Source organism: Erinaceus europaeus, chromosome X (genome assembly GCF_950295315.1).
Source record: "Erinaceus europaeus chromosome X, mEriEur2.1, whole genome shotgun sequence".
NCBI classification, from domain to species: Eukaryota; Metazoa; Chordata; class Mammalia; order Eulipotyphla; family Erinaceidae; genus Erinaceus; species Erinaceus europaeus.
The window spans coordinates 64,082,643-64,186,260 of record NC_080185.1 but is presented as its reverse complement, the minus strand read 5'-3'; the positions used below and the strand labels follow the sequence as shown (position 1 = coordinate 64,186,260).

The following is a 103,618-nucleotide window of genomic DNA, read 5'->3' as shown; positions in this document are numbered from 1 at the left end:
ATTTTTTGCTCCAACTCTCTCAGTATGTGGTTTGAATCCTCAAGGTCATTTCATGAACCAAGATAACTCTGGGTCTAACCAACATACCTACAATCCAGATTGATATCACAGAGAACCTTGGGCAGAACAAAAGGCCACTCTATATTTACGGAGACTTCACTTCCATGTTATAAGGCTGATATTAACAACATAGCCAAATGTAACTTCAAAGGAGACTGGCAATACTCTTTGTTCTAGGGACATTATGACACCAAATGGAATCAAAATCCCATACTGAGAAAGGTGAGAAGTCTTGCTGGTACAAGAGATGGCCAATCTTAGTCACACCAAATAATTTGTTACAGGATATTGAATTATGATTATTAAAATAATTCCTTTTTCATAAAACTCCTGTCTCTCAGATGTTTTGTTAAATACAAATATAGAACTAGAAAAACTTAAAACACAAATCAATTCTCATACAACCACAAATCAGTCTACAACACTAACTTTTTCTATAAAGAATGTGACCATAGGGAGTCCGGGGGATTGTGCAGCAGGTTAAGCGCTCATGTGGTGAAAAGTGCAAGGACCGGCATAAGGATCCAGGTTCGAGCCCCACTCCCCACCTGCAGGGGAGTCACTTCACAGGAAGTGAAGAAGGTCTGCAGGTGTCTGTCTTTCTCTCCTCCTCTTTGTCTTCTCTTCCTGTCTCCATTTCTCTCTATCCTATCTAACAATGATATCAATAGCAACAACAATAATAACTACAACAACAATAATAACTACAACAACAATAAAAAATGGAAAGCTATCAAGGGAAGGGATGGGATACGGAGTTCTGGTGGGGAGAATTGTGTGGAGTTGTACCCCTCTTATCCTATGGTTTTGTCAGTGTTTCCTTTTTATAAATAAATATATATATATACATATATATGTGTGTGTTTTTTAAAAAGGCAACAAAAGGGAAAATAAATAAATATAAAAATTTTTAAAAGAATGTGACCATGAATAATGGGAGTCAAAAATAACGGAAGAATAAAAAACAAATAAAGAAGACATTAACAGAAATTCTCCACAGGACTTTGTGAAATGAAGGTACTACAGTACAAAAGGCTAGGGATAGTGAATAAACCAAAATCATATTTACTTTCTTCACAATGTCTATCTTGATTGCAAGGGAAACAGATGTAGTTGTCTATAGATTAGACCCCAAGGTAATATACTACAGAGTAAATAAATACATGTAATACTCTATTTTCAAGGATTTTATTTTATTTTATATTTATTTATAAAAAGGAAACACTAACAAAACCATAGGATAGGGCAAGGGTAGATAGCATAATGGTTATGCAAAGAGACTCTCATGCCTGAGGCTCCAGAGTCCCAGGTTCAATCCCCTGCACCACCATAAGCCAGAGCTGAGTAGTGCTCTGGTAAAAAAAATAAAATAAAATAAAATATAAAATAAAATAAAGTAAAAACATGGGATAAGAGAAGCACAACTCCATACAATTCCCACCACCAGAACTCCGTATCCCATCCCTCCCTTGATAGCTTTCCTATTCTTTAACCCTTTGGGAGTATGGACCCAAGGTCATTGTGGTATGCAGAAGGTGGAAGGTCTGGCTTCTGTAATTGCTTCCCCAATGAACATGGGCATTGACAGGTTGAGTCATATTCCCAGCCTGCCTCTCTCTTTCCCTAGTGGGGAGGGGCTCTGTGGAAGTGGGGCTCCAAGACACATTAGTGGGGTCGTCTGCCCAGGGAAGTCTGTTTGGCATCACAGTAGCATCTGAAACCTGGTGGCTGAAAAAAGAGTTAGCATATAAAGCCAAATAAATTGTTGACTAATCATAAACCTAAAGGCTGCAATAGTTCAGATGATGAGTTGCTAGGTCTCCCTTTTATAGATAGTTAGTAGGCCTATTTTAGTAACATTCCAATGGGCCTGTGATTGATATTGTTTTTTTGTTTGTTTGTTTTCCTGAGCCTGACATATTATATGCAGGTGAATCCAAGTTATTATCTGGGGAGATGATGTCATGGCTGGAAAAAGGACCAGAAATCTGGATCAGAGAAGAGAGCATCTCCCAAATATGGAAAGTTGTATAAATATTGGTGACTGCAAACCTCATCGATTTGATGTGATCTGGGGCTCATATTCAGCTTAGGAGCCTATGTGACCTCTGAATCCCTGTAGATCTGAGCTAACATTCTGTGGTCATGAGGAGGAACATTCCATGCTGCCCTAGTATAGACGCATTTTCCTCAGGTGTAACATAGAATATGTTGTCCATTCTCCCTTTGGAGGATGGAACATTCTCTACTGTTGTTGATCCAAGTTGAGGGCAAGGTCCTATAGGAGCCCACAAAAGGGTCTGTTGGGTTGTTCGTGATAGAGATGACCAGTAACAATGTAGAGAGTGATCTATTTGAGGTCTAAGCCCATCATGTCTGTTTAGGAATTTCAGGACTCCCCAACTAGGGCCCCAGCTGTTGGGGTGGCCTGATAGTGACTAAAGAGTCATCATTAAAGTATGCCAGTCTCTTGCCCTTATTCAGCTTTTTCAGTCCTTGCTTTGCTAAGGTTAGCTTTGGGGTGATTGAGGGAAATGTAATAGGAAGTAGGAGAGGAGGGTATGTAAGGCTAAGTAGACACTATTTCATTAGGAACTTTATGGTGTCTTTTTAGGTCTTTCTACTTGCTGCATATACTGACTCACGACAGACTATTGTGCACTTTTGCTTTCAGGTATATATTTTGCCCTAATTTATGGATACATGTGAATGTATGAGAAAGCTGTGGTATATATAAGCAATGGAATACTATGCAGTTATTAATAACAATGAACCCACCTTCTCTGATCCACCTTGGATGGACCTAGAAGGAATTTTGTTAAGTGAGCTAAGTCAGAAAGACAAAGATGAATATGGGATGATCCCACTCATAAACAGAAGTTGAGAAAGAAGAACCGAAAGGGAAACTGAAAGCAAGATATGACTGAGTTTGGAGTAGGGCACCAAAGTAAAAATCTCTGGGTTGAGGGTGAGGGTGGGTGTTCAGCTTCACTGGGGGGGGGGGGGCTGGGAGGAGGGTAGGATGAGATGGGACACAGTCCTTTGGTGGTGGGAATGGTGTTTATGTACATTCCTATTAACTTTTGTCATATAAATCACTACTTAATTAATATGAGAGGGGAAAAATTGATTGAATGTCTCAAACTTTTTAATGCACAGACTATAGGCTGAGTCTCTGAAATGTTGACCTTCTTAAAAGCTTAGACCAGGGAGAACAGAAGCATCCAGAGGCATTACTCTCTAAGACACAGCTATATAAAAATAATGTCAAAGGACATAAATTATAGATATTGTGTATGATACAGCAAACAGTAACAAAGGGATTTTCAAAGTTAACCCAACTGCCAAATAATTTGATTACAGCAATAACTATCTATTGCCTTCTTCAACACTAAGATAGTAGGAGACTCCCATTCCCTCTATAGAGCCTTTATCTCCCTCAGTCCTGGAACCTCTAGGGTGGGGCTCATTTTCCTGCATGCTTCTCTAAATTCATAGCAAATGATATTGGATCTGCTGATCCCAACCTAATCAACGCAATGAGTACCACCTCAGCATGCTTCACTGCGTACTGTGTCCAGAGACGTCAGGCATGGAATGTCAACCTTTCCGCCTCATTACTCAGGTGAGACCTTTCCTTTCATAGAATTCTCTAATTCCATTTCAGGTGGTTTACTTCCTAACAAAGTCCTAAAACCTAGATATATACCAGGCCCCATGCGAAATTATTTTATTTTTACCATCAAAAGGGAAGATTAGGAGACTTCAAACTGGTTGGAAAAAAGGTTTCAAATAATTATGGTCCTTATTTCTGAATCAAAATAGAGCATCATCTTCAAGAAAAGTATAGGGACAATTTTCTCTTTTAAAAAATTCAAATCAATTTTTGAGGAAGCCCTTTATACAGTGATTATTTATTCACCAAAGAGGTTTTGTTTTCAGACTTAAAGTGGACTAGGGAAGATTCATCTCCAGTTTTATGGGAAATCAAAATGTGTCTAGTGGAGCAAAGAAAATTTCATGACACATCATACACAGAGCAGATGTAGGAATCTAAGACCAGAAAAATATTCTATTTTACTGTTACCCAGGGAAATTTCCCTTTTCATTCAAGTAGCTAGTAATCTGCACTTAGTTTTCTAAATCTTCACTTTTGTATTATCAATAGACACCATCAGTCATTCCAGTGAATAGGTCTTTGGAGATATAAAAGACTGTAACCAATATATAATCCAATCCCAAGAGCATAGAAATTTATATTCAGGGAAACTATGATGACAAGATCACCAGAGAAAAAAATGAAGGAAAAAAATTATTAGTTTTAAACTTACACTTTTCAGGCCAATCTGATTCCCTGTAGTATATTCATCGTGGAAATTCAATAAATGCTAACCTAAATTTCTCAGTGTTCTGATCCAATATTATATTTAGGCATCTTAATAATGAAATTCACTTTAAGAACAGCAATTCCTTCATAGAAATACTACTTGTCTTAATATTCAGTTCAATTTGTGTTCTATCACTTGTTTTCCTAGTCTGCATTTTATCAGTGATCTAGTCCTTCTTTTATGAGTTACTAAAAAGTTGTATAAAAACACATTTTTTCTTTTAAACATAATTGTCCTTATAGTCTCAGCTATTTTGACATTGGGGATCTGGGAGAAGGGGAGATGAAGCTTATTTGTGTTTCACCTTTTCCCCAAATCTTTGCCTGTCCAATTTGCTTTTAGATGATAATTAAATTGTCTGTAGAAGCTGAGAAAACATCTCAAATAACAACAAAAATGGTCAAGTATTTTCCTCCTGATAATTATCTCTACATGCCATTGTACATAGTTTTCAGATACACAGTAGCTCAGTATCTCATAATTTTTTACACATTCATCCACATTTCACACCCTGTTTCAAAATACTCAGTTGGAATTCATGTTACTCATTAAAGAAGGATTCTTTCATTTTATAGTGTCATGTCTAGAATTCTATATATTTCAAACATGTAAGTTTCAGATTTATAAATTTCATTCTGTGTCATCTTTGAAAAACGAGCAAGCCCACCCCTAGAGTCACATTCCTACACAAAAAAGAATTGATTCTTTCTTTTATTATCTAATTCTCAGCAAAGGATTTCCATGGTAAAATAGAGAACAAAACATCTCAGACTTCTTTATTATACAAAGCATAAAATCAATGGACTAACTGTGCTCTCTACTGGTGAAACTGAGAGCTACAACCAGCACACAGAAAAATCATTTGACAAAAGCATTATAGTATTTTTAATTTAAAAATGTGTTCATGATGACCAGAAACAGGTTATTTTGCCACTTAAGTTCAAAAATGCTAAAAAGATTATTCTTTAGTGTAAGAGCAGAAGCAAGTGAAGGAAGGGCAGCATCTGGGTTAAACTGAACATGGATTTCTATGCTAGTACCATTTGGCATTGCTAACAGTGTTACTAACTGTATACTGTGTGCTGAGCAGACCATATCTAAATATAGGTTATAGCGATTCTCAAACTTTAGTCTGCAGTAGAAGTTCCTGGAGTAACAATTAAAAAATATACAATCTTAGAGCCAAGTCCCAGATTTTCTGATTCTGTAGGCTTGGTTTAAGGCTCTGTGTTCTATCAACTAGTTCCTTCCCTAGGGAGTCTAATGCAAATAATTCAAAGAATAAATATTGATAATGTTAAGATTTTAAAAACAAACTGATAATATGATCATATTAATCACTGGTTTGCACGTCAAAGACAACACCATTGGAACTGCTATCTTCCTGGTAGAGTTAGAGAAAATCTCTGATTTCTTTGTTCTCTACATACCAGTTCTTTGTCTCTGCCTACCTTACTGGTTTCTGCTTGGTACTTGGGCAATGGGGATTTAAAATCAGTAATAATAACTTTAATAGTTAATATTTATTTAGAGCTTCTACTTGCCCGGTATTAAGTATATTATTATATTAACTAGATCTAGTCTTCATATTAATTCAGTGATAAGAACTATCATTCTTATTTTACAAATAGATGGACTGACACATTGCCCAAAGTCACACACCTTTTTTGTAACACTCAAATATGAAAATATGAAGGCAAGCAGTCTTACTCCAAAGTCCATGGCATTTAAGTAAACACATTTAAGCACTATGTTATCCTAGCTTTTAAAGGAGAAGTACTAACTTTTTTGTGAACACATGACCTTTATTTTACCCACTATGGCACAAAAGATTAGTTATTCAGGAAGAAAAAAAATACATGTACTCCTTTACCAAAGGCTTATTTTACCAAGTTAGTCTTCCTGGATAGTATATTATCACAGTAATAGCCAGTATAATGCTTTTATGCTGCATTCCATATTCTTGCTAATTCAGAAATTCTCACAAGAGATTTGGAAACTGAAATATTAAATAAAGCTTCCATGTTCACCACAGAATTTTTGTTGGCATAATAATAAGACCTATTCATCTTCTCCTCTACTCCCAATTTATTTTTTTAAATTTCTTTATTGGGGAATTAATGGCTTATAGTCAGCAAAATAAAATACAATAGTTTTACAAAAATCAATAAAGACAAGTTTTTCATGTGTAAGATTTCTCAGTTTTCTGAGAAAAACAGGATCTGAATCCCCCACCCTCCACCCCAGAGTCTTTTTTTTACTTGAAAAAGATGTGCTAAAATATTCACAAAAGGATAATTTAAAAAAATATGGAATGCTTCACGAATTTGCATGTCATCCTTGCACAGGGGCCATGCTAATCTTCTCTGTATCATTCCAACTTTAGTATATGTGCTGCCAAAACGAGCACCCTAGAGTCTTTTACTTTGGTACAATACACCAACTCTAGTTCAAGTTCTACTTTGTCTTTTCCCACCTGTTCTTATTTTTAAATTCTGTCTATGAGTGAGATAATCCCATATTCTTCCTTCTCTTTCTGGGTGATCTCACTTGGCATGATTCATTCAAACTCCATCCAAGATGAGGTAAAGAAGGTGAATTCATTATTTCTAATAACTGAGTAATATTCATATATATATACACATCACAATTTACTCAGCCAATAATTATCTGTTATTGAACACCCGGGTTGCTTTCAGGTTTTGTCTATAAAAAATTGTGCTGCTATGAACATAGTTATACATAGGTATTTTGGATGGTTTTATTTGGTTCGTTGGGATATATCCCCAGGAAAGGAATTGCAATATCATAGGGTAGGTCCACTTCTAGCCTTCTGAGAGTTCTTCAGACTACTTTCCACAGGTGGTGAACCAATTTACAGTCCCACCAACAGTGCAGGAGGGTTCCTTTGACCCCACAACCTCTCCAGCATTTGTTGCTGATACCTTTTTTAAATTTCTTTATTGGAGAATTAATGGTTTACAGTTGGCAGTAAACCATTAATAATATGTAATAGTTTGTACATGTATAGTGTTTCCCAGTTTTCCACATAACAATTCAACCTCTATTAAGTTGTCCTCTTCCAGGACCTCTGTCATCATGTTCCAGGACCTGAACCCTCCACCCCTACCCTAGAGTCCTTTACTTTGGTGCAACACACCAACTCCAGTCCAACTTCTGCTTAGTGTTTTCCCTTCTGCTCTTGTTTTTCAACTTCTGCCTATTATGAGTGAGATCATCCCATATTCATCCTATTGTTTCTGACTTATCTCACTTAACATGATAGCTTCAAGTTCATCCAAGATGGGGTGAAGAAGGTGAATTCACTATTTTTAATAGCTGAGTAGTATTCCATTGTGTATGTCGGGAAATTGTGAGGATGTGCCTGAGCTTGGCAGGGCTTGAACCTGAGAGGTGCATCTATCCTATTAGTCTCTCTCTCTACCGAGAGTTTGAGCAAGGAGAAACAGTAGTAACCCCAAAGGTGTGCCTTGTCTTATCAGACTCTCTGCCTCACAAAGTGCCCCGCATTCCTGATATTATGGTAAAAATTATGGTATTATGATATTATGGTATGTTATGATAAAAAGAAAGGGGGAGATGTCGGGAATTGAGCCAGCTCCCCCTGCTCCACCCTGCATTGCTGATACTATGGCCTATTTACATAATCATTGTTTTGCCTGAAAGATCCCCAACGATTCCATTCCTTTGATCTATCTTCTTTGAAACCCACCCTGCCTGCAGGGTAACATTAATCCCACCAGTTAAAACTATCGCAACAGTTCCTAAGGAAGTTAATACCATCCCAGCCCGCTTTTGCCTTTCTCCACCCCCTTTCCTAGCCATTTCTGTTTCTGACTTGCCACTTCCCATTCTATCCTATAAAAGCATTGTCTCTGATCAATAAAGGTTGCGTTACCTCGTGCCACGTGTTTGGTTCCTGAGTCATCTATCTCCCGCGACGTTGAGTAAGTAGCAGCCCAGGCTGGCTCCAGTCGAGTTCTCTCCAACCCAAAGAGTATGCGCCTGGGAAGAGGCACCCCCTTCCTTGCCCGGCAGTGTATATAAATGACAAATTTCTCAGCTACTCATCTGTTGTTGGATACCTGGGTTGCTCTCAGGTTTTGGCTATTACAAATTGTGCTGCTATGAACATAGATATACATAAATCTTTTTGGATGGTTGTGTTTGGTTCTTGGGATATATCCCCAGGAGAAGAATTGCAGGGTCACAGGGTACTTCTACTTCTAGCCTTCCGAGAGTTCTTCAGACTGCTCTTCACAGGTGTTGGACCAATTTACATTCCCATTAGCAGTGCACAAGGGTCCCTTTGTCCCCACAACCTCTCCAGCATTTGTTGCTGCTACCCTTTCTGATTCTCACAGGATCTACTCCCAATTTCTGTGTACCTCTTACTATGTTACTATATACTGACAGGATTTGGGTAAAACAAGATATATAGCCCAAGAATGACCATGTATTAAAGAAGTAAAATAAAATTGTGTTCAGCAAATATAATTTGACTTTTGGAAACCATGTTAGTGCCCAAAAGACAACAAATAATTAAAGATATGTTTAGATAAGGAAGTTTTTTGTTGTTTTTATTTTTCTGGTTAAGTAACAGTTTTATTGATCAAAAGAGTTTATTAATAATGAGACTCTGATATATCCAAAGAACATGGAAACTCTAATTCAAAAGTATATATGCACCCCTACATCCATAGCTACACTATTTACAATGTCAAAATATGGAAGTTATATAAATATTCAACAACAGATGACTGAATAAAGACATCATAAGAATCTTGTATCAAAGACCCTTTTTTGTAATGCATCAAAATAAAAGACTTTGGGGTCCTGGAAAAGGATGACAGAGGACCTAGTGGGGGTTGTATTGTTATGTGGAAAACTAAGAAATGTTATGCATGTACAAACTATTGTATTCACTGTCAAATGTAAAACATTAATCTCACAGTAAAGGGGGGAGGGAAGATGTCATAGTCTATATACCTTAATGGAATCTACTCTGCAATCAAACAATATTAGATTCTATCATTTGGAACAGAATGGATGATAATGGAGGTGATTATATGGAGTGAAATAAGAAGTGGAGGACAACTATAAGATGTTTTCTCTCATATGTAGAAAACAATTGACTAAAAGAAATGGATGAACAAAGGAAAATGAATGTGCAAAAATTTAAAAAATAAGAAGGTAACCAAATTGTCTCTTAGACATTGAGAAAAACTATGATGGTTAAGGGGTGAGGGAACAGAACTGTGTGGAGTGTGTGGTGACAAATATTTACCAAGCAGTGGTCCAGGAGGTGGCGCAGTGGATAAGGCATTGGACTCTCAAGCATGAGGTCCTAAATTCAATCCCTGGTAGCACATGTACCAGAGTAATGTCTGGTTCTTTCTCTCTCTCCTATCATTTCTCATGAATCAATAAATAAAATCTTTTTTAAAATATTTACCAAATGTACGTATGAAATTATACCCTAAAACCTTAGTATTTTGTAAAACTTTGTTAAATAAATAATATAAAATGCAGAAAAAATAATGAAACATTGCATAGGGCACCGTAAGATGAGAAATTTTCCACACTATTATTTCCTACCATATCTCAGTTGTCATAATAAATCTCTATCTGAAGTTTACTGGCAATAGATTCATCAAATCTTCATTTGTAGGTTTTTTTTATTTCTTCCCCCTAGCAACATCACTTTATTCAACACAATATCCATTGTGCCCTCTCATAAAATACTTTTAAAGCTGTCTGGACAAAATAGTCTTCTTATGCTCTCTACAAACCATTTGTGAATCCAAAAGATTGCAATTATTTAAGCTACAACTGTGAAAGAAAGCAGTAATCAAAGAGCTAAATGTTTGTGAGCAGCTATAAGCTCCAGTCAGAATTTACCAGAACCACAGATCAATTGATTAGAAGAAATATAGCTTGCCTTCTTGAGTCATGCCAAATTCCCAAGTAAAGAATTTCATTTTTTTTCCAACAATTATCATGAGTCATGACAGCATGAAGTTATCCAAACTCATGAAACAATGGCAGCTGTGAGCTTTGATTGATGACTCTATCCTCAGACTACTTGTGTAAACAATTGGGGGAAAAGCACTTTGGGGTAGTTGGGCGGTAGCTCAGAGGGTTAAGCTCAGGTGGCGCAAAGCACAGGGACTGGCGTAAGGATCCCAGTTCAAGCCCCCGTCTCCCCACCTGCAGGGATGTAGCTTCACAAGCGGTGAAGCAGGTCTGCTGGTGTCTATCTTTCTCTCCCCTTCTCTATCTTCCCCTCCTCTCTCCATTTCTCTCTGTCCTATGCAACAACAACAACATCAATAACAACAACAACAATAAAACAACAAGGACAACAAAAGGGAATAAATAAATAAATATTTTTTTAAAAGCACTCTGGTAGTAAGGCGTGGTCTGTAATGCTGCCCACATCTGCAACTGATTGTTTTTCCTTCTTTTGTTTACTTAACAAATCTTCAATCTAAAGTACATTTCGACCTGGTTTATGATATAGTAAGGTAGCTGGGTTTATATTAAGCTGATGATAATATTTGTGTCATTGTCATGTTAAGTGAGGTAAGTGAGAAAGAGGAAGATGAGTATGGGATGATCCCACTCATAAACAGAAAGTGAGAAAGAAGGATAGACAGAAAAAAAAAGTAGAATTTGACTGAGTTTGGAATATTTCACCAAACTAAAAAACTCTGGGTGGGGGGAGAGGGTAGATTTTTAGCTTCACTGGGAGTCGGGCTGTAGCACAGCGGGTTAAGCGCAGGTGGTGCAAAGCACAAGGACCGGCATAAGGATCCCGGTTCGAACCCCGGCTCCCCACCTGCAGGGGAGTCGCTTCACAGGCGGTGAAGCAGGTCTGCAGGTGTCTATCTTTCTCTCTTCCTCTCTGTCTTCCCCTCCTCTCTCCATTTCTCTCTGTCCTATCCAACAACGACAACAACATTAATAACTACAATAAAACAACAAGGGCAACAAAAAGGGAATAAATAAATTAATTAAATATTAAAAATAAAAAAAAAGATTTTTAGCTTCACAAAAGGCAATGGGGTGGGGACACAGACCTTTGGTGGTGGGAACAGTATTAACACCTATTAACTTATAATCTTAGAAACCAATATTTAATCAATATGTAAGTGGGAAAATATATTGAAACTCTCAAACTTTTTATGCATAAACCCCACTTCTGAGTATATATTCCTTCAATCTAAGCACCTAAGGTTTCAAATCAGTAAACTGATTGAATTTTAACAATGGGCTCAAAATTTTAATAGATTTCTAATAATGACTATTTAATTGAAATATTAAATCAACTATAGTCTTAGACCAGGGAGACCAGAAACAACTGTTTCTGTCACTATATAAGATACAGCTATATGTAAATAGCATTAAACGGCATAAATCATGTTAAGGTCTTATATGATACAGCAAATCCTAACTATGGTATTTTCAGAGAAAACAAATTCCCTAATAACTTGCTTACAATAGCTATCTATTGACTTCTTAAACACCAAGACAGCAGGAACCGTCCCCTTTCTCTATAAATCCCATATTACTCCCAGTCTGGGAAACTCCAGGGCATGGCTTGTCTTCCTGCACGCTTCACTTGATCCATACCATTTGATACTGCATCTGCTGAGCTCAACTAAATCAATGCAACTAGTACCACCTCAGCATGTTTCACTTCAGATTGTATCCAGATACGCCAGGCATGGAAGGTCAACCCTTCAGCTCTAGCACTCTGGTGAGACCGTTCCTAGCTCATAGGACTCAATTCCATATCAGGTGGTGCATCTCCTAACAAAGCCACAGAACCTAGATGTAGATAAGGGCATAACACGTGCACATGTTTCCCCAAGTTATGGGAAATATACACATTAAAGTAAAAGTGCACAATACTTTGCAGAGACCCAAAACAGCAAGCAAGTAGAAAGACCTAAAAAAAAAAAAAAAAAGACACCATAAAATGATACTTATCGGGAGTCAGGCAGTAGCACAGTGTGTTAAGCACACGTGGTGCAAAGCACAAGGTCCATGTAAGGATCCCAGTTCGAGCCCCGGCTCCTTACCTGCCGGGGAGTTGCTTCACAAGTAGTGAAGCAGGTCTGTAGGTCTGTCTTTCTCTCCCCTCCTCTCTCCACTTCTCTCTTTCCTATCCAACAACGACAACAGTAAAACAATAAGAGCAAAAAGGGAATAAATAAATAAATAAAATATATTTTTAAAAAGGTAGTTTAAAAAATGATATTTATCTACTTTCCCCATATTTAGGAGCTACTGTCTTCCCTGATCCAGCTATTTCCAACTCTGACACCATCTCCCCAGACAATAACTTTGGTCCATCTGCATGTTAGCTGCCATGCTCAGGAAAAAAATAGTAAAGTCATGGGACCCTTGAAATATACCTAAAATAGATCTACAAGCTTTTGCCAAAATGGAGATCCCAAAACCCATCTGCTACATTCTTGCCTTATGTTCCTGACTATTAAACAATTTGTTCTGCTTTATATCTTAATGCTTTTTCAGACACCAAGTTGCAGATGCTACCATGATGCCAACCTGACTTCCCAAGACAAAAGACTTCACCAATGTACCCTGAACTCCTACCTCTCAAGAGCCCTGCCCCACTAGGGAAAGATAAGGACAGGCTAGCAGTATGGACTGACCTACCAACGCACATGTTCAGCGGAAAAGCAATTACAGAAGCCAGACTTTGCACCTTTTATACCCCAGAATAACCCTGGGTCCATGCTCCCAGAGGGATAAAGAATAGAAAAGTGTTCAAGGGAGGGGATGAGATACAGAACTCTGGTGGTGAGAATTGCGTATAATTGTACCCCTCTTATCCTATGGTCTAGTCAATATTTTTATTTTACAAATAAGTGAATAACAATAAAAAGCAAAAAAGTAAAACTAAAGGAGGCCAGACAGTGGTGCACCCTGTTTAGTTCACACTCTACCATGTATAAGGACCTAGGCTCAAGCCCCTGGTCCCTACTTGGAAGACTGAAGCTTCATAAGTGGTGAAACAGTGCTGCTGGTGTCTTCCATTCCCCCTCTCTGTCTCTCCCTTCATCCTCAATTTTTCTCTGTATCTATCCAAAATAAAATAAAATATAAAATACAAAACAGAAAAAGTGTTATTAAAAAAGTAAAAATAAAACCAGCAAGATAGCTCACCTGGATAACACTCCTGCATGCTACCCAGATTCAAGTCCTATCTCCACCACAATGGAGGTAGCTTTTCCCTCTCTTTCTCTACCTCTCTATCTTTGTCTCTACCTGAAAAAAAAAAAATCAAACTCGAGTGATGGAAGTCCTGGCAAAGACAAAAATAAAAGTGAGTAGAAATATAATTAGTGGAATGGGATAAGTTATCTAAACTATTGAATTTTCAAATTTTAAGACAATATTCAGTGTTGGTTAGTATATGTAAAGAAACTTTGATGTAGTAGTAGTAGAGTATATTTATGCTGTGATAAATTTAGCAGTTCTAGTCAAAAGTAGAACTCATATATTCTTTGACTAGCTATTGCTCAGTTGGAGATTTAACCTAAAAAACACTTACAATGCATATAAATGGCAGTACAAAATGGCAATTTTGCATAGAATGTGCTAGAATCGGGGAGGGGCAGTAGCGCATCAGGTTCAACACAGCTAGTGTGAAGCACAAGGAATGTGCTAAAATAAAAAACCTAAATGATTCAATCTTAGAAGATGTTTAAAGAAATTACATCATAATTGTACAATACAAATTATCTTCCTGAACTTTTGTAGAAAAGTCTCCAAGAGGACATGTTAAATAGGAGAGAAGACAAGCTGAGGAGAATCTTATATAACAAAATAGCTAATCAGTTGGATCTTCTAGAATAACTGAGTCATGATTTCTCTACGTATATTCCGCAACAAACACAATGGAAGTACTTGAAATATTATAGAAACTAACTTTTTCAGAGACCTGGGAATCAACTAGTAACATAAAGGAATCTGAGAGCATTTAATAGAGAAAAACCTCTGAAAGAAAATTTGCTGAGATTTTTTTAAACTTGGTATGTTTTGGTTTTTATTTTGGCAATAGTTTGTGTGAACATTTTTTTTTTCTTTGCAGGCATCTTTTTCTTTTTTACTAGTGAATTAATAATGATCAACAGGATTACAATTCCATACAATTCCCACCACCATAGTTCTGTATCCCATATCCTCCACTAGAAACGTCCCTATTCTTTATCCCTTTGGGAGTATGGACCAAAGATCTTTATGGAGTGCCTAAGGTGGGAGGTCTGGCTTCCGTAATTGCTTCTCTGCTGGATATGGGCGTTGACAGGTTGATTCATACCCTACCAGCAGGCATCTTCTTGGTTTGCTTGGAAAAAAAAGAAAGAAAGAACAGTGTAGGTGGAAAGGAGGGAGGTTACATGGGTGACAGGATCCACCAAAAGTTTCTCTGAGGTTAGTTGATAAAGGACCGTGAATACCATGATATATTGATAAAATCAAGATGAACAGATGTTGAGTCAGGAATGACATGATGAGTATATGACCAGAGCGATTGCAAAGGATTCCTTTATGAGGTCAGGAGGTGGCACACCTGGTTAAAAACACACATTACAGTGCACAAGGACCCAGTTTCAAGCCCCCAGTCCCCACCTGCAGGGGTAAAACTTCACAAGTGGTGAAGCAAAGCTGCAGGTGTTTCTGTCTCTATCACTTTCTACCTCCTCTCTCTATTTCTTTCTATAAATACCCAATAATAAATTTAAAAAGGGGGTTGGGTTCCATCAGAAAAGCCTCCTGCTTTAATGCTCTGCAGTTGCTGCTTTTTAATCTTTGAAGGTACACTTGTAGGTGAACAAACATTTTTATTGTGGGGGCTAATGCTTTATAGTGCAGTCATTGACATGAGTACAGTTTCATTATACATCAGACTTTCTGTCATTTTTAACTTGTCCTACACATGTCCCTCTCTGAAGTTACACTGAGTGAGCCTTGAAAAACAGCAAACTGACTGAAAAACAGCAGGCTATTTTGCAAAATTAATCATAGAAGCTATGAAAACAACAGTAACATCACAGTTATCAGAGGGAACAGACTGGGTTTTAGAGTGCCACAGAAATTCAGAACACTGTCACTGACTGGTCTCCTACTTCTCTGGGAAAACCTCATTCAGAGAATGTTCTTATTATTTGACCATATTCAGAGCTTGTTCTACAATATTTTTTTGAAAGTAGTCAGCAGCAATTGTTTAATATCACAACAGCCTAAGGCAATGATACTAGTTGGTAAAGCAAAAGCTTGCCAAAAAAAAATTGAAAGAAAAATCTAGGTAACAATATTTTAAAAGATCTAACACATTTTGGAAAATTTAGAAGGATTTTATTATATTCAAAGTTATAAACAAACCCAGAAAAGATCTTATAAGATTCTGATCTCCCATCACTGGCTGACTTTAGGGCCCTATACAAGCCATAAGTGAAGGTTGAGGCAGAGTTGTAAACTACCTTCTGAGTGTTGAGGACCCTAAACAGCATAGAACTCCACCACATTCTGCTCCCTCAGACAAAAGATGAAAGAAATGATTATTCAAAACTTTTATGGGCATATTTAATGAATTGTTTCAGAATAGATAATATTTAACTGAGTAGAGATTTACTCAGTTACTTACTCAGTAGCCACACAGTATAGAAAATACAGTAGAATTAGTTGAGAAAAGTCACCAAATAATTACAAAAAGTAAAAATAGAAAGACAAACTCACAAAACAACAAAAGTATAGCCTAAGAAATGGGAGAATGTGATCCAGAGTCATCAAGCTATTTTATCCAACATACTCAGTTTTTGTATTTTGTGTCATATTCAGTTTTTCACAAAATGTTTAAGGTTGACCAAGGAATAGGAATTATTTGAGAAATACAACAATAAATAGGCCTGTCCTTGAGGATGATTTGGCATTGTATTTATGAACTAGACAACGATTTCAAGGAAGCTTTCATAAAAATATCCAAACAAATAAAGAGGGGATGAAAGGTAGCTCACAAAGAAGCAACGAACCAATAAGATTAACAATGAAATTCTCATCAGAAATTATGGAAGTCAAATGCAGAGGGATGCCGTGTTCAAAGAAATGAAACAAAAATCCTGTCAATAATGAAGTCCATATTTGACAAACTACTCCTGAAAAATAATACAATGGGGAAAATCATTCAGCTGTTAGAGTGTAAGACTTGCATGCCTGAGGTTCCTGATTTGATTCCCAGCTTCACATGTTACCGCCTTCTCTATAATTCTCAATCTCTCTCTTTCTCTCTTTCATGTAAAATTCTCTGTCAACTTGAAATAAATAATAATTTATTTTAATGAAGCAAAATAAGACATTATAGGTGAGATAAAATTAAAAGAATTTGTTACTAATAGACCTGACAGATAAGAGATACCAGAGAGAGTACTCAGTCTGAAATGAAAGGACTAGGCAGTAATTCAAATTCTCAGAAAGAAATAAAGAGCATTACCAGCTACGGACATGACTCAGTGGGTAAAGAGCATGCCGTGCATTCATGAGGCACTGAGGTTGATATCCCGCATGGCTCTGGTCACGCTTTCTTCCACTCACCACCCCAACATATTTTTTTTATAAAAAGGAAACACTGACAAAAAATATAGGATAAGAGGGGTACAACTCCACATGATTCCTACCACCAGAACTCCGTATCCCGTCCCCTCCCCCTGATAGCTCTACCATTCTTTATCCCTCTGGGAGTATGGATCCAGGGTCATTATGGGATGCAGAGGGTGGAATGTCTGGCTTCTGTAATTGCTTCCCCGCTGAACATGGGCTTTGGTGGGTCGATCCATACTCCCAGCCTGTTTCTCTCTTTACTTAGTGGGGTACGGTTCTGGGAAAGCAGTGCCCCAAGACACATTGGTGGAGTTGTCTGCCTCGGGATGTCTGTTTGGCATCATGGTAGCATCTGGAACCTGGTGGCTAAAAAAGAGTTAACATATAAAGCCAAACAAATTGTTGACTAATCATGGACCTAATGATGAAGAATTGGGGGGTTTCTGTTTTGTAGATAGTAGTCCTATTATAGTTATATTCCAAAGGGCCCATGATTATACTAGTTTTTTTCCTGAGTCTGACATCTGATATGCAGGTGAATCCAAATTATTGTCTGGGGAGATAATGTCATGGCTGGAAAAAGGACCAGAAAGCTGGATCAGGGAAGAGAGTAGCTCCCAAATATGGGAAATATGGGAAAGATGTATAAATACTGTTTGTCGCTTGCTGCGGTGGCATCAGGACTCAGCAAAAGGAGGTTTGGAGCAGAAAGGGAACACAATCCTTTATTGTTGGGTCAGACGGGTGGTTCAGGCCACGTGGAGACAGCCAAAATGGCCGCCTCCTGCTACACTCTGCACCCTACTGTCACCGAGGTGAAAAGTGGTCAAGAGAGCAAGAGGTGGAAGAAGAAGGGCTTTTATGGGAATAGCTTTCGTGATAATGGGAAGGGGGAGGAGTAACCATAGCACTCCAGAGTAGGATAAAAACTTTCGCAGGAATGGGAAGGGGGAGGAGTAACCAAAGCACTCCAACTATCTCGGGGAATTGACAATGCCCTGAGGGCACAACATAGCGGTGACTGTATCTGCACAATTTCCCAGCAACTGTTGACTGTAAACCCCATCGATTTCATGTGATCTAGGGCCCATATACAGCTTAGGAGTCTATGTGACCTCTGCATCCCTATAGATCTAAACTCACATTCAGTGGTCATGAGTAGGAACATTCCAAGCTGCGTCAATTTCATGACCCATCTTCCTCAGATGGAACATAGAGTATGTTGTCTAGCCTCCCTTCAAAGAATGGAACATTCTCTATTGTTGTTGATCCAAGTTGAGGGCAAGGTCCTATGGGAGCCCACAAAGGGGTCTATTGTGTTGTTCCTGATAGAAATGACCAGTAACAATGGAGAAAGGGATTTATTCTAGGTCTAGACCCATCATGTCTGATTGGGAATCTCAGGACTCCCCGACTAGGGGCCCAGCTGATGGGGTGGCCTGATAGTGACTAAAGAGTCATCATTAAAGTATGCCAGTCTCTTGCCCTATTCAGCTTTTGCAGCCCTGACTTTGATAAAGTTAGCTTTGAAGTGACTGAGGGAAGTGTAATAATAGGAAGTAGGAGAGGAAGGTATGTAAGTCTAAGTAGACACTATTTCATTAGGAACTTTATGGTGTCTTTTTAGGTCTTTCTGCTTGCTTGCTGCATATACTGACTCACGGCAGACTATTGTTCACTTTTGTTTTAAGGTATATATTTTGCCCTAATTTATGGATACTTGTGAATATATGCCCTATCTCATGGGACCTGATCTATACCTAGGTTTTGGGACTTTGTTAGGAAGTAAACTGCCTGAAATGGAATTCGAGAATTCTATGAAAGGAAAGGTCTCACCCGAGTAATGAGGCTGAAAGGTTGACATTCCATGCCTGACGTCTCTGGACACAGTCTGTAGTGAAGCATGCTGAGGTGGTACTCATTGCGTTGATTAGGTTGGGATCAGCAGATCCAATATCATTTGCTATGAATTTAGAGAAGCATGCAGGAAAATGAGCCCCACCCTAGAGGTTCCAGGACTGAGGGAGATATAGGTTCTATAGAGGAAGTGGGAGGTTCCTGCTGTCTTAGGTTTTAACAAGGCAATAGTTACTGCTGTAATCAAATTATTTGGCCGTTGGTTTAACTTGGAAAATCCCTTTGTTAGGATTTGCTGTTTCATACACAACATCACCATATTTTATGTCATTTGACATTATTTGTATATAGCTGTGTCTTAGAGAGTAATGCCTCCAGTTGCTTCTGTTCTCCCTGGTCTAAGCTTTTAAGAGAGTCAACATTTCAGAGACTCAGCCTATGGTCTGTGCATTAAAAAGTTTGAGACATTCAATCAATTTTTCCCCTCTCATATTAATTAAGTAGTGATTTATATGACAAAAGTTAATAGGAATGTACATAAACACCATTCCCACCACCAAAGGACTGTGTCCTATCTCATCCTACCCTCCTCCCAGCCCCTCCCCCAGTGAAGCCAAACATTCACCCTCACCCTCAACCCAGAGATTTTTACTTTGGTGCCGTACTCCAAAAATGTTTCATATTCAACAAAGACTGATTAAAACACATCTAGAAAGAAGGTTTTTGTTTTTTTTTCTTTTCTTCTGTTCTCTGGCTATGGACAAGCTATACATAATCACCAGAGCCTTTCAGCTACTAAGATGCAGCAAAATCCCACAAAAGATGCATGGTCTTCAGAGCCGTATTTAAATTCAGATCCTAGATCTGCAACATACTAACTCTGTGACCTTGGGAAACTTGATTAACCTAATCTTTTTTTTCATATTTTTTAGGATCTTTTGATATAGACAGCTAGAAATTGAGAAGGGGGAGATAGGGAGAGAGACAAAGAGACACTTGCAGCTCTGCTTCACCACTCATGAAGTCTTCTCCCTCCTGGTGGGGACCAAAGGCTTGTACATTGTAATATGTGCACTCAACCAGGTGAATCACAACCCGTCCCTGCTTAACCCAATTTCTCACCTCTCAAAATCTCTTCCACTATATCCCCAATTATGTTGTCCTAAGTATGTACATAATATACCTTCTCCAGCTTTCCAGTAGTGCTTCAGAAAATTGCATAACCTACTTAGATGCTGTATACATCAAATTATGAATTGACTATATCTAGACGAGCAGACTGAACAATCTGATTTGCTTTGAGGATAGTGCTACTAAGATTGTCTTTTCCCTGAGAGAGACAGGCTAGGAGTATGGATTGACCTGTCAATGCCCATGTTCAGCAGGGAAGCAATTAGAGAAGCCAGACTTTCCACCTTCTGTACCCCATAATGACCCTGGGTCCAACTCCCACAGGGCTAGAGATCAGGAAAGCTATCAGGGAAGGAGATGGGATATGGATCTCTGGTAGTGGGAATTGTACCCCTCTTATCCTATGGTCTTGACAGTGCTTCCATTTTATAAATAAATTAATTAAAAAATAATGTCCACCAGGAAAAAAATTGTCTTTTCCCTGAAAAGGTAGTAAGAAACTTCTGTTGAGAGAGAGAAGAGCCTTGTAAGTCACTATTTCAATTGTTTTTCTATAAAAATCTCTTCGAATCTGTGCCATAATATATCCATATCCTAGAGAAGAATGAACATGGAGAGATTAGCTGCCAGATCATATAGGATGCTACAAAGGCAGTACTAGTACTAGAAGGAAAGTTTATAGCAGCAATACAGACCCACATTAAAAAGATGTCTCAAATAAACTACCTAAAATCACAACTGAAGCAACTAAAAAAGGAGCAGAGACCCAAAAGTCAACAGTAAACAATAAAAATCAGAACAGAAATTAATGATATAGAATTCAAAAATGTAATTCAAAAGATCAATAAAGCCAAAAGCTGGTTCTTTCAATTGATAAGTTGATAAGAATAGACTCACCAAGAAAAAAAATATTAAAAAAATCAGAGATAAAATTATAACTGATGATGAAGAGATAAAAGGATCATAGGATATTATAAGCTTCTTTGTGTGAACAAACCAGACAACTCAGATAGACACATTTTTAGTCATACCACCTGCTAATATTGACTTAAAAGGAAGTATGCAGACTGAATAGGCCAATCACTAAAGCAGAAATTGAAGCAGTAATCAAGTCTTTCTAAGAATGAGAGCCCAAGTCCATATGACTCCACTAATGAATTCTATAGCACTTTCAAAGAACTTACAACCATCCTCCTCAAACTCTTCCAAAAATCAAAGTGTAAGGAATACTCCTAAACACATTCTATAAGGCTAATATTATTCTGATCTCCAAGCAAGAAAAGGCTCTACCAGAAAAATAATGCCAAAAAAAAAAAGTCTCTGAGGATATGTGGCAATGAGTGTGCTACCAGATCTAATATGGCAATCATACCCAGAGAGCTCATCTACCCCTGGCATATGCATGTGGCAGAGCCAACCATAATACATTCTAAAGGAAGTGACCCATTTTCAGTTCTTATAAACTTTTATTCCTGGTGAAGGAGCCAATTTAGTTAACATGAAATGAGATGTTATAGAATGGCTATGTTTAAATGTTTGAGGTGTTCAGAATGCCAAGCTTTTGTGTACTGGAAGGGGGAAATGATATATTCAGATATTGTGACCAATAAGAAGGAAAAGTGTCTAATAAGCACAAGGAATTAGGCCTGATGATCATCTACATTTTATTCCCCCTTGGCAAGCATAATCTAAGAGCAGAAAGCCAAATGCAAGCCTCTGGGGGAAGCCACATTTGAAAAGCAGGAGGAAATTAAGCTAGAAAGAGCAATGAAAGGAAAGGAGTGAACAGGATATTGCATGGTAAAAAGAAAAAAAAAGAAAAAGAAAAGAAACAGCAAAAAGTGATTTGACCAGGAGGAAGTCAGTGGTGATTTCTGAGGTTAAGTGGTTTCCGACTGAGCAGGTGGTTTCTATTATATAAATGGTGAGTTATATGGGAATGAGATAATTTAGATCAACAACTGATTTCACCCAGAACATTAAAGAATCATTATAATTAGACTTACTCACTCACTCATTTATTTCATTAGCATTTTCTTTGTTCTTTACAAGTGCCTAACTACTAAGTTCCATGGTATTAGAATATCTAGTTGAAAAGGCATAATTAGATCATAATAGCTTCTCTCTCACAAGGAATCTGGGTAAAGTTTTAGACAATTGACTTTAAAATGGAAATCTCAGGCCTAACAATCAGTTCCCCACTTACCTGAAAACCTAACAACTGACTTTCACAGATGCTAGCTCCAGTATGTCATGCTCTACCACCATGTAAATGGTCATCTAATCCTTTATACTTTGACTGTGGGCTTTGATCCAGCGGAACTTGCTTCACCTTAGCCCCTGCTTCACAACTCATCATAATCTGCATCTCATAGAACTTCAAGGTGTTTCTTGGGCATATTAAAGTTTGAAAAGCACTAAGGTAATAACTTGAATTAAATGTAAATTCAATAATTTAAATAAAAATTCACACATACCTAGAAAAAAATTTAATGAAAGAACCAGATTTTTAGAGAAAATTTCCACTAATAATTTTTAGCTAAAAGGAATTTCTGCAAGATGTATAATACCCAGATTTTTTTTTTTTACTTTTTTATTTAAGAAAGGATTAGTGAACAAAAGCATAAGGTAGGAGGGGTACAACTCCACACAATTCCCAACACCCAATCCCCATAACCCACCCCCTCCCCTGATAGCTTTCCCATTCTCTATCCCTCTGGGAGCATGGACTCAGGGTCGTTGAGGGATGCAGAAGGTAGAAGGTCTGGCTTCTGTAATTGCTTCCCCGCTGAACATGGGCGTTGACTGGTCAGTCCATACCCCCAGTCTGCCTCTCTCTTTCCCTAGTAGGGTGTGACTCTGGGGAAGCTGAGCTCCAGGACACATTGGTGGGGTCTTCAATCCAGGGAAGCCTAGCCAGCATCCTGGTGGCATCTGGAACCTGGTGATTGAAAAGAGAGTTAACATATGAAGCCAAACAATTTGTTGAGCAATCATGGATCCCAAGCTTGGAATAGTGGAGAGGAAGTGTTAGGGAGGTACTCACTGCAAACTCTAGTGTAGTCCTGCTTTCAGGTATATATTTTGCAGTAGTTTATGGATACGTGTGCACATAAGCTCTCTCTCACAGAAACTGGTGTATATCTAGGTTATGGGACTTTGTTGGAAAGTGAACTACCTGAGATGAAATTAGAGTGTACTATTAAAGGAAAGGTCTCACCCGAGTAATGAAGCTGAAGGGTTGTCATTCCACACGTGAAGTCTCTGGATACATTCTGGGGTGAAGCATGTTGAGGTAGCAATCGTTGCTTTGGTTAGTTTGTGATCGGCAGATGCAATGTTGTTTGGTTTGGATTGGGAGATGCATACGGGAAAGTGGGCCCTATCCAAGGGTTCCAGGACTGGGGGAAGCCCCTGCTCTATAGTGAAGATGTGAGGTTCCTGCTGTCTTAGGGTTCAAAAAGACAATCGATAGTTAATATTATCATCACATTATTTGTTAATTGGGTTAACTTTGAAAAGTCCCTTTGTTATGGTTTCCTGGACAGTACCCAGTATCTTGTATATAGCTGTGCTATTGGAAGCTTCTAATCTACTTGGTCTAGGCTTTTGAGAGAGTCCGCATATCAAATACATAGCCTATATATTAAAAAGATTCAGTTTGTCTTTTGAGAAACTTTGAGACATACAATTGATTTCCCCCTCTCATATTAATTAACTACTGATTTATATGTCTACATTTTGCTAGGAGTGTACATAAACACCATTCCCACCACCAAAGGACTGTGACCCATCCCTCCCGCCCACTTCCACCCCCCACTGGCCCAGGAAGCTACATGCCTACCCCTCACCACTGGGTTTTTACTTTGGTGCCCTACTTACAATTTGATCAGGTCCTGCTTTTAGTTTCCCTTTCAGATCTTCTTAGTCAGCTTCTGTTGATGAGTGGGATCATCCCATACTCATCTTTATCTTTCTGACTTAATTCACTTAACATAATTCCTTCTAGCTCTGTCCAAGATGGGTCAGAGAAGGTGGGTTCATTGTTCTTGATAGCTGCATAGTATTCCATTGTGTATATATACCACAGCTTTCTCAGCCACTCATCTGTTGTTGGGCACCTGGGTTGCTTCCAGGTTTTAGCTATTATGAATTGTGCTGCTATGAACATAGGAGTACACACCTCTTTTTGGTTGGGTGTTATGGAGTCCTTGGGGTATAACCCCAGGAGAGGAATTATTGGGTCATATGGAAGGTCCATGTCTAGCCTTCTGAGAGTTTTCCAGACTGCTCTCCACAGAGGCTGTACCAATTTACATTCCCACCAGCAATGTAAAAGGGTTCCTCTGTCCCCACATCCTCTCCAGCATTTGTTGCTGCTGTCCTTTTTGATGTATGCCATTCTTACAGGAGTGAGGTGGTATCTTAGTGTTGTCTTGATTTGCATTTCTCTGATAATCAGTGACCTAGAGCAGTTTTTCATATGTTTGTTAGCCTTTTGGATCTCCTCTGTGGTGAATGTTTTGTTCATTTCCTCTGCCCATTTTTGGATGGGGTCATTTGCTTTTTTGCGGCTGAGTTTGCTGAGCTCTTTATATATTTTGGTGATTAGTTTCTTGTCTGATGTCTGGCATGTGAAGATCTCCCATTCTGTGAGGGGTCTCTCTGTTTGTTTAATAGTTTCTTTGGATGTGCAGAAGCTTTTCAATTTGATGTAGTCCCATTGGTTTGTTTCTGCTTTGGTCTTCCTTGCAATTGGGTTTGATTCATCAAAGATGTCCTTGAGGTGTATGTGGGAAAGTGTTTTACCAATGTTTTCCTCTAAGTATTTGATTGTTTCTGGTCTGACATCTAGGTCTTTGATCCATTTGGAGTTGATTTTTGTTTCTGGTGAGATAAAGTGGTTCAATTTCATTCTTCTGCATGTTTCAACCCAGTTTTCCCAGCACCATTTATTGAAGAGAGCCTCCTTTTTCCATTTAATCCTTTGGGCCCCCTTATCAAAGATTAGATGCCCATAGGTGTTGGGATTTACTTCTGGGCTTTCAATTCTGTTCCACTGGTCTGTATGCCTATTTTTGTTCCAGTACCATGCTGTTTTGATGATGATGGCTTTATAATATAGTTTAAGGTCTGGGAGTGTGATGCCTCCATTTCTGTTTCTTTTCCTTAAGATGGTTTTGGCAATTCTAGGTGTTTTCAGGTTCCAGATAAATGATTGTAGCGTTTGTTCTATTCTCTTAAAGAAGCCTGGTGGAACTTTGATGGGTATTGCATTAAATTTGTATATGGCTCTGGGGAGAATATTCATTTTGATGATATTTATTCTTCCAATCCATGAGCATGGGATATCTTTCCATTTCTTGGTATCAGTTTCTATCTCCTTGAGTAGCGACTCATAGTTTTCAGTATACAAGTCTTTCACTTCTTTGGTCAACTTTATTCCTAGGTATTTGATTGATTTTGCTGAAACAGTAAATGGGAGTGATTTCTGGATGTCTTCTTCTTCAGATTTAGTGTTTGCATAAAGAAATGCCACTGATTTTTGTACATTGATTTTGTAGCCTGATACCTTGCTATATTGCCTAACAACTTCCAGTAATTTTCTACTGGATTCTTTAGGTCTTTCTATGTATACTATCATATCATCTGCAAATAGTGAGAGCTTGACTTCTTCCCTTCCAATCTGTATCCCTTTGATTTCTTTCTCTTGCCTGATTGCTATGGCAAGAACTTCCAATACTATGTTGAAGAGTAACGGTGACAGTGGACAGCCCTGTCTAGTCCCCGATCTGAGGGGGAATGCTTTCAGCTTCTCTCCATTGAGTATGATGTTGGCTGTAGGTTTGCTATATATAGACTCCACTATCTTGAGGAATTTCCCATCTATTCCCATTTTCTGTAGAGTTTTGAGCATGAATGGGTGTTGGATTTTGTCAAAGGCTTTCTCTGCATCTATTGAGATAATCATGTGGTTTTTGGCTTTGCTTTTATTGATGTGATGAATGACATTGATTGATTTACGGATGTTGAACCAGCCTTGCATTCCTGGGATGAATCCCACTTGGTCATGATGAACAATCTTTTTGATGTGTTGCTGTATCCGGTTGGCCAAGATCTTGTTTAATATTTTGGCATCTATGTTCATCAGAGATATTGGTCTGTAGTTTTCCTTTTTTGTTCTGTCCCTATCAGCTTTTGGTATCAGGGTGATGTTGGCTTCATAAAAGGTGGAAGGGAGTATTCCTGTTTCTTCAATCTTATGGAATAGCTTAAGAAGTATGGGTATTAACTGTTTCCTGAAAGTTTTGTAGAATTCATTTGTGAAGCCATCTGGTCCAGGACTTTTGTTGTTGGGGAGATTCTTAATAACGGTTTCAATTTCTTTGTCTGTGATTGGTGCATTTAGATTTTGTAGTTCTTCTTGGTTCAGTTTTGGAAGTGCATAGGTTTCTAGGAATTGTTCCATTTCTTCCAGATTCTCTAGCTTGGTGGCATATAGTTCTTTATAGAAGTTTCGCAGAATTCTCTGGATTTCTGTGGTGTCAGTTGTGATATCTCCTGCATCGTTTACAATTCTATTAATTTGAGTCTTCTCTCTTTTTTGTTTGGTGAGTCTGGCTAGGGGTTTGTCAATTTTGTTTAATCTTTCAAAGAACCAACATTTGGCTTCATTGATCTTTTGTATGGTTCTTTTATTTTCGATGTTGTTTATTTCTGCTCTAACTTTAGTGATTTCTGTCCTTCTGGTTGCTTTAGGGTTCCTTTGTTCCTCTTCCTCTAAGTCCTTGAGGTGTCTAGTAAGGTCGTTCATTTGGGCTTCTTCTTGGTGTTTAATATGTGATTGTATGGCTATAAGTTTCCCTCTCAGTACTGCTTTCGCTGTGTCCCAAATATTTTGATAGGTTGTGTCTTCATTTTCATTAGTTTCCAGGAACATTTGAATTTCCTGTTTGAGTGAGTCTCTGACCCAGTGGTTCTTAAGGAGCATGTTGTTTAGTTTCCAAATTCTATGTCTTTTAATAATTTTCCGTTTGTTGTTAAAAGTTAGTTTTACTCCACTGTGGTCTGAGAAGATACTTGGGATGATTTCAATGCTCTTGAATTTATTGATGCTGTCTTTGTGGCCTAACATGTGGTCTATCCTTGAGTATGTGTTATGTGGATTTGAAAAGAAGGTGTATTCCAGTTTTTTGGGGTGGAGGAGTCTGAAAATGTCCAAGAGGTCTAGTCTGTCAATCTCTTCATTCAATTCTCTTGTATCTTTATTGGTTCTCTGCTTTGTTGATCTGTCTAAGTGTGAGAGTGGGGTATTGAAGTCTCCCACTATTATTGTATTACTATTGATGTATTTTTGAAATTCTTTCAGTAGGTGTTTAATGTATTTAGATGGTCCCTCGTTGGGTGCATAGATGTTAATAGTTGTTAAGTCTTCTTGGCTGATTGATCCTCTAATCATTATGTAATGTCCTTGCCTATCTTTTATTACTTTATTTAATTTAAAATCTATCGTGTCTGAGATGAGAATGGCTGTTCCTGCCCTTTTTTGTGGACCGTTAGCCTGTATGATAGTTTTCCATCCTTTCACTTTAAGTCTGTGTTTATCTTGTTGTGACAGATGGGATTCTTGCAAGCAGCATATGGTTGGGTTATGTTTTCTGATCCATCCCCCCACCCTGTGCCTTTTGATGGGTGAGTTTAAGCCATTGACATTTATTGATATTATGGATTTAATGTATTGTAGTGCCATTGTTCTAAAAAACGATTTGTTTACTCTGATATATTACAAGTATTATAGTGATGTTCTTGTTTATAAGAGGTCTTTTAGTACCTCTTTCAGGGCCGGCTTGGTGATAGTTGCCTCCTTTAACTGTTGTTTGTCTAAGAAGGTTTTGATCCCTCCGTCTAGCTTGAATGAAAGTCTAGCAGGATATATTATCCTTGGTTGAAACCCTTTTTCATTCAGGGCTCGATAGATATCTTGCCACTCCCTTCTGGCTTTTAGAGTTTGAGTGGAGAAATCTGCAGAAAGTCTTATGGGTTTTCCCCTGTATGTGACTTTTTGTTTCTCTCTTGCAGCCTTTAGGATCCTTTCTTTATCCTTACTTCTTCTCATTGTGACTATGATGTGTCTTGGTGTTTTCAGGTCTGGGTTGATTCTGTTTGGTACTCTCTGGGCCTCTTGCACCTTGATATCCTTTCTGTTATTCAGGTCTGGGAAATTTTCTTGTATTATTTCCTCTAGAATGTTTGCTTCCCCTTCCTCTCTTTCTTCCTCTGGCAGGCCAATTATACGAATGTTACTTCTTTTGAGATCATCCCATATGTCTCTGTTGTTGTTTTCAGTGTCTCTCAATCTCTTTTTAAGCTCTTTCACCTCTTTCTTAGTTTTCTCTAACTCATCCTCTGTCTGACTAATTCTGTTTTCTGTTTCTGTTAGTCTGCTTTCCCTTGCCTCAGCTTCTTTCTTCATTACAGCTATTTCAGCTTTCAGTTCTCTAATTGTCTCAAGATAATCAGTATTTTCCTTGGGTGTCTCAACTGTTGTTTCCCTAATACTGCCATTCCTTTCCTCCAATGTTGTTTTCATTTCTGTGATTAATAAGTTTATTATTGCTTGCATACTTTTCTTATCTATGGTTACTTCTGACTGATTTATGGTTTCTTCTGGGCTCTTGTCTTCATTCATTGGGGTAGCAGTTTTATTTGTTTTTAATCTACCCATTTTTTTTATTTATGTGTTTCTCTCTTTTTTTTTTTTTAATGCTCTGTTGTTCCTCAGTTGTTGTGTTTTGAGCACAAGTAACACTGTACTAAATACCTTTATGACAATTGCACTCACCAACCTCCGGAATTACAGTAGCAACTGAAGTAAGTATTGAAGGAGTTTAATCATTACCAGTTAGCCAAACAATTTCTCCAGTCCGTGAAAAAATAGTAACCAAATCCCAGTGAAGAAAGAGAAAAGAAAGAGAGGATAGCAAGAATAGACAGTTATGAAAATCTACTATCCAGTGTATATTCTAGGGTAACAAGAGTGTAAAGGGAACTAGAGCAGAGATACACACATAGAGAGTCCACTCTGGGTCAGATTACTTCCCCAAAGTAATTCACAAATTCAGAAAGGCAAAGAAGAAAGAAGTGTATGACAAGATAAAAAAATAATAATAATAATAAAAAATAAAAAAAGAGATAGAGAGAGATAAGAGAGAGAAAAGGGAGAATATAAGAAGAAGGGTTGTAATTAAAGAGCAGTGCGAGGAACTTCCCAAATGTGTTATCAGTGAGTTTAAAAAAAAAAAAAAAAAAAAAAACCCTGTTTGGTGGTATGGGGTATCCTGCTAGTAGCTGGTCCCAGGCACTGCTTATGGTGGGGGGGGGGGGGGGAGCGGCGGGAAGGATGTATGCTTGAAAATTAAAAGGAAGAAAAAAGAATTTTTTTCCCCTACTCTAATTCTTAACCCAAATTAAGTTATAGACAGCTCTTTGGTATGACTGCTGTGGCCCCTTATTGGCTGGCCTGCTAAAGGCAGAAAATCCTATTGTTTACACGAGATGTGTCCGGAGCTCAAAGGCTAGCCACTTCTCCTTTGTCCGCCATCTTCCAGGAAACCCCCCCCTCCAGACTTTTTTAAAGGATTTCTCAAAAATGAAAACTAGCTCCAAATCCTTTGATCCAATGAGAGCTATACTCAAGAAGTCTTTGGATCTGCTCTCAGGGTCACGGTGGACCCTGGATTCTCCCAAGAGGAAGCCCCGAGCTAAAGTGCTCTCTCCGGGTCCTCTGCCCGCCGCGCTCTGCAACCAGCGGAGGAGCCGCCTTCCTGGGCGGGCGGAGGACAATGCCCGGCGCACTCTCCTTGCCCGGCGCCCTGGGAATTCTGGAGCCCCGCTAGTCCGTGTCACCTTTACTCTAATTCTTAACCCAAATTAAATTGTACCCACTCTTTGGTGTCACCCCTTATTAACTGGCCTGCTAAAGGCAGAAAATCCTACCGTTGCCTACGATGCCGTCAGAGCGCTCGCTGCCAGCAACTTCTCAGGCCGCCATCTTCCTCTCCCTCCCTAATACCCAGATTTTTGTGTGGATAATCTTAGGAAAAAATCAGCTTTCATCCCTATAACTTTCAAAGGCAGAGATTCTGCTATTAAACCCTTTAAGTTCAAATCCTAAGGTTTTTTTAAATATTTATTTTATTTATTTATTCCCTTTTGTTGCCCTTGTTGTTTTATTGTTGTAGTTATTAATGTTGTTGTTGTTGTTGGATAGGACAGAGAGAAATGGAGAGAGGAGGGGAAGACAGAGAGGAGGAGAGAAAGATAGACACCTGCAGACCTGCTTCACTGCCTGTGAAGTGACCCCCCTGCAGGTGGGGAGCCGGGGTTCGAACCGGGATCCTTATGCCGGTCCTTGTGCTTTGCACCACCTGCGCTTAACCCGCTGTGCTACAGCCCGACTCCCCAAATCCTAAGTTTTTGTGTCAACAAAAGAACAGTGGAAATATTTTTCTCTTTACCTCAAATTTCTCACATGTAAAATGGGATAGTATACTCCTACCTCATTAAACAATTCTAAGAAGCAGTAAGGTTAAAGTGCTTATCCCAGGGCCCAGCATACATTAAGTGCTCAATAAACTATTTACTAAGAAAGAACCAACCTAAAGCATGTTTTTTTTATTTATTGAAGTAACATTGCATTATAACATTCTGGAAGATTCAAGTTGCATCATTGAAAAATTAAAAACATAAAAAAATTAAAAACATGTCAAAAGGTATTTTTCTATGATATCCCTTCTAATATCCCAATTTTGATCAGAAAATTTGGAGATTTTGGTTCCTGTTCTATTAAACAATTTCAGCTTCGTGCCAGAAACCAAGCCTGTGTCATCTTGCATGCAAGTCCTGTTTGATACCTCTGTGCTATTTCCCTAGCCCAGGTCAGACACTTTTATACCATTCTCATTCCCTAATATTTATGAGCAAATATAGTGATCAAAATTTCTTTTGAAATAAAAAAATGAAAATCTATGCCTGAGACTTTTTTCTTCCTCTTATGATCTGTCACATCTCAGTGTCAATCTTGAATAACAGTAAACTTAAAAGGATCAAATTTCAACTTAATAATGCTATAAGAAAAGCAGAAAATCACATTTTTATGCTTTTCCCTATATAAAAACAAAAGCCCATAACAGAACAGTCAAAAGGAACCATGTTTTCTCACTTTAACACCAAAATGCTTGTGTGCTCTACATCTCATAATTTACTCACTGGCAAAGTATCAACTTAGATTCTGACAGTAGGGAAAAACATCAAGTCACAAAGAATACTGTGTGAACTCTTGGGGAAAAACACAAATGGCAATTATACCTTGTACTAAGTATTTCCATGCTTACAATATAAGCCCAACCCTCCACAGGAGCAGGCCAAAGCTGCCAAGTTCTTCCTGACTTAAGTAGCTCTGCTTCTCATATTATGTGAGGCACTTGGCAATAAACAGCATATTACATGGATTCAAAATAACCCACAGAATACCTTTAGCACAGTGAAGATGGATGTGAATCTCCCGATCCTGTATGTGCATATACACATTAGATAAAAAGTACTGTTGTAACTGGTCATCTCAAATGAGCCCAACTTAAGAGTGACTCCTCTCTCGCCCATTCCTTCTCCTTCTCTCTCTCTCTCTCCCTCTCTCTCTCTCTCTCTCTCTAAATGAAGGAAAGTATAACATTAAAAATCTACCCACAGAAAGCATTTCTGGTTAAGAAAAATCTGCCCATTTGAAAATTATCGATTATCCTTTTTATATATCTACTTGTAGCCAAAATTCTGATTGCACTTGAAAAAAATAGTATTCTCAAACTGTTTTTTCATTTCACTTTGTAGTCATTTTTAATGAAGGATCTTTCTGCACTAATTCTAAGCATTTTAGAGTATGTACCTGAAAATCATTCAACTTATTTTAACTAGTAGTTTTTGTTCACTCTCCTTTATCACCAGTGTGGATGTGTGCCAAATAGAAGCTTTCATTCTACTAATGACTGTATTATAAAGAAACCCAAAACCAAAGAAGTACCCATTTTCACTCAAAATGTAAGACTTATTTATTACCCCAAAGATATAAATTACAACTTTCACTATTCAACATCTTAATGCAAACCAAAGAGTCAAAAAAAGTCTGATCTCTAGAATGCTAAGCATATACTATTTTCATAACAAATAGTTATTTCACAGGGAATAACTTTTATAACATAGAAGCATCAGTATATTAATAGCATGTAGGGTGGCACCTGTTTTACATTTCGTATTTCTAAAACTATATACCAAGTAGAAATGTGAGGCTTATCTTTCCAGCAGATTTTTCTAAAAGTTAAATGTAGTTTTAGATGAAAATAGTATTTATTCCACAAAAGATTTAATATGTATTAATGAAATGCACACACCTAAACTGTTAAAGTTGACCAAAATGTTGACAATTAATTTTATGTTGATCTGGTAAATACCAGCTAAAGCTAATGAATTTGAAATGGTTGCTTGAAATTCCTAAGAGAGATACTGTTGGGAACATGTGTAAGCCTGATAGAGCTTAGGGAGAACCACCCCCATCTTTGGATGGAAGTCTGAGAAGATAACCTCTTGGTAAGTCTCTCTCAACCGAGGTGAGCATAATGGGGGAAACTCAGACTTGGTTCTTTCCTTCTTGACTCTCAGGCCCACAGATACCCCAGTACATCCCTCCATTAACCACAGGCCATATGGCCGCAGATTCACTTATTCAAAGTCACCTTCTGATCACAGAAGAACACACCTTATCACACATTTCATCATACACCTCAGACCCCAGACAAGAGAAATTCCAAACTATATGGCTTTTGATATCCATCTTCTGTCTCACCCTACGGGTTTGACCCCTATGCTTCTCTCAAATACCTTTGGATAATTAAGTTGCTTGTGTTATGGAGAATAACTGTCTTGTATCTCATCAATTCCTGTCATACTAGCCCCCTACCTTAGGGGCATGCTGACTGTTAAGAAACCTGTAATTTCTGTCATATTTCAATAATTACCTCCATTGCTTTTCTATTTAACTCATGTCAATTTTGCTAATAAACGGACTTTAGGATTCTGGGACTCTAAGGACTCAGATTCTAGATTCACGCTGAGTCCCCTGGTGTCTTTTACTTCGTGTCACCCCTGTCATGAGCGAGAAAGAACCAGCCCATTACCTTTCCCCTGGAGATCACCCCGCCGGAGAGGGAGAGAGATACCCCAAAAAGATACAATAATTCTGACATTAAAATAATAATTAGAACCTTTAAACAACAGGGAAAATATAAACATCCATATAAACACCTTAGTTTGGAGAAAAATACAAAGTGTAAGTATGCTGCAGCTTGATATGTCACAGAACACTAATAGTGCCTTTTATTCTTAGATGTCTTAGGTCAGAGACCGTTACCACCATCTGGCAACTACTGAATTAAACAATGTGACTCTACCTATCAGCAGGAGAGAAACTAATGAGAACATTTGAACTTCTTGATGTAAATTACACAATCAAATCAGGTAACCTTGACTGGAAAGGGGTCACTTCAGAGGAGTCAATTTCCTTTCACACTTCAACAGAAAATTCAAGGGTCAATTTTCCATTTTATAAATACTACACCAAAATAGCAAGTTCACAGTGTCTTTCATAAGCCCCACCTTGAAGAAAAAAAACTCAAGCGGAACACAGCGTTGTTTTTACAATTTATTAGCTCTTCCAGTGTTTCAGGGGGAGAAAGAATTTCAATGATCTAGCATAAATGGGACAGAAGGTGGACAAAGAACATTAAACTAAAGTCTTCATTTTGTCAGACTATGGATACAGATTCATGACCTATAGGGGTCTTCGTTGGTCTTCCAGCCAGGCATTTTTTTTAATTCACATAGACAGGGGGTGTAAATATCCTAAAATAAAAGAAAAAAAGTTAATTTACTTTTAAACCAAATTTCATTAAGTATCTTTTTATCTTCATAAATCTAATTGTTAACAGAGACCTTGGTGTGTTCCAATATGACTCAAACAAAATGTGAAGAATGCATCTGGGAAGTGGTACAATGGATATAGCATTGGGATCCTAAGTATCAGGTCTTGAGTTCAATCCCTGATATCACATATGCCAGAGTGGTACTACGATATTCTCTCTCTCTCTCTCTTTAGACGTTCTATTAAAAATATGAAGAGTGTCCCAGGGATTATTTAATTGAAAATGTGAAGAGTGTCCCAAGGATTATTTAGGCAGCAACAGTTTTTTTTTTTTTTTTTTTTTTAGATTTTTATTTATTTATTAGTGAGAAAGATAGGAGGAGAGAGAGAAAGAACCAGACATCACTCTGGTACATGTGCTGCCGGGGATTGAACTCAAGACCTCATGCTTGAGAGTCCAATGCTTTATCAACTACGCCACCTCCCGGACCACACAGCAGCAACAGTTTTTTATGTTTTACTGTTCAAATACATAAGTTACTGAAGCAGATGTTTTACCCCCTAAAACCCGAGTCCTGGTTAGGCCAGATGAATGTATGCCTCTAACAGTGGCCCATCATGAATTTATGCCTCTAACAGTGGCCCATGATAGCACTGTGAAACATTAAGTAGGTAAAACAATTAGGGAAGGGGGGTTGGGCTGTAGCGCAATGGGTTAAGCCTACGTGATGCGAAGTGCAAGGACCATTGTAAGGATCCCAGTTCGAGCCCTGGCTTCCCACCTGCAAGGGCATTGATTCATAAGCGGTGAAGCAGATCTACAGGTGTCTCTCTTTCTCTCCCCCCTCTGTCTTCCCCTTCTCTCGCCATTTCTCTCTGTCCTATCCAACAACGACAACAACAATAATAACTACAACAAAAAACAAGGACAACAAAAGGGAAAATAAAACTATTTTAAAAAACAATTAGGGAAAATACTAATATCATTTAATTATAGAGTGTATTTGTTATCTAGGAACTTCACAATAAGGACACTATTGGAATTCACTTCCTTTCACTCTAAATTCAAATATGTTATAAAGTAGACCACCTAGATCCCTCTTGACTATGCCTAGAATATAAAGCTGATCTGTCTATGCAGGTCTAACACAACACCTACAAGACTTGAACATACTAAATAAAACCTCAGCAAAAGTGTATAAACACCAATACTGACAAAACTGAGGACCAAAATGTACATACCTTAAAGTTGGAGAGGAATTGGCCCGTGTTATTCTGGCTATACTATACTATCTCATACTGGTTATTTGTTATGGCACGTGACAGGCAGTAGGCTAGGAAGATTCCAATCAGCTGCAAATAAAAAATAAGCAAAATTAAATATAGTGAAAGGCTTAAAGAGCTCAGGATACAGGTGAATACTCCTGTAACTTCTAATTCATGAATAATTTCCTTCCTTAAGGTCAACTTCCTTCCAAATACAGTTTGACTCATAACATAGCCTCTTCTTCCAAATAACAGGCATATATTGAACTAGGGGTTGTATTATCTAAATTTTATTTTATATTTTCTTTGTTTTTTGTTGTCGCTAAGGTTTAATCAAGTCAGGATGACTTTTTTTTTTCCACAGAGTAAAAGAGCTAGAGAAAGGGAGTGAAAGATTCCAGCACTGAAATTTCACTTCTTCTACTGATCTAAATCTTAATAGTATGGGAATTTTATGCAGTTCATCAAGCAGTTGCAGTCCAAGAAAGAAGGCTCCAGCAATGTTTTAGAATTTTGATTCCAGCATAAAATAAGTTTCCCATCCCATCATAATTTTGTTTAGCAGCTGAGGTATGATGCTGAAAAGCTGACATGTTAAGAAGGCTTCCGATTTTTCCATAGTTAACTACTTCCAAAAGATATATATTGCCCCAATTCTGAGGGGCGGGGTGTTTTGTTTTGTTTTGCTTTTGTAGTTTCAAGTCATAACTGGTCAGGCAAAATGGGAATAAAACCTTTACAGAACTTTGTATTTGTGAAAAGGATTTAAATGATATCCAAGACACTATAAAATTGATAGACTGAAACACCCATCCAAATAAAAATATCAGAGTATAAGCTATACATATATATCTATATCTATATAGATATATGTCTCAGTTGGGGAGAAATAGCACATTAATTACATACCCAACAGCTAAGTCATTTTCAGATTCGGTCTGGATCCCCAGTACTACCATATGTTAGATATAAGCAGTGCATTGGTCTGTCTTTATCTCACTCTCTCTTGAAAGATGCTGTTTAAAGTGTTTGAAAAATAAACGTTTCTATACTATGATGAGCAACCGAGTTTCATGAAATCCTGACTTCTTAAAGAATGCCCTCACTACCCAGGTCCATGAAGCAAAATCTTGAAGCCTTTAAAGCAGAAAATTTCTAGCTTTGGGAGTCAGGTGGTAATGCAGGGGGTTAAGCGCATGTGGAGCAAAGTGCAAGGACCAGAGTAAGGATCCTGGTTTGAGTCCCTAGCTTCCCACCTTCAGGGGAGTCACTTCACAAGCAGTGAAGCAGGTCTGCAGGTGTCTGTCTTTCTCGCTCCCCTCTGTCTCCCCCTCCTCTCTCCATTTCTGTCCTATCTAATGACGATGACATCAAGAACAGCAGCAATAATAATGACAATAAAAAAACAACAAGGGCAACAAAAGGGAATAAATACTTTTAAAAAAGAAAGAAAATTTCTATCTTAAAACTATACAAATTATTAAATGTTTCCTAACTACAAAGATTTACCTGAAAGCAAGCAACTCCAAAAGAAATTCCTGCGACGACTCCCATTTCTGACTCTATAATGGCGATCACCTTTACAAAACAACCCTAATGGGAGACAAAAGCACAGAATAACCAATTATAAAAGTATTTTTGTTCCTCTATCTCTGTAGAAAGATGAGTTTTTACACTCAAGTCACAAAATTTCGACGTGTTTTTAATTTACTCAACAAGAAAATATCTGCTTTGCCTACTTCAAATTATGTGTATTATGTATTTTGAGTAAAAATGAAATTGATTTAACTCTGTATTAATATTTTCAAATAAAATTGGAAAAGGTTCCTTACTTCAGTGTTTACTTTATCTGTATCTTTCTGTGGAGAACAATCTTCAATTTTACAGCAGCTCTTAGGAAATCCTTTTCCTAAGTAATAGTCAGTGTCCTTCCAATCAGTGTAATTGGTGACACCACAACAATGTAACTGAAAAAAAAAATAGAAAAGTGTTTACAGTTCATATCATCTCTTTGTAGCTATATATTTAATCATTTCATGTTGCCATTTGTACTCAAAACATCATTTATTATATTCAGTGATCTCTGGTTTATTATTTTAAATACTGTCCTCTACTGATACTTGTCTCTAATAATAAACATTTGAAATTTTATATAAACCACTGTGCTTTTTCACTTGCCTTCATTTGGCATTCAGAATGAATGGCTGGTACTACTAGTGAAAAGCAGACGGCACACACGTAAGAAGAATGAGTAGGAGGAAACAGGTGTTACCTAGTATCACACCACACTTCTTTCTAAAGACATATTGCCATTTTTCTCCCTTTAGATTACAATGAGAGTATAGTATAGAGTATAGTATAAGTGACAACATCCTGTAGCCAGGGCCCTATCTTCTTCTTTAAGGAGGTATGCTCTCTTTTGAGAATTCATCACCTATGATCACTTACCGTTTTTTGGATCTTGTCTACTACAGCGCTTCTGTAATCTCCTGTAGCATTATACTGTCTTAATGCCATTTTATAATTACTCTGAAAGTTGTTTTTAATCTGCAACAAATGAATATGCTGTCAATAAAAATTCTAGAAAAGTCATTTTAGTTTCTAGGTCAAGTAAGAAACAACTACATCTGAATCAGATTATTGACAGAGGCAGCATGAATAATTTTTATGGTCCAATCCTGTCATTTAAGAGATATATTGAATAGTTTATCTAAGGGGCCTATTAAGCAAAACATTACAATAACAGAAAACCAATATAAATTCAAAGTGCTATGGGAGCATGTATTTATTCAAGTGTATAACATATGGAATCATCTCTCTCCCTGCAAAGTTATAAGGTATACTATATCTGCTTTAGTAAGGACTTACACACAGAAAAATAACTAGAACTATGAGAAATTTTGAGTACCTTTAATTTTCTTCTGGTAGATATCGTTACAATTTTTTCAATTTTATTTTTTTTTACTTTTTATTTTATTTATTTTTATTCACATATATCTAGAGGGGGGAAAGACAGAGGGAGGGAGGGAGAAACAGATAGACAGGCTGACTAACTTAAAGTGCATCCTCACCACTTGTGAAGCTTTCCTCCTTCAGGTTGGAACCCAGGGCTTTAACCCAGGGGCCCTTGTGCACTGTAATGTGTGAGCTTAGCCAGGTGTGCCACCACCCAGCCCCTCAGTTTTATTTTATATTAGTTTAAAAGTGACCTAGAATTTTTACAAGGAAGGTACATATTAAGAAAGTCTTAAACTAACCGTGTAAAAAATTTTAACTATTAAAAATTGTCTTTGACTACAATGTTTAAATCAATCTTTTTTTTCAGAACATGTATTTTAATATCAAAGTTTGAGGTCATGTGATAGCACAAAGTATAAGGCACACAAGTCATTATGCATGAGGACCCATATTCACAAGGGTTGGCACAGTGCTGCAGTGTGTTTCTTTCCCTCTTTTTTTAAACACAAGTCTGTTCGTTTGGTAGAACAAGGAAACTGAGAGGGGTTGGTGAGACAGAGTGGGAGAGATAAAGAGAAATTGCTCTCCTGCAGGTAGAAACTGGGAGCCTGAACCTGAGTGCACATTGTAACATGCAGACCCCTTCCCTCTCTTTCCCTATTCTGTCTCTGTAATAATTAAAATAAGTAAATACATACAATAGAGTTCACAAACGCAAAGTTACCTCATGTCGGAAAACAAATCCTACAATGGCAGCAACCAATTCAACCAAAAAAATGAGAGTCAGAAACATGGCATACTGTGAAATAAAAGAAAGGCCAAGTCAGCAAAAATATGTCATATCTGCAATGAAAATCAAAAACACAGAAGTTGTCTGCTCAGTCATCTTTGTGTATATTTATTGAAAATGGCAGGGGAAACACAACAAAGGCTGGAATTGGCAGATGAACTGAACTTGGTAATATTTCAGAAGAAACAGGAAAATAGGGGCCGGGTGGTGGCGCACCTGGCTGAGTGCACATGATACAATGCATAAGGACCCAGGTTTGAGCCCCCGGTCCCCACCTGCACGAGGAAAGCTTCATGAGTGGTGAAGCAGTGCTGCAGGTGTCTCTCTGTCTCTCTTTCTCTCTATTCCCCCTTCCCTCTTGATTTCTGGCTGTTTCTATCCAATAAATAAAGATAAAAAAAGAAAAGAAACAGGAAAATAGTAAAGGGTCCTGATCAGTTCCAGGAAACAAAGTATACAACTTATCAGACTTTTCTAAAAGCAAGAATTAATTCTGAGGAAAACAAGGACTCACCAGTTTCAGCATCCATGCAGAAGCTCGGCAGGTAGCAATACAGCCAAAGGTGCCCAAAAGAATTATGACAGTGCCCGTGCCAATCAGCACGAAGGGGACATTGGTGGCCTTCTCATTTAAAAGAGAAAAGTAATTCTCCAGGCTCACCTTCCCCCAGGTGCCAATGGCAAGAAGGACAATACCAGTAATCTATGTGAGAAATGAAAAAATATAAACAGTTACAGGTTGTATAAAGCAGCATCTTCAAACCCCAAACCACTAAGTATTTCAGAACAGTTGGTGTGAATATTGATTTAGCAGTCTGTGGCTGTAATGTAATACAAGAGGAAGGGCAATAGTTAAGGATAGGAAAGAGACCTGCACAGAGCAGGCTTTGATACAGTCTACCTGGTTGTCAAGGTAATCTAAGCAAAACCAGACAAGAAGCTAGAGAAGGCATCATAACAAAGTTTTTAAATGCAGTACCAACTTTCTTAACTATTTCACTCCTTAGCTTTTAAATGCAGTACCAACTTTCTTAACTATTTCACTCCTTCCTGGAAAGGAAAAAAAAAGTGTTTCAATTATGAGTGCCAGGAACACTCCTCTCTCACCTCCCCCAGTTTAGAAATGAGCACAGAGTATATAAGGATGTGTAACAACAACAACAACAAAATTGGCTGAAGAGGAATAATCACCACACTTACCTAACACTCTCCTCTTATGAAGCAGTGAAAAGAAAAAGGACTATTACACAAGCAAGACTTCAGAAAAGTCCAGCAAGCCTTGCCTCTCCAACAGTCAGGAAACACCTCTATGTATTGTGGGGGTGGGGTGGGGAGGGACTGGGGTGGAATGGGGGCTATGCAATCCCTTCTTTACACCCAGCATCTAAGTTGGGGCACATCTGGGTTCCGAGCTCAGCCTATAGGCTTCCAACCTCGCACAAGCAGCCCTGGAGTAGACATAAGGTCCAGGTTCGGCCCAGCAACTCAGCGCCATTATGGGATTTCCAAGCAACGACGGCCGCCCAAATCCCCACTGCACCCCACTCCCCACTCCCTATCTAAAGCTTCCACCCCTCATGGTTACACTCCTCCCCCTCGCCTCCTAGCCGCCGGGATTCCAGTCCCAGGGCGTTCCTCACCCAGAAGATGAAAGTGTAGATCAAAAGAACACTCTTAAAACAGGTAATGACTGGTTTCGTCTGCAGTCTCCGAGACGGGGACGCCATGACGAGCCCCAATCCCCTGCCCCACAGCACAGAGTAATAGGAACAAAGTTAGCGAGAAGCGGAGCCCCCGAGTCACCCCCGGAAACTGCCGGCAACTTACGAGCGACTGAGAAGAGCCGGAAACACTGTACAGTTTTCTAGAGGGTAAAGTCCGCAAGGCTGCCTGGAAAGTGATGACAACTTCCAAGCGCCCCCTGCCGAAGGTTACTGAAAACTATATACAAAGGTTCTAGTGTCGGAAATTTCTTAGATCTTCATGTGGAGTTTTCTTCAGGCTTTGTGTTTGGGTTTTTTTTGTTGTTGTTTTTTTATGCTTTAAAGAATAATCCCCGCCCCTGCCCCGACCCCGCCCTTATATTTTTAACATTGTATCTATCACCAGCAGCGCCAGCTGCGCTTTGAACTTCGGCCTTGCACAAGGCCACTGGTGCCCTAGAAAGAAAGAAAGAAAAGGATTGTGTTACTTAGCAAAATCCACACAGAGATATATTTCCAAAGAGAAACAAAGCAGATTGGCTTGCAGTCCATGTTTATAAACAAAAATGGAAAGAAAGTGAAATTATCAGAGTAGTGGGATTAGCTGATTCTCTTTCCTCACTTGGACTTTTCAGTTTCTGAACTGGATCCAAATAATGGAAAGTAACAGAAAACTTAAATCAGAAGGATCAGTAGAACCATATAGAATAAAGTTACTTTCTACATCTGTAAAATATGGATGCTATGATCCATAAAAAAAAAAAATTGCATTTTGCAAGTGCTTTTTGCCAGGCAGGTGGAAATAAGTGCATACATTTGAGCTAGACAAGTAATGGTTAATTCTAGTCCTTCAGCTTTTCTTTCCCATCAAATCATGTATTTAGATGCAATCATCTTTCATTGTTCTATATTGTGAACAGTTTTTTTTTGTATTTTTATCTAGTCAGGCATGTATTAAGTTCTTATTTCTCAACTAAAGTATAAGCTCTTTGAAGCAAAAAATGAGTGTTGTATGAATATGTGTTGTTTCTATAATAAAGATGTGATTAAATGACACTGTCCTATCCCTCACATCATCACTGACATAAGCATTGATGAAATTACAGTGGACATTGCTGTCATAAAAAGTCCTTTATAAGTGGAAGGAAGGTGGGGGTCCAAGCATCTTAAAAATTTGCTTATAATCTTATACTACAAAACTTGAACACAGGAAACTTCCATTTAACTTGGTCACACAGAGCTTCTCTGTGCTTTGAATATTGACCTAGGACCAGATCCTGTAGTGTCATGCCAGACGGCTAAAGTTCAAGGGAGAAACTAGAAAGTATTGCACTACAATGTTTTGCTTAAAATTATATCCTTTTCTAATCTTGTTTTTCAACTTCGGCCTGAGAGTGAGAAATCCTAAAATGTGAAGTATCTAACACAAAAGTATATAGACTAAGTAAATGGTACACCTATAAACACTGAAGCAAGGTTTCGAAGTAGACACCAAGTTTGAAAGTATCAGCTGTGTCATATACAGGAAATGAGGCTAAATGGTTCTAATATGCAATGCTTTCTCCCTAGGCAAAATGACTAAGGGGTATTTATATTAAACAGCAAGTTCAAAGGAAGTCTTGCTAATTTCTTGATCTTAAATGGAAGTTTTCTTTAAAACATAAGTTTGTACTATGTCCAGAGATATATTTTGATTGTGAGCTACAGAACTCTATGGCTAAAGCAAAAGAAAACAGTTTAAGCAAAGTCATATCTTCTTTCCAAGAATGTGTTGATTTTGCTCCACTCCCTTCCTCTGTCACTCACAATGCAACTTTGTCTGAATAACAGTTAGTGCCAAATTAAACCAAAGGTTAGCATGACATTTAACATTCATATGGCCACAACACCTTACACTAGTGCTGCTTATATTGCTCTAATTTTTTATTTTTATTTATTTATTTATTTATTGTAATCAGAGCCATCCTCAGCTCTACCTTCTGGTGGCTCTGGAGACTGAACCTGAGACCAACAAGCCACAAACAAATACTACACCTCTGCTACTTATCCCTTCTGCTACTCCAGCAAAGACAGAATTTCAGTTTAGTTCAAAGTTTAACCTGGATCTAGGTTCAAGTCCATACCAAAGGGGTGTATAATTCCATCTACTACATGTAGATGCAATTCTCCAAGGCTTAAGATAAGTTTACTTATAAAAGTATTCATGACTGTAACATGGAACACTAGTTATGTAACAAACACTCCATCATCACTAAGCACTGAATACATGTCACTTTATGCATACATCACAAAGGCCCCCATTGTGAGGTCAGATATGCAACTACCTTCATTTTACAGCTTCAGAGGGGCTAAGTAATTTGTCTAGCCTTAGTACTCCCAACTGCTATGTTTTGTTTTTTATCAGGTCTACCTCAGCTCTGGCTTATGGTGGCTCTGAGGACTGAACTTGAGACCTACAAGCCACAAGCAAATACTACACCTCCTTATGCCCTCTGCTACTCTAGCAAAGACAGAATTTCAGTTTAATTCAAAGTTTAAACTGGATCTAGGTCCAAGTCCAGACCAAAGGCATACATAATTCCATCTACTACATGAAGATACAATTCTCCAAGTCTTAACATAAATTTACTCATTAAAGTGTTCATGGCTATGACATGGAACATTGGTTATGTAACAAAAGCTCCACCATGGCTAAGCACTAGATACATGTCACCTTATGCATACATCACATCCCCCTCAACCCCCCATTGTGAGGTCATATCTGCAACTACCTTCATTTTATAGCTTCAGAGGGGCTAAATAATTTGCCAAGGCTTAGTCTTCCCAACTGCTATGTTTTGTTTTTTATCAGGCTATACCTCAGCTATGGCTTATGGTGGCTCTGGGGACTGAACCTGAGACCTACAAGCCACAAGCAAATACTATACCTACATATCCCCTCCGCTACTCTAGCAAGACAGAATTTCAGTTTAGTTCAAAGTTTAACCTGGATCTAGGTCCAAGTCCAGACCAAAGGCATACATAATTCCATCTACTACATATAGATTCAAATCTCCAAGTCTTAGGATAAATTTACTCATTAAAGTATTCATGGCTATAACATGGAACATTGGTTATGTAACAAAAGCTCCACCATCGCTAAGCACTGGATACATGTCACCTTATGCATACATCACTTCTCCCTCAACCCCCATTGTGAGGTCATATCTTCAACTACCTTCATTTTATAGCTACAGAGGGGCTAAATAATTTGCCTAGGCTTAGTCCTCCCAACTGCTATGTTTTGTTTTTTATCAGGCTATACCTCAGCTATGGCTTATGGTGGCTCTGGGGACTGAACCTAAGACCTACAAGCCACAAGCAAATACTATACCTACATATCTCCTCTACTACTCCAGCAAAGACAAAATTTCAATTTAGTTCAAAGTTTATCCTGGATGCAGGTCCAAGTCCAGACCAAAGGGGTATATAATTCCATCTACTAAATGTAGATTCAAATCTCCAAGTCTTAAGATAAATTTACTCATTAAAGTATTTATGACTGTCACATGGAACATTGGCTATGTAACAAAAACCCACCATCACTAAGTACTGGATACATGTCACTTTATGTATACATCACAAAGCCCCCTCTCCCATTGTGAGGTCATATCTGCAACTACCTTCATTTTACAGCTTAAAAAATGCTAAATAATTTGCCTAGAGTTAGTCCTCCCAACTACAGTTTTTCTTTTTCTTTTTTCTTTCTTTCTTTCTTTTTTTTTCTTTTTTTTTTGAGTGCCTACCTCAGCTCTGTCTTATGGTGGCTCTGGGGACTAAACTTGATACCTACAAGCCACAAGCAATTGCTTCACCTCCTTGTCCCTTCTGCTACTTCAGCAAAGACAGAATTTTAGTATAATTCAAAGTTTAAATTAGGGGTACCTAATTCCATCTTTTTAAAAATTTTTAAAGAATTCATATATTCATGAGATAAGAGAGAAAGAAAGAACCAGATATCACTGTGATACATGTGCTGCAGGGGATTGAATTTGGGACCTCATGGTTGAGAGTCCAGTGCTTTATCTACTGAGCCACCTCCTGAACCACACCTAATCCCATCTACTGCATGTAGATATAATTCTCCAAATCTGAAGATAAATGTACTCATTAAAAGTAATCATGACTTTAACATAGAACATTGATTATATAACACACACTCCACTATTGCTAAGCACTGGATACATGTCACCTTATGCATACATCACAAAGGCCCCCATTATGAGGTCAGATCTGCAACTACCTTCATTTTACAGTTTAAGAGAGGCTATATAATTTGCCTAGGCTTAGTCCTCCCAACTGCTGTATTTTTGTCTTTTTTTTTTATCAGAGTCTTCCTCAGCTCAGGCTTATGATGGCTTTGGGGACTGAACCTGAGACCTAAAAGCCACAGGTAAATGTCAATGCCATACCTGCTTACCCCCTCTGCTACTCCAGCAAAGACAGAATTTCAGTTTAGTTCAACATTTAATCTAGATCTAGGGCCAAGCCCATACCAAAGGGGCATCTAAACCCATCTACTACATGTAGAGATATTTCCCCAACCCTTGAGATAAGTTTACTTATTTAAGTATTCATGACTATAATATGTAACATTGATTATGTACTAATTACTCCATGGGTGATAAGCATTGGATACATTTCATCTTATGTATACATCACAAAAGCCCCAATTATGAAGTCAGATCTGAAACTACCTTTACTTTTAAGCTTCAAAGGTGTTAAATAATTTGACAAAGCTATGTCTTCCCAACTTTTTATCCCATCAACATTGGAACCCAATAATACGTTGCCGCTACCATACAGTTGCCTTGACTAGGAAAAACCTTAAGACAACCATACTCGGTTATTTAGCCATGAACTAGGGTCCTCTGAGCCAGGAAGCACTAGGATCATCATTTTCCTTAATGTCCCCAAAGTTGATTTTAATTAACCGACATGTCAATATCCCAATCACATAAGAAGTAGCCCTTCTAATTCAACCTCTTAATTTCCCTATTTATTATTACAAAATAAACAAATACATTATAATTCATGATTTCACACTGCATATTTAGTAAGAATTTGCATTCCTAAATAAATAAGAATTTGCATTCCTTCCCTAATACCCTCCTGTAACTTCAAGATTAAATTTAACTGTTGAGGTAAGAGATAGCATAATAGTTTTTCAAAAGACTTTTATATTTGATTCTCCAAATTCCTATGTTCAATCCTTGGTGCTACAATAAACCAGAGCTGAACAGTACTTTGGTGAAACAAGCAAATAAAAGTTTAAACATTTTTCTTTGGCATTTAAAATATCTTTAACATCCCAGCAAATAATATATCAATATATTCCCTACAACATTCCTTTCTAAATAAAATTTTTCAGGGGCATGGCAGTGAACCCACAATTAAAAAAACATATTACCATGTGAAGGGACTAGGGTTAGAGCCCCTACTCCACATCTGCAGGGGGACATTTCACAAGAGTTGAAGCACATCTGCAGGTGTATTATCTTTCTCTTTCCCTCCTGACCTTCCCTCCCCTCTTAATTTTTCTGTCATTGCAAAAACAAAAGGGAAAAGGTGAAAATAAATAAAAATGAGGGGGAAAATAGCCACCAGAAACATCAGATGCATAGTGCAGGCACCTAGACCCAGCAAAGAACCTGTGGCAATAAAAAATAAAATTAAAAAAAGTATTCCAATATAATTACCTACTCAATGAACAGGATATGTAATCTACTTCCCAGTACCCAAACTTACATAAAATTCCTATCCCATATATAGGTTCAGTTCAGCCTCAGCTAATGACAACTTTCTCCTTCCTGCCCCCTGTTACCAACTCCATAACTTTCTTGAATATCAGTGGTCATAGACTGAGCACTCACACTAACTCAGATTCTTAGTCAATAGTATGGTACCTGGTGTCTGCTTTCCTCTCTACTTACCTATCCTACATCCTTCCTCTATGATGTTCAGAAACTACTGAAGAGTGAATTTAACAGGCTCCTGTGCCCCCTTTTATACTTCCCAGTGACCTAGGAAACAATGCTCAATTGATGAGCTCATTCAGTGCTTGACCAATCCCAGTTAAGCTCAGTGGTCATTGGCTCTCTATGGCAACTACTCAGTAGGCACTCAAGGTATGATTTTTTTTTTTTAATGTCTAAGTCATCTGAGTATCACACTTCCAATAAGGAAAATAATTAAGCTGAACTGCTGGATAATGTCTTAATGCATTACTACTATTCAGAAATCAGTATACATAAACAGCATTTCACCCATTATACACATAACACCCTTAACCATTTTTATTTTTATGTAGTGCTAGGGAGCAAACCCGAGGTGTTATGAATAGCTCTGTCACCCCATTACCCTCAGTTTTTTATCCATTTTTTAGAATCTATTCAATTACCTTTAACTGCCTATCAAAATTTAAAAGCATCTACCAGTTATTTTCTTAAAATCTCCTACTTTTTATCACAATTATTCTATCAATCATTTAAATACTCAACTTAAACATGATTTATTTATTTTTATTTTTTCTATTTACTTATTTTCCCTTTTGTTGTCCTTGTTTTTTATTTTTTGTTGTAGTTATTGTAGTTATTGATGTCGTCATTGTTAGATAGGACAGAGAGAAATGGAGAGAGGAGGGGAAGACAGAAAGGGGGAGAGAAAGATAGACACCTGCAGACCTGCTTTACCACTTGTGAGGCTATCCTCCTGCAGGAGGGAAAACGGGGGCTGGAACCTAGTTCCTTACACCAGCCCTTACACTTGGCCTTACACCACGTGCACTTAACCCGCTGCACTACTCTGCCCGACTCCCTTATTTTTATTTTTTCAAACATTTTTTCCTTTATTGGTAGAGTAATGTTTTACAGTCTCCAGTAAATACAGTAGTTTGTACATGCATAACATTTCTCAGTTTTCCACATAATGATACAACCCCCACTAGGTCCTCTACTTAAACATCATTTCGAGTGGCCAGGAAGGTGCCTTATCAGGTAGAACACAGAACTTACATCAGTGAGAAACCAAGTTCAGCCCCTGGAGTCGAATATACCTGATGGTGCCCTGGTATCACTTTTATAAAATAAATCTTAAAATGTCATTTTAAATAGGATAATTTGCAGGGGTCGGGTGGTAGCCCAGCGGGCTAAACGCACATGGCACAAAGCGCAAGGACTGGCATAAGGATCTAGGTTAGAAACCCCCGCCTCCCCACCTGCAGGGGGGTCGCTTCACAAGTGGTGTCATTTCAAAAACAAAGGGAAAAGATGAAAATAAATAAAAATGAGGGAAAATAGCCACCAAAAACATGAGATTCATAGTGCAGGCACCTAGACCCAGCAATGAACCTGTGGCAATAAAAAATAAAATTAAAAAAAATTATTCCAATATAATTAATTACCTACTCAATGAACAGGACCCAGTACTCAAACTTACATAAAATTCCTATCCCGGGAGTCGGGATGTAGCGCAGCGGGTTAAGCGCAGGTGGCACAAAGCACAAGGACCGGCATAAGGATCCCAGTTCGAACCCCGGCTCCCCACCTGCAGGGGAGTCGCTTCACAGGCGGTGAAGCAGGTCTGCAGGTGTCTATCTTTCTCTCCTCCTCTCTGTCTTCCCCTCCTCTCTCCATTTCTCTCTGTCCTATCCAACAGCGACAACAAAAATAATAACTACAACAATAAAACAACAAGGGCAACAAAAGGGAATAAATAAATAAAATAAATATAAAAAAAAAAAGGAAACTTAAAAAAAAAAAATTCCTATCCCATATTTAGTTTCAGTTCAACCTCAGCTCAATGAAAACATTCTCCTTCCTGCCCCCAGTTACCCACTCCATAACTTTCTTGAATATCAGTGGTCATAGACTGAGCACTCACACTAACTCAGATTCTTAGTCAATAGTATGGTACCTGGTGTCTGCTTTCCTCTCTACTTACCTATCCTACATCCTTCCTCTATGATGTTCAGAAACTACTGAAGAGTGAATTTAACAGGCTCCTGTGCCCCCTTTTACACTTCCCAGTGACCTAGGAAACAATGCTCAATTGATGAGCTCATTCAGTGCTTGACCAATCCCAGTTAAGCTCAGTGGTCATTGGCTCTCTATGGCTAACTACTCAGAAGGCACTCAAGGTTTGATTGTTTTTTAATGTCGAAGTCATCCCAGTATCACACTTCCAATAAGGAAAATAATTAAGCTGAACTGCTGGATAATGTCTTAATGAATTACTTACTATTCAGAAATCAGTAAATATATATATATATTAATTTCACCCATTATTCACATAGAAGCCTTAACCATTTTTATTTTTATGTAGTACTAGGGAGCAAACCCGAGGTGTTATGACTAGCTCTGCCACCCCATTACCCTCCGTTTTTCTAACCCATTTTTTAGAATCTATTCAATTACCTTTAACTGCCTATCAAAATTTAAAAGCACCTACCAGTTATTTTCTTAAAATCTCCTACTTTTTATCACAATTATTCTATGCCATCATTTAAATACTCAACTTAAACATGATTTATTTATTTTTATTTTTTCTATTTACTTATTTTCCCTTTTGTTGTCCTTGTTTTTTATTTGTTGTTGTAGTTATTGTAGTTGTTATTGATGTCATCGTTGTTACATAGGACAGAGAGAAATGGAGAGAGGAGGGGAAGACAGAAAGGGGGAGAGAAAGATAGACACCTGCAGACCTGCTTTACCACTTTTGAGGCTATCCTCCTGCAGGTGGGAAACCGGGGGCTGGAACCTAGTTCCTTACACCAGCCCTTACACTTGGCCTTACACCACGTGCACTTAACCCGCTGCACTACTCTGCCCGACTCCCTTATTTTTATTTTTTCAAACATTTTTTCCTTTATTGGGGGAGTAATGTTTTACAGTCTCCAGTAAATACAGTAGTTTGTACATGCATAACATTTCTCAGTTTTCCACATAATGATACAACCCCCACTAGGTCCTCTACTTAAACATCATTTCGAGTGGCCAGGAAGGTGCCTTATCAGGTAGAACACAGAACTTACATCAGTGAGACACCCTGGAGTTGAATATTCCTGATGGTGCCCTGGTATCACTTTTATAAAATAAATCTTTAAATGTCATTTTAAATAGGATAATTTGCAGGGATCGGGTGGTAGCCCAGCGGGTTAAACGCACATGGCACAAAGCGCAAGGACTGGCATAAGGACCTAGGTTCGAACCCCCGCCTCCCCACCTGCAGGGGGGTCGCTTCACAAGTGGTGTCATTTCAAAAACAGAAAGGGAAAAGATGAAAATAAATAAAAATGAGGGAAAAATAGCCACCAAAAACATGGGATTCATAGTGCAGGCACCTAGACCCAGCAATGAACCTGTGGCAATAAAAAATAAAATTAAAAAAAATTATTCCAATATAATTAATTACCTACTCAATGAACAGGACCCTGTACCAAAACTTACATAAAACTCCTATCCCGGGAGTCGGGCTGTAGCGCAGCGGGTTAAGCGCAGGTGGCACAAAGCACAAGGACCAGCATAAGGATCCCAGTTCGAACCCCGGCTCCCCACCTGCAGGGGAGTCGCTTCACAGGCGGTGAAGCAGGTCTGCAGGTGTCTATCTTTCTCTCCTCCTCTCTGTCTTCCCCTCCTCTCTCCATTTCTCTCTGTCCTATCCAACAGCGACAACAACAATAATAACTACAACAATAAAACAACAAGGGCAACAAAAGGGAATAAGTAAATAAAATAAATATAAAAAAACAAAAAAAGGAAACTTAAAAAAAAAATTCCTATCCCATATTTAGGTTCAGTTCAACCTCAGCTCAATGAAAACATTCTCCTTCCTGCCCCCTGTTACCTACTCCATAACTTTCTTGAATATCAGTGGTCATAGACTGAGCAGTCACACTAACTCAGATTCTTAGTCAATAGTATGGTACCTGGTATCTGCTTTCCTCTCTACTTACCTATCCTACATCCTTCCTCTATGATGTTCAGAAACTACTGAAGAGTGAATTTAACAGGCTCCTGTGCCCCCTTTTATACTTCCCAGTGACCTAGGAAACAATGCTCAATTGATGAGCTCATTCAGTGCTTGACCAATCCAGGTTAAGCTCAGTGGTCATTGGCTCTCTATGGCTAACTACTCAGAAGGCACTCAAGGTTTGACTGTTTTTTAATGTCAAAGTCATCCTAGTATCACACTTCCAATAAGGAAAATAATTAAGCTGAACTGCTGGATAATGTCTTAATGAATTACTTACTATTCAGAAATCAGTAAATGTATATATATATATATTAATTTCACCCATTATTCACATAAAAGCCTTAACCATTTTTATTTTTATGTAGTACTAGGGAGCAAACCCGAGGTGTTATGACTAGCTCTGCCACCCCATTACCCTCCGTTTTTTTAACCCATTTTTTAAGAATCTATTCAATTACCTTTAAATGCCTATCAAAATTTAAAAGCACCTACCAGTTATTTTCGTAAAATCTCCTACTTTTTATCACAATTATTCTATGCCATCATTTAAATACTCAACTTAAACATGATTTATTTATTTTTATTTTTTATTTTTTATATTTATTTATTTTCCCTTTTGTTGTCCTTGTTTTTTATTTGTTGTTGTAGTTATTGTAGTTGTTATTGATGTCATCGTTGTTAGGTAGGACAGAGAGAAATGGAGAGAGGAGGGGAAGACAGAAAAGGGGAGAGAAAGATAGACACCTGCAGACCTGCTTTACCACTTGTGAGGCTATCCTCCTGCAGGAGGGAAAACGGGGTCTGGAACCTAGTTCCTTACACCAGCCCTTACACTTGGCCTTACACCACGTGCACTTAACCCGCTGCACTACTCTGCCCGACTCCCTTATTTTTATTTTTTCAAACATTTTTTCCTTTATTGGTAGAGTAATGTTTTACAGTCTCCAGTAAATACAGTAGTTTGTACATGCATAACATTTCTCAGTTTTCCACATAATGATACAACCCCCACTAGGTCCTCTACTTAAACATCATTTCGAGTGGCCAGGAAGGTGCCTTATCAGGTAGAACACAGAACTTACATCAGTGAGACACCAAGTTCAGCCCCTGGAGTCGAATATACCTGATGGTGCCCTGGTATCACTTTTATAAAATAAATCTTTAAATGTCATTTTAAATAGGATAATTTGCAGGGGTCGGGTGGTAGCCCAGCGGGCTAAACGCACATGGCACAAAGCGCAAGGACTGGCATAAGGATCTAGGTTAGAAACCCCCGCCTCCCCACCTGCAGGGGGGTCGCTTCACAAGTGGTGTCATTTCAAAAACAAAGGGAAAAGATGAAAATAAATAAAAATGAGGGAAAATAGCCACCAGAAACATGAGATTCATAGTGCAGGCACCTAGACCCAGCAATGAACCTGTGGCAATAAAAAATAAAATTAAAAAAAATTATTCCAATATAATTAATTACCTACTCAATGAACAGGACCCAGTACTCAAACTTACATAAAATTCCTATCCCGGGAGTCGGGATGTAGCGCAGCGGGTTAAGCGCAGGTGGCACAAAGCACAAGGACCGGCATAAGGATCCCAGTTCGAACCCCGGCTCCCCACCTGCAGGGGAGTCGCTTCACAGGCGGTGAAGCAGGTCTGCAGGTGTCTATCTTTCTCTCCTCCTCTCTGTCTTCCCCTCCTCTCTCCATTTCTCTCTGTCCTATCCAACAGCGACAACAAAAATAATAACTACAACAATAAAACAACAAGGGCAACAAAAGGGAATAAATAAATAAAATAAATATAAAAAAAAAAAGGAAACTTAAAAAAAAAAATTCCTATCCCATATTTAGTTTCAGTTCAACCTCAGCTCAATGAAAACATTCTCCTTCCTGCCCCCAGTTACCCACTCCATAACTTTCTTGAATATCAGTGGTCATAGACTGAGCACTCACACTAACTCAGATTCTTAGTCAATAGTATGGTACCTGGTGTCTGCTTTCCTCTCTACTTACCTATCCTACATCCTTCCTCTATGATGTTCAGAAACTACTGAAGAGTGAATTTAACAGGCTCCTGTGCCCCCTTTTATACTTCCCAGTGACCTAGGAAACAATGCTCAATTGATGAGCTCATTCAGTGCTTGACCAATCCCAGTTAAGCTCAGTGGTCATTGGCTCTCTATGGCTAACTACTCAGAAGGCACTCAAGGTTTGATTGTTTTTTAATGTCGAAGTCATCCCAGTATCACACTTCCAATAAGGAAAATAATTAAGCTGAACTGCTGGATAATGTCTTAATGAATTACTTACTATTCAGAAATCAGTAAATATATATATATATTAATTTCACCCATTATTCACATAGAAGCCTTAACCATTTTTATTTTTATGTAGTACTAGGGAGCAAACCCGAGGAGTTATGACTAGCTCTACCACCCCATTACCCTCCGTTTTTCTAACCCATTTTTTAGAATCTATTCAATTACCTTTAACTGCCTATCAAAATTTAAAAGCACCTACCAGTTATTTTCTTAAAATCTCCTACTTTTTATCACAATTATTCTATGCCATCATTTAAATACTCAACTTAAACATGATTTATTTATTTTTATTTTTTCTATTTACTTATTTTCCCTTTTGTTGTCCTTGTTTTTTATTTGTTGTTGTAGTTATTGTAGTTGTTATTGATGTCATCGTTGTTACATAGGACAGAGAGAAATGGAGAGAGGAGGGGAAGACAGAAAAGGGGAGAGAAAGATAGACACCTGCAGACCTGCTTTACCACTTTTGAGGCTATCCTCCTGCAGGTGGGAAACCGGGGGCTGGAACCTAGTTCCTTACACCAGCCCTTACACTTGGCCTTACACCACGTGCACTTAACCCACTGCACTACTCTGCCCGACTCCCTTATTTTTATTTTTTCAAACATTTTTTCCTTTATTGGGGGAGTAATGTTTTACAGTCTCCAGTAAATACAGTAGTTTGTACATGCATAACATTTCTCAGTTTTCCACATAATGATACAACCCCCACTAGGTCCTCTACTTAAACATCATTTCGAGTGGCCAGGAAGGTGCCTTATCAGGTAGAACACAGAACTTACATCAGTGAGACACCAAGTTCAGCCCCTGGAGTTGAATATTCCTGATGGTGCCCTGGTATCACTTTTATAAAATAAATCTTTAAATGTCATTTTAAATAGGATAATTTGCAGGGATCGGGTGGTAGCCCAGCGGGTTAAACGCACATGGCACAAAGCGCAAGGACTGGCATAAGGATCTAGGTTCGAACCCCCGCCTCCCCACCTGCAGGGGGGTCGCTTCACAAGTGGTGTCATTTCAAAAACAGAAAGGGAAAAGATGAAAATAAATAAAAATGAGGGAAAAATAGCCACCAAAAACATGGGATTCATAGTGCAGGCACCTAGACCCAGCAATGAACCTGTGGCAATAAAAAATAAAATTAAAAAAAAATTATTCCAATATAATTAATTACCTACTCAATGAACAGGACCCTGTACCAAAACTTACATAAAACTCCTATCCCGGGAGTCGGGCTGTAGCGCAGCGGGTTAAGCGCAGGTGGCACAAAGCACAAGGACCAGCATAAGGATCCCAGTTCGAACCCCGGCTCCCCACCTGCAGGGGAGTCGCTTCACAGGCGGTGAAGCAGGTCTGCAGGTGTCTATCTTTCTCTCCTCCTCTCTGTCTTCCCCTCCTCTCTCCATTTCTCTCTGTCCTATCCAACAGCGACAACAACAATAATAACTACAACAATAAAACAACAAGGGCAACAAAAGGGAATAAGTAAATAAAATAAATATAAAAAAAACAAAAAAGGAAACTTAAAAAAAAAAATTCCTATCCCATATTTAGGTTCAGTTCAACCTCAGCTCAATGAAAACATTCTCCTTCCTGCCCCCTGTTACCTACTCCATAACTTTCTTGAATATCAGTGGTCATAGACTGAGCAGTCACACTAACTCAGATTCTTAGTCAATAGTATGGTACCTGGTATCTGCTTTCCTCTCTACTTACCTATCCTACATCCTTCCTCTATGATGTTCAGAAACTACTGAAGAGTGAATTTAACAGGCTCCTGTGCCCCCTTTTATACTTCCCAGTGACCTAGGAAACAATGCTCAATTGATGAGCTCATTCAGTGCTTGACCAATCCAGGTTAAGCTCAGTGGTCATTGGCTCTCTATGGCTAACTACTCAGAAGGCACTCAAGGTTTGATTGTTTTTTAATGTCAAAGTCATCCTAGTATCACACTTCCAATAAGGAAAATAATTAAGCTGAACTGCTGGATAATGTCTTAATGAATTACTTACTATTCAGAAATCAGTAAATGTATATATATATTAATTTCACCCATTATTCACATAGAAGCCTTAACCATTTTTATTTTTATGTAGTACTAGGTAGCAAACCCGAGGTGTTATGACTAGCTCTGCCACCCCATTACCCTCCGTTTTTTTAACCCATTTTTTAAGAATCTATTCAATTACCTTTAACTGCCTATCAAAATTTAAAAGCACCTACCAGTTATTTTCGTAAAATCTCCTACTTTTTATCACAATTATTCTATGCCATCATTTAAATACTCAACTTAAACATGATTTATTTATTTTTATTTTTTATTTTTTATATTTATTTATTTTCCCTTTTGTTGTCCTTGTTTTTTATTTGTTGTTGTAGTCATTGTAGTTGTTATTGATGTCATCGTTGTTAGGTAGGACAGAGAGAAATGGAGAGAGGAGGGGAAGACAGAAAAGGGGAGAGAAAGATAGACACCTGCAGACCTGCTTTACCACTTGTGAGGCTATCCTCCTGCAGGTGGGAAACCGGGGGCTGGAACCTAGTTCCTTACACCAGCCCTTACACTTGGCCTTACACCACGTGCACTTAACCCGCTGCACTACTCTGCCCGACTCCCTTATTTTTATTTTTTCAAACATTTTTTCTTTATTGGGGGAGTAATGTTTTACAGTCTCCAGTAAATACAGGAGTTTGTACATGCATAACATTTCTCAGTTTTCCACATAATGATACAACCCCCACTAGGTCCTCTACTTAAACATCATTTCGAGTGGCCAGGAAGGTGCCTTATCAGGTAGAACACAGAACTTACATCAGTGAGACACCAAGTTCAGCCCCTGGAGTCGAATATACCTGATGGTGCCCTGGTATCACTTTTATAAAATAAATCTTAAAATGTCATTTTAAATAGGATAATTTGCAGGGGTCGGGTGGTAGCCCAGTGGGTTAAACGCACATGGCACAAAGCGCAAGGACTGGCATAAGGATCTAGGTTCGAACCCCCGCCTCCCCACCTGCAGGGGGGTCGCTTCACAAGTGGTGTCATTTCAAAAACAGAAAGGGAAAAGATGAAAATAAATAAAAATGAGGGAAAAATAGCCACCAAAAACATGAGATTCATAGTGCAGGCACCTAGACCCAGCAATGAACCTGTGGCAATAAAAAATAAAATTAAAAAAAAATTATTCCAATATAATTAATTACCTACCCAATGAACAGGACTCTGTACCCAAACTTACATAAAATTCCTATCCCGGGAGTCGGGCTGTAGCGCAGCGGGTTAAGCGCATTTGGCACAAAGCACAAGGACCGGCATAAGGATCCCAGTTCGAACCCCGGCTCCCCACCTGCAGGGGAGTCGCTTCACAGGCGGTGAAGCAGGTCTGCAGGTGTCTATCTTTCTCTCCTCCTCTCTTTCTTCCCCTCCTCTCTCCATTTCTCTAAGTCCTATCCAACAGCGACAACAACAATAGTAACTACAACAATAAAACAACAAGGGTAACAAAAGGGAATAAATAAATAAAATAAATATAAAAAAAACAAAAAAGGAAACTTAAAAAAAAAAATTCCTATCCCATATCTAGGTTCAGTTCAACCTCAGCTCAATGAAAACATTCTCCTTCCTGCCCCCTGTTACCCACTCCATAAATTTCTTGAATATCAGTGGTCATAGACTGAGCAGTCACACTAACTCAGATTCTTAGTCAATAGTATGGTACCTGGTATCTGCTTTCCTCTCTACTTACCTATCCTACATCCTTCCTCTATGATGTTCAGAAACTACTGAAGAGTGAATTTAACAGGCTCCTGTGCCCCCTTTTATACTTCCCAGTGACCTAGGAAACAATGCTCAATTGATGAGCTCATTCAGTGCTTGACCAATCCAGGTTAAGCTCAGTGGTCATTGGCTCTCTATGGCTAACTACTCAGAAGGCACTCAAGGTTTGATTGTTTTTTAATGTCAAAGTCATCCCAGTATCACACTTCCAATAAGGAAAATAATTAAGCTGAACTGCTGGATAATGTCTTAATGAATTACTTACTATTCAGAAATCAGTAAATATATACATATATATATATATATATATATATATATATATATATATATTAATTTCACCCATTATTCACATAGAAGCCTTAACCATTTTTATTTTTATGTAGTACTAGGGAGCAAACCCGAGGTGTTATGACTATCTCTGCCACCTGATTACCCTCCGTTTTTTTAACCCATTTTTTAGAATCTATTCAATTACCTTTAACTGCCTATCAAAATTTAAAAGCACCTACCAGTTATTTTCTTAAAATCTCCTACTTTTTATCACAATTATTCTATGCCATCATTTAAATACTCAACTTAAACATGATTTATTTATTTTTATTTTTTCTATTTATTTATTTTCCCTTTTGTTGTCCTGGTTTTTTATTTGTTGTTGTAGTTATTGTAGTTGTTACTGATGTCATTGTTGTTAGATAGGACAGAGAGAAATGGAGAGAGGAGGGGAAGACAGAAAAGGGGAGAGAAAGATAGACACCTGCAGACCTGCTTTACCACTTTTGAGGCTATCCTCCTGCAGGTGGGAAACCGGGGGCTGGAACCTAGTTCCTTACACCAGCCCTTACACTTGGCCTTACACCACGTGCACTTAACCCGCTGCACTACTCTGCCCGACTCCCTTATTTTTATTTTTTCAAACATTTTTTCCTTTATTGGGGGAGTAATGTTTTACAGTCTCCAGTAAATACAGTAGTTTGTACATGCATAACATTTCTCAGTTTTCCACATAATGATACAACCCCCACTAGGTCCTCTACTTAAACATCATTTCGAGAGGTCAGGAAGGTGCCTTATCAGGTAGAACACAGAACTTACATCAGTGAGACACCAAGTTCAGCCCCTGGAGTCGAATATACCTGATAGTGCCCTGGTATCACTTTTACAAAATAAATCTTTAAATGTCATTTTAAATAGGATAATTTGCAGGGGTCGGGTGGTAGCCCAACGGGTTAAACGCACATGGCACAAAGCGCAAGGACTGGCATAAGGATCTAGGTTCGAACCCCCACCTCCCCACCTGCAGGGGGGTCGCTTCACAAGTGGTGTCATTTCAAAAACAGAAAGGGAAAAGATGAAAATAAATAAAAATGAGGGAAAAATAGCCACCAAAAACATGAGATTCATAGTGCAGGCACCTAGACCCAGCAATGAACCTGTGGCAATAAAAAATAAAATTAAAAAAAATTATTCCAATATAATTAATTACCTACTCAATGAACAGGACCCAGTACCCAAACTTACATAAAATTCCTATCCCGGGAGTCGGGCTGTAGCGCAGCGGGTTAAGCGCAGGTGGCGCAAAGCACAAGGACCGGCATAAGGATCCCAGTTCGAACCCCGGCTCCCCACCTGCAGGGGAGTCGCTTCACAGGCGGTGAAGCAGGTCTGCAGGTGTCTATCTTTCTCTCCTCCTCTCTTTCTTCCCCTCCTCTCTCCATTTCTCTCTGTCCTATCCAACAGCGACAACAACAATAGTAACTACAACAATAAAACAACAAGGGCAACAAAAGGGAATAAATAAATAAAATAAATATAAAAAAAACAAAAAAAGGAAACTTAAAAAAAAAAAATTCCTATCCCATATTTAGGTTCAGTTCAACCTCAGCTCAATGAAAACATTCTCCTTCCTGCCCCCTGTTACCCACTCCATAAATTTCTTGAATATCAGTGGTCATAGACTGAGCAGTCACACTAACTCAGATTCTTAGTCAATAGTATGGTACCTGGTATCTGCTTTCCTCTCTACTTACCTATCCTACATCCTTCCTCTATGATGTTCAGAAACTACTGAAGAGTGAATTTAACAGGCTCCTGTGCCCCCTTTTATACTTCCCAGTGACCTAGGAAACAATGCTCAATTGATGAGCTCATTCAGTGCTTGACCAATCCAGGTTAAGCTCAGTGGTCATTGGCTCTCTATGGCTAACTACTCAGAAGGCACTCAAGGTTTGATTGTTTTTTAATGTCAAAGTCATCCCAGTATCACACTTCCAATAAGGAAAATAATTAAGCTGAACTGCTGGATAATGTCTTAATGAATTACTTACTATTCAGAAATCAGTAATATATATATATATATATATATATATATATATATATATATATATATATATATATATATATATTAATTTCACCCATTATTCACATAGAAGCCTTAACCATTTTTATTTTTATGTAGTACTAGGGAGCAAACCCGAGGTGTTATGACTATCTCTGCCACCTGATTACCCTCCGTTTTTTTAACCCATTTTTTAGAATCTATTCAATTACCTTTAACTGCCTATCAAAATTTAAAAGCACCTACCAGTTATTTTCTTAAAATCTCCTACTTTTTATCACAATTATTCTATGCCATCATTTAAATACTCAACTTAAACATGATTTATTTATTTTTATTTTTTCTATTTATTTATTTATTTTCCCTTTTGTTGTCCTGGTTTTTTATTTGTTGTTGTAGTTATTGTAGTTGTTACTGATGTCATTGTTGTTAGATAGGACAGAGAGAAATGGAGAGAGGAGGGGAAGACAGAAAAGGGGAGAGAAAGATAGACACCTGCAGACCTGCTTTACCACTTTTGAGGCTATCCTCCTGCAGGTGGGAAACCGGGGGCTGGAACCTAGTTCCTTACACCAGCCCTTACACTTGGCCTTACACCACGTGCACTTAACCCGCTGCACTACTCTGCCCGACTCCCTTATTTTTATTTTTTCAAACATTTTTTCCTTTATTGGGGGAGTAATGTTTTACAGTCTCCAGTAAATACAGTAGTTTGTACATGCATAACATTTCTCAGTTTTCCACATAATGATACAACCCCCACTAGGTCCTCTACTTAAACATCATTTCGAGAGGTCAGGAAGGTGCCTTATCAGGTAGAACACAGAACTTACATCAGTGAGACACCAAGTTCAGCCCCTGGAGTCGAATATACCTGATAGTGCCCTGGTATCACTTTTACAAAATAAATCTTTAAATGTCATTTTAAATAGGATAATTTGCAGGGGTCGGGTGGTAGCCCAACGGGTTAAACGCACATGGCACAAAGCGCAAGGACTGGCATAAGGATCTAGGTTCGAACCCCCACCTCCCCACCTGCAGGGGGGTCGCTTCACAAGTGGTGTCATTTCAAAAACAGAAAGGGAAAAGATGAAAATAAATAAAAATGAGGGAAAAATAGCCACCAAAAACATGAGATTCATAGTGCAGGCACCTAGACCCAGCAATGAACCTGTGGCAATAAAAAATAAAATTAAAAAAAAATTATTCCAATATAATTAATTACCTACTCAATGAACAGGACCCAGTACCCAAACTTACATAAAATTCCTATCCCGGGAGTCGGGCTGTAGCGCAGCGGGTTAAGCGCAGGTGGCGCAAAGCACAAGGACCGGCATAAGGATCCCAGTTCGAACCCCGGCTCCCCACCTGCAGGGGAGTCGCTTCACAGGCGGTGAAGCAGGTCTGCAGGTGTCTATCTTTCTCTCCTCCTCTCTGTCTTCCCCTCCTCTCTCCATTTCTCTCTGTCCTATCCAACAGCGACAACAACAATAATAACTACAACAATAAAACAACAAGGGCAACAAAAGGGAATAAATAAATAAAATAAATATAAAAAAACAAAAGAAAGGAAACTTACAAAAAAATTCCTATCCCATATTTAGGTTCAGTTCAACCTCAGCTCAATGAAAACATTCTCCTTCCTGCCCCCAGTTACCCACTCCATTACTTTCTTGAATATCAGTGGTCATAGACTGAGCAGTCACACTAACTCAGATTCTTAGTCAATAGTATGGTACCTGGTATCTGCTTTCCTCTCTACTTACCTATCCTACATCCTTCCTCTATGATGTTCAGAAACTACTGAAGAGTGAATTTAACAGGCTCCTGTGCCCCCTTTTATACTTCCCAGTGACCTAGGAAACAATGCTCAATTGATGAGCTCATTCAGTGCTTGACCAATCCTAGTTATGCTCAGTGGTCATTGGCTCTCTATGGCTAACTACTCAGTAGGCACTCAAGGTTTGATTTTTTTTTAAATGTCTAAGTCATCCCAGTATCACACTTCCAATAAGGAAAATAATTAAGCTGAACTGCTGGATAATGTCTTAATGCATTATTTACTCTTCAGAAATCAGTAAATACATATATATATATATGTATAACATTTCACCCATTATTCACACAATACCCTTAACTATTTTTATTTTTATGTAGTGCTAGCGAGCAAACCCGAGGTGTTATGACTAGCTCTGTCACCCATTACTCTCCGTTTTTTAACCCATTTTTTAGAATCTATTCAATTACCTTTAACTGTCTATCAAAATTTATAAGCACCTACCAGTTATTATCTTAAAATCTCCTACTTTTTATCACAATTATTCTATGCCATCATTTAAATACTCAACTTAAACATGATTTATTTGTTTTTATTTTTTTATATTTATTTGTTTTCCCTTTTGTTGTCCTTGTTTTTTATTGTTGTTGTACTTATTATTGTTGTTGTTATTGATATCGTCGTTGTTAGATAGGACAGAGAGAAATGGAGGGGCGGAGACAGAGAGGGGGAGAGAAAGACACCTGCAGACCTGCTTCACCACTTGTGAGGCTATTCTCCTGCAGGTGGGAAACCGGGGGCTGGAACCTAGTTCCTTACACCAGTCCTTGCACTTGGCCTTACACTACGTGCACTTAAATTGCTGCACTACTGCCCGACTCCCTTATTTTTATTTTTTTAATATTTTTTCCTTTATTGGGGGAGTAATGTTTTACAGTCTCCAGTAAATACAGTAGTTTGTACATGCATAACATTTCTCAGTTTTCCACATAACAATACAACCCCCACTAGGTCCTCTACTTAAACATCATTTCGAGTGGCCAGGAAGGTGCCTTATCAGAACTTACATCAGTGAGACACCAAGTTCAGCCCCTGGAGTCGAATATACCTGATGGTGCCCTGGTATCACTTTTATAAAATAAATCTTTAAGTGTCATTTTAAATAGGATAATTTGCAGGGGTCGGGTGGTATCCAGCGGTTTAAACGCACATGGCACAAAGCGCAAGGACTGGCATAAGGATCTAGATTCGAACCCCCGCCTCCCCACAAGTGGTGAAGCACGTCTTTCTCTCCCCATCTCTGCCCTTCCTCCTCTCTCCATTTCTCTCTGTCCTATCCAGCAACAACAACAACGACAACGATAATGACAACAACAAGGATAACAAAATAGGATAAATGACCTCCAGGAACAGTGGATTTGTAGTACATGCACCTAGCCCCAGCAATAACCCTGGAAGCAAAATAAATAGGATAATGTGTAAAATTTTAAAAGTCAGTTCCCTGAAAAATAATTTTCCCTCTTGTCTCTTGTGTATCCCCAGTATTTCTTCTCCTCTTCTATATGCCCACTATTCTTTCTTTAAATATCTGTTCTCTTCTGCACCCCATAATGACGCTGTGTCCATACTCCCAGAGTAATAAAGAATAGGAAAGCTAATGAGGGAGGGGATGAGATATGGAGTTCTGGTGATGGGAACTGTGACTTTTTCAAGAATGTGGGTGTCAATAGTGAAGGAGGACAAAAATGTTGTTAATCTGCACAGTGATGGAACAGCCACATTATCAGAGACTGAAAGAAAGAAAGTTTTCTTATTGAAGAGAAACATATTCTACCATCATAGGTTACTGGGAAACAGTTTAACATTAGCCATTATCTTGCCAAGCACATATCATCTACATTATCTTACTATAGGAAAATTGTCCTGATTCTTCAGGCAAAAAATAATGTGATGGTTTTTCCAAACAATATAACCTTAACAGAAACTGAAATCCACAAAAGTTAGGTCATCAGTGAAAACATTTCAAAGTATGACATAGTACCAGGTGGATAAGACGGCAAGTCAAAGTAAGAGAGTGTTAGGGCACTGTGGGGAACTCTCCAAGGGCTCTCAAAGTCAGCTACAAGCTTCTTAACTCCTTGAAGTTTGTGAAATTTCTTTTCATTGAATCCTGATAGTATGCTGAGTCATGAAACAACAACAACAAAAACTGTTCTTTAGTGTGTCATATTGCACTTCTGAGAGGTCCTTTAACCAGTGTCTGTTAGTCATCACTGCATACACAGGCATAGTGCCAGCACCAGTCACACTTTCCCCTGTTCTGCAACAGACAGAGTCACTGTAATCTTACATTCTTCCCACCCCCACCCCAACTTTCTAAAATCCTTCTCTGAGGAAGGAAGAGCTATAGCTTCGGGGATAATATAGCTTTAAGGAAACTTTTGGCAGATACAGATAGTCTGACATCTGGCAGCATTAGCAGAATCCTGAGGACTGGACAGAACGAGATCTACTCGTTCTAGGAATGCTAAAGTAGAAGTTTTTCTGACTGATGAGAGGAACAGAGAAGGAAAAGGAAGAGAAAGAGTGCACAAAATAATATAAAACAGGTAAGAACTGCTACTTAATACTTTCACATTACATACCCCATCTTACAAATGTGGGGGTAAGGAGACCTAGGACTTGGATATTGGCTAGAGACAGGGCTAGGAGAGTATGAGAAAGAAATGCCTTCATGAAATTGAATCCTAAGTTGCTTTAGATTTGTGCCTGACCTGGGAGCAGACTAAAGTCCCATTTTCTACCTGACAGCAGAGGGATGGCTGAATCTGGTGAATTTAGTTTTTAGTCTGTGACTGGGAAGGAAATATGCAGGGGAGCATACACAGACTCATAACTCTAGGTCTGAGAAAGGAAAACCTTTAATCCCAAACTAAAGGAAATGGATTGAGGTTTGATGTCGGGAAGAAGCAGTGATTCATTTCTTTAGCTGTTCACTTCCCTAGTTTCTCTTTAATCTTCTCGTCTATTTTCCCCCTCCCTTCTTTTTGCTTTTATGGCTTTCCCTCAGTTCTGGTAGGTTCTATTTTCTCTCTTTCTTTCCACATCTCCCCCCTCCCTTTCTCACCAGCCTTGCTTACTCTTAGATTTTCTCTACCCTGCTTCCTTGCCGTTCTCTAGACAAAATCTGAAGGCAAGCAGCACGGTGGTGTGAGTTCCTGAGATTGATTCCTGGTAGTGTATATGCTAGAGTGCTACTCTGGCCTCTCTTTTGTTTACCTACTTACCTATCTTGTGAAATAAACATTTTTTTAAAAAATCTGAAGCCACATAGCACTGAAAAAGAAAATTAATTTTTGCCATTTTTGAACTTCTGACATCCATTAGGCATTCTAGTGAGAATCAGCCATCTTCTTGTTTCTCCATTTCTGTATGTGTACCCCCTTCCTGAAACGCATTTCATTGAAAGTTTGTGGATGAATTGGTACTTAATGAAAGGTCCAGTGGCCAGTTATACTAATGGTCAGCAAGGCTTAATACTGTCACTTGTGATGTCTTTGCCTACTGAGAGCCAAAAAGTTTCACCCTATTAAAGAATAGGATAGAAACTGAGGATAAATGGAGCTTGCTCACCTTCTCCTCACTGACTTTCTATTGGAGTTGGGAGTCAGAAGCCACCATCAAACCACTGAGTCTCAAAAATCAAAGCTAAGAAAAGAGCTAGGGCACATTTATTACCTGAGAGACTAGAGAATATTACTACTCAATTATGCCCGATACAAAAATGTCAATGATGATAATTAATATACATTGGCAATGCCCTTTTGTGCCAGGCAATAATCTATTCTACTATGTAGACACTGTTATTGAGTTCATTTTATAGATTAGTAAACTTAAAGAAGTTAAAGTTATTGTCCAGGGTTCAATAGTTAACAGAGCAGTATTGGCTACACATTCAAATCTTTGTAATCCCAGAGTTCAAGCTCTTAGTCTGTACATGATAATGTCCTACCAGATTAGTATTTAAGAACCAGTAGTTCAATGTATGAAACCATTAAGATATTGGTAGATCACAGGATTCCCTCTTGGTTCGATAAGACTATGTTTGTGTTTATCTGATCTTTGTCCTCTCTATAGCTTAAGCAATTGAACATTTACATTAGAGTTCATCAGGATCAATTGATAATTTGTTGCTTCATGTCTTCCTCCTCCTGGGAAGAAAAGGGAGCATCACTAGTAAACAGAGTATTGCCAAAGAGAGAGAATAATAAAGCAAGCACTTTTTTTTCCTTGCAGATCCATGTTTCTGCTTCTATTCACTTCTGGGAGATTATAGCTGACAGATTTCTGAAAGTTATATTATTTTACCCTGGTACTTCTGGGCACATACTTCTACTTTTGTCTCCCTAGCAATCCCCTCCTGCCATCTTTCAACACCCCCTCCTGCCTCATCTTTCAACAATGACCAGTAAACTAGTGCAAAGAGGAATTCTCTTTCTGCTGCTCTTCCTCACCCCAGCAGTGACATCAACATGGTATGCAGGTAAGTTTCAGGAGTTTTTGCCCATTATTTTCAAGAATGGAATAGCCTAGACCTAGTCCTATAGGAGCAAAGAAATAGACTACAGAAAGGGACACTTAAATTTGATATTGTTGGGAACAATAATGATTGTTAAACATTGCAATAGATTACCTAGGGAGGTTTTTGAGGAAAATAAAATATATTTGAAAATATGTCTATATGGTCATAAAAACTGTAAAGTATGCCCGTTGCACTGAAATCATTGTCTCACTAGTTTCTGGGATTAGTTTCCTGAGAACCATTTTGTAGTATTAACTCCTTTATGGGTCAAATCTGAATACCCTTGTCAAGAACACAAAAATAGAACTTGGGGCACATATCTCATTTGGAAAATTAAAGGAAATAGATACTCTTTTCAAGGGAAACAACAGTCTATCAAACCTTTTTTTTCTCTCTCTCTTTATCCTTTACTCCTTCACCCCTCCCCACATGCTATTTATATAATGGCATTTTTATAGCCTCCCTGTGAAACATATTAATGACAAAGCAAAGACAACATTCTCTTAATTTTCCAGTTTCTTCTGGATAGTTTTCTACTACAGAAGGGATAGATATTTCTGAATTTCTGAGTTTTATCCTTTGGTCCTGGAGATACTGGAAGCTAAAGAAAACAAATTCTATGGGAGGGGGAAGAGTGAAATTGAAGGATGATAATGGGGTGGCAGATAGAGGCTTTTAATGAAACCTAGTTTGCATACCAAGTGCAAAGAATATTCTGTGGCCTTTAGTATCTGCCCTCATGGTGGCTAGAAGGAGAAGGGGAAGGAGACAGGCCCAACCAATAAAGTTAGGAAGTCATCCAGAGATGAGTAAATAAGAAACTACTTCCATCACAACTGCAGTCATTGCAGCTAAAATTTTCCACATTCCCTTTACTCCTGGTGGAGGCATTTGGCAGTAGCTCTGTTTGTCTGGAGCAGCTGCATCCAGCTTCCAAACAAATATTCAAACTTCTTCCCCGTTTTTGGCTTAACCTCACTTTGTGTGGGGTGGAACACAAGGGCTGACACTGAGCTGAAGAAATTCAAGTTAAGTCCATGGCAAAATATACACTGTTTGGGGTTAAAGGAGCCCCTGTGTCCCCAGGAGATATGTGCAACTGTCCTCCCCAACCTCCCCCTGTAAAATTTAAATCTGGTCAACAACCAAGGGACTAGGAGGTAGAGATTACACAACTCAGATCCTGACTTTAGAAAAGCTGTAAGAAACATCATGGTGTGCAAAGGCCTTTTCTTTTCCCAGGACAGAAGCCTGAACCAGTGTAGTCTTCTGGACAGGTCAGTTTTTATCTCTAAAACTTAGATTAATTTATGACTGTCACAGGGATGTTTGAGAAGGTGATACTCCCTACTTCTTTAAGAAGCACAGGGCCACTAGCCCTTTTGAGCAGTTCAAGCTACCAAGGACTCTGAGAACCCTGCAAGCCCGTTTTTTCCTCCTTATATTCCACGTGATGAAATAAATTTGAGACTCTTCCTTTAACCCTTCCTTACATATGTAATGTGTGCACTTAACCAGGTGCACCACCAGCTGGCCTCCCTACTTCCTTACATCTGTGTCTTACTGGTATAAGCTGTTCATCTGTTCATTCATTCAACAAATGTTCATTGAGCACTCTGTGCCAATAGCACTATTTTTTTAATACCACTATTTTTTCACAGGTATACCCTTGCTCTCAAATGGATTGGCAGAAAGAAAACATCCAAGAGTGAATTTGGGGTTGGAATAAAGGGTAGTTTCTATCTCCATCCAGAAAATGAATAAATAAAATTTTAAAAATATTTTTTTAAAAATAATATACAGGGTGGGTCAAAGGTGTGTATTAGCAAATATAACTGTGCAGAGAGTTAGACTGTATTTGTCAAAATAATCCAAAGGATCTCAACCACATCATCAACTATCAGTTACATTTCTAACTGCACCTCTCTGAAAGGCAATACCTAGAAAGTCTGTTATGGAAGTTGGAGTAACTCTGTAAGCACTAACTGAAGTAAAGGAACTGAGGAACATTACTAAAACCCTCCCTCATAAGGTCTAAGAGAGCCTGGCAGACAACAATATGAGGTGTCCCTCTTGAATAATCTATTTTTAATATTTATTTATTATTGGATAGATACAGAGAAATTGAGAGGGGGAGACAGAGAGGGAGAGAGACAGACAGACACCTGCTGCCCTGCTTAACCACTTGTAAAGCTTTCCATCTGCAGGTGGGGACCAGAGGCTTGAACCTAGATCCTTGTGCACTGTAATGTGTGTGTTTAACCAAGTGCACTATTGTCAAGCCCCTTGAATCATCTTTATACCTCGTCTTCTTTGAATCATCTTTATACCTCCTATTCTTATCCTAATATTTGAGCAAAAAACTAAAGAAAGGACAGAACAAGAAACAGAAAGGCTTAAAATGGTAAGGTGGGCAAGTCAATTCTTGTCACAAGGCAAATGTGGCACAAGTCCAGTTACCTCAGCACCCTGGTGAAGATTAGTTATCTGACTGATCGTCTCCTCAGCTTTCTCACATACCCTATAGTTATAGAATGGTATATATACCCTATAGTTATAGAATGGTATATAAATGCTTGGTATCCTTCAATCACACACACATATTTTGGATTTTGTCCCTGCTGGGCTTTGTCCAAACCTCTCCCCTACTGCCATATTTAATGGAGTGTGTATCAAGAGGTCAAACAGCCCTGAACTAGAATACCACTCTGTTCCTTATTGGATTAAAAACATTGAGCTACTGCCAGTCCATGGAACTTATTTATTATTATATTAGGATGAACCAAAGAGACAACATATGTAACAAGCTGAACACAGAATGCAAGCTGAGTGATGTTAGCAGTCATTGTAATTCATGCTTCTGATTTACAGCTGTAGACCTTTTGCACTTTACTGGGTATTTCTTCACAAACCAGCTCTGGAACAAGAGTGGTGGTGGGGAGTCAGGCAGTAGCACAACGGGTTAAGTGCAGGTGTGCAAAGCACAAGGACCTGCTTAAGGATACCGGTTCGAGCCCTCAGCTCCCCACCTGTAGGAGAGTCACTTCACAGGCAGTGAATCAGGTCTGCAGGTGTCTATCTTTCTGTCCCCCTCTCTGTCTTCCCCTCCTCTCTCTATTTCTCACCTATCCAACAACTACGACATCAATAACAACAACAATGATAACACAACAATAAAATAAAAGGGCAACAAAAGGGAATAAACAAATAAATAAAAAAGAGTGCTGGGATCAAATCCTTTAGGGAGTTACACACATGTGGGCTTCTGTTTACAGTAACTGTAAGGCCTTCAGGCTAATTCTAAACTGAAACAGCTGACAAGGATTCCATGCCACACAAAGAAACTGCCTATGTGGGGAAACAGGGAGCAAGGGAGATGAGGTCTAAGGAAAAACTAAAGGAAACCAGAAGAAACAAAATTGTAAAAAAGAAAAAAAATGCACAAAAGAAAGAAAAAACATGAACTCTTTCCTCTGGAATGAGGGTAAACCAACAAGAACATGATTTCATAAAGCAAACTTTAATTTGTTTCATTCCCTTGTTCAAGTTGCACTGGTTGCCTGCTCCCCCAAACCACCCCCCCAGTCTGGGCTGTAGGTAATGAAAGAGTTTCATCATACTACCCTTTACTCCACCCTTTTATGCAGGGGGTTCTGTGCCTCTTCCCAGAAGGGTGGCTAACTAGCCTGTGGTCTGAATGTTTATACAGGCCAAAGAGCTCCAACGCTAAATCCCAGACCTCTCCTTAAAGTACACCCCCTCCCTGGAAATGAAGAATTGTCTTTTGACTTCAGCACAGCTGACTACTTTATTCTTGTGGATACATTAGGACGAGGGGGCGGGGTGGGGGTAGAAGGAAAGCTTCCAAAAACTTTTCTCCAGAAAGTACCAAGTTGTATTCCAATTAATTTGTCTTCATGACTGATTTCCTGCCATCTGGTGAACACATTGTTCAGTCTCCCAGACAGCCACAGACCAGCTTCCACCAGGGACTGGGCCACTTACAGGGATGGGGGTGGACTAGGAATGTTCTCTAGCTCAGCAGCTCCTTGCTAAAGCTCTATTTATTAGAAGAACCAGAAATTTCTCTGGAGGACTCTGCATATATATATATATATACATATACATATACATATATTTTTTCTCTACTCTAGGACAAGCTGTACAGGACAGAAAACATTCTTATTCCCTCTTGCCTTTTGAATCTCCTTTGCTTTGGTATGCTACCCATAGCACTGGCAACTAGGAGGGAAAGGGATGTTGCCTTGTTATCTACAGCAGGCTTGAAGAATGCTGAGGCTTTATTTATTTTCTTCTACTTGGAAAAAGTCACTCCTCAGAGCCTGACAATCAGTGTCTCATCAAGACTCATATACTGAGCCAATCCAAAAGGTCATTTATTGTCAAGTACAATGGGTAGAAAAAAAAGTCTGAATTTTTTCCCCTTTTAATGGATGCTTCTAGTGCTTCCAGTGTGTCCTGACAATGCGCTTATCTTCTGTGTACCTCAGGTGTCAAGGTTTACCTGTGATTGTTCTGCTGCTTTACAAAGCATAATGCCCCCCCACACACACACATACTAAATATTCCACTGAATCCTCAACTACATCATCAGGAAGAAGTCAAGCTGGATAGATAAGAAAAATTGGGAAAGACTTGAGTGAAAAATTCACATATCCTATTGATATTGTCTTACTTGTTTTAGGTTCTGGTTACTATCCAGATGAAAGCTACAATGAAGTATATGCTGAAGAGGTCCCACGTGCCCCTGCCCTAGACTATCATGGTAAGACTATTACTCTGACTAAGGACGAGTCTTTTCTGGCTTGAGGCATAGACACTCCCTGAAGTATCCTCATCCAGTGCTTATTATATGTGCCCAACCTTCTGCTCAGAAATCAGGAGGTGTGATTTCTAATCATGAATTTGGTTACTGACTTATCGTGTGGTGTCATCTCTCTAATACTAAAGTTGCCCATCTATTATCAGTCATTAATTATGGACTGAGCATCCACTATCTGTCTAATCCAATGCAAAACAAGCCTACAACTAATGCAAAATCCAAGGTAAGGGTTCACTTCCTCAAGGAAATCATGTTCTGTGAGGATAAGGGAAAATAAGAGGAAATTAAACTGACATATTTAGAGCAAAGAAATGTGAAACTACGTGATATGAGTAAAATAAGAGTTAAGGAAAAAGAAAAATGTCATGAAGGGGTCTGTAAAAGGTGACAGTCTAGACCATTAATTATGGATGGATTAAGAACTGGAAAGGGGGGGTAAGCGGTGGCACAGTGGGTTAAGTACATATAGTACTAAGCACAAAGACCTGTCCAAGGAATCCGGTTCGAGCCACCAGCTCCCCACCTGCAGTGGGGTTGCTTCACAATTGGTTAAGCAGGTCTGCAAGTGTATTTTTCTCTCCCTACCTTCCCTTCCCCTCCCCTCCCTTCCCCTCTTCTCTCAATTTCTCTCTGTCCTATCCGAAAAAAAAATGGCCATAGGAGCAGTGGATTTGTAGTGCAGGCAAGGCCCAGCAATAACCATGGAGGCAAAAAAAAAAAAAAAAAAAAAGGAACTGGAAAAGGGATAGGATGATGTTCAGCAAAAAAGCTAACTATAGATATGAGATATGGAGGTAAGAACAAAGCTGTTAAATAAGAAACTAAGGGGGGCTAGCAGTACACTCCCAGTAAAGCATGCACATTACCATGAATAAAGACCCAGGTCCATCATGTCCTTTGATCCCATCTATAGGGTGAAGCTTCATGAGCAGTGAAACAACAATCCTCCCTTTCTCTCTCTCTCTCTCTCTCTCTCTCCTCCTTTTCTCTTCTCTTCTCTTCTCTTCTCTTCTCTTCTCTTCTCTTCTCTCTCTCTCATCTATCTATCTATCTATCTATCTCTCCATCCCTCTTGTTTCTATCAAAACTTAAAAAGGAGAAAGAAAAGGGTGAAAGTGGCTACCAGGAGCAGTGGATTTGTTAGTAGGCATGAAGGAAAGAAGGAAGGAAGGAAGGAAGGAAGGAAGGAAGGAAGGAAGGAAGGAAGGAAGGAAAGGAGGAAGGAAGGAAAAAAGGAAGCAATGGAGGGAGGGAGGGAGGGAAGAAGGAAGGAAGGAAGGAAGGAAGGAAGGAAGGAAGGAAGGAAGGACCTTACTGGAGAACACGAAATATGGAATTAATAGAAAATGAGTTTTAAAAAAGAGTGAGTTCAAATTAAGGAATCTTCCATGATCGGTGATTCTTCTAAGGAGGACTTAGTAAAGGTGAGTGGGAAGTAGGCAGTGAGAATTAGAAAGATGGCAGGGGTAGACAGTATAGTGGTTATACTAAGAAACTCACATGCCTGAGGCTCCAAAGCCCCAGGTTCAATCCCCTGCACCACCATAAGCCAGAGCTGCGCAGTACTCTCTTTAAAAAAAAAAAAAAGTAGAAAGATAAAACTTTGTGAGTCATTAACTTAGACGAGTAAGTTTTATGAGTTTTAGAAGACACCCTACAGATATGAGTCAGAAAAGAGATGTAAACAAGGAAAGTAAAAAGAGTAAGTGGTTGACTTTGTAGGAGAGCAGAGTAGTATATATCATATTACAGAAGTCATAGGAGAACATAATTTAAAGATAAATAGCGTAAAATATTGCAGAGGCAAATTGACTATGGAGCAAATATTTTATTTGGGAAGGAGGTAAATGGTGATCCTTGAGAAAAGTTTCAACAGTGAAATGAACAGAGCCTTGGATTCCTCTACATGCCTTTCTGGGACCTTCTACCTATCTTCTCACTGGCAACTGTTTCACATCCATTGTTTCTTCAGCTCAACATCCACAAGCTCTTAAACAGCTTACAGTCTGTTTTCTAGCCACAAATCTCCATTCTAAAATGACATTTCTTAGAGATCATAATTCTCTATGAGTGCTCAAATAATAGGACATTTTCTTGAGCTTTAGTCTCCTCGGATTCTTAGCAGTAGTGAGCATGTGCCTCTTTTTCTTTCTTTTGTTTTGTGTGTGATTGCTATTCCTTTTAATAATGTATTCTTTTTTCCATTTATTGGGGGGATTAATGGTTTACAGTCAACAGTAAAATATAGTGGTTTGTACATTTGTAACATTTCTCTGTTTTCCATGCAACAATTCAATCTCCTCTAGGTCCTCCTCTGCCATCATTTTATAAGGCCTAAACCCTCCCCCCACCGCAAATATTTTACTTTGGTGCAATAAACCAAACCCAGTTCAAGTTCTGCTTTGTGTTTTCATATTTTTCAACTTCCTTTTATTATTATTAGTGATTTAATACTAATAGACAAGATTTTGGGATAAGAGGGGCACAATTCACGCAACTCCCACCACAAGAGTGCCATAACTAATCTCCTCTACTGGAAGCTTCCCTCTAGGAGCACAGACCACAGATCTCTATGGGGTGCAGAAGGTCCGAGGTCTGGCTTCTCTAATTGCTTATTTGCTGGACATGGGTATTGACAGGTCGATCCATACTGCCAGCCTGTCTCTACCTTTCCCTAGTGGTGTAGAGATCTGGGGAGGTGGGGTTCCAGGGAACATTGGTGAGGTCATGTGCCCAGGGAAGGCACGTTGGCATCTTTGTAGTATTTTTTTAAATATTTATTTTATTTATTTATTCCCTTTTGTTGCCCTTGTTGTTTTATTGTTGTAGTTATTATTGTTGTTGTCGTTGTTGGATAGGACAGAGAGAAATGGAGAGAGGAGGAGAAGACAGAGAGGAGGAGAGAAAGATAGACACCTGCAGACCTGCTTCACCGCCTCTTCACCCTGCAGGTGGAGAGCCGGGGTTCGAACCGGGATCCTTATGCCGGTCCTTGTGCTTTGCGCCACCTGCGCTTAACCCGCTGCGCTACAACCCGACTCCCATCTTGGTAGTATTTTACAACTTCTGTCTATGAGTGAGATCATCCCATATCCATCCTTCTGTTTCTGACTTACTCACTTAACGTGATTCCTTCAAGTTCCATACAAGATGAGGTAAAGAAGGTGAATTCACCATTTTTAATAGCTGACTAGTATTCCATTGTGTAGAAATGCCACAAATTTCTAAGCCACTCATCTGTTGTTAGACACCTGGGTTGCTTCCAGGTTTTATCTATTACAGCTTGTGCTGATATGAACATAGGTATGCATAAGTCTTTTTGGATGGGTGTGTTTGGTTCCTTAGGATAGATCCCCATGGGAGGAATTGCAGGCTCATAGGGAAGATCCACTTTTAGACTTCTGAGTATTATCCAGACTGCTCTCCACAGGGGTTGGCTCAATTGGTTCCCACAAACTTCCCAGCATTTCTTCCTGTTACATTTTCTGGTGTATATCATTCTCACAGGAATGAAGTGGTATCTCATTGTTGTCTTTATTTGCATTTCTCTGACAATCAATGATTTGGAGCATTTTTTTATGTTTGTTGGTTTTTTGGATCTCTTCTGTAGTGAATATTCTGTTTACATCCTCTCCCCATTGTTGGATGGGGTCATTTGTTTACTTGTTACTGAATTTGGTGAGCTCCTTATATTTTTTGGTTATTAGCCTCTTGTCTGATATATGGCATGTAAAGATATTCTTTCATACTGTAAGGGGTCTCTTTGGGTGGTGGTTTCTTTTGCTGTGCAGAAGCTTTTTAATTTGATGTAGTCCCTTTGGTTTATTTTTGTTTTAGTGTTCTTTGTAATTGGATTTGTTTCATTGAAAATGCCTTTACAATTTAGACTGAAGAGTTCTGCCAATATTTTCCTCTAAGTATTTGATAGTTTCTGGTGTAACATTCAAGTCCTTGATCCATTTGGAGTTTACTTTTGTATTTGGTGAAATATAGTAGTTCAGTTTCATTCTTCTGCATGTTTCAACCCATTTTTTCCAAACATCATTTGTTGAAGAGACTCTGCTTTCCCCATTTAATAATCTGAGCACCTATGTCAATGATTTGATGTCCATTGGTGTGAGGGCTTACTTCTGGGCTCTCAATTCTATTCCACTGGTCAGTGTGTCTATTCATGTTCCAGTACCAAACAGTTTTGATGACAATGGCCCTATACTACAGTTCTGTTCTTTCTTCTCAAGATTGTTTTGGCAATCCTAGGTCTTTTCTGGTTCCAGATAAACATTTGTAGCATTTCTTCTATTCTCCTAAAAAATGTGGTTGGGATCTTGATGGGGATAGCATTAAATTTGTAGATGGCTCTGGGTAGTATATTCATTTTGATTATGTTAATTCTTCCAACCCATGAACATGAAATGTCTTTCTACTTCTTTGTGACTTTTTCTATTTCCTTGAATAGTGACTCATAATTCTCAGTACACAAGAGTTTCACTTCTCTTGTTAAGTTTATTCCTAGATATTTTACTATTTTGTTGCTATAGTAAAATTAATTGATTTCTGGATTTCTTCTTGCTAACTTGGTGTTTGCATAGAGGAATGCCATTGACTTTTGTATATTAATATTGTAGCTTGACACCTTACTATAGTGCCTGATACTTTCCAAAAACTTCCTGCTGGATTCTTTAAGTATTTCTGTACATACTATCATATCATCTTCAAACTGCAGGTTTTTTTTTCTCTTCCAATCTATATGCCTTTAATTCCTTGCTCCTTCCTGATTGCTATGGCAAGAACTTCCAGCACTATGTTGAAAAGTAATGATGATAGTGGACAGCCCTGTCTAGTACCTGATCTGAGGGGAAATGCTTCCAGTTTTTCACCATTAGTATGATGTTGGCTATAAGTTTGCTATATATGGACTCCACTATCTTGAGGAATTTTTCCATCTATTCCCATCTTTTTTAGGTTTTTGATCATGAAGCAATGTTGGATTTTGTCAAAGGCTTTCTCTGCATCTATTGATATAATCATGTGGTTTTTGGTCTTGCTTTTATTGGTGTGGTGTATCACGTTCATTGATTTTCATATATTAAACCAACCTTGCATCCCTGGGATAAACCCCACTTGGTCATAATGAACAATCTTTTTAATTTACTGCTGTATCTGGTTGGCTAGAATTTTATTCAACATTTTAGCTTCTATTTTCATTATAGATATTGGTCTGTAGTTTCCTTTTTGTGTCATAGCCCTGTCTGCATATGATATCAGAGTGATTGATGTTGGCTTCATAAAGCTTTAAGGGAGTGTTCCTGTGTCTTCAATCTTTTGGAAGAGTTTTAAAAATAGAGATATTAACTCTTCCTTGAAGGTTTTGTAAGATTCATTTGTAAAACCATCTGGTCCAGGACTTTTATTCTTGGGAAGGTTTTTGATAACTGTTTCAATTTCTTTGGCTGTGATTGACCTGTTCATATTTCCTAGTTCCTCTTCGGTTAATTTTGGAAGTTTGTAGGTATCGAGGAACTGGTCTATTTCTTCCAGGTTCTCTAACTTGGTGGCATATAGTTTTTCAGAGAAGCTTCACATGATACATTGGATTTTTGTGGTGTGTGTTGTGTTATTTCCTCTTTCATTTGCAATCCTATTTATTTGAGTCTTCTCCCCAACCCCCAACCCCCTGTTTTCTTTTCATGAGTCAAGCTAAGGGTTTGTCGACTTTGTTTACAATTTTGAAGAACCAACATTTTGCTTCATTGGTTCTTTTGTTTTCACTTTCATTTATTTCTGTCCTAATTTTAGTTATTTCAGTCCCTCTGGTTGCTTTAGGGTTCTTTTGTCCCCCTTATTCTAAGTCTTTAATGTGTGCTGTCAGATTATTTATTTGACCTTTTTCTTGTTTCCTAATGTGTGCTTGTATGGCTATGAACTTTCCTCTCATTACTACCTTAGCTGTGTCCCAAATATTTTGAAAGCACCTGTCATCATTTTCATTGAATTCTCAAAACATTTTGATTTCTTCCTTAATTTCCTCTTTGACCCAGTAGTTGTTAAGTAAGTGTACTGCTGAGTTTCCATATTTTGGGACTTTTACTAATTTTTTTTTGTTGTAAAGTGTTAATTCCACTGTGGTCTGAGAAGATGCTTGGGATAATTTTTAATGCTCTTGAATTCGTTGACACTATCTTTGTGGCCCAAAATATGATATAGCCTTGAAAATGGCCCATGTGAACTTGAATAGAATGTGTATTCCATTTTCTTCAGGTAAATGACTCTGAAAATGTCCAGTGGTTCTAATTTATCTATCTTTTCATTTAGCTCCCTAGTTTCTTTATTAATTTTCTGCCCAGATGATCTGTCAAGTTGAGAGAGTGGGGTGTTGAAGTCCCCTACTATTACTGGGTTGCTGTTAATATATTGCTGTAGCTCTTTCAGTAAATGTTTGATGTATTTATAGAGCCTCTCATTGGGTTAAGAGATGTTAATAATTGTTAAGTTCTCTTGATTGACTGATCCTGTGAATATTAAGTAATGTCCATACCTAACTTTTAAAATTTATTTTAAGGTCTATCTTGTCAGATATGAGAATAGCTATTCCTACTCTTTTCTGTGGTCCATTAGCTTGTATGATAGTTTTCCATCCTTTCACTTTTAGTCTGTGTTTGTCTTTTTTAGTTAGGTAGGAATTATTCACCTTTTTTCCTAATTTATCAGAAGAACAATATCAAATGGCTCCTCCTATATAGCCACACCTCTGGACCACTGTGAGTGTGTATTTTCTCCTGAGTCACCTGGCCAGTTTTCTGCACCCCGATGTCTATACTTGTGACTTAATTTTTTTTATTGTCTGGAATACTTATTTGACAATAATTATGTAGTACTTGTGGCTTAATTTTTATTACCTGAAACAAAATAGTTCCTTATTTAACAAAAAGAACCAGGGATGGAGGGGGAAGGGAAGGGAGGGGGGATCGGGCCCAAAGCTATGTAAAAATGAGACTTGAGAAATATTTACTGTATGGTTAGCATACTGAGAACAGAAGCCAAATTGTAGGAGATAATAAATAAGAGAAGTGAATAGGGAAAAGCAACATTCAGAAAGTACTTTCAAGGGGTCTGACATCCTTATTAACCTGCCTTATTTTTTATTTTTAAATAAGCATAAATCCTCTTAGAAAAAATATATATGTGATAGGGCAGCCTTTGACCTTGGGTTCAAATGTCTCATGACTCTCAGGAACTTAGTCTTAGGGCACTTAATAATTTAATGAACTAATCAGTGATGATTGGGGAATGCATGGCCAGGAAAAGTACAACCTCCCTAATCAACAGCTCTGCAACTGTGTAAATAGTCCCTAACTTACAGTGGTTCTGACTCTAATTAGGATGTTTTGTTTTTATAAAGGCATTCAGTGGGAACCATAATACCATACTCTCTTGTGATGCTGGGAAGAGGCAGCAAGCACAGTTCCCAGTCAATATATTTGATGTAAGATCTTAAACTTATGATTAATTTATCAAAATATAGCCCCATTGTAAACTGAAGAAGATATGCATTAAGTAACTTTCTGTAATTCAGAGATGGTGTTCCTAGATGTCAGCAGCTGTTGCTAGAAGAGGGATGAGATGGTAGTTGAAATCCAGACACTGATGTAGGGAATATCATTCCCATGGTTAGTTATTTTGCACACATGATTTCATTTTATTTCTAAAACAGCCCCATGGAAACGCTTGTTATTCTCATTTTGCACACCAGGAAACTTAGTTCAAAGAGGTTAAATTTAGAGATTCACAGAGCCTGGTGGGGTAGAACAAGAATGTAAGCCACAAGTCTGTGTGACTTCAGTCTTGTGTTCATTCCATTTCTTTCATAAAACAAGATTAAACCTATTGTTTTTAAATATGAGATAAGCAGTAAAACAAGATATTATCTTAGAACAAACTTGCTATGAGCTTGGTACCATTTTCACTAATTTTAAACTTTCTTTCATTACCTTATCCTGACTCTTAGCTTGGAGTTAGAAACCATTTTCTGACTCCAAGCTAAGAGACATGTTTTTCAGTCCTCTGGGTTGCTGCTTTCCCTGAAAATATTTCCTATTTTCCTATTTTCTTTTCCTTCTTTCTTTTTTTTTTTTTTGCCTCCAGGGTTATCACTGGAGTTTGGTGCCAGCACATACAAATCCACTGTTCCTGGAGGTCATTTCCCCCCATTTTATTGGATAGGACAGGGAAAAATTGATAGAGATGGGGAAGATTGAGAGGGAAAGAGAAAGATAGACACCTGCAGACAGACCTGCTTCACCATTTGGGGAGTCACTCATCTGCATGTGGGGAACCAGGGGATTCAAACCAGGACCCTTGCATGAGTTCTTGCGCTTCATATTATGGGTGCTTAACCCTGTGCGGTACCACCCAGCCCCCTGCAAATATTTTCTGTACTGGGAAAGCTGATTAACTCTGTAGATAATCACAGAGAAGGGACCTTTCAAGTCTGTTTTCACTGTTTCCTTTACTTTATAATCCCTAGATAAAAATGAGTTAATAGCTGTACAGAGGAGAAACCATGTGCTGAGTTCCAGTTCCAGCTCCTCCACCTCTCAGTTCTTTTTTTTTTTTTTTTTGAGTCCCTGCTCCACACTTGCAGTGGGGATGCTTCACAAGTGGTGAAGCAGGTGTCCTTTATTTTTTTATTTTTTATTTTTGCCTCCAGGGTTATCAATGGGACCCAGTGCCTGGACTATGAATCCACTGCTCCTGGAGGCCATTTTTTCCCTTTTATTGCCCTTGTTGTGTGTCGTTGTTGTTGTTATTGATGCTGTTGCTGTTGGATAGGAAAGAGAGAAATTGAAAGAGGAGGGGTAGACACCTGCAGACCTGCTTCACCGCCTGTGAATGGATCCCCACTGCAGGTGGGAAGCTGGGGGCTCAAACCGGGATCCTTACACCATTTGCGCTTAACTTGCTGTGCCACCACCCAGCCCCCCACCTTTCAGTTATTTGGCCCTGGGCAAATACTTTGTATGTGCCAATCATTGCACTATTTTATAGATACTTCATTTGATTAAATTGCTGGTATACTATGTAGTGATATGGAAACGCCTTCAAAACATATTCTTAGACCAGTTTTTGAAGCATTGGTAGGACTACTTGGCTTAATATACTACTCTATATTTTAAAAAGAGGTAAAATAAGAATCTGCACAAATATCTGCTTTATATACATAAAAAATTACTAACAGTTCTTAGTGGAAGCACTAAGTGGTAGTGGTATACATGGGGTAAGGATGGGAGAGTTTAGGTGTAACTTTTATAACTTTTTAGGTGTTGAACCGAGTACCTATACTATCTATTCAAAAACTGCAAATCTATACTTCAAAATAGGAGTCTAACATGCTGCCAAGACAGTGGTTTGAAAAAATATGGGTTTAGAGACAAGACTTAAGTTCAAATCTCACTCCTATCCATTTGTTGTTGTACCCTGAGAAAACTGCTTCTTGATCTAAAAATAGAGATAAGCACCACCTAATATACAGGGATATTGGGGAAACTACGCAAAATGATGGATGTTAAAATATGAACATAACTTACGGTGGTGGGAATGGTGTTTATGTACACTCCTAGTAAAATGTAGTCATATAAATCACTAGTTAATTAATACGAGAGGGGGAAAATTAATTGTATGTCTCGAAGTTTTTCAAAACACAAACTGAATATTTTTAATATATAGGCTGTGTAATTGATATGCAGACTCTCTCAAAAGCCTAGACCAAGTAGATCAGAAGCAACCAATAGCACAGCTATATACAAGATACTGGGTACTGTACAGCAAACCCTAACAAAAGGACTTTTCAAAGTTAACCCAATTACCAAATAATGTGATGATAACATTAACTATCGATTGTCTTTTTGAACCCTAAGACAGCAGGAACCTCACATCTCCACTATGGAGCCTCTACTTCCCCTGGTCCTAGAACCCTTGGATAGGGCCCACTTTCCCATATGCCTCTCCCAATCCATATCAAATAATATTGCATCTGCCAATCACAACCTAACCAACACAACAATTGCCACCTCAACATGCTTCACTTCAGACTGTGTCCAGAGACTTCAGGTGTGGAATGACAACCCTTCAGCTTCATTACTCGGGTGAGACCTTTCCTTTCATAGTATACTCTAATTCCATCTCAGGTGGTTCACTTTCTAACAAAGTCCCAAAACCTAGATATACACCAGTTTCTGTGAGAGAGAGCATATGTTCACACGTATCCGTAAACTACTGCAATGTATATATATATATCTGAAAGCAGAAGTACACTGGAGTTTGCAGTGAGTACCCCCCAACACTTCCTCTCCACTATTCCAAGCTTTGGGTCCATGATTGCTCAACAATTTGTTTGGCTTCGTATGTTAACTCTCTTTTCAGTCACCAGGTTCCAGATGTCATCAGGATGCCGGCCAGGCTTCCCTGGACTGAAGACCCCACCAATGTGTCCTGGAGCTCCGCTTCCCCAGAGACCCATCCTACTAGGGAAAGAGAGAGGCAGACTGGGAGTATGGACCCACCAGTCAACGCCCATGTTCAGCGGGGAAGCAATTACAGAAGCCAGACCTTCTACCTTCTGCAACCCACAATGACCCTGGGTCCATGCTCCCAGAGGGATAGAGAATGGGAAAGCTATCAGGGGAGGGGGTGGGAAATGGAGATTGGGTGGTGGGAATTGTGTGGAATTGTACCCCTCCTACCCTATGGTTTTGTTAATTAATCCTTTCATAAATAAAAAAAAAAAATGAACGTAAAACATAGTGCCTAGAACACAGTAGCTACTCAAAAATGACTAGCAGGCATTTTCACAAAGCAATATTTAACCACACTGTTTATTTCAGTTTCCACTCAGCAATTCTTTGAATATAATTCCTCAGCCCGTTATGAATCTCTGTAACTCTACTTTTCTCCTCTCCTGTATTTGTCTTATTCTCATCAAAACCATGAAAAAATTGTCATATGTGTTACATCCATATAGTATACCCACCATTATTTCTCCTGCTCTACCAGTTTGCTCACCATCCCCCAAAAAGTAATTAGGTCACTCGAATTACCTGTTCTTGAAGGCACCTGAAAATTACCTATTGCCTTTATAACTTGTCATAAGTCTGTGTTTAAATATTGAAGGACACTATAATATCAGTATTGTCAGTCTCACCACTCTATACTTCCCAGAACATTCCTTCTTTCTTTTTTTTATTCCCTTTTGTTGCCCTTGTTATTTATTGTTGTTATTGCTGTCATCGTTGTTGGATAGGACAGAGAGAAATGGAGAGAGGAGGGGAAGACAGAGACGGGTAGAGAAAGAAACATGCAGACCTGCTTCACCGCCTGTGAAGCAGCTCTCCTGCAAGTGGAGAGCCTGGGGCTCAAACCGGGATCCATATGCCGGTCCTTGCACTTTGTGCCACCTGCACTTAATCCGCTGCACTACCGCCCAACTTCCGCATTCCTTCTTTCTTCTGGAGGTCTACTGTACAACAGGTGACTACTATTAATAATATTATGCGGCACACGTGGCACAAAGCACAACGACTAGCCTAAGGATCCTGGTCCGAGTCCCAGGCTCCCCACCTGCAGGGGAGTCACTTCCCAGGCAGTGAAGTAGGTCTGCAGGTGTCTCTCTTTCTCTCCCCCTCTGTCTTTCCCTCCTCTCTCCATTTCTCTCTGTCCTAACAATGATGACATCAACAACAACAATAACTACAACAACAATAAAAAAACAAGGGCAACAAAAAGGGAAAATAAATATAAAATAATAATAATATGTGGCATACTTGCAATTTACTAGGAGAGTACATCTTTTTAAAAATATTTATTTATTCATTTTCCCTTTGTTTTTGCCCTTGTTTTATTGTTGTAGTTATTGTTGTTGTTATTGATGTCTTCGTTGTTGGATAGGACAGAAAGAAATGAAGAGAGGAGGGGGAGACAGAGAAGGGGAGAGAAAGATAGACACCTGCAGACTTGCTTCACCGCTTGTGATGCGACTCCCTTGCAGGTAGGGAGCCGGGGGCTTGATCCAGGATCCTCTCATGGGTCCTTGGGCTTTGCACCACATGCGCTTAACCCGCTACGCTTCCGCCCGACTCCCAGAAGAGTACATCTTAAGTGAAATTACTATAAAAAATACAGTCACTGGGAGTCGGGCTGTAGCGCAATGGGTTAAGCGCAGGTGGCGCAAAGCACAAGGACCGGCATAAGGATCCCGGTTGAACCCCGGCTCCCCACCTGCAGGGGAGTCGCTTCACAGGCGGTGAAGCAGATCTGCAGGTGTCTATCTTTCTCTCCTCCTCTCTCCATTTCTCTCTGTCCTATCCAACAACGACAACAACAATAACTACAACAATAAAACAACAAGGACAACAAAAGGGAATAAATAAATAAAATAAATATTTTTTAAAAAATACAGTAACTGGGATTCGCGCGGTAGCGCAGTGGGTTAAACACAGTGGGTTAAGCACAGGTGGGGCAAAGCACAAGGACCGGCATAAGAATCCCGGTCCAAGCCCCCAGCTCCCTACCAGCAGGGTAGTCGCTTCACAGGCGGTGAAGGAGGTCTGCAGGTGTCTTTCTCTCCCCTACTCTGTCTTCTCGCCTCTCTCTATTTCTCTCTGTTGTATCCAACAGCAATGACATCAATAACAACAACAATAATAACTACAACAATAAAACAAGGGCAACAAAAGGTAATAAATATTTTTTAAAAATACAGTAACTATTCATTCAGGATGATGGATGTATCTAGTCACTAGATTGTGTGGTTATTCCACAATATGAAGCTATATCAAATCATCACTTGGCAAAAACAAGCATATACATATGGGTTATTATACTTCAATAAAACTGAGGAAGGAGGAAATTGAGATAGTTTATTTTTGTTGTTCTCCTGTCTTTCAACATATTTAATGCCAGGATTCCTCTGGACCAGCAACTTTGAATTTACAATAGCTACGCCCTCGCTTTTGTCTCAGCATTTACCCTGAGTTTTATATTTCCCTTAACTATACTTGAGTATTATGTTCATTTCAATCTGATGTGTATTTTCCATAAATGGATATGGAAAAGAAATATAGACAGGGTGATTACTCAGGACCCAGCCTCCCATACAAAGTCTTTGTGATATGTGTTGTGGCCATATAACTAACAGATCTCAACATTAGTTACATTAAGAGACTTTCTGTAATTTGGAGAGGGTGTCTCCAGGTGGAACCCATGTGTCATGGCTACAGGCTCAAAAATATTACTGTATGTCACAAGTGTATTGTTGCTTGAAGGTTATTTTTCTCACTGTGACTTGTCTTCATTCTCTAACTGCCTTCAAGCAAAGGCACTGGCCTTTCTTTGTTCCTTCAGCTCTAGATGAGTTTTTTTCTTTTCTTTTTTTTTTTCAAAGCCGTGTGTGTGTGTGTGTGTTAGGACTAGGCAACCAAACTGAGTTTATATGGGACTTTAGCCACCCAAATACAAAAACTACAGATTTGTCATCCTATGTATGCCTCCTTGAGCAGGAAAACCTGTATCTGTTTATGTGTTTCCCTTTAAATCCTTAATCCACTGAAAAGTCATTTCATATAGCCAATGAGGCATTTTATGATCCTTTTATGACTTAATAGCCCTAAACCATTTGTGCTCAGCAGTGTAGTGGACTTTCATTCCTGTGCAGCCTTCTTTGATATCACATTCCTTTCCTCTCATTGCTTTATAGCATTCTGTTGTTTTTAGATTATTTTAAATTTACATACTATAAAATTCAATTTGAGGTGTGCAATTCTGATAAATTCAGAATCAGAGAACCACTACCACAGTTCCAAACAGTTCCATCACCTCAAAAACCTGCCCAGAGCTGCCCCTTTGAGATTTTCCCCAACCTGATCTTTGACAACCACTGATCTATCCTTACATTTTTAAAAGATACAGAATATCATATAAATGGAATTCTACAGAATGCAGTCTTTTGAGTCTTTGGGACTTCTTCCATTTCACAAATTGCATTAGAGATTCATTCATGTTGTTGGATCTATTCTTTTGTCTATATAAACCACAGTTAAAATTCATCCATAGTTTGAAAGCCCATGGTTTCAAACTTTCAGAAGTTATTAGGAGAGATACATAAACACTTGTGTACAGCATTTTGCATAAAAACACGTTTGGGTAAATATCTAAACTGTGATTCCATAGCCATATGTATATAGGAAACTGTCAAAATACGTTCTAAAGTGATTGTATCATTTTGTGTTTCCTACAGCAGTGTTTGTGAGTTCACATTCCCTATACTCATGGATATTGCACATTGAGGGTTCGTTTTAATTTTAGACATCTTAATGGATATATGATGGTATCTTATTGTGGTTTTGGTTTTATATTACTGGTAATGCTGAACATTTTTTCATGCTTATTTCTCATCAGTACACCCATTCAGTGGCATCCTTTTCTTCTAATCTCCTGTAATTTTCTAGTCTTTGCTCTTCTACTGCTAACAATGAGAATTCTTTTGTGTCCTATATATTAATCATTTACTAGATATGTGGTTTGCAAATATTTTGTCATGATTTGTGGTTTATATTTTATCTATTAGCAGTGCTTTTCACAGGGCTTTTTTAAATTTTGACATAGTTCAATTACTTGATTTTTATTTTATTAATACTTTTTTGTGTGGTTTGTGCTTTTGTTGTCATGTTCAAGGTCTTATGCTTCATCTTAAAGTTCAGAGTTTTTATAATTTTTACATTTAAGTCCATGATCCATTTTGAATTAATTTTTCTATTAAGTAAGAGATTTATGTTGGGGTTCTTTTCTTTCTATAGCACTTATTCTGTTACTTCAGTACCATTTGTTCAAAAGGGTGTCTTTGCTCCATTGAATGGCTTTATTGGCTTTATCAAAAACTGTCTTGAGGAAAGAAATGGAAACATAGGACTAGGTGTTCTCTGTTGCAGTAAAGTTAAGAACTTTGGAGGGGGATGTTGAGAGTGTTGAGGACACAGTGCACAATAGTGTAAAAGGACTTAGGTTGGTGGTGGGAGTGGTATGTAGAAAACCTATCATGGAGAGATAAGAAATTATATTCATGTGACATCTACCTTGTAAATCATTATTTCCCTGACATAGTGATTTAAAATAGTCTCGGCATACTGTTTGGGTCTATTTCTTGGTTCTCTATTCTGCTTCACTGAGCTATATGTCTGTCTTCTCATTAATACCACACTAATATGACATTGGATACTGTATTTCTAGCTTACTCTTTTTTTTTATTGCTGAGTTTAGGTGCTTGCACCAAAAATCCACTGCTCCTGGAGACTATCTTTTCCTTTTTGTTGCCCTTGTTTTATCGTTGTTGTGGTTATTATTATTGTTATTAATGTCATTGTTGTTGGATAGGACAGAGAGAAATGGAGAGAGGAGAGGAAAACAGAGAGGAGGAGAGAAAGATAGACACCTGCAGACCTGCTTCACCACTTATGAAGTGACCCCCCTGCAGGTGGGGAGCCAGGCCTCAAACTGGAATCCTTATACTGGTCCTTGTGCTTTACACCATGTGGCTTAACCAGCTGTGCTACCGCCCGACCCCTGCTTACTTTTCTTCTATTGTTGCAGTCCCCAGATGGTGTTATACATTAAATATCCAGGATGGGGAAGCTACCTGCTACTCACCACGGGGAGAAAATTATCATAGCAGCCTGGGCACTCATTGTGAGCTCTCCTGTGACCAGGGCTTTCGACTGATTGGAAGAAGGTCAGTGCGATGCCTGCCAAACCGCCGTTGGTCTGGAACTGCCTACTGCAGACGTAAGTTGTGTGTGTGCATAAGCTGACATGTACATAAAAAATATGTCAACCAGTCCTCCACTGAGGATCAATATCTGGAAGTATTCTTCTTCTTCTAGCGTTTGCCCTTCTTCCGTAGCCAGTCAACAGCGTCAGGTTGAGCCTGATGTAAAGTTTCGAGACCTCCTTTGAATCTGGAGAGGTGGCAGTCGTTGACTATGTGGGTCATAGTCTGTCTGGAGCCACAGGGGCAGTTCGGGTCATCTCTGGCTCCCCAGCAATGGAACATAGCGGTGCACCGGCCATGGCCTGTTCGATAGCGATTGAGGAGGGTCCAATCATAACGTGCTAGGTCAAAGCTGGGTTGACGCTTGCAGGGGTCTGTGATGAGGTGTTTGTTCTTTACCTCAGCTGACTTCCAACTCTGTCTCCAAGAGTCTGGAACAGAGAAGTTCAGTGTAGGCGTAGGGGACCAGATTGGGTGACGAGACGTCAAGCATTGGACAGGGTGGGCGAAGATATCCGCGTATATTGGCAGGTCTGGTCGAGCGTAGACGTGGGAAATGAACTTAGATGATGCCGCATCCCGACAAATATCTGGCGGGGCGATGTTGCTAAGAACTGGCAGCCATGGAACCGGGGTGGAACGGATGGTTCCAGAAATTATCCTCATGGAGGAATATAATTTGGAATCGACCAAGTGGACATGGGGGCTACGGAGCCATACTGGGGCACAGTATTCTGCAGTGGAATAGCATAATGCCAGAGAGGATGATCGTAGTGTGGAAGCGCTCGCGCCCCATGAGGAGCTGGCCAGTCTTGCAATGATGTTATTCCTCGCGCCCACCTTTGCTGCAGTTTTTATGAGATGTTCGTGAAATGACAGAGTGCGATCGAGAGTAATGCCAAGATAGACTGGCTGGGCTTCATGCCGGATTCTCGTATTGCCAAGCTGCACATTAAGCTCTCGCGAGGCCGAGGCATGGTGTAGATGGAAAACAGATGATACCGTTTTTGCAGTGCTAGGGATTAGTCGCCATTTTTTACAGTCATCAGATATCAGAGACATGTCTTTTGTGAGTGTTTCCTCGAGGATGTCGAACTTGGATGCCTGAGTTGCACAGATGTCATCGGCGTAGATGAACTTCCTTGAAGAAGTTTCTGGGAGGTCATTGATGTAAATATTAAATAGTGTAGGAGCCAGAACAGAACCCTGGGGGAGGCCACTTGAGACAAGTCTCCATCTGCTAGACTTGTCACCCAGATGCACCCGGAATCTTCTGTTTTGGAGAAGAAACGATATAGTGTTGGCCACCCATGGAGGCAGGCATCTTGAGATCTTGACTAGGAGACCATGGTGCCAGACCGTGTCATAGGCTGCTGTGAGATCAACAAAGACAGCACCCGTCTTTAAATTCTTCTGGAATCCATTTTCAATGTAAGTTGAGAGGGCCAGGGCTTGTTCGCAGGTAGATCTTCCTGGGCGGAAACCAGCTTGGGCGGGTGATAGGAATTTCTCTGTAAGATGAGAAATACGTGACAGAAGCAGCCTCTCAAGGACTTTGTAACACACGGAGAGGAGAGAAATTGGTCTATAGCTGGCGGCCAGTGTTGGGTCTTTCTTTGGTTTCAAAACCGCTATAATCTTCGCATGACGCCAAACTTTGGGCATAGACTCAGATTCCAAGATGTGGAACAGGAATGAAGCGAGCCACTTCTTTGCCGCGGGACCCAGGTTAAGAATGAGTTCTGGGGTGATGTTATCATAGCCAGCAGCTGTTCCCGGTTTAACCCTCTTCAAAGCGTCTTCCAGTTCAGACAGTGTAAAGGGAGAGAGTTTTGGAGATGGACAAGATAACCGGAAGTGGGATGACCACTCATGGGAAATTTCTCTTTTCCAGACTGGGTCGATCTTAGCATGTCCAACTTGAGTTAGGTGACTGGCCACTGAGTTTGGAGATAGGGGAGGATGGGAGACGGGAGGGGGTTGGCTACCAGCACCCAGTCTGTGAAGAAGCTTCCAGGCCTTCCTACTTGAGTGGGTGAAGTTCAGACTTTCCATGAGTTGTTGCCAGCGGGCTTGGCGTGCTGCATCCAGGGAGGTAATGAGATGGTCAGCCACATCTGGGTCGCCCGACTCATCATACTGCTTTAGTAGTTGCTCGCATTCAGCATCAAGACAAGGCATATAGTTAGCACGTCTCCCACGAGGAATGGCTTGGGAAGCTGCTTTGAAGATGGCTTGGCGGAAGCGCCTGTAGGAATCTTCAGAGGGGATAGAGTTAATTGGAATTGCAGGAATAGATTTGTTGATAAGATCACTGAACAGACGCCAGTTTGCTTTCCGAAAGTTTCACCTTAGTTTCTCCGAGCACAGAATCAGTGGGAGCTGGAGACCAATGTGGATGATAGCTGGGCGGTGATGACTGTGCGGGAAGATCTTGAGAACTTGTCTCGTAGCGGGAAAGGCTTGGCCGTTGACTGTCTAATCCAGCACAGGTCGGGTGACGAGTCTTTATTCCATCTAGCACTGTGAAAAGAGCCTGGCTGTTTGGGATCGTATAATAGGGAGAGGTCATTCGCTGAAGCCCAGTCGGCTAAGGTAGAGCCGTCAGCACGAGTGGAGGAATATCCCCAGTCTTGGTGATGACTATTAAAGTCTCCAACGTAAACGGCTGGGTGATTGGGGCTAGGCAGGACCTCATTATCCCATGAGGCACCTGGAGGCTTATATACATTGACGAGCTGAATAGTTCCAACAGTAATGGAGTCGTAGAAGGTCGAAGAGGCCGTATGGTAAACGTCCGCAAGACACGATTTGGCGTAGATGGCTCGGCCTTGTTTAGGATGGAGATTATATCATATTAAATCGAATCCACTGATGGTGAATCGAGCAGCTTCATCGACTGCTATATGTATTTCTTGTAGGCAGATAACATCTGGAAGTATTAATATGCTCTATCAAGTGAAAATTAAAAGTTTTCCACAGATCCACAGCTGGGCATTTCCCTACCCTGACATCCTAGCAAAGTTTCTCTTCATGTGATTATTGCCTAAGTAATGTGGGCATTTAAGTGCCAACTTAGCTTTCTAGCTGGGGAGGGACAGGAAAGTATGTCTAGCACATGGATCTGAGACCTGATGTGGGCCCAGGTCTCCTCTGGAACCCATAAGCCTGTGTGTTCTCTGACTTTTATTCACTTCTAATCAGCTGCATCCCTGGCCTCAGAATGCCTTGGCAGTGAAGCTATGAGACATCTGCTATTCTTCATAGGGTTTTATTTTAATTTAAAAAAGAATCCCTAAGACTAGAATATGGTGATACTAATATCCATACATTCCCTGACCTCCCAAATTCCTACTTCATATTCAAGACATTAATAACCACAACAATGATAAAACAACAATATCTCCTACCTATCCCTTTTAGCAGCCAAGTTTTGTTTGTTCCTGTGTCTGTCAGGCAAAGTGGCTGGTATTTGTCAGTGAAGGGCTGCCCAGTGTTGGCCACTGGGAATTTATTCCCAGTTAAGGAATTTTAACTTTTAATTTTAATTTTTAGTTAAGGAATTTATTCCTCTACTGTCTATAGACTGCATATGGACTAATGGAATAGAAATATAAATGTATCATCATTGGAATGTAGTATAACTGGATACAGAGTGCTAAATATTAAGAGAAAAATGTGATTGGTCAAAGAAGAAGCTGTGGAGAAGAGGAGCTTGATAGTCACAAAAGAAGCAACCACACTAGTCACTGTTATTAGTTTCTGTTTGAGGGCAGGCTTCATAACTAACAAAATAAACTTAATTAACCCTAAAAAATTAAAATATGTATATAAATTAATAGTAAAGATAAAACCAATTAAGAGAAGAGAGACATATATATTTCCAAGTGCCTAGAATGAATTACTATATTTGAACACTGAATCTGGTTTTGTCTTTCTTCATGAGAGACAAAAGGGTGAAGAACACTTTGAATTTATCATTTTAACTGTTAAATAATATTAAAATACTAATTCATGTGAAAAGACAAACCTTTATAATGACCCTAATTTCATTTTGTATAGGTGTTAGATATTCAAACTAGAATCGAGTTACAGGATACTAGAGAACATAGAAGGGAATAACTCTCATGTTTAGTTTGACTGTGAAGCAAAAATAAATATAGTTTATATAGCATCTTCATTCACAACTCCAAAAACTGAAATCATGTATGATTAGAAGTTAGAGAACACTGGGCTACTGAAATAGCTCACCTGGATAGTGTACTACTTTGCCATGTACACAGCCCAGACTTAAGCCTAGTCCACACAGCACAGAAAGAAGCTTTGGTGTGATGGTCTCTTTCACTCACTCGTCACCTCTCTGCCAGCATTGTCTCTATCTTAAAAAAAGAAGTTAGAGTGGTCCAGAAGGTGGCACAGTGATAAGGCTTTGGACTCTCAAGCATGAGGTCCTGAGTTCGATCCCCTGCAGCACATGTGCCAGAGTAATGTCTTGCTCTTTCTCTCTCCTCCTATCTTCTCATGAATAAATAAATAAAATTAAAAAAAAAGAAAAGAAAAGAAGTTAGAGGGAGTCGGGCGGTAGCACAGCGGGTTAAGCGCATGTGGCGCAAAGCACAAGGACCAGAGGAAGGATCCCGGTTTGAGCCCCCAGCGCCTATAGGGGAGTCGCTTCACAAGCGGTGAAGCAGGTCCGTATATATCTATCTATCTCTCCCCCTCTCTATCTTCCCCTCCTCTCTCTATTTCTCTTTGTCCTATCCAACAATGATGACATCGATAACAACCACAATAATAACTACAACAATAAAACAAGAGCAACAAAGGGAATAAATAAATATTTTTAGAGTACCTAAATGAATATATGACTGACTGCTTTCAAGTATCAAGTATCTCAAAAAGGAAATTGGCAAGCACAAGCTCACAATCAATTCAGGGTAGCAGTATTTACTTATGGCACAAGTAGTGTCTAACTCATCTGAATTTTTCTTTAATAAAATGTCACCCAAAGCTTCCCCCCCCTCCAGGCACTAGTCTGGCCTATGTTTTCATGTGTACAGAGGTCCAGTCTACTTTTACACGTTAAAGGAGTTTCAGCTGAGGAGGCAACACAATTCTTGTGTCAACACCACAATTATAGTTAAAAAGGAGGTTTGAATTTGTTCAAGAGCATCTAGTATTTGAGGAACAAAAGACAAAAACAGCTGCTAAGGTCCTAAATTAGCAGTGTCTCTTTTAATCTACATAATAGGCCTATGAAATATTCATATGTTACTGATGAAAGCATTGAGACTCAGAGAGATGAGGTAACTCACTCAAATCACAGAGTTAGTAGCAGGTGGAGCTAGGGTGCTAACTCAGGGGTGATTCTGAAGTTTATGCACTTGTACAAGTAATTTCCTTCATTGAGACCTCCCCACAAACATAACCATCTTTTATTCTATAAAAATGAAAAGTTATCTAGGAAAAATTCAGGAACCAAAATGTAAGCATAAATTAGGGAAGTTTTCTGTATTTTCTGTTATCTCTGATATGGCTCTCATTGTGCTACATGTTCAGGCATCAACTCTGTATAACTCCAGAGGCCACTGAGTCTTACCATTTGATTCTCTCTTAGAGATAAGATGCCACACACTACCATTCATTGCCAGTGGTACCTACACCTGCACAAATGGGGTGCTTCTGGACTCCCGCTGTGATTACAGCTGCTCCAACGGCTACCACCTGGAAGGTGACCATAGTCGAATCTGCATGGAAGATGGACGATGGAGTGGAGGAGATCCTATATGCGTAGGCAAGTGCTGGTCACTCTCAGTTCTACTGTAAAGAGACCCCTTAGCATTATATCTATGAAGGATTTGGAGTTCTCACCACAGATATTATACTTGCTGACTATAAGGGTGATACCCTGGGTACATAATCTCCCCTTGAGTTGGGCTTCCTTATCCAGTTCATTAAGCATCGTGAACTCATGTATTTTTCACCTACCCAGTGGTGTGGTATTGCTTCTATGGGTCCTCTCTAGGAAAGGTGGGGGCCTACCAGTCAGTACTTGATTTCTGACCTTGACAGACATCGATCCCCCCAAGATCAAATGCCCACACTCACGTGAGAAGATGGCAGAACCAGAGAAACTGACGGCTAGAGTATACTGGGACCCACCCTTGGTGAAAGATTCTGCTGATGGTACCATCACCAGGTAAGCTCAACTAACAGATACTTCTTATGCCTCCTAGCAGCTTCTCCAAGGCTTTCAGGATGCTCTCACTGAACTTCACAGGCTAAGGTTACAGTGACTATGTACCCCAGTCCCCAATCCTAAAGGTCTCTTTCCTTGGTGGTTCTTTCAACTGGCACCATACAGGGTGACACTGCGGGGTCCTGAGCCTGGCTCTCACCTTCCTGAAGGAGAACATGTGATTCGTTACACTGCCTATGACCAAGCCTACAACCGGGCAAGTTGCAAGTTCATTGTGAAAGTACAAGGTCAGAAACAAAAAGTTGTCATTTCTTCATTGCTTATTTTTCCTACTCTATCCTACTAATTTTTCCTATTCTATCTTCATCTATTCTAGATGCCCACCATGACCTAATCCTCTCCATACGTAAAAACAGCTTATTTATATTGGGAGAGGGGGAAAATTAACTACATAGAACATTCTAGAACCCCTATAACACGTGCAGACATATATCTAAAACCTTGACTCCTCATCAAGAAGTTCTCTTTATCATAAATCTAGATCAAATTCACAATGGTATTCTTCATCTGTTTTCTTCCTTGCCTTTCCAGTTTTTGAATCTGTTTAAATCTTCATTCTCGGTCTTTTACCTATACTGAAGTTGATAGTGCTAAATGCCTTTTTTTTTTTTTTTTTTTTTTTTTTGGTCTCCGGAGTTATTGCTGGGGCTCGGTTCTGGCTGGCACTACAAATCCACTGCTCCTGGAAGCAATTTCTCATTTTTTATTGGGTAGGATAGAGAGAAATTGAGGGGGAAGAAGAAGAAAGAGAGAGAGAGACAGAAAGACACCTGCTTCACCACTTGTGAGGCGAACATCCTGTAGGTGGGGAGCCAAGGGCTCAAACCTGGATCCTTGAACAGGTCCTTAAACTTTGTACTAAGTGTGCTTAACCTGGTGCGCCACTACCCAGCCCCAAATACCTCATTCTTTATGTCTAGTAAAGTATTGTTTTGTTTTTCACAATAATAATACATGTTCATTCTTGAACATTTAGGACATAAAGAAATACACAAAGAAAAAATATATTACTCTATCATCCAGAATAAATTGATGTTAATCTCTTGTATTTTTCTTCCAGATTTCTGCGTATTTTTTTAAAATGTAGTTGAGATAAAATATTGTATCTGATCTTAGATCATCCTTTTTAACTTTTCATCATAACACAAGTAATCTTCCCATGTTCTTTACAAATTCTCCATAAATTTTAATAAAATCCTAACAATGTACTTCAAAGAATGTGATTTGCTTAACATTTATTCCACTGATGAGTATTTAAGTCTCCTATTAATTGTTTTTGTTTCTAGTAAGAGTAATTTGATAAAGTGGTCATATTTGTACAGTGTCCACAGTATTTGAAAAATGGTAATATATTTTATAGATGGTCTTTTGATGACAATATGTGAATAAACACATTGTACTTTCACATTTTATGAACACTTTTTGCATTTCAGATTTAAGTTCCTGAATAAGAAAAATTCTGCTTCCATCTTGCCCGCTGACAAGGCAGGAAAAAAACATTATTGATATCATCTTTAAGTCTCCTGGTTTAGAAAATACAGATTGGACACATTCTTAGCCTTTTTTTTTCCTTAAGCTTGTTTTCTACAGAGATATATCACAACCCACTACTTAAAACTCCTTCCTGACAGTGAGACGCTGCCCAACACTGAAACCACCACAGCATGGATATCTCACCTGCACCTCAGCGGGGGACAACTATGGTGCCACCTGTGAATACCACTGTGATGGAGGTTTTGAGCTCCGAGGGACCCCTTCCCGGGTTTGTCAGTCCAGTCGCCATTGGTCAGGATCACCACCCATCTGTACTCGTGAGTGATATTAGGGATCAGAAAGAATTGATATTTTTATCAGGACTACCCTGGAAGGTCTCCCAATGTGTATGACAGAGTTCAATGACAATACCTATGAAGTGAGAATGAGGGTGAGGCTCCTGTGTTGTGCTTGTTTTAAAGATCAATCCCCCCCTTCTCACCCCAGAACATTCCACCCAGAGAAGAAGGGTGATGTGGAGTAAAAGCCTCCATGTGTTCTTTCAATATTTTCCTCTAAGGAAAGAGACATATGACCAAAAATGGTTAACCCTGTAGAATTCTTCAAGATGTTTTTACCCATGCTGAGATGAAAGAGAAGGCCATTCTAACTGGCCATCTCCTTCTCCCATAGCTATGAAGATTAATATCAATGTCAACTCAGCTACTGGCCTTCTGGATCAGTTCTATGAGAAACAGAGACTTCTTATCATCTCTGCTCCTGATCCCTCCAACCGATATTATAAAATGCAGATCTCTATGCTACAGGTGATTGGGGACTTAACATCTTGATTGGGGGCTTAACATCTCAACATTCCACCCTAACTTTTACCCCCTTGATCTTTTCTAAATCTTTCTACAGCTCAATCCTACTTCTTCAAACTTTTTGTGTTCAATATTTGATGTTTTGGGTAAGTCTTATTGTAGGTAAATTTAGAACATTAAAATTACCATATTTTTACTGAAAATGCAGTGCAACTATTACAATGGTGGATGTGACTTACAGAAGAATTGATGGAAATGGAGTATTGCAAAATACTCTGGAGAGACTTTTAAAACATGAACAAATGTAAAAGTAGGAATAAATTGTGTTAGCACGAACAAACACTTATATGGTATATATACAAGTAACTGTTGCATATGTGCTTACACATGCTCAATGAAGTCTCACAAACATCCCTTTGAGGCAGGTATGGTTACTACCCATTTCATAGGTGAGAAATCTAAGATGTTGGAGAGAGTACTGATTTGCTCTAATTTACTAGCTAGTTAGTTGTCAAAGTGGAATAAAGCACGGGCTGTATGACAGAATTTGTGCTCTTCATTTCTGGCGAACTAAAATTAGGGAGTTGCATAGCATTTATTTTCTGTTTTTATTGGGAGGTTAATAGTTTATAGCACAATTGTTGGCACATGGTACAATTTCTCATCTCACCAAGGTGTTTATATGCAAAACATTCTCATTCCCAAATTGATGTTCCATTGTGTGTGTAGACCACTTATCTTAGTCATTTATTGGCTGTTGGACATCTAGGTTTCTTCCAAGTTTGGGCTATTAAAAATTGTGCTGCTATGAACGTATGTATACACAGATCTCTTTGGATGAGTGTGTTTGTTTTCTTAAGATATATCTCCATGAGAGGAATTGTCAGATCATAGGATAGGTCCATTTCTAGCCTTCTGAGCATTCTCTAGACTGCTTTCAACAGAAGTTCCTTTACCCCTGCAACCTTTGCAACACTTGTTGTTACTGTTCTTTCTGATGTATGACATTCTCACAGAAGTGAAGTGGTATCTGTCTTTATTTGCATTTATCTGATCAGAGACTTAAATATATTTATTCATATATTTGTTAGCCCTTTGGATCTCTTCTTTGGTGAATATTCTGTCTATATACTCTCCCGACTTTTGGATGAGTTTTTGTTGTTGTTGCTGTTGCTGAGTTTGGTGAACTCTTTGTGTACTTTGGTTATTACCCTTTTGTCTTATGTATGGCATAAAAAAGAAGACCTTCCATTCCAAAAGAAGTCTCTGTATTTGTGTGGTGGTTTCTTTTGCTGTGCAGAAGGTTTTCAATTTGATGTAGTCCCTGTGGTTTATTTTTATTTTTGTTTTGAGTTATTGAAGAAATAATTTATATAACTTAGATCAAAAACAGTTATTTCAATACTATTTTTAGTTTTTTTCTAAATATTTATGGTTTCTGGGTTAAAGTCCAAATTCTTGATCCATTTGGAGTTTGTGGTGAGATGAGGTGGTTCAGTTTCATTCTTCTGCATGTCTCAACCAGAATTTTCTGACACCATTTGTAGAAGAGACTCTTTCTCCATCTAATAGTTTGAGCACCCTTGTCAAAATTAAATGTTTATAGGTGTAGGGGATTATTTCCGGGTTCTTAATTCTATTCCACTGGTCACTGTGTTTAATTTTGTTCTAATACCAGACAGCTTTGATTACAATAGCCTTATAATATAGTTTGAGACCTGGGAGTGTGATACTTCCAGTTTTGTTCTTATTTCTCAAAATTACTTTGGCAATTCTAGATATTTTATGACTCCAGATAGAATTTTGTAGCTTTTGTTCTATTACCTTTTTTATTTTTATTTATTTAACTAGAGCACTGCTCAGCTCTGGTTTGTGGTGGTGTGAAGGACTGAACCTGGAACCTTGGAGCCTAAGGCATGAGAGTCTCTTTGAGTAAACTATGCTATTTACCACCTCCCTTGTTCTCTTAAAGAAATTTGGTGGGGCCTTGATAGGGAGTAAGAAAATAAGGGTTTGGGTGATGGCATACCTGGTAGAACACACACATTAAGTTCACAAGAAGCAAAGTTCAAATCCCTACCCCCCACCTGCATGGTGGAAGCTTCACAAGCAGTTAAGTATTCCTGCAGGTGGCTTTCTCTCTCCTCTACTTCCCCCTTCCCTTTCAATTTCTGTCTCTTTCCAAAATAAATAACATTTTAAAAAGAAAAACAGTATATTATGCAAAATATTCTCTCCCACTCTTAGCAATCAACCTGTGGATTGGACCTGCGGCATGTGACCATCATTGAGCTGGTGGGGCAGCCACCTCAGGAGGTGGGGCGAATCCGGGAGCATCAATTGTCGGCCAGTATCATCGAGGAGCTCAGGTCCAAACTAGAAGGCTGAAGGGAGGGGACAGCCAGAACACTGGCAAGAGGGCTGTGGGAAAATCAGTAAACACTAATCTCTTGGGTACCCCTTGTATTTGAATTCATTAGGTAAAACAGTGGTAGGACATCAGAATCAAGTGAGATGGGGCGTAATGTACAGATGATCATGTCCTACTCCAAACCACCTTGTTTATGTTTTCCTAGTGCCTGTCAGGTGACTTTGAAGCACAATTAGGTCTGAGACACAGCTGCACCAAACTGTCACTCAAAAATCTCTGGTTCTATGCCTTGTGGCCTTTTCCCTTTGCTTCACTCTATAAAGAACCTATAGATACTGAAATCTTGTTAGTACTCATCTTCTTAGTTGTAAAAGACTACTAAGTGACAAGTAGTAAAACACTGATTTGGGGGGGATGGGAGAGATAGAATAATGGTTATGCAAAGAGACTCTCTTGTCTGAGGCTTCAAAGTATCAGGCTCAATCTCCCACAGCACCATAAGCCAGAGCTGAGCAGTGCTCTGGTAAAATGAAACTTTAAAAAATTAAATTGATTTTTTTCCTTCACATTTTATCCAATATGACTCTTCCAATGCCTCCACATATGCTCGGAGTCAGGAAAACCATCACTCCTTCCTGTTTTATAATCAATGCCTACTTCTAGGACTCAATTTTAGTTGGGGTAAAAAAATCAATGCCAGTGTAGATAGGAAAAAACTCAAAGTAAGGGCACTTCAGACTTAAAAGTATAGTTGGAAGAGTTAACCAGATGATACTGACCAAACTTCAGGATTTCATATGTGGGGGGGCAGGCAGTAGCACACTTGGTTAAGAGCACACATTACAGTGTGCAAGGACCTGGCTTCAAGCACCTGGTCCCCACTTGCAGGGGAAAAGCTTCACAAATGGTGAAGCAGGCCTGTAGGTATATCTCTGTCTCTCCCACCTTTATCACTCTCTCCTCTCAATTTCTCTGTCTCTATCCAATAATAAATAAATTTTAAAAAAAGATTTCAAGAAAAGAAATAGGACATTATATGTGTTTGTGCAGTTTATGCCCAACCTGACTCTAGAAAGTATAGGTCATATCAACAGCAAGTCACTGGTGCTCCCTGGAGCTATTGTGTGCAGCTCACAGAACAATATGTGATAGCCCTGCTAAAAGGATCTACAAAGGAAGCACAATCTGGTAATAACAAAACTGCTTCATCTTTATGAGGAAGCAAGATCTTAGAGCTAGATATATAAGGAGAAGCAAGACTAGGATATGGACCGAGAACCAACAACAGGGCTTGGGATAAGTAGAGTAGTGGAGAGAATAGGGATAAGGGATAGGTGGGTCATAAGTTAGTCTATCAATGGAGTTGTGAATGGTCAGAGAGTAGCAATGCCTCCTGGGATGAAGTCCAGACAAATGCTTACATCTTCCTTAACCCCTCTCTTCAGGCAATTTCAGCACCTCACTCGCTCCTACTTCAACATGGTGTTGATTGACAAGCATGGAATTGATCGGGAACGCTACATGGAGCCTGTCACTCCAGAGGAAATCTTCACATTCATCGATGACTACTTACTGAGCAACCAAGAACTGACTCAACGCCAGAGACAAAGGGACATATGCGAGTGAATTTGAGCTAGGTCAAGGTTAAAAGAACACCCCCCCCCCAGTTAACTGAAACTGAGGCCTAATATATGGAGATAATAGTTTCCTACATTTCTAGCGACAAGATTCTGAGATGGATGTGTTTTATAAATCCTATGACATTTCCAGATACATTTTAAACTGTATAATAGTCACCCTAAACAAGTCTCTGCTTCAGTTAAAATTGGAGAATTGTAAGAAAACTAGAGAATAAGGAAAGGCCCTGGGCAATGGGTTGAGGATAGAAGGTATTCCCTTCCTAATCTGGGCATCTTCCTAATTCTCTAAAATTTTCCAGATAATTATAATTGTGCCCCTTACCCACAGGGAATAAATATCAACACCCCAGACCATGCCTAAAATAGGGTCAGATTTATTGACCCTATATATACTTCTTGTTCCTATATATCCATACCTATGATAAAGTTTAATTTATAAGTTTGGCAGAGTAGAGGCTAACAAAAGCAATAGCAAAATAAAATAAGTCTAACAATATCTTTTAATAAAACTCATGAATGTGGTATCCCTTTTTTTCCTCTTGCTCTCAAAATATCTTATTGAACATAATAATTTCAGATCATGGTTGACCACAGGTAACTGAGACTACAAAAAGTGAAATCACAGATGGGAACAGGGGATAACTTATAAGTCCCTAAATATATTTGCTAACTGGTTGTTTTCAGTGAATCCTCTAACAAAATGACAGCAGAGGACAGTACCATCACAACAATCAGGACACTAGCCAATGCAGCAGAATTACTCTTTTTTTTAAAAAAAAAATTATTTATTTATTTTTCCCTTTTGTTGCCCTTGTTGTTTTATTGTTGTAGTAATTATTGTTGTTGTTATTGATGTCATTGTTGTTGGATAGGACAAGAGAGAAATGGAGAAAGGAGGGGAAGACAGAGAGAGGGAGAGAAAGACAGACACCTGCAGACCTGTTTCACTGCCAGTGAAGCGATTCCCCTGCAGGTGGGGAGTGGGGGGGCTCGAACCAGGATCCTTACTCCAGTCCTTGTGCTTTGCGCCGCCTGTGCTTAACTTGCTGTGTTACCGCCCGACTCCCAGCAGAATTATTCTTATAGGTTAACTGTTACCATTAAAGTTTGTGGGAGTGAGTCTGTTGTTTTTTAGGGCATTACACTTCAAATATGTTAATAATCACTTCATGTAAGAGAAAATGCTGCAGTGGTAGGACAACTGGGAAGAAAAGCCAGAGCAAAATATTTTCTCCTGGCCCTTTCAGCTGGTTCATTGGAAAAAATCCTCTTATTGATATCTCCATAGCAAAAAGTAATCAGTGATTTCTCTCTCAGAGACACCCGCAGTTTGTGATCTAAAAAACTTTATGCCACCACTGCCAACCTCTGTAAATCTAAATAATAGAAAAGGAAAAGGAGGCTAGATTCAGCCCTATGAATTAACTTACTCAAGATTCCACTCTAGGGGGAGAGTACAGAGCAAGCAGGAGCTCTGTGCAGCTCACAAAGCCTTAAGAGGCAGGCTGGGATTAAATTCAAGGTCAGGCTGTGGTGAAGCAGAGTCACTCAGATTCCCACTCTAACTTTTGAGAGAAAGGCATTCTTTCCCCATTATAGTTGAGAACCTCTTTTTCTACACATGGAATTCAGTATTGTGATTTAGGCATGGAAACCTTTCTTTATCATCTTTATGTATAAACTACTGGTATAAAAAGAGAGAAGAGAAAGCTGCAGTCTGGGTAAAGTGGCAGAGCTACTAGTATGCAAATAATTCTCTACACATGAGGTACAATTCTAAACACAATGTCTAGCCACTGACTCTGAAAACTTCACAAAATAGGTGCTGTTGTCAGCCCCACTCTACAGATGACAGAACTGAAACAGGAGAGGTTAGGAAACTTCCCTAAGAGCTGCCAGCTAGTAATTGTCAGAATTATGCTTTAAACTCTAGCAGCCTAGATCAGCAGTCAATGTTCTCACATATATGCTATAAGTCTTTACTTATTTTTCATTTATAAACAGATAATAGCTCCATTGAAGGAGAAAGGATCATCTTCAAATAATAATACTCAGACCCAAGCTTCACTGGGCACAAGAGATAGAGCGAAATAAAAGGCTTTCCACCCAAGAAAATTCACTCTGCACGGCAGAGTGATAGGATATAAATCCTGAGCCAGAATACACATAGTACTTATTTCCACTGAGGTTTTGTTTCTTCTTTTAAATATAATTTTAAAATTCAAGGTTAAAAGTCAGCCAGTTTACTTGATAAAATGAGACATGGAAGAAGTGGTCAAACTCAGAAAAAAAAAAAGATCCTTTCTCCTACTATCTATGGCAGTACAGGAGCTATCAAAGTCAGGAAATAGATAAGTTATGGGCAAAAGGCAAATGTGGTAAGTTAATGTGAGAAATCTCTGGTCTGCCAGGATTTTCATGGTAAAGATTGTGCTTTTTTTTTTTTTTTTTAAAAAGAGAACTATGATGGTTATTGGGGTTGGGGCACAGAACTTTAGTGGGTGGTGTAGTGTGGAACTATACCTCTAGAATCTTATAAATCATTATGAAATAACTAATAAAAATATTAAGACTATACATCCATCAGGAAAGATAAATGTCCTTGTCTTTATCACTGACACTTGAAGTGGCAAGCAAGGCATGCTAGTAGGTCATAGACCTGAATGACAATGAGATGACTCACTACCAGCAGAACTGAATTTGCATCTGGGTCCGACTTTTACATATAAATACGCCCCTAATATAAAAATAATTGACAAACCTTTGTTTTGTTTTGTTTTACTGAGTAATCAAGAAGAGTCAAACTTGTTTTCTTTAGGCAAAGTTTTACAGAAACATCTTGTAGATTATGATTCAAGTCATCTCTACTCCTAAAGTGGAAAAGTGAGACAGTAAAAGAAACAGGTTCACAGTGAGACCCAAAGGACCTAGTCCAACTGTGAACTTTATTTCTCTTTCCTCCTTTCTCTTTCTTTCTCCTCCTCTTCCTTTCTTCTCCCTCTCTTCTTTTTTCTTCTTTTCCTTCTCCTTCCTCCTCTTCTTGCTTCTTCTATCTTCCCTCTCTTCCTCCTCCTCCTCTTCTGCCTCCTTTCCCCCCTTCCCACCCTCCCCACAGAGAGAAACTTTTCAGTCAGTAAGCAGGATAAAAACATTAAACAAATCCTAGGGCCCTACTGAATAATTTATTTATTTCATATATTTCAGAAAAGTCATTCCTTCCCTTAAATCTCTGCCCAAGACACACATCATCCATTACCCTTACAAGAGTCAGCATGGTATGCTAGAATCAAACTTAGATTCAAATCCCAACTCTATTAAATGACTTTCATTCATTGGAAAAGATTATTTTTCCAGCTTTATAAAGTACTTGGAGAAATCAAGAAAACAATATAATACATCTAACATAAAGCCTTCACAACAAGTAATAGTATTCAATAGTCCTTGATGATTATACTTAAAACCTAATAAATCTGGAATCCTACCTGAAGTGCCTAAAGAAGGCATCATAAATTCTCTAATCGATTAGACCTAGACCAAATTAGCTTACCAATCTAACAGAGAGTCCCAAAGAAGACTGATCTCAAAAAAAACTAATTCTGGTTGGGTTCAACAAATGACACTCAATGCTTAAACAACTGGGAGAAAGTCTAAGGTCATCACATAAAGAGAGGACTACAAAAGTTGGATAAGGGAAAGAGACTGGCTCACTTAATAACGGACTTTTTGGTCAATATCCCACCACCTCATCTGGGGCCCTAGTTAGGGAATCCTTGGATTAACACAAATATTATGGGCCTAGACCTTTAATGGATCCCTCTCTACACCACCACTAGTCACTTCCACCAGGAACATCATCACAAGTCCACTTGTGGGCCCTCCCAGGACCTTGCCCTAACCACAGAGCAGGCTGGGGTAGGGACTACCCCAGCCTTCGAAGGGAAGCTGGAGTATCCTGCCCTGCCACTTGAGGAAGATTGATTCTGAAACAAGTGCAGCCTGCACAGTTCCCAGTGGTCACCATGAGCTCCAAGCTCTGACAAACAGGGACTCAAAGGCTACACAGGCTCTGGCCCTATGTATATGCCTGGGTTGGGTGGATGGAGGTAAATAGTTCTATCCACAGAATATTTTCAAGAATGGGAGCTACTCTCTACCCTAATCCAACTTTCTAGCCCTTTTCTCTACTCTAACACTAATCTCTCAGACAATGCTTTAGTCCAATTTCATGTTAGCTACCAAACTCAGGCAGGGACTACCATAGGCAATGGAAACATGCCTAGGGTGGACTTCCTAGCTTTCTTCCACCCTAGGACTCATGATCTCATCTGCTTTGTTCCTACTTTTTGGTCCCTGTTCATTAACCATTTTGTCTCACTTTATGCCCTGCCACCTTCCAGATACCACGCTGTATATGCTACCATGATTCCATCTTGATTTCTCTGGGCAGATGACTTCACCAATGTGTCCTGGAACCTCCCCTCTCCAGAGCTCTACCACAATAGGGAAAAATAGAAACAGGCTGGGGGTATGGATCGACCTGCTAATGCCCAAAGAAGCAATTGCAGAAGCCAGAACTCCCACCTTCTGCACCCCAAAAACAACTCTGATCCATACTCCCAGTGGGGAAGAAGTGATAGGAGGAAGAGGATAAGAGAACTCTGAACTCAAGCTCCAACAGGTCTCAGAGAGAGAGGACGAAAAGGGAAGAGCTATTTGGATGAAATAATGGGGTTATGTGTGGCTTGGAGGGGAAGAGAGGACTGAACCTGGAAGCAAAGGGGGTCAATTATATACAAATGTAGAAAGGTAGCTACAGACAT

The 103,618-nt window shown here is 39.0% G+C and overlaps 2 protein-coding genes and 1 non-coding gene across 5 annotated transcripts; 1 reads left to right on the top strand and 2 right to left on the bottom strand.

Annotated features, from left to right (window-relative positions):
- Positions 1 to 6,751: 6,751 nt before the first annotated feature.
- LOC132535990 (U6 spliceosomal RNA) lies at positions 6,752 to 6,858 on the bottom strand. The gene has a single exon (XR_009547691.1). It is a non-coding gene; the product is annotated as a U6 spliceosomal RNA (small nuclear RNA).
- A 26,966-nt stretch (positions 6,859 to 33,824) lies between these two features.
- Positions 33,825 to 41,100, bottom strand: TSPAN6 (tetraspanin 6). Of its 3 annotated transcripts, none has more exons than XM_007538833.3 (8): positions 40,711 to 41,100; positions 39,585 to 39,773; positions 39,005 to 39,079; positions 37,771 to 37,869; positions 37,155 to 37,289; positions 36,832 to 36,915; positions 35,299 to 35,409; positions 33,825 to 34,037 (listed from the first exon to the last, which is right to left on the bottom strand). In XM_007538833.3, the coding sequence occupies exons 1-7, from the start codon at positions 40,795 to 40,797 to the stop codon at positions 35,341 to 35,343; spliced, it is 738 nt and encodes a 245-aa protein (XP_007538895.1). In that variant the 5' UTR covers positions 40,798 to 41,100; the 3' UTR covers positions 33,825 to 34,037; positions 35,299 to 35,340. The 3 variants fall into 3 exon arrangements, with proteins under 3 accessions (XP_007538895.1, XP_060038686.1, XP_016050603.1); XM_060182703.1 differs by lacking the exon at positions 40,711 to 41,100 and adding an exon at positions 40,271 to 40,628; XM_016195117.2 differs by lacking the exon at positions 37,155 to 37,289 and having other exon boundaries at positions 40,711 to 40,891.
- Positions 41,101 to 63,358: 22,258 nt separating this feature from the next.
- On the top strand, positions 63,359 to 99,311 carry SRPX2 (sushi repeat containing protein X-linked 2). Its single transcript, XM_007537515.3, has 11 exons — positions 63,359 to 63,601; positions 65,289 to 65,535; positions 70,280 to 70,360; positions 86,054 to 86,245; positions 91,849 to 92,025; positions 92,304 to 92,430; positions 92,596 to 92,717; positions 94,122 to 94,301; positions 94,657 to 94,790; positions 97,035 to 97,156; positions 98,604 to 99,311. The coding sequence occupies exons 2-11, from the start codon at positions 65,454 to 65,456 to the stop codon at positions 98,782 to 98,784; spliced, it is 1,398 nt and encodes a 465-aa protein (XP_007537577.1). The 5' UTR covers positions 63,359 to 63,601; positions 65,289 to 65,453; the 3' UTR covers positions 98,785 to 99,311.
- Positions 99,312 to 103,618: the final 4,307 nt, after the last annotated feature.

Coding starts and splice junctions, on each gene's coding strand:
- TSPAN6 (XM_007538833.3), bottom strand. CDS start 40,797: ATGGCGTCCCCGTCTCGGAGACTGCAGACGAAACCAGTCATTACCTGT. Junction 39,774..40,710: donor TCTACACTTTCATCTTCTGG/GTGAGGAACGCC, acceptor TTTCTCACATAG/ATTACTGGTATTGTCCTTCT. Junction 37,290..37,770: donor TAGACAAGATCCAAAAAACG/GTAAGTGATCAT, acceptor TTTTTTTTTCAG/TTACATTGTTGTGGTGTCAC.
- SRPX2 (XM_007537515.3), top strand. CDS start 65,454: ATGACCAGTAAACTAGTGCAAAGAGGAATTCTCTTTCTGCTGCTCTTC. Junction 92,026..92,303: donor AGGAGATCCTATATGCGTAG/GCAAGTGCTGGT, acceptor TGACCTTGACAG/ACATCGATCCCCCCAAGATC. Junction 94,791..97,034: donor TGCAGATCTCTATGCTACAG/GTGATTGGGGAC, acceptor TCCCACTCTTAG/CAATCAACCTGTGGATTGGA.